Here is a 142,963-nt window from a genome sequence, read left to right as displayed (position 1 = left end):
CCTAGAAGCTACAGGCACCAATCCTTGCCTATCTTCATCATTCCTAGCCTTGGTTAATTATAATATCTCATGGCCCTCTTTGAGATTTGCAGGATTGGTAATGAGGCCCCCTCTTCACTCCTGATGTGGCTTATGACTGCCTACTCCATTTCTGTATCTCTCTTGCCGAGAGTAGCAAGTCTATTAGACTTTTCAAAAAAGCAACTTTTGACCTTCATGATCCTCCCTATTATGTCTTTGTTTTCTATTTTACCCATTTCTGAAGTTTTGTTAGGATCTTTTTTTTTTCTTTTCTGAGTTCAATTTGCATTTCTTTGTCTGGTTTCTTGAGCTAAAGACTGAGGTCACTGTTTGCCCTCCTGCCCCTGCCCTAGCATACGCAACTCTGCGTGCTCCTCTCAGACTGACGTCAGGAGCATCCCCACATTTGTTACAAAGTATGGTTGTAAGCGTTTATCCCAGAACTATATCCTAATAACCATTGGGTTTACTTCTCTAGTCCATGTGTTATTTAGAGATGTATTGCTGAATTTGCAAACATTTAGGGGAGTTTCTAGATAACTTTTTCTTCTTAGTTTCTACCTAAATTTTACTATGGCCAGAAAACATACTCTGTGATATCAATTCTTTGATGTTTGTTGAGATTTGCTTTATGGGTCAGAATATGGTCGATTTTGATGTGACCCTCCTAGCTCACAAACGACCCACTCTGCATTCTTGGGTGAATGTTCTACATAAATTAAAGAGCAAATTTGTTTCATGGATTCTTGAGTTGTTTTCTATATCTACTGATTTTCACTTTGTGGGTTCTATCAGCTACCAAGAGTAGCGCTATAATCTCTTCCACTAGGATTGTGGGTTGAGATCCAGGGTGTAATGCATTCTGACACCATCTGCCTCATGTTGAGCCAAACTTTCCAGCTTAAAGGTTCAGCCCTCTAGAGAATGCCCTCACTTCAGACGCCAGTCACAAGCTTCAGGGTCCCCAGGCCACTCTCATTTCTGATTTGCTGGTTACAAATTTGGGATTCTCCAGTAACCCCTCAGGACACCAACCATGATCTCAGGGGTCCCCAGGTCCCTCTCACTTCTGACCTGATGGCTACAAATTCAGGGGTTCCCACTATCCCCTCATGTTCAATAATCGCTAGAATGATTCACAGAACTCAGTAAAGTGCCATACTTTTAATTACAGTTTTATTGTAGCACAATGGTACAAATCAGAACCAGGCAAACAGATGCATAGGGCGAGGTCTGGGAGGGTCCCAAATGCAGAGTATCCATTGTCCTCTGGGACCAGTCACCCTCCTGGCACATCAACATGTGACAATATGAAAAATATTGTCAATCAGGGAAGCTCACTTGAGCCTAGGTGTTGAGAGATTTTATTAGTTTTATTATGCAGGCAAGTTTAATTGAATCATTGACCATGTGATTAAATTCAATCTCCAGCTCCCATCCCCTTCCTAAGGGTCCAGATGATATCAGTATCTCAAAGTGCCAAGCCTCTAATCACATGGTTTGTCTTTCTGGCATGGCCAGCCCCCATCCCAAGTCATCTCATCAACATAAAATATCAGATATGGTCCAAGGATCCACCACAAATAACAAAGGCACTTTAATCATACAGGAAATTCTAAGGCTTTAGAGGTTATCTCTCAGGAACCAGGGACAAAGTTCAGCCTCTTTTTTTTTTTTTTTTTTGTACAAGCCACCTCTGGCCTTTGGCTATGGCTCCCTTACAGAAAGATGACCATCTCTGCCTAAGCATCTGCATTTAGTATAGCATTTATATAATAGAGATAGCCATTGTATCAACCCAAATATGCCTAACATTTGGTGGAGCCAAGATCGGGTAGTAAAGTTTTTTTTTTTTTTTTTTTTAGGAAACTTTTTTTTTACAACTTTATCACTAACTTTGACTGTAAGAATCAGCATCAAGATGGTTCCAACTTCCCTATTACTTCTGATACCAGCCATCCCATGGCATTGTCTCTCTCTCTACTGGGTTCAAAAATTTATTGCAATGTCCACAAAACTCAGAGAAACAACATACCTCTGATATCAACTTTAGTATAACAGATAAGGATATAAACAAAGGATGAAGAGGGTGAGATCTGGGAGGGGGCCCAACATGAAGCTTCAATACCTCAAAAGGGGACTCATTTACCCTCTCAAGAGCAGATGTACACTCTCACCAATCAAAATTCTGAAACAAGAAATTCTACGATGCCTCTCAGTGGACTCCGATTATTTGGCCACTCCTCTCGGTGGGTTCCTGGCTTCTGCCAGGACAGTTCTAGTCTGACCCCAGTTCTAGGCCAGCATCACAATAGCTTTTGGAGCAGAACTGCTCTTGGGCAGCCCACTGCTTGGACACCAAAGCTGTGGGCAGCGCCTTGCTCAGGGTGCCCAAGTTCTGCTCTACTCCACTCTGCTGCCATCATCTGGGCCCACTGGTTGTCTCCACCGTTTCTGGCACCATCACTGCTGATCCACAGCTCTCAGAATGTTACAGCTCTTTTACGCCCAGGTCTGGGAGTGTTTGCTGATATAAAGCTTCTGTGTCCTAATGAATGCACCACCGTCTCAGGTCTCGCCAAGAAGCCCTCAAAAACCTGTGTTTTTTCTGGGCCTGATCTCTTCTCTGACACCTCTGCTGCCACTCCTCTGCCCAATCCAACAGAATTCTTAGCTGTGGCCTTTTTCCTGGTCATTGCTGACTACTGTGCTTTATATCTTGTACCCGGGTCATGCTTTCTGCATCAGGGATACAGCTCTTTTTCATATTTATAGCTTCTTAAAAAAAAAAAAAGAAAAAAATTTTTTTTTACTAGTCTGGAAACACTGGTGGCATAGTGGTTAAAAGCTACAGCTGCTAATCAGAAGTTCAGCAGTTCAAATCCACCAGGTGCTCCTTGGAAACCCTGTGGGGCAGCTGTACTGTCCTTTAGGGTCGCTATGAGTTAGAATCGAGTCAATGACAACAAGCTGGGTTTGGTTTTGGTTACCAGGTCTGGGAGGATACTCAGCACGGGGTCTCTGTGTCTAGAAAATGCCCCCATCTTTCACTCTCATTGAACAAGAGGCTCCAAAAAACGTGTTTCAGTCCTTTATATAGGGCTTTTTTGTGTCAGTTTCAAGGCAGGGCCTTTCTAGCTGGATCAGATAGCCCAACCTTCTACCTGGATCAGAATCCAACCAACCCTTGATTACCCAAGAAATGTCAATCAACTCAGGCCTTGTCAATTACTTTGCTGCAGACCAAACAAAAGTAACAAACCCTCAAGTTGTTTACAGCTTACCCAGAAAATGTCAATAAACTCAAGAAATCTCCCAAATTGTTTTTTTTCACCTCTACAAACCCAGGACAAAAAGGTCACGTGAGGGAACCCATGGCACCACAGGTAGGAACAGGAGACTTTTAATTCATTTTCCCAGTACAGTTGACCATAAATATCAGTATTACAATCTTACCAACAGTGCCAGTGTTATATCACATTGAAGTATGGTAGATGTAACCTGAAAATTAAGAATCAAAAGATGTTGGCACATTACTAGGATCCCAGTCAGGCATTAACACAGTCCAGTCCACTTAGTCTAGTCATATCTTATGACCTGAATGTCTCCCAGGGTGAGGCTACTCAGGTGTGCAGGCTTCCATTCTATCTTGTCAGATTCCAGGAACAGGGGTAGTTATCTGGTATCATCGAGCTAAGAGACAATATCATCTCTTACTCTGACCCTCTTTTGAGACAAGAATGTATGTGGGGTAAAGAACCTAGTTTTATCCTAAGTAAATTATGGATAACATTGAGAAGGACAATTCATTGTGCTCATGAGGAACCTGTACTGAGACCAAGAGGCAGCCATTCTAACAGAACAAGAGGATACTCTGTGGTTTAAAGTCAGGAAAGATATATGTCAAGGTTGTATCCTTCCACCATGCTTATTCAATCTGTATGCTGAACAAATAACCTAAGAAGCTGGACTGTATGAAGAAGAACGGGGCATCAGGATTGGAGGGAAGATTCATTAACAACCTGCAATAAGCAGATGACACAACCTTGCTTGCTGAAAGTGAAGAGAACTTGAAGCACTTACTGATGAAGATCAAAGACCACACATAGCCTTCAGTATGGATTACACCTCAACATAAAGAAAATAAAAATCCTCAGAACTGGACCAATAAGCAATGCCATGATAAATAGAGAAAAGATTGAAGTTGAAGGATTTCAGTTCACCCCCCACCCCCCGCCCTCAGTCTCTGCCCAAAGGCATCCAGTTTTCTCTCTCCATGGGCCAGGAAGTCTGCCATACCGCCTCCTGCTGCCAGGTCTCTCCTGCTGGTCTCGCCTTCCTTGATGATGGTGGGCCCCTCTTCTCTGCTCTGCAATTGGCTTTCTTTTAAGGCAAAGCTGACTAATCCCATTGGTAGGCCACAATTCCCCTATCACATGACAACCCATGGCTAGAAAAGCCACATAAAAGTACTCCATCAGTAATCAAACCACACCGCACTGTTGAAACCAGGGAATATGATGTAAAGAACTGTTTCATTTTTGTGGACCGGTATCATCAGCTTCCTGAGGAACCTTTACTATAACAGATTATGAGAATGACTATTTGGGGGGAAGTGTCTTTAGTTTTTAATGTAGCAGGATGGAATAGTATGTTTGGGTTGATAATGCAAGATTCACAACTCATTATGGAACAATCACAGAGGTCTATACATGATCCAGGCACATGGCAGGTTATCCCTGAGGGGACAACAAACCTGGTTGACTTGTGAAGTTTATTTACCCTGAAGAGGGAGACTGTCCTTCTCTCCCTATAAATGCCAGGTGTGACACTCCAGATGAAGCAGCTGATATACTACATATGCAAGCCATTCTTGGATTGGCTTCATGAGGATCAGGCTTTCATCCACTGAACTGTAACCTTGCTGCTGCAAAATTAAGCAACAGTCCGAGGAGCCTTATTGGACTTGTTCCAGCTTCCCCTTAGGGGTCTTACAAATGCAAGAAAGATAAGGGTGACTCACAAGAGGATGGAAAAAGACAAAGGGGAAGGAAAAGGACCAGCAGGAGGGAGATTTTAAGGTGGCTAAAAAAAAAAAATTAAAAAAAAAAAGTTTTTTTTTTTTTTTACTATGAAATGGGAAGAATAAAGAAGACATTGATGGAGTTGAAACTGAGGGCATAATGCAGTACTGCTGAGAGCTAGACCGACAGAAACTCCTACTGGTCACCCACCTTTAAAAAGGCCTAAATAATTCTGCTTTATTTACCCCAGTTTGGAGGAATTTTAAAAGCCAGAAGGCAGAGATAACCGTGAGAAGCCCCACCTGAAAACACTTAGGACAAGGGTCCAGCAGGTTAATCAAGTTAAGGATTGAGGAGGGAGCCAGGGTCTTCTGATTCAACCCAGGGTTTCAACCTGGGTTCATTCAGGTTCAAACCCCTGCAGAGAATTTACATTTCTAACAAGTTCCCAGGTGCTGCTAATGCTGCTGGTTAGGGACCAATTCTGAGAACCAGTAGTAGAGCAGTAGTTCTCCAAATTTATTATACCTAAAAATCACCTAGTGATTTTGTAAAAATGTAGATTCTGATGCAGTATATCTGTGGTGGGAATGCAAATTCTCAGCAGGCATTCAAACTAGAATGAACCTGTTTGAAGCCCTGAGTAGAAGAGAAGGTTACAATTAGATGTTTAAACAGGCTTTATGTAAAGTCATTGCATCTCTTTTACCTGAATGTATATGGGAACGGACATTGTGTCTGACTGGGGAATGTTTCTCGAGCCTTGTGTTGTGAAACAGAAGGTGTATAAATCTGCCCCAGGTAGGGGCCTCTGGGAAACAATGTGGAGCACGTGCCTCAGCAATGTCCCACCTGAGGAGCAAAGAAGTTGGGATATTGAATTCCCAGTTCTGGCTCTACCGTTTACAGAAGGCTGCTCCCAGGTACAGAAATTACCTGACCATAACAGTCAGGAACAAATATGTAAAAGGAGCCCCAGCATCCTTGAAGACCACTGTGATTGCTATTTTATGTGAGTCAGATTTGACAGTGGGAACTGCCCTAACTGAATTAAGGCACCTAACTACAGGGGGCTGATTGGATCTTCTGGTGGTAGGGACCAAGTGGTGACACTTAATGGCCAAAGACAAGGTAGGCGTGGTTACCTTAATGTACAGCAGAGTCAAACCAGTAATCAGAATAGTCTGATTCATATGGACTTGTATTGGCTACTAAATCCCAGTGTCCTCATTACTAAGTAAAATAGACGGGAAATCTACTACATATTTACTTGATCTGTACAAGCAGAAGAACTCTAGATCAAGTGAAGGGCAGTCTAACTGAAGTGACCAGAATAGAGTCATGATCCCTCACTCGGTTCCCAGACTTGAGCCAGTTTACAGACCCTCAACCCCTTGAATGAAGGGGATGCTGGGTTTCCTTGAGGAAGGATCCCACTACACTGCAGAAAAATTTATGCTGTTACTCTTTCTCCCAGCCTTCCCCAGAGGTATCTGCAGCCTTTTACAAGAGTGACTATTCATTGGGAAAAAGAAAATAATGAGATTTTTCAATACTATTCATAGTATTCATAGCAGCTTCATTCATAATGGCCCTAAGCTGGAAACAGTCCAAATGTCTATCAACAGGAGAGTGGTCAACCACGGCGTACCTCCTCACACCAGCCAGCACAGGGGACCCCAGGAAGAATGGTCCAAGGCCTAGACCGAGGACTGTGTCCATGGTGAGACAGTACCCAGAGCAGCAGGTGGCAACAACGACATATACCATATTTTTAAGCAAATAATGTGTGCCTTCTGCATTTGTTTGGTGGCCAAGCCTCCCCCCACGAAGCACCCTCACAAGTGCCACCATGCCGATCCTTTTCCACATGTTGCTATAAAAAAATTAGCATGGCACACTTATCAAAATACCTCACAGTGGGAGGGCACGGCCGGCAAACAAATGTCAAGTGCACATTGGTAAGTATGTTCAGGGACAATCAGCCTCCAGATGGCTGTGCCCACCTCAGACTCAAGGGTGCACCTCTGAACAATTGTTCCAACACCTACCACAGGTGGCCCTCTGGACACGGAGGAGGCATCTAGGGAAACTTGGACATATCAGAAGAGGGAGCCGACTTCCTGTTAGCGTAGCATTGGGAGGGTTCAACTGTTCCACTTCAAGACTCCAATAGGGACCCACCACTTGCCTTCCCTGCTATGGGAGAAGGGCACCAGTTTTATTTGCTCCCAGATCAATATAAATGCATTTGAGGAGCTTCTGACGGTTTGAGAAGATCAGCAGGATTTGGAGAAATAGGCAACCTCATACACTGTTGGCTGAAGGGTAAATCAGAGTGTAACAGACATCAATGCTGTAGTCATTGGTTGCCTCTAGAGTTGGTTCTTTATTCGTTAGGTGACATGGAATCGGTGAAGACTTCTGAGCGTGATGCAGTTGTGGCAGAATTGGCTGTGATGTCGGGGTGAGGCTGATGGGGGCCGAAGGAGCAGTGAGGATATTACCTGAGTACAGAGTGGGGCTAGGAGTGGCAGTGGGAGTGCAGTTTGGGAGAATAGGGTTTTATTTATTCATTCATTCATTCAGTTTATTTTTGAGCACTGGCTTGGTGCGAGGCACCGAGGGTGCAATCATGAACAAAACAAAGTCCTGCCTGTGGCATTTGCATCCCAGTGGTGTTTGACAGGTGTTATGAAGTACGACCCAATGTGAACCGGTGACCAGCTGGGTGCAAAGGGTGAGCAAGAGGAAAGAACTAAGGTTTAACACTTGGCGGTTATGTGTGTTTGTGGGTATGTGTGCATGCGTGCACACAAGTCTGCATGTGCAAATACAGCTAGTCACTAATTCAACTTCAAGAATCACACTAGGTGTTATGGGTTGAATCGTGTCCCCCAAAATATGTGGCACCTTGGCTAGGCCATGATTCCCGGTGCTGCGTGATTGTCCACCACTTTGTCATCTGATGTGATTTCCTGTATGTTGTAAATCCTACCCCTATGATGTTAATGAGGCAGGGTGAGAGAAAGTTACGTTAATTAGGAAGGACACAATCTTTAGGATTAGGTTGTATCTTCAGCCAATCTCTTTTGAGGTATAAAAGAGAGAAGTGAGCAGAGAGACAGTGGGGCCTCCTACCACCAAGAATGAAGAACCAGGAGGGGAGTACATCCTTTGGACCCAGGGTCCTTGTACTAAGAAGCTCCTAGACCAGGGGAAGATTGATGACAAGGACCTTCCTCCAGAGCTGACAGAGAAAGCCTTTCCCTGGAGCTGGCACCCTGAATTCAGACTTCCAGCTTCCTAAACTGTGAAAGAATAAACTTCTGTTTGTTAAAGCCATCCACTTGTGGTATTTCTGTTATAGCAGCACTAAATAACTAAGACACTAGGTACCCGGCATGATGATGATAATGATTATAATAATAATATTGGCTAACATTTGTTGAACACTTTTCTAAGCTCTTCACTTTAATTATCTCATTCAATTATCATAACATCTTTGTAAGATAGAAATTATTTTATGTCTATTTTACAGATGAGAGGACTGAGGCACATCAAATGTGAGTAATTCACCCAGCTGGTAAATGAAGGAGCCAGGATGTGAGCCTGAACAGTCTGACTTTGCTGCCCCAAGGTAGTTAGTGTCAGGTGGCAAAGGCAGACCCAAAAATCAATAAAGGAAGGACAACCTGGCATGCTTTGATGGGAGTACACAGGAGGCAGTAGGCATTTTGAAAACACAAAGGCATGGCATATCTACCAGCCTGGCAGGGGGGAAAGCCAAGTATTCAGAAGAAACTTCATAGAGGAAGACCCCCTAAGACCTCCCCCTTGAGTCCAGGAAGATGAACAGGCATTAGCAAAGTGAAGTGAGTGGGGCAAGCCCTGAGTCTGAGCTAAGCAAGGCCTGCAGGAGGCTTGGGCCAAAGGGAAATTCACACTTGGCCAGGAGGTGAGCTGGGCCCACATCCTTTAAATGCTGCTCCTGCTTTGATTGAAAGAAGAGTATGCTCTATGGAAAGATGAAGAAGGGAGTCCCTGGCTGACAGCTCAGCCTCTCCTCTCTAGTTCAACAATTCTACTCTAGCCCTAAACCCACAAAATAAATCCAGTCAAACCAAAGTCCCAAAGAAGTTGAAGCCCCCTTCAAGGGCTTGGGGACCTTCCTTTCTGGGAAGGGGCCTAATAAATATGACTTTCTCCTTCTCACTAACTTAGTGATATGCCAGTGCCCCCGGAAGATGGCAGCCTGGGGACCCTGCTCCCATCCACACTGAGCCCAGGAACAGAGTTTAAGGGTCAGGAAAGGTGTGGGCACCAAATGAGTCCAAATCCACCTGAGCTGAGGGAGCAAGGAAGGAGGGTTAGCAGGGCAGGGATATTCTTCTACTGCAACCAGAGAACTTACAAAGTCACTGGCTGTTGTAGTTCATGAGGCATTTGAGGAACTGTCAGCTTGACTTCCTCGCTTGTTCCTTTATCTGATATGACACAGTTGTGGCCAGACCGCACCTAGCAGAAGAGCCAGAGCCTGTGGCCAAAGGCACACTGGGCAAATCTACACCATCTTGAGGCTAAGAATTCTGTTCAAGTTTGAGCAGAAAGCCTTTCTGAAGGCTGGAATATATGACTCCTCATATTGTAAATCTCAGCATCTAAACTAGCTCTCGGTGGGATTTGGAAAGCCTGCTGCCGGGGAGAACGGTTTTTGCAAGAAAACTGTGCTGCAAAGTTACACCCACGGATGCTTGGGGCAGGGGCTGAGAGCAGGAATGGGAGGCTGGTTGGGACTTGGTGATGACTTTGGGCGTCTTCAAAGACAGACTGCGGTACCTCAGAGGGACAGTACTAGGGGTGTGAAGAAATGAGCTGGGCTTGGGTTTGAGGAGTTGCAGCTCACAGCGGGACCTTCAAAAAATTTGCAGCAGCCAGTTAGGGGTACAGGATCAGACGTCAAAACAAGGGCCTAAAATGAAGGTAAATATTTGGAGGCCACTTCTACAGAAGCATTGAATGCTGCCACCCAGTCCCACCTAGACTTACATTCCTTTTCTCAGTCCCACGCCCACCACAGATTTCTGATGGGGAATATGACAGTGTAAAAAAGGTCTTCTGAATTCAGAGTCTTGCTAGTGGCTATGATTTGGGATATCTACAATTCTTGAAGTTTTATGCAACATTCTACGTAAATGTCTTAGAATGTTAAAACGAAATCTTTGATTTAGACAAATTTCTAAGTGAAGTGCTGAAGAAGAGTATAAAAATTTTTATAATAGGTGTAGATGATGCCTAACTTATACCTGATGTGAGAAAATAATATGGTCAGGAGTTGGAGAGTCGAGGGGACTCTTCTGTCTGACCCTCACCTGGAACACGGAAGCTATGAGTGGTGGAAGAATCACTGCTTCCCTAGCCAAGCAGCCAAGAGGGGCTGGGTAGGACTGTTCTGAGCTGAGAGGGAGCTGGGGTGGGAGGGACACCAAGAGAGTCCACACGCCTTACCAAGAAGAAACCAGAGGACACCCAGGGCTGAAGAGGGGCAACCAACCAGGTGGAAAAGAGAAACATTCGTGCCACTGTGGTGGGCAAAATAAGGCCCCTAAAGATGTCCACAAAGAGCCTGGTGGCACAGCAATAAAGTGCTTGGCTACTAGCAGAAAGGTTGGTAGTTTGAACCCACCAGCTGCTCTAAAGAAGAAAGATGTGGCAGTCTGCTTCTATAAAGATTTATATCCTTGAAAACTCTATGGGGCAGTTCTACTCTGTCCTATAGGGTCGCTGTGAGTCAGAATGAACTCGACACCAACAGGAACAGAAAAAGACGTCCACGTTCCCCAAATCTGTAAATACATTATCTTACATGGCAAAAGGGACTCCACCAATTAAGGGTCTGGATTAATCTTGATCAAGTTAATATCCTGGATTATCTGGATAGGTCCAAGCAATCAGAGTCCTATAAGAGCGAGGTAGGAGGCCCAGAGTTTGAGAAAGAGCTGTGACGATGGAGGCAGAAACCAGAGACAGGGACTGAAAGGTTCTACACTGCTGGTTTTGAAGATGCAGGAAGGGCTCTCAAGCCAAGGAATGTAAGTGGCTTCTAGAAGCTGGAAAAGCCTGGGTGGATTCTTCCTTAAAGCCTCCAGAAAGAATGCAGCCTGTGGACACCTTGATTTTAGGATGTTTGATCTCTAGATCTGTAAGGTAATAAATTTGTGTTGTTTTAAGCCACTTAGTTTGTGGTGATTTGTTATGGCAGCCACAAGAAACAGATACAGCTGCCAAGAGAGCTGCAGGCAAGGGGTCCCTAGCAATGGAGGCTGGAAGAAAACCAGAAAACAGCCAGCTTTAAACTCCTGCCAGGTCCAGGGACACAGAAGCTAGAGCATAGTGTCAGCACCAGTCCAGTAGGGCCTTTTCAGCTCCCCTACCTCTTCTCTCTCTCCTTCAGTGCCAGAAAGGCCTCAAAATCTATAGTTGATGAAGTGAGGAGAAAGAGAATGTGGTTTATGGGGGGACAAACAGACCAAGCATACTTCCTTCCCAGATGCAAGCTTCCAGCCTCGAGGAGGCCGCTAAAAGAGAAGGAGAAGGCTCGCCTTTAAAACATGTTCAAGGTTTTGACCATTTCAAGAAACTGACATTCAATTACTGGATTGAGACTGTTTGTAGTACCTGAGAGTGGCTTCCTAGGCAAGGGAGTAAAAAGTGCAGCTGAGTATTTTCAAAGGGATGGTAAAAAACCAAAACCAAACCCAGTGCCGTTGAGTCGATTCCGACTCTTAGGGACACTATAGGACAGAGTAGAACTGCCCCATAGAGTTTCCAAGGAGCACCTGGCAGATTCGAACTGCCGACCCTTTGGTTGGCAGCCGTAGCACTTAACCACTATACCACCAGGGTTCCCAAAGGGATGGTGGGAGGGGAAAATGAAGCAGTGTTCTGACTACCCCCATGAGAGAAGCCTGTCTCCTGCCAGGGCCAGGACTCCGTTCTTTGGGGAGAGAGCTGAGGCTTTCAACAGCTCATCAAAGGAGGACTGTGGATCTCCAACAGAGCAAAAGAGACAATAGTTTGGGTCTAGCGACAGCTTGTATTCCAGGCAGCCAAGGGGGCGAGGAGGGATAAGTAGAAGAAAAATAAGAGACCCAGAGGGCAGGAAGTTGTGGCATTCCACACGCTGCTCACCTAATTTTGCCACTGCCAGGCAGGCAAGTGGGTGGCTGGAAGAGGCCCCATGGGATGCTGACGAGACAACCAGGGAGACATGCTGTGGGTCCATACTGTGGAGCACTGGCCACCTCTGTCTTCTCCCTGGGCATCTTTGCATCCGCCCTTTTGCATTGTAATCTGGGAGTAGAGCGAGCTGAGGGAGCTGGTAAGACCTGTGTGAGTTGATTGAGGTGAAAGCTGAAAAAGTGCCCCCCCGAGGTCAGGAATAGAACATTGTCAGATCTGAGTAGCAATAAGAGTACAGGGAGGCAATGTGAGATCAAATCCCCAGCAGGGATTCACAGAAAGGATTCCTTTTGAGCATCATCTCTCTCCCCAAACAGGTGCTGGGTACTTACATATATTATTTCTAATCTTACAATAAACCTGTCCCCTTGTGGTGCAACAATTAAGTGCTTGGCTGCTAACTGGAAGGTTGGCAGTTCAAATCCACCCAGCAGCTCTGTGGGAGAAAGACTTGGAGATCTGCTGCTATAAAGATTACAGCCTAGAAAACCCTGCGGGGCAGCTCTACTCTACCACATAAGGTCATTATGAGTCAAAATCAACTTGTCTGCGCCTGAAAACCTAAAAACAACCACATGTTAGGAAAGCCCTAACCCAGACAATAGCAAACAAGATTTCATAAATATTGTTAAAACCATTGCACGATAATCTCCACATGTACTGAGCACTTACTATATGTCAGATACTATCTCAACAAACAGTAGTGAGTGGCCATGAAGATCAGAGACCAAAAATACAGTGGCTTAGAATTGACATTTCCCAGTTTCAAAACATACAAAGCTACAGTAATCGAAACAGTATGGTACTGGTATAAGGATAGACATTTAGACCAATGGACTTGATAGTCTAGAAATAATTCCACACATCTATGGCCAACTGATTTTCAGTAAAGATTCCAAGTCCCTTCAAAGGGGAAAGAATTGTGTCTTCAACAAATGTCACTGTGAAAACTGGATCTCCTCATGCAGGAGAATGAAGCTGGACCCCTAACTCACATCATATACAAATTAACTCAACATGGATCAACAACCTAAATATAAGAGCAAAAACCATGAAAATAAGAAAGCATCAGGGTAAAGTTTCAGGACCCTGTATTTGGCAATGGATTCTTAGATATGACACCAAAGGCATGAGGAACAAAAGAAGAAATAGACAAATTTTGATTTCATTAAAATTAAAAACTTCTGTGTATCAAAGGCCATTATCAAGAAAGTGAAAAGACAATCTACAGAATGTGAGAAAATATTTGGAAATCAGATATCTTATAAGGATTTAATATCTGGAATTTATAAAGAACCCCTGTAACTTAACAACCACCAAAAAAAGAAAAATAACAATTTTTAAAAATGGGCAAAGAACTTGAATAGGCACTTCTCTGAAGAAGATATATAAATGGCTAACACTTCTCTGAAGAAGATATATAAATGGCTAATAAGCACATGAAAATATATTCAACATCATTAGTCATTAGAGATGTGCAAATCAAAACCACAATGAAATACCACTTCATACCCACTAGGATAACTATTTTCAGAAAAATGGAAAACAAGAGTTGGCAATGAAGTGGAGAAATTGAAACCCTCGTGCATTGCAGAAAGCTGCAGGCGCTGTGGAAAAAGTTTGGTGGTTCCTCAAAAAGCTAAACATAGCACAACTTGTACAAGGCAAGGTCATGGAAGTTCCGTAGACCGAATTACTGGACTGAGGGCTGTGGGGACCATGGTCTCGGGCAACATATAGCTCAATTGACATAACATAGTTTATAAAGAATATGTTCTACATTCTACTTTTATGAGTAGCGTCTGGGGTCTTAAAAGCCTGTAAGTGGCCAGTTGAGCCGGGACTAGAAGGAACTAGAAGGCAGGAGAGGACAGGAAAGCTTGTAATAGGAAACCCTAGGTCAAGAAGGGAGAGTGTTGACATGTTGTAGTATTGTTAACCAATGTCATAAAACAATATTGGTACTGTTTAATAAGAAGCTAGTTTGTTTGGTAAACCTTCACCTAAAGTACTATTAAAAAAAAAAAAAAAAAGCTAAACATAGAGTTACCATATGACCCAGCAATTCCACTCCCAGGTGTATACCCAAAAGAATTGAAAGCAGAAACTCAAACAAGTAACTTGCACACCAGTTTCCATCACAGCATTATTCATAGTAGCAAAAGGGTGGAAACAACCTAAGAGCCCACCAATCGATAAATGGGTAAATGAAAGGTGATATATACTCACGATGAAATATTATTTGGCCATAAAGAGAAATAAAGTCCTGATACGTGCTATAATATGGACAAACTTTGAAAACATTATGCTGACTGAAATAAGTCAGACACAAAAGGACAAATATTGTATGATCCGACTTTTTTGAAATGTCTAGAATGGACAAATGCATAGAAACCAGTGTCAATTAGTGGTTACCAGACACTGAGGGAGGAGGAAATGGGGGATTATTGCCTAAGGGGTACTGAGTTTCTGTTTGGAGTGATGAAAAGCTTTTGGAAATAGATAGTGGTAATGGTTGCAAAACATTCTGAATGTAATTACTGTCACTGAATTGTACACTTAAAAATGATTAAAATGGCAAATTTTTTGTATATATTTTACCACAATAAAAAATATATATATATGGTTACTTAAACATACAAGAGTTCCTTTTCTCCTGTACAGAAGCTGGGATGGCAATACAGGGCTGACATTGTGACTCTAAGAAATGGCGCAAGCACAAAGTGTCAGGCTTCTATTTTTCTGTTCTTCTATCCTTAGAGCTGGCTTCGGTCCTCCAGGCTACCTCATGTTCCAGAATGGCAACTGGAGCTCCAGCCATTGTGTCCTCATTCCTAACAGTAGATAGAGCAAAAGTGACTCCTTTCACTTGAACCAGCTCTTTACTGGGCGATTTCCTGTAAGTCTCAAACAACAATACCACTTATAGCTTGGTCTTGTAGTCACACCCAGCTGCAAGTGAGGCTGGGAAACACAGTCTTTATTGCAGCAGCCACAAGCCCAAATAAAAAATGGGTTCTATTACTGAGGAAGAAGAGAACAAGCAGTCCCTACCGCTGGTTCTTGCTTAATTGTCAGAGCAACCCAACAAGGACAGAACTGACATTCCACCTTTCGGGCAAGTGGCTGAGACGCCTCATTGCCCAGGTTCAGTTAGCTAATGGAGAAACACAAGCCTCACACCAGGCCCAAGTGACTCTCAACTTCCTACTTCTTCCACTTTGCCATTTTCTTCCCAGACAGATGGTGGGAGCCCTGGAATCACAGACAGGTGGCCTGGACAGAGCCCTCTGGCTACGTCACTGGCCACAACGATGCCAAGACCCTCCTTTTCCTCCACTGGGCTTCCAGAGTAACCATAAAGTCAATGCAGTTCATGCTGGGGCTGCCTCCCTTCCCTGAACCTTGCCCTTGCTTCTTAGAGTGTTCTCGGCTGGGAAGAAAGCAGAAGTTTCTCTCCTGAGACTAATCCAAAGGGGAATGTGGATTTGAGGGCACAAGCTTCAGACTGCCTTGCCCTTAACCCAAAGGAGAGGGCTTCTAATGTGGCAGCTGCAACAGGCAGCCTGAGGAATGACTCTACTCTTACTTGTTTTGAAATGGTACGAAGACTTTCCCCTGTGAAGGCATGGGCAGGAGAGCTGTGTGTCTGTGTGTAGGTGGGTGTCTGTATGTTTACATATGAGTGTGGGTATGTGTTGGGGGTTTGTCTGTATGTGGGAAGATGTGAGTTTATACGTAAGCCTGTGTGTAGGTTGGTGTGTGTCTGTGTGTTTCAGTGCGTGTGTGAGTGTGGGTGGGTGGGTGTCTATGTGAGTGGGTATGTATGTGGCTGTGGTGTGTCTGTGTGTGGCTATATGTTTTGGTGTTATATGATTGTTGGGTGTTGGGTGGGGTTTGTGAGGGGGGGCTGTGGGGTATTAGGAGACAGCACCTTGTTTCCTTGATGTCAGCCCTCTGGCTGGCCCCAAGAAGGCGTGTGGCAAAGCTTGGCTATCTTATGACACTTGGAATAGGCCTTCTGGCCTTTCCAGCTGCCTCTTACCTATGCTTACCTAAATCTTGCTCTGTGTTCCCATATCACAGGAAATCATCACTACATGCACCTTGACATTGCATTTTCCCAAATAGCACCATAAGAGACTACATATGAAGGCTATAACAATGACACACTGAACCAAGAGCTGAGCTCTGAGTGTCACCAGGCGGAGCTCTCTGCTCATCCTAATCCCACCATGATGGTTCCGTCTTCACCAGGTGCCAAGTGTGGAGGTCCTGTGGGGTCTTATTCCTATAAAGCAAGAGTTATTAGCCTGAAAGCTTGGCGTCTCACAACACAGATCCATGGCCTCCACATCAGCTTCTTTTCTGCCTTTTCTTCCTCTAGAACATCTGTAAATCAAGTTGAGTTCACTCAGAATTTGGCACACTCAAATGTCATTGGAATCAGCAGTAAGAATCTCATGCACCTTTCACCTGGTCCCCCTACTTTGTCCTTTGGGAAGCTCTTAGCTAAATTGGTCTTCATGAGCAAGGTAAGGGGAGAGAGGCCTTTCTCTGCAGATAGCCCCTCCTTATAGATCTCCTCCCTCCCCTGCTGCAGCCGGGCAGCAGCCAAGGTCACCGGTCCATGCTCCAGTTCCCTGAGATCAGACGTTCCCCTTGTCTCCCTTGCTTCCTGTCCCTCCAGAACTCCCACAGCCCAGCTGAGGTGAGCTCAGTGGACAGATGCCAAGACGATGCTGGGCTGGCAGGAGGGAGAGTGTTGTGGAGGAAGCCACCCCCCAAAATAAGAAATGTGTGTGTGTGTGTGTACGCTTGCACGAGAGACATGAACTTGTGCTTGCCAATCATCAGCCAGTCCCCCGCTCTCTCCCTTGGGCTGGCCGCTGCAGATAGAGAGGGCGGAGAAGCAAGGAGAGCTGCAGGTGCACCACACAGGGAGGGCCAGCCCCTGGGAGGGCAAGGAGGCCATGGCGAGAGCCTGGCAAGCCCTGCGGCTCCTGTTTGCCATGCTGGCAGCCCTGGTGGCCATCACCAACGAAGGAAGAAAAAAAACCTTTTTAAAAGTTGAAGAAATACCCATGACAGAACCCTACGTGGAGGACACAATACAGTTCCTGATCAGCAACTTCAACCAGGAGAATAAGGACGCGTACAACTTCCGGGTCATCCGAATCCTCAACATCAAGAGGCTGGTATGTACAAGCCAGCTGCATTGCTCCCAACAGGCCGGCGGGCATGGGGGCATCCCACTCAAGGGGCCTTCAACCTCACTTAAGTTAAGAGGGCATTTTAAGAGAAACAAGTTCACTAGAGTGGATGAGGTTACTTAAATGATACCCAAGACCAGCAGTCAGCAAATTAAGGCCCAGGGGCCAAATCTGCCTGCTGCCTACTTTGGTAAATAGTGTCATCGGAACCTTGCCACACACATTTGTGTACGTTGTCTCCAGTGGCTTTCACACTACAACAGCAGAGTTACAGTTGTGACTGCCCGTCCTGGCTGGTGTTGAGATGTTCAGCAGCATACCAGTGAAGTACACTAGTTGGGACAGAGACTATATGGCCCACAAACCCTAATATATTTACTATCTGACTTCTACCAACCCCTGCCTAAAAGAGTTGTCACTCGTGTTATCCAAGAGGTGGCTTTGCCAGTGGAGAAAGATCTATTTCTGGTGATTTCTGGTGAGTTCTCCTCAGAGGACAAAAGGAGGCAGAGACATCAGATAGAAGAGGAGAAAGAAGCCCACCAGCCATTTTGGGCTGGATCTATCGCCATTATGTGGCACATAAAGGATCCCCATTACCAAGAGCTACAGGGAAGGGAAAAGAAGGCATGTTTTATCTCTTTGTCCTTTCGACCCACAGATTAGTGACCACATGGAGTATCACATGAACATTGAGATGAGAAGGACCACGTGTCAAAAGTCAGAGACCAAGAACTGTAAATTTCAGGAAGGAAAGCTTTACAAGGTAGTGGGGAAAGTATACCAATTTAAAAACAACTCATTTTTTCAGTGGGTTTTCCTGTGGTTCTAGGATGAGGTGCAGTACCATTATTTGGGATTTTTTAAGTTCCACTTAAAACAAATGTGTGGATTAAAAAAAAAAAAAGACCCATTGCTGTCGAGTCGATTCCAACTCATAGCAACCCTACAGGAAAGAGTAGAACTGACCCCATAGAGTTTCCAAAGAGCACCTGGTGGATTCAAACTGCTGACCTTTTTGTTACCAGCTGTAGCTCTTAACCACTATGCCACCAGGGTTTCTCTGAAGAGGAAAAGTGAAGGTGAAAGTGAGACTGATTGAGGCCCTGCCTAGCCAGCGTTGCTGATTTATTGCTGGAAGGATTGTGAGGAGGAAAGTTCAGAAGGAAGAGCTGAGGTGACCGAGTTGCAAGGGGACAGCCAGTGGACCTTCTGGCATGCCCAACTGAATATCCGAATATCAGCCTGGATAGGACAGACAACCCTGGACTCCTGCCCTCTGCTCCTTCCATATGGAAGTGACTGCAGGAGGAGGAGGAGGTGAGAAAATAAGTCCAGAAATCATCCAACTCCTGGTGGGGATAGGTAGGCAAACCCACATGTGTGTGATCTGCTGTGGTGCCCTTCCCCAATGCAGCCTAGTCCCCTACCTGCTTTATTCCCATCTGAGTGTTGACACTTGGAGGGGGGTTTGCCAGAACCTGGCCCCCAGCAGTACTCCTGCAGTGTGCACAGTCAGGGAGGTTACCATATGTAGAGGCAGCTTTTGGAGGCCTAAGATCCTAGCAGCTGTACGAGTCAATTCACTTTACCCAAACAATTTCAAACTAGGATGACATATGTCCCGCCTTGCCTGGAATACCATTGACTTATGCCCAGCTTTTTCGTGTAATCATTGATAACATCTTCTTTTGCTTACAATGGTTTATATATGTGGTCACCCTAGTGCTAGTAGCCTGGGTCTTCCCAACACAGCACCATGACCATCTTTGGGCTCCCTCTTCACTGTCTGCATGGATGATTCCTTGAAATCTAGCAAGATAGGCCTTTTTGGTTCTTCCCTGGATAAGATCATGAAGTCTCTAAAAAAAAATAATTCAAGGTCACAGTAAATTAAAATTAAAGGAATTTATTGACTTTTTTTTATTGACTTAGGAGGTTGAATTGATGGCGTTAGTTTTGTTTATCTTAAGAGAAATGTAAATACTTAAGCCTCCCACTCCTACCCAGGCGTTTCAAATGAAGAACAGGACAACAAAATCAGAGAGGTAAACATCTCAGAGTCCTTTAGAGGTAACACTAAGAAGTGTTAATGGATAATATGCAAAATATATTTACAGTATTGATTTTTTTATTATGGGAGAAAAAGGCAATAAGGAAAATTTTGGGAGAGCATAGAGAAAGGAGACAGAGAATGTGATGGATGGATGGAGGAAGGAAGGAAAGGAAAGATGGATGGATGCACGGACAGATGGGTGGACGGATGTATGGATGAATGCATGGATGATACATGGACAGATGCATGAACAGATGGATGGACGGATGGACGCATGGACACATGGATGGATGCCTGGATGTATGGACGTGTGGATGGATGGATGCATGGACAGATATATGGACAGATGCATGGACAGGTGCATGGATGGGTGGATAGATGGACAGATGGATGGATGATGGCTGGATGGAGATGGATGGATGGAAGGATGGGTGAATGCATGGAAGGATTTTTGAAAGGCTAGATGGGTAGATGGAAGGATGGATAATGGGTGGATGGATGGATGGATGGATTTTTGAAAGAATGGATGGATGGGTCCAGTAGAGGCAGAGAAAGTAAAAGTGTGAAGTAAAGAACACATGAATAAAGATGAAATAGGAGAAAAGAACCAGTCGTTTCCATGGTGAATCCATGGAATGGGGGAAGGCACTTTATTTCTACTTTCCAAATCTGACCACAAACAAAGACATTTTCTGGAACGATCCCATAAGTTTGATAATTGCGTGACTTAAATCAAAATAAAGATCAAACCAAATCTGAACTGAAGGGTGGTGAGATGTCGGTGTCATTTCCTTGTCTTACACCCTCTTCTTTCACTTTTAAATGTAACTTGCTCTATTTTAAATATTGTTTCTATTGTCGTTTTTGTTTTGTTTCATTTGTTTTTTAGCAAATCAAGTGCTTCTTCTCAGTGTTTGTCATACCTTGGTTTGGAAAGTACAAAATTCTGAGCAGAAACTGCACCGATGCCTAGGTATCCTGGAGCACACACCTATGGCCACCATGCTTGAGAGGGCCCTGCAGTGAGCAGACCACATGGACTGTAGACAATAAACGTCTTTGACCTGTTCTCATAATGTTCTTCATGGTTTTGATTCCATCCTTTCTTTTTCTTTTTTCCAAATACTACAGTTCATCATAATTTAACCTGAAGGTTCTCTGAGCCAGGGCAGTTTTGGAATCCAAATGAGGTGACATGAATAATTCTTGGGCTTATAACCTACATCTGCATGTGAATAGAACTACAGCCCCATCCTCATATCAAGTAGGATTCTTTAGATTTTAAAATAAGAAGACAAAGAGAAGGGAGAGAAGGGAAGGGAAGAGGCTCAAACTTAGCTGAACAGCCAAGAGATATTTGCAAGTATGGCCCATAATGTATCCCTGAAGGGGCCCAGTAGAGTAACCCCTTCCTCGATTAATGCCTAAAATGAGAAGAAATAATACAAAAAAATTCAGAGATGAGGGCCTTTGTTACTGATGAAGACTAGGCTGAGGGGTGTGCCTTATATTTGCAGACTAGTGCTCTTTCTAATACCAAACCCAAGAATCAGACTTACACCCCCACGCACCAGCAATATTGGACCAGGGAAGGTTTCTGCACCAAGGGATTCCTCTCTGGGAGGAACAAAAGAAAACTTGTGCCCTCTGCAGGAAGGAGGAGGACCTGGGCTGCAATGCCCAGTTTATTCTTCCTAACTATACCAATCGGATTTAAGTGCTCCAGGAGGAGAATGGTTGAGGATGAGAGGCCAGGAATGCTATGTTAAAGGAACTCTTTTTCATGGATGGCAGCACCAGCAGTGGAGAATAAGCACCCCCACACCCCAGCATCTTGGTTCAGGATTTTAAACAATATCACCAGGTCATCTCTCACCCACTTCTTCCACATGGTCTCAAGGTGGCTGCCAGCAGCTAACTGGGCCACGTCTGTCCTCCTTCACATCCAGGAGGAGAAGAAGATCTCATCCCCAGGAGCTCAGGCAAAAGCCCTGGAGTTTAATGCCACTGGAGAACTCTAAGGACAATACACACACACACATACATACATGCACACATACACATACACAGCATACGCCTGAAGAGAAAGGGAGCTGGGGTGTTTAACAAACACTTCCACTCAGTTATTGGCTGAGAGTACCTCCTCTTAGAGGGCATTACACCCTGGAATTCCTGGGATGGGTGACTCCAGGGCATAGCAAGCAGCCAAAGAGTGCCCTCAGCAGAGGGTCCAGGTGCTGGCATTTGGAAGGAAGATGACATATACAGAAAGGGTAAGACCTGAGAGGATACAGGCAGAGCACTGACAGGATACTCCTTACACTATGAACAGTGAACTGAGATGGACAGGAACCACAAGTCTCCACCACTGAAGATGGCTAGGAGCTGTGAAAGAAATTTTTTGTGTGTGGCTTCTACTCTTCCTACCAAGGTTTTGGTGTGCTCAGGGCCCTATTTCAGGTGGGGCTCAGGTGGGATTCCCCTCCACCCACCACCTTTGTAAGTGCTAACCTACAGTTTCCTCTTTAATTGATAATAACAATACTGACTTCCTGGGGTAGTTGTAAGGATTAATGATGATAATGCATGTAATTTGCTTAGCACAACGCAGGTACTCAAATAAATGTTAACTCTTGGTAGGAATACAGGCAGTACAGGTAGTCCCTGACTTGATGGGGTTCCGTTCTGATGACTCCATCACAAGTTGGTTCTGATGTAAGTGGAATACCTAATTTTTTTTTTTTTTTTTTTTTTAGTTTTCACTATTATTGCCTCGTATTCTCAGTACCTTTATAAATCAAGTCTTTGTCTTTGAGGGTTGGAAACATAACATAAAAACTTACAGATATGTTTTAATGTATACATACATAAAAAAGACACATGTCCTTAAAAAAAGTGGATGACATTGGCATTTTGTCAGTTGCGGTAATAACTCCACTTGTGGAAGGTTCTGAGTCATCTGGATTATCCCTGGGAATGGGGATGGCATTTATAGTCAGAAAATTATTGAGAGTTGTCTGTGTGGTCCTTTTACACACTGCAACATTGTATGTACTATACATTATTAAAGATGCACACACACACACAAAAAAACAGACTGTCGTAAGTGAGGTTCGTCGTAACTTGAATACATCATGTCGGGGTCTAACTGTAGCAGATATGCAATATTAATCAGCATGCAACACTCTTCTGGTATTTTGACTTTTTTTTCTTTGAGGAAGTTATTATTATCCGAGGGAGAGAAAAAGGGAAGGCAGAATGTTTGTGCCTATTAATCTGTTGGATCCAATGTTTTGTTCTTTTAATTTTTTACGTTGAAATAATTATAGATTCACAGGAAGTTACAAAGTTTTTAAGAAACTGCCAAACTATTTTCCAGTATAGAGAGGCCTCCTATATCCTTAGTCCAGTTTCCACAATGGTTATATCTTACATAACTATAGAAAGGAATCACAACCAGGAAGTTGACATTGAAACGAAGTGTATGGGTAGATCTACATGATTTTATCACACAGGTAGGTTTGTGTAATAAATCACGGTACAGGACTATTCCATCACCATATAGATCTCCATTGTGCTGCCCCTTCCCACCCCACGACATCTCTAGCCCTGGTAATCACTAATTTGTTCTCCATCTCTATAATATTTCCAGCTTGAGAATGTCATATGGACTCATACACATTGTGATTGGCCCTAATGCCCTGGAGACCCATCCAGGTTTTTGCATGTATCAACAGTTTGTTCCTTTTTATTGCTGAGTGGAATCCCATAGTATAGATGCACCACCGTTTAACTCCTCACTTGTTTTGGTCATGTTGTTTTCAGTTTTGGGCTATTACAAATAAAGCTTATATGAAGAATTGTGTGCAGGTTTTGCATGGACATAACTTTTCATTTCTCTGTGATAAACATCCAGAAGTGAAATTTCTGGGTCATACGGTCAAGTGTATATTTAGTTTAGTTGTTTTCTTTTTTTTAAAAGAAGCTGCCAAACTATTTTCCAGAATGGCTCTGTCATTATGTAATATCCCTCTCTGTCCCTGGTCATTTTCTTCGCTCTGAAGTCTATTTTATCTGCTACTAATATAGCAGCCTACTTCCTCTCCCCAGGTCTGTTCTAATGCTCACCTTCTCTGCTCAGCTTTGAGTCATGTGAGGGCATGAGCCATAGGCCTCCTTCCGCCAGCAATGAGTAATAGGAGGCTAAATAGCTGACGGTACAGAGGAGAGTGACACAGTAGGCCAGAGGCCACTGTCCTGGGATAGGCCCATCTGCAAGGTTGGCCTTGGCTAGAGTCTGGGAATTCAAATCATAAACAGTTCCTACACTGATATAAAATGTTCTCTAAATTATAAGAGTGGTGCACTGTGCCTAAACTGTTTATACAAACAATGTGGTTTATGCTGAACACTTGCTTTTCTTTTGAGGGTCTGTAATCTTGGTATGGACCAGGCAGAGGGTGCCTACATGACCAGCCTTGAGTGCTGAATCTCTAATGAGCTTCACCAGTTGACTACACTTCACGTTGTGTGACTCTACCAGGAGTGGACTCTTGGAAGCTTGCTCCTGGCTTCCTCTGTACTTCGCTCCATGTGCCATTTCTCTTTGCTGATTTTGCTTTGTGTTCTTTTGCTGTAATAAATCTTAGCTATAAGAATGAAAGTTGTGAGTTTCCCTAGTGAATCACTGAACTTGGGTTTGGTCTTGAGGACCCCTAATACTCGCAGATTGTGTACTCTGCAGGTGACACAACCTTGTTTGCTGAAAGTGAAGAGGTCTGCCTATTAATAAGGGCCCTCACCTACCCACACCAGGGACCTGAGGGTTCGAGCCTCCATCCATGCCACCTAGCCACCCACAAAAGAGGTCTGAGGATAGTGGTGCCTACCAATCTTTACAAGTACAAGCATTGGGTGACTGAGGTACAGCTGCAAAGCCCACCCAACAGACCACTGTAGAGAACAGAAACACTCCTTCCTCACTGACACTTGGGGGAAGGCTGTCAGCACCCTGCCTTCCTCAGAGCATGACCCCCTGCTGCTACCAGGAACCAATGCATACAACCATTACCACTGCTCCTCTAAGATAGCAGGTGTGAGCCTAGACCACACATAGGTGACCGACTATCAGGACACCTGAGCTGAATCTATACAAGAACAGCGAATGGACTCCTAGGCTCATATACCTGGTAACAGCTCTAATCATCTGGTAGCAGGACATTAGTACTTCAAAGGCTCCAATAATCAAGTTAGCTCACTCTAGTAGCCTAAAACTCAAAACAAAACAAAGCAAGAAGCTAGGACACAGTGAGCAAACATAAAATAATTTATTACAATAACTTACAGATGGCTTGGAGACAGCAGTTGATATCAAATCACATAAAGAAGCAGATAATGATTGCTTCAACCAACTCCCAAAACAGAGAATCAAGGTCTCTCCTGGATGAAGAAGTATTCCTGAAATTGCCAGATGTAGAATACAAAAGACTAATATACAGAACCCTTCAAGACATCAGGAATGAGATCAGACAATACACAGAAAAAGCCAAGGGACACACAGATAAAGCAGTTGAAGAAATTAAAAAGATTATTCAAGAGCATAATGAAAAATTTAATAAGCTGCAAGAATCCATAGAGAGATAACATTCCGAAATTCAGAAGATTAACAATAAAATTACAGAACTAGACAACTCAGTAGAAAGAGGAGCAGAATCAAGGAGCTGGAATACAGAATTGGGGACATGGAGGATGAGGCACTTGGCACCAATATATTTGAAAAAAACTCAGATAAAAGAATTTTTAAAAATGAAGGAACCCTAACAATCACGTGGGACTCTATCAAGAAGAATAACTTGCAATTGATTGGAATACCACAACAGGGAGGGATAACAGAAAATACAGAGAGAATTCTTGAAGATTTGTTGGCAGAAAACTTCCCTGACATCGTGAAAAATGAAAGGGTATCTACCCAAAATGCTCGAAAAACCCCATACAAGGTAGATCCCCAAAGAAAGTCACCAAGACATATTATCATCAAACTTGCCAAAACCAAAGATAAAGAGAGAATTTTAAGAGGAGCAGGGATGAGCGAAAAGTCATTTACCAAGGAGAATCAATAAGAATAAGTTCGGACTGCACGGCAGAAACCATGCAGGCAAGAAGGCAATGGGATGACATACATACAGCATTGAAGGAAAAAAAATGCCAGCCAAGAATCATATATCCAGCAAAACTGTCTCTCAAATATGAAGACGAAATTATGACATTTACAGATAGACACAAGTTTAGGGAATTCGCAAAAACCAAACCAAAACTACAAGAGATACTAAAGGGAATTCTCTGCTTAGAAAATCAATAATATCAGATATCAACTATCAACACAGTAATAGAACGCAGAACAGAGAAACAAGATATCAACTCAGGGAAATCCAAAAAATGAAATAAGATTTTAAAAAATGCTCAAAACAGGGTATCAGTGATGTCAGTATGTAAAAGATGACAATAATCAACAAAGAGGGACTAAAGAAAGTAGGCATAGATCTTCCACATGGAGAGGAAATCAAGACAATATAGGGAGATACAAGTTAGGTTTAAACTTAGAAAAATAGGGATAAATATTAAGGTAACCACAAAGAAGACTAACAATCCCAAGCTTCAAAATGAAAGTGAAGAGGACTTGGAGCACTTACTGACAAAGATCAAAGACTATAGACTTCAGTATGGATTACACCTCTACATAAAGAAAACAAAAATCCTCACAACTGCAATTAACAACATCATGATAAACAGAGAAAAGACCGAAGTTCTCAAGGATTTCATTTTATTTGGATTCACAATCAACACCCTTGGAAGTAGCAGTAAAGAAATTAAAAGATGCATTGCACTGGGCAAATCTGCTGCAAAAACCAAAAAAACAAACCCAGTACCGTCGAGTTGGTTCCAACTCACAGCAACCCTATAGGACAGAGTAGAACTGCCCCATAGAGTTTCCAAGGAGCGCCTGGTAGATTTGAACTGCTGACCCTTTGGTTAGCAGCCGTAGCACTTAACCACTGTGTCACCAGGGTTTCTATCTGCTGCAAAGGACCTCTTTAAAGAGTTAAAAAGCAAAGGTGTCACCTTGAAGACTAAGATGAGCCTGATCCAAGGCATGCTGTTTTCAATTGCCTTATGTGCATGTGAAAGCTGGACAATGAATAAGGAAGACCAAAGAATAATTGACTCCTTTTAATTTTGATGTTGGTGAAGAATATTGAATAGACCGTGGACTGCCAGAAAAACGAACAAATCTGTCTTGGAAGAAGTACAGCCAGAATGTTCCTTACAAGCAAGGATGGCGAGACTACATCTCACATGTTTTAGGCATATTATCAGGAGGGACCAGTCCCTGGAGAACAATATCATGCTTGATAAAGTAGAGGGTCAGCGAAAAAGACCCTCAATGAGATGGACTGACACCATAGCTGCGACAATGGGCTCAAGCACAACAACGACTGTGAGTGTGGTGCAGGACCGGGCAGTGTCTCATTCTGTCGTACACAGGGTCACTATGAGTCAGAACTGACTCGACAGCTCCTAACAACAACAACGATACTCGCAGAGAATGTATGAATCACAGTGTTGTATGTGCATAGGAAAGAGACAGTCCCTAGTTCAGGCCAGAGGCCAGGGGTCCAGAAGAGCTATAGAAAAGTGGGCTAAAGTAGAAAATTATGGGGTCCTTCTGCTCCAATTGCATCAGCCCCCTAAAAACCATCGAATGTGTGTGAATGTGTGTGGACATGTGAGTGTGAGAGTGTGTGGTGCAAGTGTATATGCATGTGCATGTGTATATGCATGTGGCATGTGTACGTGTGTGTGTGGTGTGGTGTGTGTGCATGTGTGTGTATGTAGGTGTGTATGAGTTTTGAGGGGCAGTGTGTATCAAGACTCCAATGAGGGAGATAAAGTGTTCTTAGAATGTTTTAATAGAAAGCGCACAACAAGCTGGTCTAAGGTTGTAATTGAGGGTCTTTGCACTAGCTTGCTTCGCCTTCAAGACAGGAATTGTTCCAGAGTTGGTAATAGTTCATCCAGGGCACAGTGTATATCAAAAAATCACAAATGAAACTCTGTGGAAGGAGAAAGAGAATAGTCAACTTTGGGGGAAATATTTTTCAAAGAGAAACAAAACTGTTCTGTCCCTGAAGGCATGCCTGGGGTAAAGGGGAGCCACTGTTGGATCTCATGGGCATCTGGGGAGGAGGTGCACAGTCACATGGTGGGTGGGGAGCAGGAATGTCAGCACCTGAGGCCATGCAGCAGGTGTCTGGAGTCTGCACCTCACCAGACCCAGGGCCAAAGAGCCGGCTGAACTGTGAAGTCCTCCTGTGCCTACACCCCAGACACTGCCAGCCCTTGTGAGGGTATCATCAAGAGGGACCGGGAAGAGCAGGAAGGGGAGGCCAGAGTTGGAAGAGGTAGAGGAAACTGGACATTCCTCAGAGACCTGAACCAGGGCTCCAAAGAAGAGGGCCGGGGGTGTGGGCTGGAAGGGCAAGGAGGGTAGTGCTGGCACGTCAGAGAAGTCCGGGTTACTCAAAGTCCTGGTCTTCCCTCCACTGAGTGGAGGCCTGTGTCAGCACAGCATGGCTGGACAGCCCAACTAAAAAGCCCTGCCTTCCTTCCCCTCCCAGGGGCATGGCATTGTGCCAGGTGGCCCCTGGCTGTGCCTGGCCCTGCCCCCAATCCACACTGCTAAGAAGCCTACTATGCCCAAATAGCTTTTTTAATTTAATTTTTTTAATTATCCCCTATTTGATCACGAATTCCTTCTCAGATGATTCCCACCACATACCTTTTTTAGATTTTTCTTGCTTTGAAGGGGGCAGGAATGATTTCTCAGGCTTTTCCTCTTGCATTCAGTCCTGCTAATCTTCACAGTTACCATATACTCCACTCCGGTCGTCAGCTACCAGGAAGCAACACCACAATAAGTTTGACTCCAAACATCAGGTTGCTGAGCCTCCCCAGGAGTGCTAGGACTGAGACAGGAGCCACAGTTCCTTCGCAGAGCTCCCCTGTCAAAGCCACAGCTCCTTCCTTCCCTCCCGGCTGGAGCGGGCACAGAGACACACAAGCCCTGGTCCCCCAGCCCTGTGCTCTGACTGGGTTTGCAGCTACACTGCAAGAGGCTTCTCACTCCCTTCGCGTTCACCCTCAGGACAGGGGAGGCAACCTGCTAGGCTTGGCTGCCTGGCAACCACAGACCACTGCCAGGTCTGCACACAGGGCCCTCATAATGCACACGGCCAGGGCCTTACCCCTTGGCTCTCCTGGCACCCCTTCGCTCATTTCTTCTCTCTCCTTCCCAATCAACTTGACAGAAGCAGTTTAGCAATGCAGCTCAAAACATGAGTTTTCAAATCTGATTGGGGTCTGAGGTCCCTTTTACCACTGTGACCTTGAGCAAGTTCCTTAGCAGCCTCAGTTCTTCACTTAGGGAGTACAGACAATCATGGTGCCTGCTCATGCAGTTGTTACGTGGGTTAAATGAAAACCTGCATAAAAATAATTCAACAACACGCCTGGAACATTGTTAGCAGCCCATGAGGATTCGCTGTCTGTGGCAGTGTTAGTGCCCCAAAGCAACTACGCAGCTGGAACAGTGACAGGACAGGAGATAGAAGAGCCGGGCTTGAGTTGCACCTGTGTCCCCTACAACGCTGTCACCCTGGACAAGTCCTCCACCTGACCCTCAGTTTCCTCCTCTAGAAAACAGGGAGAAAGATGCCTGTTCATTCACAAGGTCTGTGTGGAATGAAGAAAGGGGATGTGGTGAATATGGGAAGCCTGAAGAGTACACACTAAAGGCTGTTTCCTTTGGTTGTGATTATCTTCTTTTGTTCGTGTCCAGGTATGAGGCTGTGGGGCCCTGAGGGGGCTAAGAACGTGAAACCCGTCTGTGGACACAGATGTCCCACACCCATAAACGAAGCTCTAACAGGTAGTTTCATAGTCAATGCTGCCTGTTGGAAACTTCACTGAATTCCCTGAGGAGCTCTGCAGATTGCAGAGTTCTGCACTGGTGAGTATAAAACGTTCCCGGAACTTCCCTGCGCTCTTGTCCAAATGTCATCAGTCAAAGCAAATGAGATGGACCGTACTGTCCAGGGTGGCAATAGAGGCAGAGGACGCTCACACGGTCCTCAGGGGAAGGCACCCTCAGAAAACTTTGGGAGGGGGCCTAGGGGAGTTAGGCCTGCAGACAGCACAGAGATCCCCATTGCAGTCAGAAGGACCTAGGGTACAGCACCCCATGTAAATGCACTTTCATCCAAAAGAGGAGCCATGGGGAGCTGGCATCTTGCAGGGCTTGAGCCATGTTCTTTCACACCGAGGATCTAATTTAACCTTTGGGACACCCTGTACCAAAGAACTAAAACGCTGGTCATAAACTTAACTAGCATTAACGTGTCCGAAGGGCTTTCTTATTCATTAGCAGACTTGATTGTTGAATAATAACAGGAATAATCATAACAACAGCAAATATTTCCACGAGTACAGCTATATGTCAGCTCTGTGCTAAGTGCTTCACTCTTAGTCCCCCTACTTTGCAGGTGAGGAAACTGAGGCCTGGAGAGTGTGGCGGCACTTGGCCAAGACCCCACAGTTAGGAGGAGCTGGCGTCAAATCCAGAAGGTGGTTGCAGCCTAAACCCCAGTCCACGCCATGCCTGCTCCTACACAACTCTGCAAGGTATTAGGACTGAACAATCATACTGCAAAGGGTATGGGGATGCCCAGAGGCCTTGCCCAAGGTCACCCACTACCAAGGGGAGACCTGTTCTGTCCACTCATCCACCTGAATGGCATCAAAATTTGCTCATAAACAATTCTTTTACAATTAACTGTTCTTGATCATGGATTGATTTCACAAGACAGTCCTCCTAGGATTCTCAGGTTTTTCCTTGGGAAGACTAATCAAAGAGAACAAGCCAGCTCCTACAAGCACTTTGGCCGGTAGCCGCCACCCTGAAGCCAAATCACTTGTGTTCTTGGCCCTGAAGATGAGCAAGACCGCCATCTTGCGGCAAAAGTGCATAACTGTTTGAGTCAGGGACAGGCTGAGAAGGTCTAATGCTGTGATACACCACCTGCTCCTCTTTGCCCCCACTCCCTGCTGGTTCCTACTGTTCCAGCTGCTTTTCTCTCTACCTAGAGCCCTTTCTCCCTATTCAATTATTATTTTCCCCAAATCCAGCTGATTAAACTCAATCTGAGTGCTGCAAACAGTTTGTGCTGGTCTACTAACCAAAAGGCTGGTGGTTCGAATCCACGCAGAGCACTGAAGAAGAACGGCCTGGTGACCTACTTCCATAAGGTTAAAAAAAAAATTTTTTTTTCATAAGGTTACAGCCAATGAAAACCCTACGGAGCACAATTTCACTCTGCACACTGGTGTAGCCATGAATCAGAACTGGCTCAACGTATAATTTATTACCCAACCTTGAGGGGAGGTTGGACCAAAAAAGTGCTTTTCAAACAATTTTTCTTTCCTCTATCACCCTTCAACTGATATAGTCCAGAGAAAATATACACATGATACGCTTTGTAAAAACAGGAGGGGAGGTAACCTGGTGAAAGCCTACCCCTCACCCTCCTCTTCTCTAGAAAAGAACCTCTGCATCATTCCAATTTTCTGTACAACAGTTAGAAAACCCAGTCTTAGATGTCACAAACCTGGACATTGAAAAAAAAAAGACTGTTGGCGGGAGCAAGCCTACAGGGAATTGTTTGTACTCTGCCAGATAAGAACAGGAGAGGAAACAAAGCCATTTGCTGTCACTGTGGCATCTTCAAAAGGAGGTAAGACGTAATTTCAGAACAAAAGGCAGCTCTTCCCAAGGAAGGACGGTTGAGATTCTCAGGGGACGTTTTCGCTTCAGACTAACAGCCAGCTAGGATTTCACTCCAGCCTTTGGACCAGCGTTGAGGAAGCCTGGCTAAAGCATGGGTCTGCACAACTCCAAATGATACCCACCCCGAGCTACGCTTCTCCCCACTTGGTACTCCCTGGGACCACACTGGGAGCCCTATGTGTCCCAGTGGGCACAAACAGGGAAACTAAGGCACACACCTGAACCTGAGTTCGAAGTAACTTGTCGATTGCAAATAAGTAGGTGTCATTGCTGACGTTGTTGTAGCTCTGAATTAAGAAATCGAGGGTTCCATTCATGTTTTGCTTGCTCATGGGCTTCTCCACGAAGCCCTCCCACCTTTGGAAATGGCCCAGCTTGGCTGCCAGGACCAGGGCAACCAGTAGCAGCAGGGGGTTCATCCAGCATCCAACCCTCATCTCCGTGGCCTCAGAAGCTTCCTAACCAGCTTCCCCTTCCAGGGTGGGGGGTGCCAGGCAGTGGCTCGCCCTTTCTCCACCGCAGCCCTCGTCCACACAGGCTTTCCCAGGACACGGCCTACCTACATTTAAACAGAAATTTAAGACTGAACCTGGTCTTCTAAGGCCCCACCCATGGTTTCATGGGAGGGCAAGCCATCCCAGTCTCCCTGACTGGCTTCCCAGCCCACTCTCAGTCTTGCCCACCCAGTTCTTTGGTGATCCAGGCCAGCAGAATTCATAAACATCTTCCAGAATGGACAAGGCCCGTTCCCTGCCTTCACACCTACCAGGGAAGAAAGCCACCGAGCAGGCCTTCACACTGCTAGGCCTTAGGATCTGGTGTGATGAAGGAGAGCCACTGTGGGCCTCAGTGGGGGCACAAGGGAAGGTAAGACCTGAACTGAGGTTGAGGGAGTCAGGAAATGAGCAGGTTTGGTACATTCAGCTTACCTGCCGTATGTGCCTGCTGTTTAACTAAGCCGTCGACTGTTCTTTGTGCTTCCTCTAGAGGTGGGTTCCCTACTCACCTGCTGCCTCCTCACCACAGAGTTCTGTCTGCTAGATCCCACTGTACCTGAATGCCCTGGCACCAGCTCTTGCTGCCTTGGTGTGACCCTAAAGGAGCTTTGTGAGGTAATCCCAGCTACCCTGTGAGGAAGGAATAAGGTGTGATGCTTACTCAGAAATTAATCCGGCAGGCCCCTGAAGTTTCAGGGCCACCTGCACCCAAAAACCCATAAAACTCTCTATTTTTAAAACACTTGCTAAGTCAGGATCCTGGATGGGATCCTGTTCCAGAAAAAGAACATTTGTGGGACAACTGATAATATGTGGATAAAGACTGTAGGTCAGTGAACAGTACTGTCTGAATGTTAACTTCCTAGTTTTGCCGTGTTTATGTAAGATGTTAACGTTAAGGAAAGCTAGGTAAAGGGTATATGAAAATACTCTAGACTATCCTTGCAACTTTTTTGTAAGTCTGAAATTATTTCAAAATGAAAGTTTTAAAATGTTCAAAATAAATAACTAAGACATTGGTCTGTGAGAAGCAGTACAATACAGCTAAGGAGGCAAAAGCTCTAGAATCCGACTGTCCTGTGTTCAAATCCCAGCTGTACTGCTCTCCATCATGAAAATCTCGCTGGGACCCACCGTGGCATCCTCCCCCTGACCCTCGAAGCCTGCCTATCTCTGGAGATGGCAGCCATGGAAAACACTGAGCCTCCATCCATGTTCAGCGGGTTCATGAAAATGAGCCTTAGCCTGGGCTGTAAGAGTTTCATTGTAAAGTATATACAGGTAATCCTGAACTTACAAAAAACTGAAGTTACGACTGTCTTTTTTGTACACTTTATTGTTAGTAATATGGACTACATACAGTGTTGCAGCATGTAATTTGCTCATGTTATCATCCTCAGAGATTCACTTGCAGATTGCGGTGCCATGAATTACTTACTACGGCCCTTCTAGCCGTGGTCTTTGTGACTCACACACAATGATTGAGTGGGACTATGCAAATAAGGTATAGGTATATGGAACCTGCGATGGTTATGTGCCAACTTGGCTGCAGCATGGTTCCTGGTATTGTTGTCCTCCATTTTACGTGTTGTGGATCCTGACCTGTACATGTTGATGAGGCAGGATTGGTGTAAGGTGTGTCTTGGGTTGCAGGCTTGCAGGAGGGTGTGACTCAAGCCTCACCCTTACCCAAGTCATACCCTTCCCTGGGGTGTGGCCTGCATCTAAGATATATATGTCTGTCCTGGTGAGGCTCTCTCTCTCTCTGCATCTGGATCCCGAGTTTGGTTCATGATCATTTGACCTCTCCAAAGTCCTGCTGTCTGACCTGCCAATTCTGGGATTTGCCTGCCTCCCCAGCCCCTTAGGCCAGCAGCCTATCATGTGACCTGGTTCACCAGCTTCCACAGCCTTGTGAGCCAGCAGCCTGTGGTCTGAGCTGCCTGTTTTGGTTCGTCAGCCCCTACAGCCACATGGGTAGAGGGAAGCCTGTGCCTAACTCACGAATTTGGGACTTGCCAACCTCCACAACCACATGAGCCATTTCCTTTATATGGTTTGGTTCCTGAGTTCTGTGAGACATTGAAGCAAATTAGGGAGCCCAAAGATGGAAGGGAAAGTACTGAGAGGAGAGGGAGTAGCTGGTGTTAGAGATGATAGAATGGTACAGCAGCTTGAAAAAGTTGAACATTTGGGACATCTTTAACCTCTGCCTCGTAGGAACCAGTTTTGTGCTGATCCTTATAAAAGAAATTATTCGTTTACAAATGTTCAGTGTTATGATTTATATTTCGAAACACTGCCATATAGCAGGCTATGGCCTGGTCTACAATGAAGCAGGCGTCAGTGTCAGAGTCAGAAGTCATAGGGAATAGAAAGTTGGGCAATGTTCAACTCTAACGATATGTAACAATTGAATTTCACAAGCACCCAACAGCTGTCACTTGATAATGCCCAGGATAGGCAATTTAAATCAAGATGTAACAGTGGTATCTTTACCTTCCGACACACAGCTATGGTTCAGCCTATGGACCAAGGTGCAATTGCCACTTCCAAAGCATACTACCTATGGACTACATTTGCTCAGGAAATAGCTGAAGCAGATGGGCGTACGGTAATATTATGAAATTTCTAGAAGAATTATGATATTCTTTGGGTGTATCTGAAACGTTGCATCTTCCTGGGAGGAAGTTACAGGAAAATGCATACTGGGGATATGGAAAAAATTCTGAGTTACATGAACACACTCTAAGCATTCAATCAGGATGGTATGATGGAAGAGATCAGTGGGAAAATTGTCCATGTGGCAGGAATGCTGAATTTAGAACTCGATGTCACCGACATGGAACAGCTCATAGATCACGAAGAAGGGAAATTGACAGATCAGGACTTTATGGATTTTGAAGAAAAAAGAAATGCTGAAAAAGATAGAAATAACAAGGAAGAGGAAAGAGAGAAGTTGTCAAAAAATTTTACACCGAAAGGATTAGCTGGATTTTTTTCTAAACTAAATTAGAGGCTTCAGTTGTTTGAAAACAAGGACCCAAATGCTGATCACCTTGCTAAAGTCAATAGGCAGATTTGGGAAGCAGTGAGATGGTACCATGAAAATACGAAGAAAAAAAGAAAAGGGCCATACAGACAACTCTCACTAATCTTCTGACTAGAAACACCACCTCCGTTCGTAGGGATAATCCAGATAATGCGGAACCTTCCTGTTACGGGTTGAATGACGTCCCCCAAATAAAATGTGTTGTAAATCCTAAACTTTATGCCTGTGGTTATAATCCCATTAGAGAATGGTTGTCTTTTTTATGTTAATGATGTAAGATCAGTGTAGGGTGAATCTTTTTTGAGGTGTAAAAAGAAAATTTTTTTTAAAAGAGATTAAACAAGCCAGCAGGGGAGACATGGGGAAAAATAGAAGCCAAGACACATGGAGATCTCCAAGAAACAGGAAAGGGTAAGATAAGGAGACAAGGGCCTTCCTCCAGAGCCGACAGAGAGAGAAAGCCTTCCCCTAGAGCCAGCATTCTGAATTTGCACTTCTAGGCTCCTACACTACGAGAAAATAAATTTCTGTTTGTAAAAACCATACAGTTGTGGTACTTCTGTTACAGCAGCACTAGATAAATAAGACACTTCAACAACTGACAAAATGCCAGTGTCATCTAACTCTTCTTCATAACTGGAGTACATTTTTATGATTTGTATATTTTTTATGTACATATATATGTAGTCCACCACGTGTCTGTTAGTTTGTCATACTATGGTGGCTTGGGTGTTGATACGGGAAGCTTTGCCACCTGTATTTCAAATACAAGCAGGATCGCCCTTGGTGGACAGGTTTCAGCTGAGCTTCCAGACTAAAAGCCAGACTAGGAAGAAGGACCCGATGGTCTACTTCTGAAAAGATTGGCTAGTGAAAGCCTTAAGAACAGCAGCAGAGCATTGTCTGACACAGCGCCCGAAGATGAGCCCCTCAGGTTGGGAAAAAAAAAAAAATTTTTTTTTTTTTTTGGAAGGCAGTCAAAATACCACTGGGGAAGAGCTGCCTCCTCAAAGGAGAATCAACCTTAATGATGTGGATGGAGTCAACCTTTCAGGGCCTTCATTTGCCAATGTGGTATACTCAAAAATAAGAAACAGCAGTAAACATCCATTAATAAAAGGAATATGGAACGTATGAAATATGAACCTAGGAAAATTGGAAGTTGTCAAAAACGAACATCGAATAAACATTGATATCCCAGGCATTATTGCCCTGAAATGGACTGGTATTAGCCATTTTGAATTGGACAATCATATGGTCTACTATGCCAGGAATGACAAATTGAAGAAGAATGGTGCTGCATTCATCCTCAAAAAGAACGTTTCAAGATCTGTCCTGAAGTACAATGTTGTCAGTGATAGGGTAATATCCATACATCTACAAGGAAGACCAGTTAATACGACTATTATTCAAATTTACACACCAACCACTAAAGCCAAAGATGAAGAAATTGAATATTTTTACCAACTTCTGCAGTCTGAAATTGATCAAACATGCAATCAAGATACATTGAGAATTACTGGTGATTGGAATGCAAAAGTTGGAAACAAAGAAGGATTGGTAGTTGGAAAATATGGCTTGGTGATAGAAACAATGCCAGGGATTGCATGAGAGAATTTTGCAAGACCAATGACTTCTTCATTGCAAGTACCGTTTTCAACAACATGAATGGCAACTCTACACCTGGACCTCGCCAAATGCCAGATGGAATACACAGGATTCAAATTGACTACATCCGTGGAAAGAGATGATGGTAAAGCTCAGTATCGTCAGTCAGAACGAGGCCAGGGTCCAACTGTAGAAGAGACCATCAATTGCTCACGTGCGAGTTTAAGTTGAAGTTGAAGAAAATTAGAACAAATCCACAAGAGCCAAAGTACGACCTTGAATATATTCCACCTGAATTTAGAGACTAACTCAAAAATAGATTTGACTCATTGAACACTAATGATGAAAGATCAGATGAGTTGTGGGATGACACCAGGGACGTCATTCACGAGAAAAGCAAGAGGTCATTAAAAAGTCAGGAAAGAAAGAAAACACCAAAATGATGTCAAAAGAGACTCTGAAACTTGCTTTTGAACATAGAGTAGCTAAAGCAAATGGAAGATATGATTAAGTAAAAGAGCTGAAGAGATTTCAAAGGATGGCTCGAGAAGACAAAGTATTATAATGAAATGTGCAAAGACCTGGAGATAGAAAACCAAAAGAGAAGAACACACTTTCCTCCAGAGCTGACAGAGAGAGAAAGCCTTCCCCTGGAGCTGACGCCCTGAAATTGGACTTGTAACCTGCTAGGCTGTGAGAGAATAGGTTTCTCTTTGTTAAAGCCATCCACTGCAGTATTTCTGTTATGGCAGCGGTAGATGACTAAGACAGTGGCCAAGCAACAGAGTTTGCTGGAGCTGCAAGCCGAGGAATGCCTCGGGCTACCAGAAACTCAAAAAAACCCAAAACCAAACCCAGTTCCATCGAGTCGATTCCTATAGGAGAGGGAAAAAAGAACCTTCCCCTAAAACCCTTCAAAGAGAACACGGCCCTGTTGACAAGTTGAATTCAGAGTCCTAGCCTCCAGGACTGTGAGACAGTAAGTTTGTATTGTTTAAAGTTTGTATTGTTTGTGGTACTTATGGTAACAGTGGCCCTAGAAAGCTAACACAGGGGTATTTACAACAGCGTGTGTGCAAAGGAGCTGCAGGGCACAGCGCAGCAGCCTGAAGCTAGTGGCAGCCAAGGCGCACTCCTAAGCCTAATGGATGAGGAAAGAGATCTAGAAGGTAGAGAAAGGGTCAGCTAGCCATTGTGGAGGGACAAGACAACACATGATATCTTTACAGGGAAATAGCCAAGAGAATAAACACTGTGATGGCACTCACCTTCTTCCCTCCACCTCTCGCCTGGGTACCTCATTGGCTAAGTGCAGCTGGAAGCCAGAGGGCACAGGAGCCCCACTGAGGTAGTCCATACTGGCCGGCGTGCTGGGCAGAGGGCAGGACAGAAAAAGGGTAGAGTGGGACTAGAGAGGCAAACAGAGATCTAGCCAGGGAGCTTTCCCTCTGTTTTAATTCCCTGAAAAAGCTATTAGTTTTCACTTTTTTGTCCATTTATTTTATGGATTGAGAAAGGGAGGTTCTATGATCTGGCTTCATTTTAGCTTCATTATCCATACACCCTCTCACTGTATTTTTAAAGTCAGTCACTACAATGCAGAGTGGGTCTGTGAAAACTCAGTTCTTTCCAGCTGAATCTGAACATATTCCAGCACCATACCTTAAATATATTTAAAAAAAATATATATATATTTTAGTAACGGTCAAATCTGACACAACTCAAATATGCCACAATGGGAAAGGGTAAAGTAAAATTCTGAATTATTTTTACTCTAAATGATTAGCCATTAAGTATGAAGATTTCTAGCAACGTGCTGTTGTTGTTAGGTGCCGCCAAGTCGGTTCCGACTCTTAGCGACCCTATGCACAACAGAACAAAACATGGCCCGCTCCTGCACCATCCTCACAATCGTTGCTATGCTTGAGCCCGTGGAGGCAGCCACTGTGTCAATCCATCTTGCTGAGGGTCTTCCTCTTTTTCCCTGACCTTCTATTTTACCAAGCATGATGTCCTTCTCCAGGGACTGATCCCTCCTGACAACATGTCCAAAATATGTGAGATGAAGTCTCGCCATCCTTGCTTCTAAGGAGCATTCTGGTTGTACTTCTTCCAAGACAGATTTGTTCATTCTTTTGGCCGTTCAAGGTATATTCAATACTCTTTGCCAACATCATAATTCAAAGGTGCCAATTCTTCTTTGATCTTCCTTATTCTTTGTCCAGCTTTCGATGCATATGAGGCAATTTAAAACACCATGGCTTGGGTCAGGGGCACCTTAGTCCTCAAGGTGACATCTTTGCTTTTCAACACTTCAGAGAGGTTTCTTGCAGCCTATTTGCCCAGTGCAATGGGTCTTTTGATTTGACCGCTGCTTTTTTCCACAGGTGTTGATTGTGGATCCAGGTAAAATGAAATCCTTTGACAACTTCAATCTTTTCTCCGTTTACCATGGTGTTGCTTATTGGTCCAGTTGTGAGGAGTTTTGTTTTCTTTATGTTGAGGTGTAATCCATGCTGAAGGCCGTGGTCTTTGATCTTCATCAGTAAGTGCTTCAAGTCCTCTTCACTTTCAGCAAGCAAGGTTGTGTCATCTGCGTAACGCAGGCTGTTAATGAGTCTCCCTTCATCCTGATGCCCTGTTCTTCTTCATATAGTCCAGCTACTCGGATTATTTGCTCAGCATACAGGTTGAATGGGTCTAGTAAAAGGATACAACCCTGCCACACATCTTTCCTGACTTTAAACCATGCAGTATCCTCTTGTTCCATTCAAACGACTGCCTCTTGATCCATGTATAGATTCCTCATGAACACAATTAAGTGTTCCAGAATTTCCATTCTTCAAAATGTTACTCATAATTTGTTATGAGCCACACAGCCAGATGCCTTAGCATAGTCAATAAAACACAGGTAAACATCTTTCTGGTATTCTCTGCTTTCAGCCGGGATCCATCTGACATCAGCAAAGATATCCCTGGTTCCATGTCCTCTTGTGAATCCGACTTGAATTTCTGGCAGTTCCCTGTCGATATACTGCTGTAACCACTTTAGAATGATCTTCCACAAAATTTTGCTTGCATGCGATATTATTGATATTGGTTGATGATTTCCCCATTCTGTTGAATCACTTTTCTTGGGAAGAGGCAGAAATATGGCTCTCTTCCAGTCAGTTGGTCAGGTAGTTGTCTTCCAAATTTCTTGGCCATAGATGAGTGAGCACTTCCAGCACTGCAACTGTTTGTTAAAACATCTCAATTGGTATTCCGTCAGTTCCTGGAGCCTTGTTTTTTGTTTTTTTAGCCAATGCCTTCAGTGCAGCTTGGACTTCTTCCTTCGGTACCATCAGTTCCTGATCATAATGCTACCTCCTGAAATGGTTGAATGTCGACCAATTCTTTTTGGTATAGTGACTCTGTGTATTCCTTCTATCTTCTTTTGACGCTTCCTGTGTCATTTAATATTTTCCCCGTAGACTCCTTCAGTATTGCATCTTAAGGCTTGAATTTTTTCCTCAGTTTTTTCAGCTTGAGAAATGCTAAGTATGTTCTTCCCTTTTGGTCTTCTATGTCCAGCTCTTTGCGGACATCATCATAATACTTTACTTTGTCTTCTACAGCTGCCCTTTGAAATATTCTGTTCAGGTCTTTTACTTCATCATATCTTCGTTTTGCTTTAGCTACTCGACGTTCAAGAGCAAGTTTCAGAGTCTCTTCTGATATCCATTTAGGTCTTTTCTTTCTCTTCTTTTTAATGACCTCTTGCTTTCTTCATGTATGTCTTTGATGTCATTCCAGAGCTTGTTTGTTCTTTGGTCATTAGTGTTCAACACGTCAAATCTATTCTTGAGATGGTCTCTAAATTCAGGTGGGATATACTCAAGGTCACACTTTGGCTCTCATGGACTTGTTCTAATTTTCTTCAGTTTCAAGTAGCAACATAGGAAATGCTTATGTTTCACAAACAAACAAAAAATACAAATAACTATACCCATTTTTGTCAAGTTGATTTGGCCTCATGGTGACCTCTAGGACAGAGTAGGAGTGCCCCATAGGGTTTCCAAGGTTGTAAATCTTTACAGAAGCAGACTGCCACATCCATCTCCCATGGAGTGGCTTGTGGGTTCCAACCACCAACCTTCTGGTTAGCAGCTAGCATTTAGCCACTGCATCACTAGGGCTTCTACAAATAACTATATACCCTATTAATATCTACAGATTCATAGGTTTGATAGATGAAGAGTTGATAGGAATACATGTACATAAAGAATGAAAGTGGTCTTGTTGGGTAGATAGAATAACTCATGAAAAGTTTCCTTTCCTAAAATTTCCTTTAATGCTTTTGTTGTTGTTGAGTGCCATTGAGTTGGTTCTGACTCATAGCAACCCCGTGTACAACAGAAAGAGACATTGCCCAGTCTTGCACCATTCTCATAATCCTTGCTATGTTTGAGCCCATTGTTGCAGCCATTGTGTCAATCCATCTCTTTGAGGTTCTTCCTCTTTTTTGATGACCCTCTACATTACCGAGCATGATGTCCTTCTCCAGGGATCAGTTCCATCTGACAACATGTCCAAAGTATGTGAGACGAAGTCTCACCTTCCTTGCTTCTAAGGAGCATTCTGGCTGTACTTCTTCTAAGACAGATTTGTTCGTTCTTCTAGCAGTCCATGGTATATTCAATATTCTTCACCAATACCATGATTCGAATGCATCAATTCTTCTGGAGGACGAATTGTGAAATAAGTCAATCACAAAAGGACAAACATTGTATGAGGATGCTATTATAAAATGACAACAAAAGGTTTACACACAGGGAAAAAAAGAAAAGAAAAAACATTCTTTGATGGTTACCTGGGATGGACGGGGGAGGGAAAGAAAATTACCAAATAGATAAAAGTCAGGTGTTAATAATGGTGAAGGGAAAGGCAATACGCAATGTGGGAGAAATCAGCACAACATAACTAAGGCAAGAGAGGACACTCAGAGGAACGAAAGAAGATATGGTTCAGGATCGACTCAATGGCAACAGGTTTATATATTTATTTATTTTTAATGGTAACTGCTATAGCATAGACAATCATACAAAAATAGTATCAACAAACAATGACTTAAAAATGGACACATAGGTAGGTAGATATGCCAAGATGTGTGGGAGAGTGTAAGGGAGCACACCCAAAGGCAGGTACAGGCTTGGTGGTAGATATTTCTACATACATGACTGTAGGTCCTCCTCGTATATTAATATAGACAATAGAGCACACAAGAAGCACAGTCAGGAAAACCTTTTACATGTAACCAAATACCTCGTGGGATGAAGTTCCCAGGCTTGAAAGCCAAGGACCATAGACTTGGGGGTCATCTGTGTCAACTGGCACAACGTAGTTCATAAAGCCAATGTTCTGCATCCTACTTTGGTGAGTAGTGCCTGGGGTCTTAAAACTTTGCGAACAATCATCTAAAATACACCTATTGGTCTCTTGCCTCCTGGAGCAAAGGAGTGAAGAAAACAAAAGACTCAAGGGAGCAATTAGTTCAATGGACTAATGGACCACATGAATCACAGCCTACATAACTCCAAGCCCAGAAGAACTAGACGGTGACTGGCTACCACTACCAACTGCTCTTACTGGGATCACAGCAGCAGGCCCTGGACAAAGCGGGAGAAAAAATGTAAAACGAAAAAATCAAATTCACAAAAAGGATCAGACTTACTGGTCTGACAGAGACTGGTGGAACCTCCAAGACTATGGCCCCAAGACACCCTTCTGACCGGGAACTGAAGCCATTCCCAGAGACCGCCTTCCAGCGAAACAGACAAGCCCGTAAAATAAACAATAACACCTGAGAAGAAAGCACTCCTTACAACGATCGATTATATGAGATCGAAAAGGCAATATTTGCCCAAAAGCAAAGATGAGAAGGCAGGAAGGGGTAGAAAATCAGGATGAATGCAAACTGGGAATCCAGGGCAAAAATGGGGAAGGAAAGCAAGGCCACAAAACACTTTATGTACAAACTAATCAAATGGGAATACAACTTGCTCTATAAACATTTACCTAATGCACAATGAAAAAAGAAAATATCATGGCTTTCATCAGGCACACCTTAGTCCTCAAGGTGACAGTTTTGCTTCTTAAAAGTTCAGAGGTAGGTCTTTTGCAGCAGGTATGCCCAATGCAAAACGTCCTTTGATTTCTTGACTGCTGTTTCCATGGGCACTGATCGTGGATTCAAGTAAAATAAAATCCTTGACAACTTCAGTATTTTCCCCATTTACCATGATGTTCCTTTTTGGTCCACTTGTGAGGGCTTTGGTTTATGTTATGGTGTAATCCATACTGAAGGCTGTAGTCTTTGATCTTCATCAGTAAGTGCTTCCAGTCGTCTTCACTTTCAGCAAGCAAGGTTGTATTATCTGCATATCGCAGGTTGTTAATGAGTCTTCCTCCAACCCTAATGCCTCATTCTTCTTCATATAGTCCAGCTTCTCAGATAATTCATTCAGCATATAGATTGAATAAGTATGGTGAAAGGATATACACATCTTTCCTGATTTTAAAGCAAGAAATACCCCCTTGTTCTATTAGAATATTACATTAAATAATAATGTGAAAGGAAATGAAAGGACAATCTGGGAAACAATCCGTATTCTTTCCCTTTAAGCAATTGTACGGGCAGCTTAGAACCATAACTTTAAGGATAACTGTAGTAAGTATAGGTAAGTTGGGTCTTAGATTATATCATATAAATTGTCTCTGTTTTTTATGCCCATTTGCTATATTTAAAAATATCAATTTCAAAATTTTTTGGTAAACATTCGTATCAACTACTGAATAATATTAACTAATGATATTAATGTATATTTTCTCATAAATATCCATTTTAGCTTTATTTATTACTTTCTTTGTTTCCTCTAAAAGATATTTGTGTATATTTAATTTTACCTCTCCTAATTTGTGGGTCTAAATTTTATGCAATACTTCAAGGAAATATTAAATAATATTAACGAAGTTGCATTTGCAAATATTTGTAGCAATTTTGACATGGTGTAAAATGTCCCTTCCCCACTTACATACGGAACAAACTAATTGTTGTCTTGAAAAGTTAGAAAAAAAGTCTTAACAAAAAACATGTACCAAAGTTCCTCTGAAATTTGCCATTCAAACACTCTTGGGTTTTGCAAATCTACGAGGAAAATGCAAAGAGCTGCTATAAATAGAATAGTTGAATTCTGTCTTTGAAGGTGCCCAACGCACGGAAGCCCGACCTCATCGAGATGAACGGAGGACATTTATTTTCATCAAGACAGAGGGTTAATGACTTTGGATGAAGATCCTTTTGAAATTACTTTCTTCTCTACCCTCTGAGACAGAGCACAGTGGACAGGATGTGGCCTTTTCTGAGTGCCTCTGTCCCCCTCTTACTGTTCCCCACAGAGAGCAAAGGCTGAGATCACTGCAGGAGGCCAGCGGAAGGGGGAGCAAGTGTGGGACAGCAGGACCAGGACCGGTGAGGTGAGGCGCTGGTCCTCAGCCTGGTGGTTCTTCACAGCTTTGTCAACGCAATCAGAGCACACTAGAGGAGAGGGACTGGCTCATTCTCACCTTACTGTGGTGGTTTGAAAATGTCTGCAAATCCTTTGAGGCCCTTCCATCCAGAGATGGAGTCTAATTCCAGGCCCCTTGAACATGTGTGTGTCTTAGTGATTCAAATCAACAAGAAGTAATGTCTTGCAACTTTCGAGGCTAGGTCATCAGATTAAACAGTTTCTGCCTGGCTCACTTTCTGTCACAGGACATGCATCTCTGGAGTTCTGAGCCACCATGTATGAGATGAGATTGAGAGAAACAGAGAGGCCAAGGATCCCGTCCTCTAGCTATTGGAGTCTTCCCAGCCCAGGTACCAGGCATGCGATTAAAGAAGGCTTTGACTTTACTCCAGTCCCATGTGCCATCTAAGTAAGAGAATCTGTGTGACAACCACCCTGCTGAACCCAGTCCTACCCTAGAATCATAAGTGGCAGTAATAATAAGTTATTGCTGTTACTTTAGACACATTCGAAACAGGGATGGAACACTAAATATAGAGTCATCCACACATGAGAATGCTGACTTATGAATTTACACTGAGCACCATGATTGTTTATGGGGACCAAAATATGACCGGAAACAGAACTTAACACAAGAATTCTAGTGAAAGCAGTTTATTGGGAGATGATACTAGTAACACCATCAGGGGTGTGGGAACAAGTAAGAGAAGTGTAATGGAAGGGACAAATAAGGGAATCCGATAAAGGGTGTGGAACAAGCAGTTTCCACCGTGAGCAACTGGAGCCCAATCCTACTGGCGCCCTCTGGGAGACAGTGGAGAGCCCGGCACAGTTAGTCCACCAGTGTCATTGCTGTTGTTAGGTGTCGTCAAGTCAGTTCTTACTCACGGCAACCAACCCTATGTATAAAAGAATGAAACACTACCTAGTTTCATTCTGTGCCATCCTCACAATCTTTGCTATGTTTGAGTCCATTGCTGCAGCCATTGTGTCGATCCATCTCATTGAGGGTCTTTGACTTTTTTGATGACCCTTTACCTTACCAAGCATGATGTCCCTCTCCAGGAACTGGTTTCTCCTGACAACCTGTCCAAAGTATGTGAGAAAGTCTCCCCATTCTCACTTCAAAGGAGCACTCTGGCTGTACTTCTTCCAAGACAGACTTATTCATTCATTCTTCTGGCAGTCCATGGTATACTCAATATTCTTTGCCAACACCATAATTCAAAGGCATCAATTCTCCTTCTGTCTTCCTTATTCATAGTCCAGCTTTCACATGCATATGAGATGACTGAAAATACCACAACTTAGGTCAGGTACACCTTAATCCTCAAAGTGACATCTTTGCTTTTCAACACTTTAAAGAGGTCTTTTGCAGATTTGCCCAATGCAATATGTCCTTTGATTTCTTGACCGCTGCTTCCATGGGTATTGATTATGGATCCACGTAAGATGAAATCCTTAACAACTTCAATCTTTTCTCCATTTATCGTGATGTTACTCATTGGTCCAGTTGTGACGATTTTTGTTTACTTCACACTGACGTGCAATCCATACTGAAGGCTGTGGTCTTTGATCTTCATCAGTAAGTGCTTCAAGTCCTCTTCACTGTCAGAAAGCAAGTTTGTGTCATCTGCATATTGCAGGTTGTTAATGCATCTTCCACCAATCCAGACACTGCATTCTTCTTCATACAGTCCAGCTTATTTGCTCAGCATATAGACTGAATAAGTATGGTGAAAGGATACAACCTTGACACATACCTTTAATGATTTTAAACCATGCATATAGGTTCTGCATGAGCACGATTAAGTGTTCTGGAATTCCCATTCTTCGAAATGCTATCCATAATTTGTTATGATCCAAACAGTGAAATGCCTTTGCATAGTCAATAAAACACAGGTAAACATCCTTCCGGTATTCCCTGCCTTCAGCTAAGATACATCTGACATTAGCAATGATATCCCTCATTCCATGCCCTCGTCTGAATCCAGCTAGAATTTCTGGCAGAAGAAATTTGGCTGTTTATCTCCTGTGATGGTTAATGTTATGTGTCAACTTGGCTAGGCTATGATTCTCAGTGGTTTGGCAGACACTATGTAATTCCCTTCCATTTTGTGATCTGATATGAGCAGCCAATCAGTTGAAAGGCATTTCCTTGGGGGTGTGGCCTGCCTCCAGTATATAAATGATCTGCCAAAGCTCACTTTTTCTTGACCCTGCACTTTTCTCCTCACCTGACCTCCAGTTCCTAGACTGTAAGCCTGCAGAAGTCTTTGGGCTGCCTCCTAACCTGCAGGTTTTGGATTTGCCAACCCCTGCAACCTCAGTGAGCCAGCAGGAGTCTTCAGCCTGTCACCTGACCCACGGATTTGGGACTCACCAGCCCCCACCATTTCATGAGTCATTCCCTGAAGGAAATTTCTCTCTCTCTCTCTCTATACATGTATCTGTCTTAGTTATCTAGTGCTGCTGTAACAGAAACACCACAGGTGGATGGCTTCAACAAAGGGAAATTTATTTTCTCACAGTCTAGTAGGCTAGAAGTCCAAATTCAGGGTGTCCGCTCCAGGGGAAGGCTTTCCATCTCTGTTGGCTCTGGACGAATGTCTTTGTCAATCTTCCCCCGGACCAGGAGCTTCTCCACGCAGGAACCCTAGGTACCAAGGACACGATCTGCTCCAGGCGCTGCCTTCTTGGTGGTATGAGGTTCCCCGCTCTCTGCTTGCTTCCTTTCCTTTCATCTCTTGCAAGATAAAAGGTGGTACAGGCCACATCACAAGGAAACTCCCTTTACATTGGATCAGGGATGTGACCTGAGCCAGTGTGTTTGTTACATCCCATCCTAATCTCAACACAATCCAATCTTGCCTTATTAACCACAGCCAGAGATTAGGATTTACAACACATAGGAAAGTTATATCAATCACAAAATGGAGAATAACCACACAATACTGGGAATCATGGTCTAACCAAGTTGACACACATTTTGGGGGGACATAATCCAATCCATGACAATATCTATATATGCTTCACTGGTTTTGATCCTCTAGAGAATCCAGACTAAGACATCTGCCAACTTCCCAACAGCCACTGATTGAGGGCTGCTCCTAGGGGGCAAGGAGGTACTGATTCCGCTGTTAATGAAGTTAACTAAACACCCCACTCCTACATACAAGAAGAGCAGGCTAGAAGGCCAAAGAAAACCCTCAGGGAGAACTGCACAGTGCTGTCAACTAGGACCAGTAAGCACGGAAATATTAAGTGCTAATCACACTGACTATGGAAGCAGAGAGAGGGGTACCAGATGGCACTAAACCAACAACCAACCCTGACTCAGCGACCCAACAGGACAGAGTAGAACTGCCCCATGGGGTTTCCAAGGAGCTGCTGGCGGATTCAAACTGCCAACCTGTTGTTTAGCAGCCAAGTTCTTAACCGCTGTGCCACCAGGGCTCCAGATGGCACTAAGTGAACTCACTAAGTGGTAGCTGCAGCTGCACTGAGCTCCATGGTGGACACCTCCCAGTGAACTGGGCACTTGCCAGACCAGTCAGGACACCAGCCCCAGCAATCCTGGAGATGCCCTGCATTCATGCCCCAGGCTCTCTCCCTCATCGCTAGACTCCACACAACACTGTCCCCACAATGTGCCTCATTCTATGGACACGTGCAGATGATCAGCAGTGGGGGGAATGTTCTATATCTGTGCACTCCAGTACAACACTTGAAAAGTTACCAGGCAACTGAGGAATGGAATTTTATGTTTCATTTAAATATTAATATTATTTAATTTAAATGAAAACAACCGAATGTGTAAGCAGCCACCATACTGTGCAGCACAGGTCTAGGCCAAGGACCTTGGATCTACTCCGGGATAGCTCCTACCCCGAGGCACTTCTGCCCCCTCTTTGGCCCACACCATGGGTGGCTCTCATTTTCTCTCCTTCTCTGAGGATTCCACATCTGTCCCTCTAGCTTGTCCTTATTCTGTGAGATTCATCTCTCCCCTCCACCCTTGCTTTCACCTAGCCTTATAGGAGGAGAAAAGACTTGCTGTACACAGCAAATAATTCTTTGGAGTTTCTCCTCCACCTGGGTGTGGACTAGAGGGAGGATGACAGTGTCCTTAGGTTTCCTGTGAGAAAGAAAAAAAAAAAACCCAAACCCATTGCCGTTGAGTAGATTCCAACTCATAGCAACCCTATAGAACAGAGTAGAACTGCCCCATATGGTTTCCAAGGAGCAGCTGGTAGATTCAAACTGCCCATCTTTTGGTTAGCAGCCAAGCTCTTAACCACTGTGCCACCAGCGTTTCCTGAGAAAGAAAAGAGTAAGGGAAATGCCCAGGAACAACCCAAAATTTCAAAACATACTGCTGCCACTCTTAATTTACAGTTTTTCTCTCTTCACTCCTACATTTACTGCCACCTCCAGTTTCCTGACTCCTTCCCCCATATGGCTCCAAAAGTATTCACTGTGAAATAAGCTTGTCCAAGTTAGAACAATGCATGTAAGGACAGTAAATAAGCTCTGTACAGATATGCAAGACTTCCTCCTCTTTGTAGTGTCCTGAAATGAATGAACTCTGTGATATATGCTTTAGATATCTTTCTTTGTAGGAGTTTGGCCTCTCTTGCCTTTCCCTCTAAAGACAGGCTTCATTTTCTTAAATTTTGCATGCTAATGTCCACAACCTTATTTATTAGTTTGAAATTTTCACAAATTCTCACTTGGCAGCGATACTCATACTTGCTCCACCATCTCGACTTTGGCATTGCCAAGTGTAATCCGTCTAGACATTGCATTAAAAAATAACTATCGCTGGAAGAGGCCTGCAAGTCTGGCACACGATTCTATCTACCTATGGATACTTCCAGGAGATTAAAGTCCTCCTGGCACGCAGGAATTTTGTCCCAGAAGACCTACCCTCACTCCCCTCAAGCCAGCATTATGTAAAGAATAAGAGAGCATGGAATTCGGTCAATACAGAGAGTGGATTGTGCATATTAAATGCCAGCTCATTTATAACCCAGGAAGGGGGACGACAGAGGGCTGCAGTTTGGGAACGTAAAAATAACTCCGCACTTGTTCTGGGGAAGATCATACGTTCCGAACCTCCAGCCCTGGAAGATAAAAGCGGCTCCTTCTGCCCGCCTTGGACTCTGGCGCGCGCGCGGTGGGATCACAGGGCGATGCAATCGCTTGCAGCGGCTGCTCCGGGGAACTTGCGTCTGTGTTGAGACTTCCAGTCTGTTATCCCCGTGCCTTCAACCATCTCGTTGCCACTCGTCAGGCGTAGTCAGCAGGAATTCCCGAGCCACCACGGTGCTGCGTTTCTCAGGCAGCCGTCTCCCATCTTCCACACACTCAAAGCCTAAACATCCCTTTGGCTTAGGATCCCTCCAGAGCGTCGCGGCCCCGAGCCGAAGCCGGGGCCACGCCCCCCGTCCTGCGGCCGCACGGGAAGTGTAGTGCACGCCCCGCGCCCCTGCGCGGCGGAGGCGGGCCCGCGGACTACAACTCCCGACAGGACGTGCGCGCGGCGCCTGCGCCCGGGGGCTGCCGGGGAGGGAGGTGTAGGCAGGAGCTGTGGACGCATCGCTGGCCGGCTGAGGTGGCAGAGGCCGTGGCGGCGACATGGACAACGCAGGGAAGGAGCGTGAAGCCGTGCAGCTGATGGCGGAGGCCGAGAAGCGAGTCAAAGCCTCCCACTCCTTCCTGCGAGGGCTGTTTGGGTGAGCTCCGGTCCGCGCTCGCCCTGAGGGCGTCTCCGTCCCGACGCCCTCGCCCTGCGGCTTTCCCGGGGCCCCCCCGATCCTCAGGCCCCCAGACCTCCCTGAGGCCCCCCCAGACCTCCCTGAGGACCGCCAGATCGCCCCCAGGCCCCGCAGACCTCCCTGAGGGCCCCCCGGCCCCGCAGACCTCCCTGAGGGCCCCCAGGCCCCCCAGACCTCCCTGAGGACACCCAGATCTCCCTGAGGACCGCCAGATCGCCCCCAGGCCCCGCAGACCTCCCTGAGGGCCCCCCGGCCCCGCAGACCTCCCTGAGGGCCCCCAGGCCCCCCAGACCTCCCTGAGGACACCCAGATCTCCCTGAGGACCGCCAGATCGCCCCCAGGCCCCGCAGACCTCCCTGAGGGCCCCCCGGCCCCGCAGACCTCCCTGAGGGCCCCCAGGCCCCCCAGACCTCCCTGAGGGCCCCCAGGCCCCCCAGACCTCCCTGAGGACACCCAGATCTCCCTGAGGACCGCCAGATCGCCCCCAGGCCCCGCAGACCTCCCTGAGGGCCCCCCGGCCCCGCAGACCTCCCTGAGGGCCCCCAGGCCCCCCAGACCTCCCTGAGGACCCCCGGATCTCCCTGAGGGCCCCCAGACCTCCCTGAGAATCCCCAGACCTCCCTGAGGACTCCCAGATCTCTCTGAGGGCCCCCAGATCCCCCCAGGCCCCCCAGAGCTCCCCGAGGACCCCCGGATCTCCTTGAGGGCCCCCAGACCTCCCTGAGGACCCCCGGATCTCCCTGAGGGCCCCCAGACCTCCCTAAGGTCCCCCAGGCCCCCCAGATCTCCCTGAGGACCCCCAGATCTCCTTGAGGGCCCCCAGATCCCCCTAGGCCCCACAGACCTCCTTGAGGACCCCCAGATCCCCCCAGGCCCCCCAGATCTCCTTGAGGGCCCCCAGATCCCCCTAGGCCCCCCAGACCTCCCTGAGGACCCCCAGATCCCCCCAGGCCCCCCAGATCTCCTTGAGGGCCCCCAGACCTCCCTGAGGGCCCCCGGGAACCTCCAGAGCTCCTCATGGGCCCTAAGATACCCCGCGCCTTCTAGAGCCCCCCTAGCGTCCCCCACGTCCCTCCGGGTCGGGCGTGAGCCCCACGTTGAGGTGCCTCGGTGAGCTGCGGGGAGCTGGAGCCGACTGCCCCCGGAGGCCCGCGCCCGGAGGTTGGGGCCGCTCGCCTCTAGCCCGGCCAGTCGCGGGGTAGACGCGGAACCTGTAGTTGTGCAACAGACCAAGACGTTTTCTCAGACAGGGCCTCCTGCTTGGTCAACGATAACGCAGCCCGTGTATAAGTTTGGGGATCGTGTTAATTTCCCCTAATTCTTCCATGGTGCCCTAGGGAAGGTTTAAATTCGGCACCTCTCAGCTAACAGTCGGCAATGACAGCTCTTGGTAGAAGTCCGGCTGTTAAATATGTAAATGATTCAGCTGTTTAGGGTGAGAGAGGCGGAAATTAAGTGTTTTGCTTTTTTCTTCTTGAAAGTGAAAATACTGACACGAAGAGCAGATTTTTATTCCTGAGAAGAACCAGTGGTACATATTTAATTACTGAATTACCGGGCACAATTTTATTTCTCTACAATTCAGGTTGTAATCTTAGTTCAGAAAATACACGTATTGGGCCCTTGTTTTGCCACTTTAATTCTTTTGACTATAAAGTCTAATACCTTACTGTATTACTGGAATACACCTCCAGGAAATGCTTAGTTTCATGAAGCACACGGTAGTGCAAATGCAAAGGTGCACAAAGATGAGGGTCCCTGTCCACAAGAGCCTCTCAGTTACAGGGCATTTATTCCAGCTGGTTTCTAAATGTCTCATGTGATGTGTAGTTCAAAAATATAATGGCAAATTATAAATTTTGTTTCTCCTTTAAATGTTAGGACAAAACATATTGAACGTTGCATAATACTTGATGCTAATACCAAACAGTAGCTTTCTCTGATTCACAAAACATTTAGAGTTTATTCAGATGAATTTTAACATCACAGCACCTCATACCAGGAGGTGATCTTAATGTTTACAATGTATCTCAATTCGGAGTGTGCTTCCCTGGGAAAGAATCTGTAATTGGTGGAGAAAGGACATACCTGATGGTTGTCTCAGGCCAGCACTCCTTTTTGTAAAGAGGTATGGTGTTGTGAAACAAGACTAGGTCCTGAGCCAGTAATACTGACTAAAAGGATTTTTGAAAAGCCTTTTCCTTTTAAAGAAACATCTCTTTTCTTCATTGACTGTTGGTCACCTGTTGACAGTGAGGCTTTACAAGAAGACTTTCATCTCCACTGTTCACAATAAGTTTGCACCAGAGTTCGCGCATCATAGGTTTAACCTACCTTTGTGTCCCAGAGCAAGTTACTGAGCCTCTCTTTCCCACAGTCTCTTTTATAAATTGGGAATAGTAATATTAACATCTCACAGTTTCTGAGGATTCTTTGAGGTAATGTGTGTAGAACATTTAGAGCCATAGCTGTTGGGGATGAGGATTATGAAAATATTATCATCAACATCACCAGTCACAATTATTTATCTAGGAAACAGTGCCAGATAGTTTTTTGCAGGATTTCACAGCCAAAGACCTTTTGGACTGGGTAATTGGTCTTTTAATGAAATAAAATATCTGAAAGCAGTTTGTAAGCATAAGTGTTAAAGTACAATAAATAATTATGTAAACAATGAGGACTGTGTTATTTCTAGTACTACTTGGGCCCAGGAACTCTTGGGGAAGGAAGAGTACTCGAGTTCTGTGAGTTTTACTAGTAAACTTATTTGAAGCCAAAAACCAGTCCTACCTTCACTGTCAGATACAATGGGACGTCTAAAATTTTATATCAGTGTTAGATGTTTAGAATCCTAAGTTATATCTAGCATCGCTTGCACCTGTCATCACCATTCTAGGCATTAGTATGTGTTACTCCACCTCCCCCCTTTCTTAACTATAAAAAAAAAACTATAGAACTTCCCATTTTTCTTATTAATGGTCAACATGTTATCCTTTTTCAAATCACCCTGTAGTCCATTTCCATGTCAGACTCCTGAATTGATTGGCTTTTAAAATACAGACATTGAATGCATTGCGTGTCATCCAAGCCCACATATTTAAGAGCTGATCAGCTAGTGCGTCAAAGGAGACAGTGATACTGTTTTAAGGATGTGGCGGCCATTAAAAGGTACTCAGCATATTGCAGATATTTCTCATCACAGACTCCTTCTAATACCCTAATTGCAAGCTAAAGCCTATTATGAGTTCATCTCCTGCTTCATTTATCCACCACCCACGCCGCTTTTGTTGTAATCCCGTCTCATCAGTACTGTTCCATAGTTCTGTTGTTGTTGATTTCAGTGAAATTAGATGAAAGTACGCGTTGTGTATTCATGACAAAGAGTCAGTCAAATATTTCTGCCGCATGTAAAGCATAAGTCCCATGCCCTGTCTGCTTGATATGCAGGGTGTCAGTATTCCTTCCCTGCAACCCACCTGCAGGAAAATTGCTAAAGAAGGATGCAAACATTGCGCTGTTAGTGGTATTCTATTTTTGTGTTTGCTGGTTAAATAGTGATGTGTTCTTGTAGCTGTGGAATTAAAGTAAAGCTTAACTCTTTCTGAAGGGTAAAAGTATACTACGTAAGGGTATACCTAAGGAGTAATGTCATTTAGGTTGTTGCCATGAATGAGCTATAGAATTTCAGTTAATTTCCAGTTCTGGTTTAGAATCTTCATGAGTTGCTGGTGTGATCTTAAAATGAGCTGGGTCAGACAGTATGAGAGCTTTGAATCTCCATGTTGTTGCCAGCAAACCACAGGTTGCAGATAACCTACGCAGTGCACTTCAAAGAATTGCTATCTGCCTTTGCTTTGGAATGTTTCCCAATATTAAAGCTACAAAAGAGCCATAAATCTGACAGTGTCAATGTAAATCTAATGAAAGGCACTATAGGGTTATCTTGAAATAACCTTGAATCGGTAATTTATTAGCCATTTGTGACAATTGGGAATACAGTCCTGTGCTGTATGATGTCTGTTTGGGCAAAGTCCAACTGCACGTTCATCAGTGGTCCCTTAAGGCTATAATAGAAGTCAGAAATCCTTATGGGAGAACGGGACTTAGTGGGTGTTACCAGACATAGTAGATGCAACATCCAGATACACTAGCTTAAATACAATACTGTGCACAGTATCTTGACTGTTTATTCAGTACACGTACACTACAGTATCCCATATAGCTTTGATGTGTGTCTAAAAGTAGTGCCCGCTTGTGATTATGAACCATTAAAAATTACACTGAATTTTTAATAGGCTTTACGAAGGTTGGTTCATAACTACAGATTGTACATAAGTCAGACATTTGTAACCTGGAGACTGCCGGTATATACGTAGTATGCACTCACACAACATCCACATAACATAATGCCCTATTTCACAGAACATATCGTGGACGTTAAATGACGTGTAACTGTATTCCGTATCACAGAACATATCGTGGACATTAAGTGACATGTAACTGTATTCCGTATCACAGAACATATCGTGGACATTAAGGGACATGTAACTGTATCCCATATGACAGAACATATCGTGGACGTTAAGTGACGTGTAACTGTATTCCGTATCACAGAACATATCGTGGACATTAAATGACGTGTAACTGTATTCCATAACCATGGTAGGCTTATCCATATTTTTCACTCAGCTTTGTTTTGACAAAGATTTAAGTTTTAAAATTTTGCCAAAATATGGTATGGCCATGTGATAGTGTAAAGCATTTCAGTCTTCCCTAGTTACAGTTGATTTTCAAATGCAGATTGGGTTAAAAAAAAAAATCATTAAGCTCAGATTTACTTACAGAGACAGGTGGTATAGTATAAGAAATATATGTATTTTCTATATAATTATATAAGAAAAAGTATATATTGTTTATTTAAAAAAAAAAATTGCCGTCGAGTTGATTTTGACTCATAGCGACAGTATAGGACAGAGTAAAACTGCCCCCTGGGGTTTCCAAGGAGCCCCTGGTAGATTTAACTGCCAGCCTTTTGGTCAGCAGACGAATGCTTAACCACTGTGCCACCGGGACTACATATTGTTTATATATATATATATATATATATATGTATATAACATGTGTTATGTAAGAAATATGTATTATTATATATGGCAAGGTGAAATATGGGCTTAGCTCTCTCATTTACTAGTGTGGTGAACCTGGCCGAGTAAATCCTACCTGGAGCTTCCTTTTTTTTTTAGCTTTCAAATGGACAGAGGGACAGAGTCCACTTTTTAGGATTGTTGTAAAGATTGCATGAGGTGTCAGAACACTTATTAGGCTACACAGAGCTATATTACTGTTAATTATAAACATTTTGTTTGGTAATTTTAGTGTCAAGTTACAGTTTGGATATCAAATGATAAACTATTACCAGACTGGCCATTTTCTGTTCAGAATTTTACAGTTTTCACAATGTATCCTCTCATTCTTGTGAGCCCTGTGAGGTGCAGACTTGCTTTGAAGAGGGAGAGAGAACCCAGTGGTGGCCTGGAGCTTTAGAATGTAAGCTCCTTGGGAGTCTATTGTTTTATTGCCCAGCACCTCACCCAGCACATGGCGCTTGGTGGAGAAGAAATGAATGTATACAAATGCTGATTTTTTGGGGGGGGGGGGGTCTAATTTTCAAGAACAAAAATGTACAAAGTGAAGGAGTATTCATGTTACTTTCTTCTGTGCCTTACTTATATATTTGTTTATTATAAAACACAGCTGCACATGGTAGAAAAATGCAAGGAGTGCAGAGGGGTTTCAAATGAAAAGTAAAATTCTCCCTGAGTCTTCCCTCTCCTAAATATCACTCCCCAGAAGTAAGCATTTTTTATTGTTTCTTTTGAGTTCTTCTGATGGTTACATTCATAATTCTGAATAACTTTAGAATACTTCCCCTTCCTGATTTGTTAATTTTAGACAGCGTCTTAGTCTCCTAAGGCTGCCATAACAAAATAACACAAAGTAGGTGGCTTTAAAGAACAGAAGTTTATTTTCTAACAGTTTTGGACACCAGAAGGCCCAGCCATGTCCCAGCCCTGTCGATTCCTCCTGTGAGCCTCTCTCCTAGTTTCTTTTGACTGCTGGCAATTCTTGGCATTCGTTTGCTGCTTACAGACATACTTGCCTCTGTCCTCACATGGCCTCTCCCCATGTACCCATCTCTGTGTCTATACTCCCCTACCCCAGGTACCCGTCTCTGTGTCTATACTCCCCTACCCCAGGTACCTGTCTCTGTGTCTACACTCCCCTATATAAGGTACCTCAGAAGGGATTAGGTTTAGGACCCACCCTTCTCTGGTATGGACTCACTAACATACCAAAAGAAAACTCTGTTTCCAATCAGGCTCTCATTCCCAGGTACAGGGGTTAGAACTTAATATGTTTTGGGGGAACATAATTCAGTCTACAACAGACGATATCAATTGATTGTGCTAAAAAATGATGAGGAATTTTGCGTAGCTTAAATGGCATTGTTTCCCCTCTGACCCTAAAGTTGTTTAAGTATTTTGTTCCAGGTTGAAGGGCCTTTTTTATATGTTATTATCATTTTCCAGTTTTATTTCATTTTGATCAGGAGCTTATTGAGGCTTTTTTTTGCCACCTAATGTATGGTGGGCATTCATAAGTGATCCATGAACACTTGGGGAGGCGGTGTGTTTTCTTTCTTTTTTTGTTATAATTTAGATGAAGGTTTACAGAACGAACTGCCTTCTCATGAAATGGTTAGTACACATATTGTTTTATGACATTAACAGCCCCGTGACATGTTAGCACTCTCCTGTCTCGACCTTGGGTTCCCTATTACCAGTTTACCTGTCCCTTCCTGCCTGCTGGTCCTTGCCCCTGGGCTGCTGTGCCCCTTTAGTCTCATTTTGTTTTATGGGCCTGTATAATCTTTGGCTGAAGGGTAAACTTCAGGAGTAACTTCATTACTGAGCCAAAAGGGTGTCCAGGGGCCACAGTCTTGGGGTTTCTCCAGTCTTTGTCAGGCCAGTAAGTCTGGTCTTTTTTTGTGAGTTAGAATTTTGTTCTACATTTTTCTCCAACTCTGTCTGGGACCCTCTATTGTGATCCCTGTCAGAGCAGTCAGTGGTGGTAGCCGGATACCATCTAGTTGTACTGGATCAGTCTGGTGGAGGCCGTAGTAGATGTGGTCTATTAGTCCTTTGGACTAATCTTTCCCTTGTGTCTTTAGTTTTCTTCATTCTTTCTTGCTCCCGAGGGGGGTGAGACCAGTGGGGTATCTTAGATGGCCGCTTACAGGCTCTTAAGACCCCAGATGCTACTCAGATGATGTATTTTCTGTTATCAGCTTATGTGATTTGATTGAGATCCCCAAGATCTTGTAGGAGCTCTGGTGGTAAAGTGGTTAAGCTCTCGGCTGCTAAGTAAAAGGTTGGCATTTCGAACCCACCAGTTCTCTGTGGGGAAAGATGTGGTGTCTGCTTCTGTAAAGATGGCAGCCTTACCTGTGGGGACCGTGGTCTCGGGGAAGATCTAGCTCAACTGGCGTAACAGAGTTTATGAAGAAAATGTTCTACACTCTGTTTGGTGAGTAGCATCTGGGGCCTTAAATGGGAAACTAGTTTGTTCTGTAATCCTTCATCCACAGTACAATTTAAAAAAAAAAAAAAAGATTACAGCTTTGGAAAGCATATGGGACAGTTCTACTCTGTCCTCTGGGATCCCTGTGAGTCAGAATTGACTCGATGGCACACAACAAGATCTGCTTTTGATTATGTTGTCTAGGTTTTTTATGTCTGTTTAACCTGCTTTGGACTGAAAGGGATGTGCCAATGTCTCCTGTTATTAGTGTTATTTCTGTTTTTCTTCTCTTGCATCTCTCATAGTTTCTGCTTTATAAATGCTGCTGTGTTTCGGTACATAGATATTCACAACGAATACAGTTATGAATTGCGTCTTTAGCGTTATGAAATGAGCTTCTTTATCTCATTTAATGCTTTTGAACCTAAATTGCACCTTGTCTGATATCAGAATAGTAATTCCTGCTTTCTTATTGCTTGCATTTGCATGCATTAGGACTGTATTATACAAGAGGAGTTGCCGTATGACTTCGGCTGCCCAGCTCTGGGAAGAGTGTGCTGCCCCTCCCCACCTGTTGGCCTTGTGACTAGCTCTGGCTGATGGAGTATGAGTGAACTTGATGCATGCTGTATCTGAGCAAATGCTGCAGGGGTCATTCCATGCTTCTGCCAGTTGTTTTCCTCTCTGCCATAAGAAGTATACTTGCAGATAGGGGCTGCGTTTCAAGAATAAAGAAGGAAGACACATGGAGAAGAACTAGCAGAGCCACAACCAACCTGTAATTAAGGTAAAATGAGCCAGAGAGAAACCTTTGGGAGATTTGGGGGCTATCTATTATTGCAACAGATCTAACAAAAGCTGGTTGATTATATTTGGTATACCTTTGACTCCCCCACGCGTCTCTTGGTTGTTGTACTCTAGGGGCTTGCGTGTTGCTGTGACGCTGGAAGCTATGCCGCCAGTATTCAAATACCAGCAGGGTCACCCATGGAGGACAGGTTTCAGCTGAGCTTCCAGACTAAGAGAGACTAGGAAGAAGGATTTGGCGGTCCACTTCTGAAAAGATTTAGCCAGTAAAAACCTCATGCGTGAGTAGCAGTGGAGCACTGTATGATACAGTGCTGGAAGATGAGCGCCTCAGGTTGGAAGGCTGTAGCAGTGGGCTCAAGCATAGCAGTAATTGTGAGGATGGCACAGGACCTGGCAGTGTTTCATTCTGTTGTACACAGGGTCACTGTGAGTCGGAACCACCTCAACGGCACCTGACAACAGCGTACCTTTGACCATCTCTAAGTCTTTCTGAATAGCTTTATTTCAGTTGTGCTTTTCGTATTGAGCATAGAGCTGGGTTTTGTTTTGTGAGCAAATCTGAAAATCTTTTGTAACCCTTTTACTGTTACTGATATTACTGGTTTTTAACTCTGTTGTGTTACTTTATATTTACTGTGTGTTGTTTTATTTGCCATGTTTTTTTCATATGAAGGTTTGTTTTTGTTCTTCGGGTTACTTTTATATATATCTTTTTTAATACTCTTACCTTCTTTTCCTTACTTAGAACCAAAACCAGACCAGTTGCTATTGAGTTGATTCTGACTTGTGGTAACCCCGTTTGGTTCAGGGTAGAACTGTGCACCACAGAGTTTTCAATGGCTGTGGTCTTTAAGAAATAGATCGCCAAACCCTTCTCCAAAGGCATCTCTGGGTGGAGTTGAACCACCAGCCTTTCAGTTAGTAGCTGAGCACTTAACCATTTGCATCACCCAGGGACTCCTTTCCTTTCCTCAACATCTATTATTTCGTTTGCTTTGAAAAACCCTTATTATATACCTAGTCTGTGGGCATATTTTACTCCCTCCCTCCCCTTTTCTCCATTGTTCTTTGAGTTTCTTTTAGTTATTTCTACTTTGTCAGAACATACGATATTTCTATATTGTTCTTCCACCTTTGTCCTCTCTTTTTTCATCTTAAATCTATAATAAAGCATATTCAGTACCACCACCAGTCTTTTTTTCCGATGTTCTCTAGTCATCTCTTAGTTGGAAGTTCGTATAGTATCCCTGAAGCTCTTCTTACTTGTTTAAAAGTGCTTGTCTTAGGTACCTAGTGCTGCTGTAACAGAAATACCACAGTTCAGGAGGCTGGAAGTCCAGTTCAGGGTGTGGCTCAGGGGGACATCTTTTCTTGTTGGTAGCCCTGTAAGTTCCTTGGCGTTCTGTAGTGTCTGTCGTCCCCCGTGTGTGTCTTTCTGTCTGTTCTGCTCTTGTGACTCAGAAGTGATTAGGTTTAGGATCCACCTACTCTGGTAACAGGAGCCCTGGTGGCACAGTGGTTAAAATACTTGGCTGTGAACTGAAAGGTCAGCAGTATGAACCCACCAGCTGCTCAGTGGGAGAAAAATGTGGCAGTCTGCTTCTGTAAGATTTACAGCATTGGAAACCCAGGTCTTTTAGATCTATTCTCAGCATTTCCTCACTCAGAGTGGAACTTTTTATTGCTATGGTGTTATTGTCTTTTACCTGCCATTGCTTGGACCGGGCTGCACTCTCATCTTTTGTCTGCTCTGTACCCCCTGATCCATTCCAGCATGAGCTCTGTTGCTGACTCAGCTAGTTTTGGATTTTTATTTTCCCAATTATATTTAAATTGAAGTTTGTTGTATCCTGTCTTCTACTTTTGCTATAGGCACAGATTATGAGTGGTGATATTTGTTCCTTGTTTATCTGTATGGTTTTGGGAGGATGTGTGGAGAATTAGTATTTTAGACAGCCTTCATTATCCTATAGGAACCAGAAGTCTCATCAGTGTTTTTTTGTTTTTTTTTTTTAATTTATTTGAATTTGTTGAGAATATACACAGCAGAACATATACCAATTCAACAATTTCTACAGGTACAATTCAGTGATATTGGTCACATTTTTCAAGTTCTGCAGCCATTCTCACCCTTTTCAAAATTGTTCACCATTAGCATAAATACACTGCCCCCTGAGTTCCCTCTCTAATCTTTCCCGTTGCTGTTGTCAGTTTGATCTCATATAGGCAGTTCTTAAAAGAGCACAGTTCTCAAGACGGACATTCTTTACTAGTTCAAGCTAAACTATTTTGCTTTAAGAAGACTTAGGGAGATAGTTCTCGTTTCAGCTTTAAATATTATTTCAGGGCAATAGTTCCAGGGGTTCATCCAGCCTCCATGGCTCCAGAAAGTCTGAGTTCCATGCGAATTTTAAATTCTGTTCTGCATTTTCCTCCTTTTGATCTGGATTCTTCTATAGACATTTTGACCAAAATGTTTGGTAATGGTAGCTGGGCACCATCCAGTTCTGTTCTCATGGCGCAAAGGATTCAGTTTTCACGGAGGCAATTAGCAACACATTCCATTTCCTCCACCCATTCCTGACTTTCCTTCTTCCTCCTTTGCTCCAGGCAAAGAGAGACCAATTGGATGGTCTCTTAACCTCGGATGGGGGCTTAACGAGCTTTTAAGACCCAAGGCACAACGCAGTGTAACTAGGTGGTAGGACAGAAGCACTAAACACGACATCAGGCCAATTAACTGGAATGTCGCATGAAACCATGACCCTAAACCTTCAAACTAAGGAGCCAAATCCCATGAGGTGTTTTGATGTACATGAGCAGCCTCAGCAGCTGGTCTTTGTTGTTGTCATTTTTGTAAATACGTCTGTCACATAACTCTGCCAGTTCAACTTTTTACAAGTATACAACTTACTGACATCAATTATATTAATTGGCTGTGTCGTAGATATTTTTTAAAGATTTCAGTTTAGCTTAAAAATGGAATTTTTGTCAAGATTGAAATTCAATTTAAAAACTATTCTTGGCAAGTCGTGTTGTGTATAAAGGTCATTTCTGAGATTATTCAATAATTACTATTCTTGGCTTTCTTATATATTTTAGTATCTTTGTGTTGTTTTATTAATGGGTCTAGCCCATACATATTTCCCCTGTATTAGAAAGGCTATTCTCCATATCAAGTTGAGGCATTGGGACATAACTACCAAAACAAAGATCACTCAGCTTTCCTTGATGTACTTCTCATAAACTTCATTTATGGAAATTAAGTTTAAGCACAGATACTTTGGTCAGACGATCCTTAAAAAATGTCTCATGTGGTTTTCTGTTTCTGAGGATATATATATATATATATTTTTTTTTTTTTTTAAATAAACAGAACTAAAGTGAGAAGTTATCAGAAAATTGAATCATTGCCGAATTGATTGACAAACTTCTCTTATCGAAGAGTCTAAGTCGGAGTGCTGGGACGGTATTTGCTCTGTATAATGCTGGCTAGTTTTGGTGTGATTTTATCTTCCAAGATGAGGAAATGAGGCTCAGCGAGAGAGTCCTGCTGTTCTAACCCAGTGCCGTCGAGTCGATTCCGACTCATAGCAACCCTAAAGGACAGAGTAGAACTGCCCGATAGAGTTTCCAAGGAGCACCTGGAGGATTCGAACTGCCGACCTCTTGGTTAGCAGCTGTAGCACTTAACTGCTACGCCACCAGGGTTTCCACTGGTAGGTAACACACAGCTAATTCGTAGGTAGTCTGACTCCAAAGCCCACATCCTTTTCACTGCACCTTGTACTTCTGTATTGCCGTTTTGTGAAAAAACACAGGAACTTATAAATGCTGCCTCAATCTAGTGCCTGTAGGCTTTTGGTGAAAGAATTCAAATTAGAATTCTGACCAGTATCTCTCACCTGCCTTTCTCTACAGTGTCTCCCGTTTGGTCTCTGTATCTCTTCTGCCTCGGATTTCCTTCCTGCATCGACATGAAAAAAATTGGACTATTTGTAAATATAATTACACCCAGAAATAAAGTATTCTTGGAAGAGTTAAGTTTATCTAGGGAAACCCCAAGTTTTTAGAAATCTGCAGAGATTACAGAAAAGAAATATCAGATGAAAATAAATTCCATATTGTTGTTAGGTGCCCTGAAGTCAGTTCTGACTCATAGCAACCCTTTCCACAACAGAACGAAACACTGCCTGGTCCTGTGCCATGCCCACAATTGCTACCATGCTTGAGCCCATTGTTGCAGCCACTGTGTCGATCCATCTCCTTGAGGTTCTTCCTCTTTTTCACTGACCTGCTTTACCAAGCATGATGTCCCTCTCCAGGGACTGATCCCTCCTAATAACATGTCCAAAGTATATGAGACACAGCCTTGCTAACCTTGCTTGTAAAGAGCGTTCTGGTCGTACTTTTAAGATTTGTTCATTCTTTTTGCAGTCCATTGCATATTCAATATTCTTCACCAACACCACAGTCGAAAAATGCCAAATCTTCTTTGTCTTCCTTATTCATAGTCCAGCTTTCACATGCATATGAGGTGATTAAAAACACAAGGCTTGTGTCAGGCACACTTTAGTCCTCAAGGTGACATCTTTGCCTTTCAGCACTTCAGAGAGGCCTTTTGTAGCAGATTGGCCCAATGCAATGCATCTTTCGAGATTTCTTGACTGCTGCTTCCGTGGGTGTTGATTGAGGATCCAAGTAAAATGAAATCCTTGACACCCTCAATCTTTTGTCTGTTTATTACGATGTTGCTTATTGGTCCAGTTGTGAGGATTTTTGTTTCCTTTATGTTGAGGTGCAGTCCATACTGAAGGCTGTGGTCTTTGATCTTCATTAGTAAGTGCTTCAAGTCCTCTTCACTTTCAGCAAGCAAGGTTGTGTCATCTGCATAACACAGGTTGTTAATGAGTTTTCCTCTAATCCTGATGCCCCGTTCTTCTTCGTATTAGTCCAGCTTCTCAGATTATTTGCTCAGCATACAGATGGAATAGGTCTGGTGGAAAGATACAACCCTGACATACACCTTTTCTGACTTTAAACCATGCAGTATCCCCTTGTTATGTTCCAATGATTGCCTCTTGATCCATGTACAGATTCCTCTTGAGCACAATTAAGTGTTCCAGAATTCCCGTTCTTCGAAATGCTATCCATAATTTGTTATGATCCACACAGTTGAATGCCTTAGCATAGTCAATAAAACACACGTAAACATCTTTCTGGTATTTTCTGCTGTCACCCAGGATCCGTCAGACATCAGCAATGATATCCTGGTTCTGCGTCCTCTTTTAAATCTGGCTTGAATTTGTGGCGGTACCCTGTCGATATACTATTCCAGCTGCTTTTGAATGATCTTCAGCAAAGTTTTGCTTGTGTATCTTATTAATGATACTGTTTGATAATTTCCACATTCGGTGGGATCGTGTTTCTTGGGAATAGGTATAAATATGGATCTCTTCCAGTCGGTTGCCCAGGTAGCTGTTTTCCACATTTCTTGGCATGGACGAATGAGCACTTCCAGCGCTGTATTGGTATGTTGAAACATCGCAAGTGGTATTCTGTCAATTCCCAGAACCTTGTTTTTCACTAATGCCTTCAGTGCAGCTTGGACTTCTTTTTCAGTACCATCAGTTCCTGATCATATGTTACCTCTTGAAATGGTTGAATGTCGACCAATTCTTTTTAGTATAGTGACTCTGTATATTCATTCCATCTTCTTTTGATGCTTTCTGCATCGTTTTAATATTTTCCCCGTAGAATCCTTCAGTATTGCAACTCGAGGCTTGAATTTTTTGTTCAGTTCTTTCAGCTTGAGAAATGCTGAGCATGTTCTTCCCTTTTGGTTTTCCATCTTCAGGTCTTTGCACATGCCATTATAATACTTTGGCTTCTCCAGCCGCTCTCTGAAATTCGTTCAGCTCTTTCCACTTCGTCATTTTTTCCTTTTGCTTTAGCTTCTTGACATTCAAGAGCAAGCTTCAGAGTCTCTTCTGACATCCATTTAGGTCTTTTCTTTCTCTCCTGTCTTTTTAATGCCCTCTTGCTTTCTTCATGTATGATGTCCTTCATGTCATTCCACAACTTGTCTGGTCTTTGGTATTCAGCATGTCAAATCAATTCTTGCTTGAGATGGTCTCTAAATTCAGGTGTGATATACTCAAGGTATGGCTCTTGTGGACTTGTTCTGATTTTCTTCAGTTTCAACTTGAACTTGCATATGTGTAATTGGTGGTTTGATCACAGTCGTCGAACCCTGAACTTGTTCTGACTGATGATATTGAGCTTTTCCATCGTCTTTTTCCACAGATGTAGCCACTTTGATTTCTGTGTGTTCCATCTGGTGGGGTCCATGTGTATAGTCACCATTTATGTTGGTGAAAAAAAGGTATTTGCAATGAAGAAGTCATTGGTCTTACAAAATTCAATCATACGATCTCCGGCATTGTTTCTGTCAACAAGTCCATATTTACCAACTACCGATCCTTCTCCTTTGTTTCCTACTTTTACATTCCAATCCCCAGCAATTATCAGTGCATCCCGTTTGCACATTCGATCAATTTCAGACTGCAGAAGTTGGTAAAAATCTTCAGTTTCTTCATCTTTGGCCTTAGTGGTTGGTGAGTAAATTTGAATAACAGTTTTATTAACTGGTCTTCCTTGTAGGTGTGTGGATATTACTATATCACTGACAGTGTTGTACTTAAGGATAGATCTTCAAATGTTCTTTTTGACAATGAATGCAACGCCAATCCTCTTCAAGTTTTCTTTCCCGGCATAGTAGACCATAATGATTGCCTGATTCAAAATGACCAATACCAGTCCATTTCAGCTCACTAATGCCTAGGATATCGATGTTTATGCGTTCCATTTCACTTTCGATGATCTCCAATTTTCCTAGATTCATATTTCGTACATTCTAGGTTGCGATTATTAATGGGTGTTTGCAGCAATTTCTTCTCATTTTAAGTTGTGCCACGTCAGCAGATGAAGGTCCTGCAAGCTTGACTCCATCCACGTTATTAAATTTGACTCTACTTTGAGGAGGCAGCTCTTCCCCAGTGGTTCATCTTCTGGCACTATATGAGTGTTCTGCTGCTATTCATAAGGTTTTCACTGGCTAATTCTTTTCAGAAGCAGACCGTCAGGTCCTTTTTCCTAGTCTCTTAGTCTGGAAACTCAGCCGAAACCAGTCCGCCATGAGCGACCCTGCTGGTATTTGAATACCGGTAGCATAGCTTTCAGCGTCATAACAACAGATAAACCCCCAAAGTGCGACAAACTGGCAGAAGTGTGGGGAAATTGCATATAGAGGGTAAGTAACGTTATCACAAAAGAATTCTATGTGTGGCAGAGGTGTTCTTAAAAGGATTCTGAATTTTCCTCTCCTTTTCTGTCATAAATCCAAATGTGTATGTCCACTTAAAGATACTAAAGTTCTAAATTACAATAATGTCCTGGGCAAGTAACACAAGGCTGTGGGCTAGCACATGGCACTCAGTTTGAGACTCACAGACCTGGGTGTGTGGGAGAGATATGGGGTGGGACAACAGTTTTAGAAAATGATAAATCATAAACATATGATTCTTATCCAGAGATTCCTTGATCAGAGGACGTTGTCGATGTAGTTGTTCCTCTCTTTCCCTCTTTGGGCAATCTGGATGAATTGGTACCCATCTGGAAACAACTTTCTAGCATGTATTGTGTGCCACCCAGGAGACAGACTTGATTCCTGTAAGGAGCTTAAAATCTAAATGAGACAAAACACACATAGGAAATGCAGTAGAACGCAGTCAGTGTTGTTTCTTCCATTTGTTCAAGGAAGGACTTTGTTGTAGTATGTGGCTCTTACCTGTGGTGTTTTATGGTGGGCCCACAATCAAACTTTAAGGCTTTAGAGAGAACCTAATTCTGCAACTTTGACCTTGGCCTTTCTCAGCTAAATAAAACAATAACATCCAATTCATAAGAAGCACTTACTATCTTTGCTTACTGTTTTGAGGGACACCTAGGAAAACCTTTCTTTAAAGTGCAGTGTGGATCATTTCTTTCATTCGGGCATTAAGCAGTCATTGTTTTTGAGGTCTGTGTACCTGGCCCTGTGCTGGTCCCCCTTCCCTAAAGCTTCTCTCTAGTTGGTAAGGTGCTGTTGTTAGGTAAGTGGAAATGTAATGAAGAGGGAGCTATTTGAGTTGGTGGGTTTTTTCGCCCCAGGTTTCACATGAAGCTAAGTATTCCAGGTACTACTGAAAACTGTCTCTGTTTTCAGTCCTTAAACATGACTTGACATCTCTTCTGGGTATCCTGATAATAGAGCTGAATTTTGTTTCTGTAGTTGTCCTTCTGCATTATCATAGAACTATTATTTTCACTTTTTATGATATTTCTGTTTTGATATCTTGTAATTTTAGAGGCAGCTTTATTTGTACCTCAGCAGTTGTCACCATTTCTTTGGGTACATCTCACAGTATGTGTGCCATTAGTCCCCACAGATTCTACTTTAATGTTTCCCTTCTCCCCACCCACAGTTTTAGAATAGTGTGTACCAGGACTTTGAACCAGTTCATTCCGCTTTGAGCCCCTGCTGAGAATTTGCATTTCCACCCCCAGGTATACCAAATCAGAATCAACGTTTTAATAAGATCCCCTCACCTGAGGATCCAGAAAAGAAGAGGAAAATTCAGAATGTTTTTAAATAAAAACACCTCTGTGACACATAGAGCTCCCACCTGGAGATCTTATTAAAATGTTGATTCTGATTTAGTATATCTGGGGTGGAAATACAAATTATCAATAGAACAGAATGAACAGTTTGAAGCCCTGGTATGTACTCTAGCTGCCAGTATAATTACTGTTCAGGATGGGGGTGGTTAAGACTTTAGAGTACTTACGGGTAAATCAATTTTTAAAAGATTAGTGACTTGTCTGTAGATATCATCTGAGCTATTTGAAATAATGGGGCTATAGTTTTCCCACGTTGATCCCCCCCCATATCTAAATGAAAATAGACATGATGGGATAGTAAAGATAGACAAGGACATGGAACCCAGGCTCAAGCCATGGTTCTGCTGTTCTCTGGCTCCTGGTGGGACATGTTGTGGCTTGCAGCCAGGCTTCCTAAATGAAACATGGCGGGGGGTGGGAGGGGGACAGGCAGGGGAAGCTTGGATAGCTTAGATAAACCTGTTGTTGTCCAGTTGATTCCGACTCATAGTGACCCTATAGGACAGAGTAGAACTGCCCCGTGGGTTTCCAAGGCTGTAATCTTTACAGAAACAGAGTGCTACATCTTTTTCCCACAGAGTGGCTGGTGAGTTCAGACTGCCAACCTTTCCGTTAGCAACCAAGCACTTAACCGCTGCGCCACCAGTGTTCCTTGGCTAGCTTAGGACTCTTTCTCAGACCTCCTCTAGCCCTGAAGTTTAATATTCTTTTCTCAGCATTCTGACCTCCTTGTGGGAAAGAACTTTCTTTCCTTCATGTTTTCTCTAACACGTAGAAACCCACTGCCGTCGAGTCGATTCCGACTCATAAAGACAGATCCTAATAAATATTTCCTGAATTAGCGTGGTCGAGAATAAGAGTGTAATAAAGATCACTGAACTTAAAGTGAGATATTAGCTCCATCACTGACCTTGGCTAGGTGATCTTGAGCAAACTATTTACCTCCAGATATGGATTTCTCTTCTCTAAAATGGAGATACTATCTTTCATGGTTGTTGCAATAATAAAAATGACATAATGTGGAAAATACCTAGCATAAAACCTGGCATAATATATAAGCTCCATTATTCTTAGCTGAATTTTTCTCTGAAAATAACAGGATAAAGTGCATTTAATTAAGCTAGTTTTATTTGGAAACCTTTAATAAGAATGATTGCACTATAATTAAAGTTCAAGACTCCTGGTACATTTTGGAAAAACAAGATAGAAGAAAGTAGCAAGTCTTTATTAGCTCCCAGGAACTATGGTTAAGATTAAAAACTTTTTCATGTTTGGAATTTTCCATTGGTGAAACCTGTTACCTAGTGATAGATTTGAAATGGAAAAAAAAAGTAAGATAAAGGTGCGAGTGAGAGATTTTTCTTGTTCCGACGCTTCATTTTTTGGTATGTAGCACAGTCTCCATTAAGGTTTGCTTTTTTTTTTTTTTCTTTTTTTTGGGGCTAACAACTTTATTGAGGTATAATTCACATACCATACAGTTCATGCATTTAAAGTGCACAATGTAGGGATTTTTAGCATATTCACTGAGCTGTGCAACCATCACAACGAATTTTAGATGGTTTTCGTCTTCACCAAAAGAAACCCCCTGTAGCATTCACTACACTACCCCCCCCCATTTTCCCCCATACCTCAAGGTTAGGCAACCATGAATCTACTTTTTGTCTGTATATATTTGCCTATTCTAGACCTTTTATATAAATGAAATCATCTAATATGTGGTCTTTTGTGACAAGATTCTTTCACTTTACATACTGTTTTCAGGGGTCACCCATGTTAGCGCATGCATGTGTCACTACTTCATTCCTTTTTATCGTGGAATAATATTCCATTGTACAGAATACCACACTTTATTTCTCCATCAGCTGCTGGCCGTTTGAGTTGTTTCCACCTTTTGGCAATTACGGATAATACTGCTGTGAGCATTTGCGTGCAAGTGTTTGAATGCACATATGTTTTTAGTTCTTTGGGTGTGTTCCTGGGAGTGAAATTGCTGGGTCATGTGGTTACTTTGTTTAACCTGTTGAGAAACTGCCGGAGTCTTTTCCAGAGAGGCGTCACCAATTTGCATTCCTACCAGCCGTGTACCAAGGTTCCATTGCCTTCACATTTTCGATAACAGCAACTTTTTGATTCTAGACATCCTAGAGGGGTGTGAAGTGGTATCTCCTTGTGGTTTTGATTTGCATTTTCCTGATGGCTAATGATGTTGAGCATCTTTTCATGTGCTTTGTGGTGAAATTCGTTCCTTTATGTGGCCTTTTGCCTTGGTTCTTTGGAAATATGACTTGATAGATTTCTCTAAGCGCTGAGGAGTTAACCTTCGACCTAGTTTTCTACCCCAGAGGGTTTGTTACTTTTGTTTCCTGATCCTGATCCCCAGTTGTACCTGGTTACTTCCTTTATAAACCACTTAACTCTAAGTATTGTCTGTGAGTTCTGTGTGGCCATTGCAATGAATTATTGAACCCAGCAGAGAAATAGAAGTAAAGACTGCTTCTTGGATAAGCTGTAAACAACTTGATAGTTCGATACTTTTTGGCTGGTCCTGGGCTGCAGCCTGCCCTGTGATTGGTCTATTTTACGCACCCTGCAGGGATTGGTCAATATACTTATGCAAATGAAGTGACAGTAGCCTACTATGCAGGAGTGACTGGTCAGTTTGTGGCCCTAATAGGAGGGTCATGCCTTGAAATTGACCAAGAGTTTGCTTAAATTTGCAGCCAACTGGTTGGCAAACAGAAAGAGAAAGAAGAAAGAGGCAAAAAGGAGAACAGGCAAGAGAGTCACGAAGAGAGAAAAAGCAGAGAGAGGAGGTGAAGAACCTCCTAAAAGAGCTGTAACACAGGTCAAGGGCTTTAACACTGAAAGCAGTGAGAGACCTGGAAGGGGCCCTGTGGCAGTCGGTGGTGACAGCAGAAACCTGCTGCTAGGAATGCAGCCAAGAGAGCTGAACAAAACAGCTGCCTGCCTATGAGCTGGGTCAGTGAGCAGTGAAGAGGCTGCCTGCCTGTGAGCTGGGTCAGTTAGCAGTGAAGAGGCTGCCTGCCTGTGAGCTGGGTCACTTAGCAGTGAAGAGCCTGCCTGCCTGTGAGCTGGGTCACAGCAGTGAAGAGGCTGCCTGCCTGTGAGCTGGGTCACTTAGCAGTGAAGAGGCTGCCTGCCTGTGAGCTGGGTCACTTAGCAGTGAAGAGCCTGCCTGCCTGTGAGCTGGGTCACAGCAGTGAAGAGGCTGCCTGCCTGTGAGCTGGGTCACTTAGCAGTGAAGAGGCTGCCTGCCTGTGAGCTGGGTCACAGCAGTGAAGAGGCTGCCTGCCTGTGAGCTGGGTCAGTTAGCAGTGAAGAGGCTGCCTGCCTGTGAGCTGGGTCACAGCAGTGAAGAGCCTGTCTGCCTAAGAGCTGGGTCACTTAGCAGTGAAGAGCCTGCCTGCCTGTGAGCTGGGTCACAGCAGTGAAGAGGCTGCCTGCCTGTGAGCTGGGTCACTTAGCAGTGAAGAGGCTGCCTGCCTGTGAGCTGGGTCACTTAGCAGTGAAGAGGCTGCCTGCCTGTGAGCTGGGTCACTTAGCAGTGAAGAGCCTGCCTGCCTGTGAGCTGGGTCAGTTAGCAGTGAAGAGCCTGCCTGCCTGTGAGCTGGGTCACTTAGCAGTGAAGAGCCTGCCTGCCTGTGAGCTGGGTCACAGCAGTGAAGAGGCTGCCTGCCTGTGAGCTGGGTCACTTAGCAGTGAAGAGGCTGCCTGCCTGTGAGCTGGGTCACTTAGCAGTGAAGAGGCTGCCTGCCTGTGAGCTGGGTCAGTTAGCAGTGAAGAGGCTGCCTGCCTGTGAGCTGGGTCAGTTAGCAGTGAAGAGGCTGCCTGCCTGTGAGCTGGGTCATAGCAGTGAAGAGCCTGCCTGCCTGTGAGCTGGGTCAGTTAGCAGTGAAGAGGCTGCCTGCCTGTGAGCTGGGTCACTTAGCAGTGAAGAGGCTGCCTGCCTGTGAGCTGGGTCAGTTAGCAGTGAAGAGGCTGCCTGCCTGTGAGCTGGGTCACTTAGCAGTGAAGAGGCTGCCTGCCTGTGAGCTGGGTCACTTAGCAGTGAAGAGGCTGCCTGCCTGTGAGCTGAGTCAGTTAGCAGTGAAGAGCCTGCCTGCCTGTGAGCTGGGTCACTTAGCAGTGAAGAGCCTGCCTGCCTGTGAGCTGGGTCACTTAGCAGTGAAGAGCCTGCCTGCCTGTGAGCTGGGTCACTTAGCAGTGAAGAGCCTGCCTGCCTGTGAGCTGGGTCACAGCAGTGAAGAGCCTGTCTGCCTAAGAGCTGGGTCACTTAGCAGTGAAGAGCCTGCCGCCTGGGAGGACTGTCTTCAGGACTTGACAGGAGGCCCACATGCAGAGAAGGGTCTGCTGTTTTTACACAGCTGGGAGGAGCTGAGAGAGCTGTCCTTCACTGAAGAAGGGAGGGATGTGCTTTCCACCTTGAGAGAACCTTCCAGACTTTGCCTACATGTTTCCTGATCCTGATCCCAAACTGCAGCCTGTTGATCCTGATCCCAAGTTGTACCATTACTTCCTTAATAAACCACTTCACTGTAAGCTTGGCCTGTGAGTTCTCTGTGGTCATTGCAACGAATTATCGAACCCATTAGAGAAGTAGAGAGTGGCGTGGGCAAGACAGCTGGTGTCAGAATTGGTAAAAAGGTTGGAGAGTGGCTGTGTGTCTGACCTCCACCTCATAGCAGTCAGCTTGGGGCTGATCTTGATTTGTATTATCCCCCGAAGTTAGAAATGTTCTGACACTGCTACTAAAATTTTACAGCTTATTAGCCATTTGCGTATCTTTGGAGAAATAGCTTTTCAGGTCCTTTGCCCATTTTTTAACTGAGTTATAATTTGTTTTGTTATGGAATTGTAGGAGTTTTTTATGTATTCTAGATAAAGGTCCCTTATAAGATATATGATATATATTCCCAAAGGTTTTTCTGCTTTCAGTACATGGATCTAATTATAATAACCATTCTGATTGAGTACGCTGGGTCAGTCCCTGCAGTGGCAGCTATATGGATTATTTCTTTTGGTCCTCATGATAACCCAGAGGGATAGATAATATTTACCCTCAGTTTATAAACCCAGGCCCAAAGAAGTGAAGAACTAGCCCAGGGTCAAACAGTTTAGTAGCTGCTGCCTAAAGCCTGAGTCAAACCTGGGCCTGATCCACGCAGCCAGGCCTCCACTCTGCACTGCCTAAGGCCTGAGTCAAACCTGGGCCTGATCCACGCAGCCAGGCCTCCACTCTGCACTGCCTAAGGCCTGAGTCAAACCTGGGCCTAATCCACGCAGCCAGGCCTCCACTTTGCACTGCCTAAGGTCTGAGTCAAACATGGGCCTGATCCACACAGCCAGGCCTCCACTCTGCACTGCCTAAGGTCTGAGTCAAACCTGGGCCTGATCCACACAGGCAGGCCTCCACTCTGCACTGCCTAAGGTCTGAGTCAAACCTGGGCCTGATCCACGCAGCCAGGCCTCCACTCTGCACTAGTACTTGGACTGACAGAGCTGCATGTCCCTGTACCAGAGTTTGGAGCTTATGTAGTTTTCTGGGTTGTGTGCGTGTGTGTGCTCATGTTCATACTATGCCATCTCCAGCGTCAGCCTTGACCTCTCTGCTACGAGTTCATCATTACGTGTACTGCAGAACCTACTGTGTCTTGTTTCTCCTTTGATTGTTGTGTTTATAATGTAGATAGACAAGGTGGACGAACATCTTTCATAGAGGGGCCTTAGCTTAGTGTAAAACAAGGTTGAAAGTGAGAAAACTCTGATAGAACTTACAGAGAATTGTTTTGAGTTTTATAGAAGAAGAAATTTCTAAGTAGCTCAAGCTATCCCTCAGTAAGAATGTAACCAGCTGTCTGGCAAGAGCTTCCCAGAACTGAATATGTTCCAGCAGAAGTGGAGTGTCCTCCTTTCAGGAAGTCATAAAGTGTATTTCCACATGGGGTGAGGGGATTCTGAAGCCCCTTCTGCATAGGAAAAGGGCTTGTCCCCTATCAGGGTCGACAGATAACACAGCCGTAGTAGGGTGCTTTCTCGCTCTCTCTACAAGATTGAGTTCTGGTTTCAAGCTTTGTTTTATTTTTAAGTCTGAATAAACAAGTAACGAGGTAAAAATGTCTTTATCCTTCAAATTTTAATCTCCTTTGAAAAACATACTGCCAGTTTCTCAGATGATATACAAGTTCCAGTTTGCATGCCCAGAGAAGAGCACAGGACCCTGGTTAAGAGGTCAGCTGGATCTGTGTTTGTGACTCAGTTCTGTGGCTTCCTTGCTCTGTGACCTTGGGCTAGTTGGTGTACCTGTGTATGTCTCAGTCCTGTCATCTGAAAAATGGGAATAATAAAAATTTCTCCTGTGAACAGGTGTTAAGATTCCCTAATGCTTGGCTGGCACATAGTAAATATTCATTAAATGTTTATATCAGGGAGGGTGGATTAGGGAAGTGAATTTTTGTTGTAATAAAACTTGATCTCTTTTTAAAATCTTTCTCAGAGGAAACACAAGAATAGAAGAGGCTTGTGAAATGTATACCAGAGCTGCAAATATGTTCAAGATGGCTAAAAATTGGAGTGGTATGTATAGAGTTTTTATTTTTTTGCTTTTCAGATAAATAACTTTAAAGTCATTTCAAAGGAGGAAATGACTGTTCTTTCCCTTAGGAGAGTAAGACTGTGTTGGCCTCGTAGACAGCTATCAGTGCTTCTGACCTTCAGGGACCTACCTGTTTTGATCTCCCCATCCCCTTCCTGTCTGTGACCTCATCTCCCTCATGCTCCCCTCATTCATTCTGCCCTCACCTCGGAGACTTTGCTTGTGCTGTTCCCTCTGTCTGCACACTCTTCTCCCAAATAGAAGTGTGGCTGGTGCCCTTTTTTTCTTCAGGTCCTTCCTAAACTGTCTTCCTCTTCATGAGGTCTTTCCTGACCACTCTGTATAAACATAGTAACCGTCTTTTTCCTGGAACCACTCTTCTTCAGTGCCCTTCTCACTGTCCAGTGAAAATAAATAAAGTACATAGTTTACATATATATAATTTATTTGTATTCATTTATGTGCTTTTATTATTTGGCATTCCTCATTAAAATGTAAACCTTTGAAGGCCAGGGTATGTGTGTGGTCTGTCTCTGCCGTATCTCCAGGGCCTGGACTGGTGCCTGCCACATAGTAGGTGCTCAATGTGTTTGTTGAATGAATGAATGGATGAATCTTAGACTTTTTGATGAAATTATGGCTTTGTAGTAATGGTGGTGATTATAACACTGCTGCTTTGCTTTATAGTTTTCAAAGTTTTTTTTTTAATAAAGATAAATTCATTTGATTCTCATCTGGACAAGTATTACACCAGTTTTATAGATGAGGAAATGTAGCCTGAGAAGTTACGTGACTTCCCAGAGTTTAGGGTATGCTCCGTTAAAGACACTTGCAAGTTTGGGGAGACCAAACTGCCATTTGTTAGCAGTGATTGGAATGAGCGCTCAGAGTGAAAAAGTACGCCAGTAGCTAGTTTTGGAAGGCAGGAGCATAAAAATGTAAAACTAAAGCCACTTAATATTTGTAGGGAAGTAGAGGTAGCCTGAAAGAGTCTGGATGTGATGATATTACAGAAAGGATGGACTGTTCCATATTGGTCCTGAGATAGTCAACATAGATAAACTATCCAAAATGATAATGTTGGTGAGAGAGGGAGGATGTAGTTTGTAAAAGTGTAGAGTATGATGGCATTTACGTGAATTTTTAAACGTGCCAAACCACAGGTATGATTCCAGGATAGATGAGCAAATAATAACAATAATAACGGCCAACATGTGTGTAACGTGAGCCAGGCCCTGTTCTAAGCACTTGTGAGGTCCAAGTTATTACTGTACTCTCCAGAAACAGATCTCATCAAAGCTGCTATTCACCTGGTACATTTCCTGAACTGCCGCTTGGTAGTTAGCAGCTGCCTCAAATACCCTGGGTTGCTGTCCAGGGTACTTGAGGCAGTGTCTCTAGCCCATCATTTGGGAACCCCAACCTCTCCGTAATTCACCAACGAAAGGGTTCTGGCCTGACCAGCAGGGGTTTTCCTGTCCCAGCACTGTGACCAGTGTCCATTCTGATTGGTCAGTACCCATACCAAACTGATTGTTAAATATTTTTAAAACTGCCTAGGTATTCTTGTTATTGGAAACCAAGGCACAGAATGGTTATGTAACTTACTTAAGGTTGCACAACAAGTAAGTGGTGGAGCCAAGAATCGAACCCAAGCAGGCTGGTTTCAGAGTTTGCAGTGCTTCCTTCTCTCAGATGAAACTTCAGAAAACCAGGTAGGAGTTATGTGATTACCTCTGGAGAGGAGGTTGGGACAAGAGACGGCAGCTGAAACTTTAGCTGAATTGAATGGTTTATTTCTTTAAAAGAAATTTAGAGCAAATGTTTAATACTAGGAGTAGACACCTATGAAGCTAGTGTCTCCAGACGCCAGTCTGACCTGTGCTGGACTCATTTTTCTGAGGCTGTCTGCCCTGTTGCTTTCCCTGAACTTGGAACCTCATGATGAAGTGGGTACCTTACACGTCCCAGAGGAGACCTGAGCACCCCAAAACCAGACCAGTCAGTGATTCTGCAGGGAAATACGTGAATATTCACACTAAGTGTGATAAAAACAGATTAAACCTCATGTAAATTTCAGTCAGGTTTTGCTATAAACTTAAGAGAAAAACTGGATTTTCAAACTTTCTTTGGATTTTAAAATTATGGACCTAAATTTCATTCTTTGAGAAACTTACTTTCTCCATGTAGCCTTCATTCACAATTTGTTCAACTATTTCTGAATGTTGCTATGTAGAGCATTACTTCTTTTGTACTTACAATTATTTTCTTCCCTTCAACAATGACAACCAAGTCCAGTGGACTGCTTAAGATAGAAAGAAAAGCAAGTTAACATCCTTGACCTCTGTCTCACCTTTCTTTAGTCATTTGGTGCCATCGAGTGGGTTCTGACTCATAGCGACCCTGTGTACAACAGAATGAAACCCTGCCTGGTCCTTCACCATCCTCACAATGAAGCCCTTAGTCTGCCTTTGTTATGTGTACGTGGAATAGGGTCGAACAGTTCAGGGCTTTGCTACTGGTGTTGAGTGACCAGGCCAGAAAATGGAGGCTTATTGCCCAGCGGCACTTGGAAGCTCTGCTGGACTGAGATGGAGACGCTTTTATCACTGTTTTACTTGATTCTGATTATTTTTATATTATAGCCAAGATGTACTTGCTCGTATTTTCATGCGTTTCTAATTGAGATGCTACTTCTTCAGTGAAATGTAACTTTGTAGGAGTAGGTCCAGCACTTAACATGGGCTGTTCTGTGGGATACTTATTCCTCCAGGTTTAATTGTTGTATCTTCTTCTTCAGCTGCGGGAAATGCATTTTGTCAAGCAGCCAAGCTCCATATGCAGCTTCAGAGCAAACATGATTCTGCCACTAGCTTTGTGGATGCCGGGAATGCTTATAAAAAGGCAGACCCACAAGGTAAGACGGCTGTGCGTGTTGCGCGTCATCGCTGTGCCCCGCCTGTCCGTGTTTCCGCTTTTCAGGTGTTTTTTAAAGTAGACGCTGCTGACCTTTTTGAGTCCTGGTAAAAAGGAATTTCTGTACTTTGGAATAATAGGGAGATTTTAGTAACTTCAGGGAAATTTTTCTTCTTTAATCATTTGAGGGCTTAGTTAAAAGAAGAAAATATGTTAAATTTACCCTGGCTGTTTAGTTGTCAACACTATTTTCTTAGTCCATTTTGTGTTGCATTTTACTAATGACTTGTTATATCTTAATTTTATGAAATTATGCATTTTGGTCATAAACACTAATGTTCTCCTATTCTAAATATCTAGTCAATTTTAAGATCCAGTTAATGGAAGATTGTAATATCAGAATGGTTACAAACATCTCTGGTTCACACAGTATTCATCTGTCTTTTAAAAAGTCTTTTTCAAACTATTTGTTTAGAGAAAAGAATGAAATTGGGTATTTTAAGTGGTAAAATTTTACAAGTGTTATTTCTTTTTTAGTTAGAAAAGTGTTACACTTAGCAAGTAAAAGTATTTCTTCCCTCAACACACATGTCCATTTTATTGAGCACAGAAATCCCCACTTTTCCGAACGTATCTTAAAGAAATAAGAGTATTTTCAAGGACTTTTGTGTAAAGATTATAGTTTATTTCCAAAATGAAAAGCTGGCATCCACCCAATGAGCGGTAGAAGCAGAAGGCATCGGTACTTCAGCATGGGCTGCAGACACTGGAATCCCTGGTTTCCAGGAGTCCTCAGTAGGATGGTAAATGGTCACACGGTGACTATTGAGAGAACCACGTGAGACTGAATGTACCATCTCAATTTCAGAAAAAGGTGTGCACACAAAGAAATGTGTCCAAAAAGCCCCGGAAGGAGGGTACATCAAAATACTAACAGTGGATTTGAGTTGGAGCCGTGGTGGTGTAGTGGTTAAGAGCTCAGGCTGCTAACCAAAAGGTTGGCAGTTCAAATCCAACAGCTGCTGCTTGGAAACCCTGTGGGGAAGCTCTACCCTGTCCTATAGGGTCACTGTGAGTTGGAAGTGACTAGATGGCAGCAGGTTCCATTTGCTTGTGCTTTTTTTTTTTTTAATAGATAGCTTTGGAGCCCTGGTGGCACAATGGTTAAGAGCTCAAGCTACTGACCAAAAGGTTGGCAATTCAAATCCACCAGGCACTCTTTGGAAACCCTGTGGGGCAGTTCTGCTCTGTCCTGTAGGGTCATTATGAGTTGGAATTGACTAGATGGCAACTGGTCTGGTTTTGGTTATAGATAGCTCATTTTTCTCTTTATATTTTTCTGTGTATTTAAAGGTATAATAATGAATCCACATTTCTTATATACTTTAGAGGAAAATTGCTTTTAAAATCCATTCTAATGTTAATTTTATTTACCTAATTCTTCAGTCACATTGTACCTTTTTTAAACCAAAAGCAATAAACTTGGTGCTGTTAACAATATGCTAGAATAAGACACCACCGTTTTGTGGCAGGGAAAGCCTATCGGTTCATTTTATTAAAAAATTAATATAATTTATTAGCATTATCATTTATTGGATTTTTTTTTCCCTTTTGTGGATATGTTTACACCAAAGTTAACGTCTTTGTACGTTATACAAAATGTTGACTTCTCTTAAGAGTTGTCAGAACAGGGATTTCAAAGTGCTTTTGATTTTGGCTTCATGAAGAATAGAATCCATTTGAATCTTTCTTGTGAAGTCATACTGCCTTCCAGAAATAAGTTAGATGATATTAGTGAAGAATACACTTACATTTAAGCTTTAGCAGACATAATTTATCAGTGTTGATGACGACGCCCCTGGTTTTGTCTTCTTTGTAATATAGTCTTTCATCTGGATGGCATCCTCAGTTTAAGGGTTAGAGTAACTGAGCCAGCGTTGGCTCCATCTGTGATTTCCTAAATTATACAGGAGCCACTGTGAACAAAGGCATGCTGATGAGCCTGGCCTTCTGCATGATTTGTTTTTGCTTTTCACTAACTAACCTACCCACCCTCCACCACAAAATTGTACCTCATTAAAGTTCTGACAGCCGAGAAGACAGTTTCACCTGAGCCCTCTTTGACTAAATGGATTTTTCATTGTTTTTCTTAAATGCCTACGCTTCAGAGGCTATCAACTGCTTAAATGCAGCCATCGACATTTACACTGACATGGTAAGACATTGCATTGCTTGAACGGCTATGGGGTGGAGTTCTTGAGATGGCTAGAGTTGTGTTCTTTTTTCGTTCATTCCCAAACTGATTGGCACTCAAATAGGTAAAAAAAAAAAAAAAAAAGATTTGTGATTCTTTTTTATTTTCCCCCAGGGAAGGTTTTCAATTGCGGCCAAGCACCACATTACTATTGCAGAGATCTATGAGACTGAACTTGTAGACATTGAGAAGGTAAGCAGTCAGCAGGATTCCTCATAAACTTAATGCAAACTGGGAGACAGATTTACTCAAGAACTCTCTCCTCTTCAAGTGGAGCTGAGTGGTACAGACTGGTCATAGATGACTTCCCACGGAGGCCTGTGGGGCCTGTCGGTGCTGACCAACAGATACGCTGTTTTCCTGGAGTTAATGTGTAAGACATGACAGTTGGTTGAAATTTTACCAAACCCCACCAGTTGTTTCTGTGTCTGTCTGCTTCATGTCAGAATGTTGATATTGCCAAAATAGTCTTCAGCTCTGTCACTAAGGATTCTGAGATCTGTGAAGGAAGCTTAAGTACTGCGGGCAGTTTTATGCCTTTTAACCAAAGACTCTGACCGTGGGGAAGAAGGTAGGTGAGTGCTAACTTGGCCATTTGTGTGTTTGACATGGTTCTGGGTTTTGGAGCTGTGGTTTATAGTGGTAGAAGAAGAGTGGAAGGAGGTAAAAGTTAATGAGCACCAGTTGTTTCCCAGACTTTGTACTTGTTGGCATTCCATGAATTTTAGTGCATTTCAGCTCACCAGAGCTGGCCCCAATGCTTAAGCTTTCTCCTGTGTTACGCTGTCTTCTCAAACAAGGGATCTCCAACAGGGATGGAGTATATCTCAGAGGAAAACACATTTGTCAGATCCCAGAGTCTGTTTCAACTCAGATTTGAGACAAATGTTTCTATGAGACTGCCGTCCTGAGTACTATGGATGACAGCAGGTGAGAATCAGAAAGAGGGAGATGATAGGAGACCATCAGTGATTGTTAGCAGAATAACAAAGGCTAGGCATGCTCACTAGAGGTTAGAATTCCATCCTACCCAAATGGGTCATATCATCAGACAGTTGCTCTCTCCCTTCTCTTTGTTACGCCTGCCTGGTTTTCCTGCCACCTTGGTGACCGCTCGCCCAGACTCCTTTGCTGATTCCTCCTCTTCTCCCCACCTCCTATCATGGGATGCCCTGGGCTTAGGTCCGTGGTCCTCATCTCTCATTTGACACTCACTCTCTTGGTGACCTCTCTGGACTCACTCAGCATCACAGCTTTAAATATCATCGGTACGCCAGTTGGTTGCAAATGTAGCTGCAGCCCAGACCTCTCTCCAAACTCCAGATTTCTCTGTCCACCTGCTGCCAACCTCTCCATCTGTGTCCAAACCAAACCCAGTGCCGTCGAGTCGATTCCAACTCATCGTCTAAAACCCAGCATATCTGCACTGAATTCTGATCTCACCTCCCACCCAGTGTTCCCCTCCAAACCACAGGCATCCCTGCCTTCTCTCTTTCTCCACATCCAAAGCTCCCGAATCTCACATTTCTCACTACGTCATTGTCTCCCCAGCTCCTACTTGATCACTGCAGTAACCTCTAATTGGTCTCCCTGTTTCTACTCATCCCCGTCCCCACGTACAGATGCAACAGAGCAGCAACAGTGATCCTGGTAAGCAGTAAATCATATTCTGTTTCTCTGCTGCTTACAACCTTGCGTTGGCTCCCCACGTCACTCAGAGGAAGAGCCGGAGCCTTGCAGGTGGGCCTGAAGGCCCCAGTGGCTAAACCACCGGCAGCCCAGACCTCTGCTCTTATTCTCTTCCCCGTCACGCCCTGCTTCAGCCGCCCTGGCCTCTGCTGCTCCTCACACGTGCCAGGTGACCTCCTGCCGCAGGACCTTTGCACCAGCTCTTGTTTGCCTGCAGAGCTCTTCCGCAGATGTCCATGGGGCTAACTTCCCATGTTCTTCAAGTCTGCATGGCTAACTTCTCCATATCCTTCAAGTTTTTGCTCAGTTATCTCAGTGACTTTTCTATGAGGCATACTGTGACTGCCTAGTTAAAATTATAATCCCATCCCTCTCAGTGATACCCAGGAACCCTCCTTTACCTTGCTCAGCTTTTTCTTTTTTTGCCTTAAAGCACATGTCCCCTTACATCATACTCTGTGATGTGCTTGCTCATTTTATCCCTGTTATTCATTGTTCCTTCTTTTCACCAGAACGGGTGCCCATGACAGCAGGGAGCTTTCTGGTTTGCAGATGTATCCCAGGAGCCCAGAACGCTGGGACAAAGGGCTCTTAATAAGTATTTGTTGGATAAACAAATGATGCCTGTATCTTTCAGTCTTGGTTCAGGGAAGGGTCCCTTAGTCAGTACTCAAGTCAGGCTGGCATTGTTGATGGTCGCCCTTCTGACTTCATGCTGACCACCACATGTGGATTATACAACTCAAAATTCACTCACACTTGTCACATAGAATTCATTATTTGGCTTTTTCGTCATAATTGTCCTGCTTTTCTGAGGATACCCTCTGGTCTTCTTGATTTCATTTGTGCTACCCTGTGCATTGGCAGCATGCACGTAGACCTTCTTTCTGGAGAGGTTATCACTGAAGATCCTGGTGGAAGATGGTGGAGCCCCAGAATCGAGCCCTTCTGTGTTCCCTGGTGTGGAATTGATGATGTAACAGAAAGGAGAGGGTCTGGCATGGCTGGAGTATTTATTTGGTCAGGGTATCTGGGATGGACATGATATCTTTATTTAGATTGGATGAGTTTTGGGAGGTGGAAAGCACCTGTGAGCAGACCGTCTTTGCCAGCTGATGCCCCTCGAGTCAGGTTCCATTTCCACTCTGCTCAGCAAAGCACTCCCGGTACCCAAGACCCTGGAGTGCCATGCCGTGCCATGCCATCTCTGCTCCAGGGATGACATGAGCATGCCGTGTCACCACCTGGGCCCCTTTAAAATTGGAGGGTGGGGAAAATGATCTGTGGCATACTCTTTTTTTCCTTCCTTAAAAAAAAAAAAAAAACTGATTTGATATTATGGTAGCTTCTGAAACCCCTTTTCTTTACCTCATGGTGTCCCTAACATTCTGTGACTTGGCCAGTAGGTGGCATCTTCTTTCACTGATGTGAATTGCTCCTTTAAAAGCAATGTTTTAAGACTACTACTGAGCATGTTTCGATGGCACTGGGGCACTGGGACTGAGCACGTGCGCACACAGGGTTAATGTGTTATGTTCCCTGATGTTTGGGCCCCGGTGCTGTTTAGAAGCATCGTCTTCTCTTCCATGGTTGGACTTGCTGGTTTGGAGTTAGTTGTGTGAAGTTTAAATTTGATGAATTTGTTACACCAAGGCAGCTTATATCTGGTTTGTTACAAATAAATTTCTTCACTTTTAATACTATTCAGTATCTGTTCTCTGATTCATTCACAGATTTTTGGCTAGTGGGCAGTGAACTATGAAATTTCACCAACTCAGAGTTGGCTAAACCATTGAACCAGATAACAAATGTGTTCTCTTTAGATGGTCTTTTAAATGGTGTAGAGGAACTATGACTCATTTCTATTTTCTGCCATTGAAGAACATGCTTTAATACTGTTTGTTACGAAATGGGACAGGTATATGTCGCAGGTTCATGTTGGGTCCAGCCTAGGGGCATTTAATCTAAAAGAATTGACGCTGTTGGAAGGCTGTTTCACCTGTAAACTAGACCCTCCAGCTTGAACCGTGAAAATTGCACCTGCTCTAAGGTAGCGATGTTGGATGCAGTACTAGGTGCTCACGTCTTTGTAGTCTTCCATGTGTTCTCTAGCATTGCGGCACTTATCAGGTTTCCCGAGAAGTAATATTGTGATCTCTTGTCACTTTATTTAAATAACAGGATAATCATCTGGTTTTAATGTCTGCATTTATTATCTATGCTGTTATTATTGGTGACTACTTTTGATATTATAGTACTTGAAATGTTAAGATAGAGATTTCTAGTGTATAAGGGTCTGCTTGTTTCTAGCAAACTTCATTATTTGTTAAAATTCCAAACTAAGTGTGAACATCCAAAGGTAACCCGTGGTCAGCCTCTTTTCTCTGAACTTCTCTGTTAAACCAGTGGATATGCTTTCCTTTCAATTCCAGCCTCTGTTAAAATCTGGAAAAGCCATGAAATCTCATCACTGATTTAATTAGCATTATTAAAAATGGGTGGCATACTGGTTAAGCACTCAACTACTAACTGACAGGTCAGTGGTTCAAACCCACCAGCTGCTCCATTGGAGAAAGATGTGATGGTCTGCCTCTGTAAGGGTTTACAGCCTTGGAAACCCTATAAGGCAGTTCTTCTCTGTCCTATAGGATTGTTGTGAGTTGAAATTGACTCAACAGCAGTGGGTATTAAAAACTGAACTTGAAATTTTTCTTTTGCTATGATAAATCTGGCTGTAATTTACAGTTATAAAATTTTGATGCCAGTACCATTATTTAATAAGTATCAGGTTCCAAGCCCATTGCCATTGAGTCGATTCTGACTCATAGCGACCCTATAGGACAGAGTAGAACTGCCCCATAGGGTTTCCAAGGCTGTAATTTTTACAGAAGCAGACTGCCACATCTTTCTCTCACAGAGCAGTTGTTGGGTTTGAACCGCCGACCTTCAGTTACTAGCAAAGTACTTAACCACTTCAGGTTCAAAGCTCCTTAAGTGTTAAGTTAAACCAAGTGAAATTCTTGACAGATGGTTCATATGGGTCACCCGAGCCCTATTCATTACATTCTGGTGCTGTAAGAAATATGAAGACAAATAGCTGCCCCCTGCCTTGGGAAGTGGTTATTTACTCATCTGATCCTTTTTACAGAAAAATTTAGTTATGTTTCTCATTCCTTACCCTATTTCTTAAGATGGAAAAGGGTGCTAAAATACTTTAGAGAATGAAGACACTTCTAAGAAGAGTTTTCTGATTAATCATAAATTCTTCGAAAAACTTTTTCCTGTGCATTCCAAATTAATCCATATATTAAAAAAAACTAATGCCTTTGAGTCAATTTCGACGAACAGTGGCCCTGTAGGACAGCGTAGAACTGCCCCACAGGGTTTCCAAGGATTGGCAGGTAGATTTGAACTATTGACCTTTTGGTTAGCAACTGAGCTCTTAACCACTGTGCCACCAGGGCTTCAATCCATATATTGTTAGTTTTTTAGGAAACCTTTATTTGAAGTGCAATTTGCATTCATTCATTTAACATCTATTTATTGGGCACTGACTATATGATAAGCATTATGCTAGGTTCTGGTTAAGTGTTTGGCTGCTAACGGAAAGATTGGTGGTGTGAGTTCAGTCAGAGGCACCTTGGAAGAAAGGCCTGGCAATCTGCTTGCAAATATCAGCCATTGAAAACTCTGTACAGAGCACAGTTCTACTCTGACACACATGAGGCCCCCATGAGTCGAAATCAACTCAATGGCAGTTGGTTACTGGTTATGCTAGGGTCAGGGATATAAGGGTGAGCAAAATACACCCGGGACCTGTCCTCATAGAGCCTACATTTTATGGGAGAAGATATGCATTCATCAAAGAATCCCACAAGTATATGTAATATGACAGCTCTGAGAAGTGTTCAAAGAATGTATTCTTCCAGACTTTTCTGTATGTCTATATATTTGCAAGAAGAATACCATTGTGTACTTATCCTTTTATAGCTATACTTTTTAAATGCAATATTTAGGGAAGAACTTTTAACATTCTTTAAAATTTTTATTGTGCTTTAAGTGAAAGTTTGCAAATCAAGGCAGTCTCTCATACAAAAATGTATATACACCTTGCTCAAAACCAAAAAGACCAAACCCAGTGCTGTCGAGTCGATTCCGACCCATAGCAACCCTATAGGACAGCAGAACTGCCCCATAGAGTTTCCAAGGAGCGCCTGGCGGATTCGAACTGTCCACCCTTTGGTTAGCAGCCAAAGCACTTAACCACTACACACCAGGGTTTCCCATACACCTTGCTATGTATACCTAACTGCTCTCCCCCTAATGAGACAGCACATTCCTTCCCTCCACTCTTTTCGTGTCCATTCCACCAGTCTCTGACCCCCTCTGCCCTCTCATCTCCCCTCCAGATAGGAGATGCCAAGATAGTCTCATGTGTCTACTTGATCCAAGAAGCTCACTCTTCACCAGCATCATTTTGTATCCCGTTGTCTGAAGAGTTGGCTTTGGGAATGTTACCTGTCTTGGGCTAACAGAAGGTCTGGGGGCCATGACCTCAGGGGTCTTTCTAGTCTCAGTCAGACCATTAAGTCTGATCTTTTTATGAGAATTTGGCATCTGCATCCCACTGCTCTCCTGCTCTCTCGGGTTCTCTGTTGTGTTCCGTCAGGGCAGTCATCAGTTGTAGCCAGGCACCATCTAGTTCTTCTGGTCTCAGGCTGATCTAGTCTCTGGTTTGCATGGCCCTTTCTGTCTCTTAGGCTCATAATTACCTTGTGTCCTCAGTGTTCTTCATTCTCCTTTGCTCCAGGTGGGTTGAGACCAATTGACACATTTTAGATGGCCACTTGCTAGCATTTAAGACCCCAGATGCCACTCTACAAAGTGGGATGTAGAGTGTTTTCTTAATAGATTTTATTATGCCAGTTGACTTAGATGTCCCCTGAGACCATGGTCCCCAAACCCCCGCCCCTGCTATGCTGGCCTTCGAAGCATTCAGTTTATTCAGGAAACTTCTTTGCTTTTAGTTTAGTCCAGTTGTGCTGACTACTCCTGTGTTGAGTGTTGTCTTTCCCTTCACCTAAAGTAGTTCTTATCTACTATCTAATTAGTGAATACCCAACTCCTTCCCTTACTACCCCCGCCCCTCGTAACCATCAAAAAATATTCTCTGTTTAAACTATTTCTCGAGTTCTTGTAATAGTGGTCATATACAGTATTTGACCTTTTGCAGCTGACTAATTTCACTTAGTATAATGCCTTCCAGATTCTTCCGTGTTATGAAATGTTTCACAGATTCATCACTGTTCTATATCGATGTGTAGTATTCCATCGTGTAAATATACCGTAATTTATTTATCCATTCATCCATTGATGGGCACCTTGGTTGCTTCCATCTTTTTGCTATTGTAAACGGTGCTGCAGTAAACATGGGTGTGCATATATCTGCTTGTGTAAAGGCTCTTACTTCTCTAGGATATATTCCAAGGAGTGGGATTGCAGGATCATATGGTAGTTCTATTTCTAGCTTTTTAAGGAAGTGCCAAATTGATTTCCAAAGTGATTGTACCATATTATATTCCCACCAGCAGTGTCTAAGTGTTCCAGTCTCTCCACAACCTCTCCAGCATTTATTATTCTGTGTTTTTTGGATTAATGCCAGCCTTGTAATATTAACATTTTTAATCCATTACTCTCAATGGTCAGAGCCCTGGTGGCATAGTGGTTAAGAGCTCGGCTGCTAACTAAAAGGTCAGCAGTTCAAATCCAGCAGCCACCCCCTCCCATGGGGCAGTTCTGCTCTGTCCTATAGGGTCGCTGTGAGTTGGAATCAACTCAGTGGGCATCCGCTTTTTTGTCTTGGTTCTTAAGGGTAGCACAGTAACTCATATGTAGCTACTTAAGTGATTCCAGTTTTTCTCCAATTATAAATAATGCTAAGAAAATATATTTGCTTTGGGGGGGGGTATATTAGTTAGGGTCAGCTGAAACAAATAGGCCCAAAACATAATCATTCAAATATGGTGGTGGAATTGTTAGGTGCTGTCGAGTTGATTCCAACTCATAGCGACCCTGCACACAACAGAATGAAACACTGCCTGGTCCTGTGCCATCCTCACAATCGTCGTAATGCTTGAGCCCCTTGTTGCAGCTACTGTGTCAGTCCATCTCGTCGAGGGTCTTCCTCATTCTCCCTGATCCCCTACTTTACTAAGCATAATGTCCTTCTCCAGGGACTGGTCCTTCCTGATAACATGTCCAAAGTATGTGAGATGAAGTCTTGCCATCCTTCTAAGGAGCATTCTGGCTGTACTTCTTCCCAAAACAGATTTGTTCGTTCTTCTGGCAGTCCATGATATTCAGTATTCTCTGCTAGCAGAGTTTAAAGACATCAGTTCTTCTTGAGCCTTTCTTATTCATTGTCCAGCTTTTGCATGCATATGAGGCAATTTATTTTATAAAACTGTCCAAAGTGACTGTTTTAGGTGTGCTCTGCGGCCCAGAGACCATGATAATGTTGGCTCTGCCACCTTCAACCTGTGGCTTCAGAGGTGACTCTGCTGTCTTGGTCGTTGCCTTTTACCACCTGTAGGAAGGGATCAGCCTGGGGGCCTGTGTGAGTCAGACCTGTTTATTTCTAGTCAGCTCCGTGTGACAGTAACAACAACCGGTGTAATTTTCTAACATGATACCTTAGCTTGTTTTATTTTATTTCTTGGCTTGTGCCTCTCCCTTAATTCATTGGTAGCTACCTTGAAGGCATGGAAATGATGGGCTTGGTGGGAATACAGTACCTTTAATCTGATTTTCTTATACTGGTAGGTCCCTTTTTTGGTCTTAATGGGAAACATGAGTCTAAGTTGACTCAGTGGCAATGGGCTTGGTTGTTGCTGTTGTTTTTGGTTTTACTATTTAAGGCAGGGACCTGCAAAGTCACCACCTGTTGCTGTATGCCTGCAAGCTAAAAATTATTTTTATAATTTTTAATCATGGGGGCACAAAAGAATATTTCTTGATCCACACACATTATATGAAATTGAAATTTCATTGTCCACAAATAAAGCTTTATTGGAACTCAGCCACATTCATTCACTTATGTATTGTCTATACCTGCTTTCATGCTATAGCTGTAGGGCTACGCAGTTGTGGGCTGTGAATCCTAAAATATTTATTATCTGGCTCATTACAGAAAATTTCCTGGCCCTTGGTTTAAAGTGTTCTTCAAATTTACCTCTTGCCATTTGGGGTATAGAAGCCATTGGCTTTTCCAATCCTTTGAGGCCCTTGTCTCTGGACTTATTTCACACCTGCCTGCAAACTGGCTAATTCACTTTCCATAGAGCTTTGGGCTCAGGTAAGCATATGTTCTGCTTTCCAAGTTGTCACATGCCTGATTTCACTAAATCCCCTATCACAGTATGACAAGGATTTAGCTTTCCAGCCTGCTACCTCTGTTCCCTCTCCACCATTAATTCAGTACCACACGTTTTAGGTTATTATAGATGACACGGTATCAATGAAGGTAACCTGTGTTGCTGTAGCAAGTTGTAGACCTAAAATGTAATAGGGGTTCATATCTCTCTCACATAACAGGCCAGTGTAGCTGTAATGGATTTGGCAGTGGCAGGGACACAGGGGTTGGGTACATTCTGTCCTTTGTAGTTAATTAGGAACCAGACTGACAAAAGTTCTGCCATCTTCAACTAGTGACTTCCAGTGTCACTCCAGAATTGGCTATTACCATTATAGCTCACGGGAAGGGGAAAAGACGTGGAGAAGGATGCAAGGCCAGATGGAACACACAGAAATCAAATTGACTACATCTGTGGAAAGAGATGATGGAAAAGCTCAATATCATCAGTCAAGAACAAGGCCAGAGGCCGACTATGGAACAGACCATCAATTGCTTATATGTAAGTTCAAGCTGAAAATGAAGAAAATCACAGCAAGTCCACGAAAGCCAAAATATGACCTTGAGTATATCCCACCTAAATTTAGAGACCATCTGAAGAATAGATTTGACTCATGGAACACTAGTGACCGAAGACCAGAAGAGTTGTGGAATGACATCAAGGACATCATCCATGAAGAAAGCAAGAGGTCATTGAAAAGACAGGAAAGAAAGAAAAAACCAAGATGGATGTCAGAGGAGACTCTGAAACTTGCTTTTGAGCATCAAGCAGCTAAAGCAAAAGGAAGAATTGATGAAGTGAAAGAAATGAACAGAAGGTTTCAAAGGGCGTCTCAGGAAGACAGAGTAAAGTACTATGATGACATATGCAAACAGCTGGAGGTGGAAAACCAAAAGGGAAGAACACACTTGGCATTTCTCAAGCTGAAAGAACTGAAGAAAAAATTCAAGCCCCAAGTTGCAATAGTGAAGGATTCCATGGGGAAAATATTAAACGACGCAGGAAGCATGAAAACAAGATGGAAGGAATACACAGAGTCATTAATACCAAAAAGAATTAGTCGATGTTCAACCGTTCCAAGAGGTGGCATATGATCAGGACCCGATGGTACTGAGGGAAGAAGTCCAAGCTGCTCTGAAGGCATTGGCGAAAAACAAGGCTCTGGGAATTGATGGAATATCACTTGAGATGTTTCAACAAACAGATGCAGAGCTGGTGGTGCTCACTCGTCTATGCCAAGAAATATGGAAGACAGCTTCCTGGCCAACTGACTGGAAGAGATCCATATTTATGCCTATTCCCAAGAAAGGTGATCCAACTGAATGTGGAAATTATAGAACAATATCATTAATATTACACGCAAGCAAATTTTTGCTGAAGATCATTCAAAAATGGGTGCAGCAGTATATCGACAGGGAACTGCCAGAAATTCAGGCTGGTTTCAGAAGAGGATGTGGATCCAGGGATATCATTGCTGATGTCAGATGGATCCTGGCTGAAAGCAGAGAATACCAGAAGGCTGTTTACCTGTGTTTTATTGACTATGCAAAGGCATTTGACTGCATGGATCATAGCAAACTATGGATAACATTGGGAAGAATGGGAATTCCAGAACACTTAATTGTGCTCATGAGGAACCTTTACATAGATCAAGAGGCGGTTGTTTGGACAGAGTAAGGGGATACTGATTGGTTTAAAGTCAGGAAAGGTGTGCGTCAGGGTTGTATTCTTTCACTGCAGCTATTCAATCTGTACGCTGAGCAAAAATACGAGAATCTGGACTGTATGAAGAAGAACCGGCCATCAGGATTGGAGGAAGACTCATTAACAGCTTGTGTTATGCAGATGACACAACCTTGCTTGCTGAAAGAGAAGAGGACTTGAAGAACTTACTGATGAAGATCAAAGACCACAGCCTTCAGTATGGATTGCACCTCAACATAAAGAAAACAAAAATCCCCACAAGTGGACCAGTGAGCAACAACATGATAAACGGAGAAAAGATAGAAGTTGTCAAGGATTTCATTTCACTTGGATCCACAATCAACAGCCGTGGAAGCAGCAGTCAAGAAATCAAAAGATGCATTGCATTGGGTAAATCTGCTGCAAAGGACCTCCTCAAAGTGTTGAGGAGCAAAGATGTCATCTTGAAGACTAAGGTGCGCCTGACCCAAGCCGTGGTATTTTCAGTCGCATCATATGCATGTGAAAGCTGGACAATGAATAAAGAAGACTGAAGAAGAGTTGACGCCTTTGAATTGTGGTGTTGGCAAAGAATATTGAATATACCATGGACTGCCAAAAGAACGAACAAATCTGTCTTAGAAGAAGTACAGCCAGAATGCTCCTTGAGGCAAGGATGGCGAAACTGCATCTTACATACTTTGGACATATTGTCAGGAGGGATTAGTCCCTTGAGAAGGACATCATGCTGAGCAGAGTACAGGGTCAGCGGAAAAGAGGAAGACCCTCAACGATGTGGATTGACACAGTGGCTGCAACAATGAGCTCAAACATAATGATTGTAAGGATGGCTCAGGACTGCTCAGTGTTTCGTTCTGTCACGTATAGGGTTGCTATGAGTCGGAAGCAACTTGATGGCACCTAACAACAGCAACAACATAATATTATTTTGTAGATCGCTTTGTGTAGTGTTGACGTTTTCACAATGTTGAGTCTTCCTATCCATGAGCATGGTATATTTTTCCACTTATATAGGTCTCTTTTCGGAAACCCTGGTGGCGTAGTGGTTAAGTGCTATGGCTGCTAACCAAAGGGTCGGCGGTTCAAATCCACCAGTCGCTCCTTGGAGACTCTATGGGGCAGTTCTGCTCTGTCCTATAGGGTCTCTATGAGTCGGAATTGACTCAACCGCACTGGGTTTGGTTTTGGTTTATAGGTCTCTTTAGGTTTCCTCAGTTTTTTGTAGTTTTCTTTTTATTGGTCTTTTATGTACTTGGTTAGATTTATTCCTAGTATTTTATACTTTGGGAGGTTGTTATAAATAGTACTGTTTTCCTGATTTCCTTTTCAAAGTTCTCTTTGTTGGTGTAGAGGAGTCCAACTGATTTTTGTATGTTATCTTGAATCCTGATACTTGGCTGAATCCTTCCATTAGTTCCAGTAGCTTTTTCTGTGGAATCTTTTGGGTTTTGTATGTGTAGGATCATAGCATCTGCAAAGAGGGCTAGTTTTACTTCTTCCTTAGCAATTTCTATGCCCTTTGTTTCTTTCTCTTGCCTTATTGTTTATCTAGGACCTCCGGCACAATGTTGAATAAGTGGTGATTAAAGTCTTCATTGTCTGGCCCCTGTTCTCAAGGGGATTGCTTTCAGTCCCTCTCCACTGAGAATAATATTGGCTGTTGGTTTTGTATAAGTGACCTTTATTATGTTGAGGAATTACCCTTGTATTCTTATTTTGCTGAGAGTTTTTATCAGCAGTAGGTGTTGAAGTTTATCAAATATCGTTTCCTCATCAGGTGAAATGGTCATGTGAATCTTTTGTTTTATTTATGTGGTGATAGATTTTCTAATGTTGAACCATCCTTGCGTACCTGGTATGAATCCCACTTCGTCGTGCTGTATTATTCTTTTGATATGCCATTGAATTCTATTGGCTAGAATTTTTTTTTTTTAATTTTTATTGTGCTTTAACTGAAAGTTTACAAATCAAGTCAAACTCTCATACAAAAATTTATACACACCTTGCTATATACTCCTAATTGCTCTCCCCCTAATGAGACAGCACACTCCTTCCCTCCACTGTCTCTTCTCGTGTCCATTTGGCCAGCTTCTGATGCCCTCTATACCCTCTCATCTCCCCTTCAAACAGATGATGCCAACATAATCTCATGTGTCTACTTGATCCAAAAAGTTCATTCTTTACCAGTATCATTGTCTATCCCATAGTCCAGTACAGTCCCTGTCTGAAGAGTTGGCCTTGGGAATGGTTCCTGTCTTGGGCTAACAGAAGGTCTGCGGACCATTATCTCCGGGGTCATTCTAGTCTCAGTCAGACCATTAAGTCTGCTCTTTTTTTTTTTAATCTTTATTCTGCTCTAAGTGAAAGGTTACAAATCAAGTCAGACCCTCATACAAAAATTTATAAACACCTTGCTGTACACTCCTAATTGCTGTCCCCCTAATGAGACAGCACACTCCTTCCCTCCACTCTCTCTCTTCATGTGCATTCAGCCAGCTTCTGGCCCCCTCTACCCTCTCATCTCCACTTCAGACAGGAGATGCCAACATAGTCTTCATGTGTCTGCTTGATCGAAGAAGCTCATTCTTCCCCAGTATCATTTTCTATCCCATACTCTAGTCCAATCCGTGTCGGAACAGATGACTTTGGGAATGGTTCCTGTCTTAGACTAACAGAAGGTCTGGGGGACCATGACCACCAGGGTCCTTCTAGTCTCAGTCAGACCATTAAGTCTGATCTTTCTATGAGAATTTGGCATCTGCATCCCGCTGCTCTCCTACTCCCTCAGGGGTTGTCTGTTGTGTTCCGTCAGGGCAGTCATCAGTTGTAGCCAGGCACCATCTAGTTCTTCTGGTCTCAGGCTGATGTAGTCTCTGCTTTACGTGGCCCTTTTTGCCTCTTAGGCTTAGAATTACCTTGTGTCTTTGGTGTTCTTATTCTCCTTTGCTTCAGGTAGGTTGAGACCAATTGATGCATCTTAGATGGCTGCTTGCTACCACTTAAGACCCCAGACGCCACTCTCCAAAGTTGGATGCAGAATGTTTTCTCAATAGATTTTATTATGCCAGTTGACTTAGGTGTCCCCAAAAACCACCATGGTCCCCAAATCCCCGCTGCTGCTATGCCGGCTTTCAAAGCATTCAGTTTATTCAGGAAACTTCTTTGCTTTTAGTTTAGTCCAGTTGTGCTGACCTCTCCTGTGTTGTGTGTTGTCTTTCCCTTCACCTAAAATAGTTGTTATCTACTATCTAATTTAGTGAATACCCTCTCCCTCCCTCCCTTGCTTCCCCATCTCATAACCATCAAAGAATATTCTCTTTTCTGTTTAAACTATTTCTTGAGTTCTTACAATAGCGGTCTTATACAATATTTGTCCTTTTGCATGTGACTAATTTCACTCAGCCTAAGGCCTTCCAGATCCTCCATGTTATGAAATGTTTCACAAATTCATCATCGTTCTTTATCAATGTGTAATATTCCATTCTGTGAATGTACCATAATTTATTTATCCATTCATCTGTTGATGGGCACCTTGGTTGCTTCCATCTTTTTCCTATTGTAAACAGTGCTGCAGTAAACATGGGTATGTGTATATCTGTTCGTGTAAAGGCTCTTATTTCTCTAGGATATATTCCAAGGAGTGGGATTGCAGGATTATATGGTAGTTGTATTTCTAGTTTTTTAAGGCAGCGCCAAATCGATTTCCAAAGTGGTTGTACCATTTTACATTCCCACCTGCAGTGTATAAGTGTTCCAGTCTCTCCACAGCCACTCCAACATTTATTATTTTGTGTTTTTTGCATTAGTGCCAGCCTTGTTGGAGTGAGATGGTATCTCACTGTAGTTTTGATTTGCATTTCCCTAATGCCTAATGATTGTGAGCATTTCCTCATGTATCTGTTAGCTACCTGAATATCTTCTTTAGTGAAGCGTCTGTTCATATCCTTTGCCCATGTTTTAATTAGGTTATTTGTCTTTTTGTACTTGAGTTTTTGCAGTATCGTGTAGATTTTAGAGATCAGGCGCTAATCAGAAATGTCATAGCTTTAAAAACTTTTTTCCAGTCTGTAGGTAATCTTTTTACTCTTTTGGTGAAGTCTTTGGATGAGCATAGGTGCTTGATTTTTAGGAGCTCCCAGTTATCTGGTTTCTCTTCTGCATTGGTAATAATGTTTTATATACTGTTTATGCCATGTGTTAGGGCTCCTGGCATTGTCCCTATTTTTTCTTCCATGATCTTTATTGTTTTAGATTTTATATTTAGGCCTTTGATCCATTTTGAGTTAGTTTTTGTGCATGGTGTGAGGTATGGACCTTGTTTCATTTTTTTGCAGATGGATATCCAGTTATGCCAGCAACATTTGTTAAAAAGACTGTCTTTTTTCCCATTTAACTGACTTTGGGCCTTTGCCAAATATCAGCTGCTTGTATGTGGATAGATTCATGTCTGGATTCTCAATTCTGTTCCATTGGTCCATGTATCTGTTGTTGTACCAGTACCAGGCTGTTTGACTACTGTGGCAGTGTAATAGTTTTTAAAATCAGGTAGAGTGAGGCCTCCCATTTTGTTCTTCTTTTTCAGTAATGCTTTCCTTATCCAGGCCTCTTTCCCTTCCATATAAAGTTGGTGATTTCTTTCTCCATCTCATTAAAAAATGTCATTGGAATTTGGATCAGAATTGCATCGTATTTATGGATTTTTTTTTTTGGTAGGATAGACATTTTTACACTGTTAAGTCTTCCTATCCATGAGCAAGGTATGTTTTTCCACTTACGTAGGTCTCTTTTGGTTTCTTGCAGTGGTGTTTTGTAGTTTTCTTTGTATAGGTCTTTTACATCCCTGGTAGGATTTATTCCTAAGTATTTTATCTTCTTGGGGGTACCGTAAATGGTATTGATTTGGTGATTTCTTCTTCAATGTTCTGTTTGTTGGTGTAGAGGAATCCAGCTGATTTTTATACGTTTATCTTGTATCCTGATACTTTGCTGAAATCCTCTATTAGTTTCAGTAGTTTTCTTGAGGATTCTTTAGAGTTTTCTGTGTATAAGATCACGTCATCTGCAAATAGAGATACTTTTACTTCCTTCTTGCCAATCTGGATGCTCTTTATTTCTTTACCTAGCCTAATTGCTCTGGTTAGGACCTCCAGCACAATGTTGAATAAGAGTGATGATAAAGGGTGTCCTTGTCTGGTTTCCAGTCTCAAGGGGAATGCTTTCAGGCTCTCTCCATTTAGGTTGATGTTGGCTTTTGGCTTTGTATAAATGCCCTTTATTATGTTGAGGAATTTTCCTTTTATTCCTATTTTGCTGAGAGTTTTTATAATGAGTGTGTGTTGAATGTTGTCAAATGCCTCTTCTGCATCAATTGATAAATTCACGTGATTCATGTCTTTTGCTTTATTTATATGATGGATTACATTAATTTTTTTCTAATGTTGAACCATCCCTGCATACCTCCTTTGAATCCCACTTGGTCATGATGAATTATTTTTTTGATATGTTGTTGAATTCTATTGGCTAAAATATTGTTGGGGATTTTTGCAAATAAGTTCATAAGGAATATAGGTCTGTAATTTTCTTTTTTTGCAGTGTCTTTACCTGGTTTTGGTATCAGGGATATGCTGGCTTTATAGAATGAGTTTGGGGGCTTTTCCATCCTTTTCTGTGTTCTGAAATACCTTTAGTAGTAATGGTGTTAATTCTTCTCTGAAAGTTTGGTAGAAGTCTGCAGTGAAGCCATCCGGACCAGGAGTTTTTTTGGTTGGGAGTTTCTTGATTAGGTTTTCAATCTTCCCTTTTGTTATGGGTCTATTTAGTTGTTCTACCTTTGTTTGTGTTAGTTTAGGTAGGTCCTGTGTTTCTAGGAATTCATCCATTTCTTCTAGGTTTTCAAATTTGTTACAGTACAGTTTTTCATAGTAATCTGATATGATTCTTTTGAGTTGGGTCTGTTGTAACATTGCCCATCTCATTTCTTAATTCAGATTGTTTGCTTCCTCTCCTGTTTTTCTTTTGTCAGTTTGGCCAGTGGTTTAGCGATTTTGTTAATTTTTTCAGAGAGCCAGCTTTTGGTCTCGTTAACTCTTTCAGTTATTTTTCTGTTCTCTATTTCATTTAGTTCTGCCCTAATTTTTATTATTTCCTTTCTTCTAGTGCCTGAAGGTTTCTTTTGTTGCTCTCTTTCTATTTGTTCAAGTTGTAGGGATAATTCTTTGACTTTGAACCGTTCCTCTTTTTGTATGTGTGCATCTGTTGATATAAATTGACCTCTGAACCCTGCTTTCTCTCTGTCCCAAAGGTGCTGATAGGAAGTGTTTTCATTCTTATCAGATTCTATGAATTTCTTTATTCCATTCTTAACGTCTTCTATAACCCAGTCTTTTTTGACCAGGGTATTGTTGTTCGGTTTCCAAGTATTTGATTTCTTTTCCCTGCCTTTTCTGTTATTGATTTCTTCTCTTATGGCCTTCTGTTCAGAGAAGATGCTTTGTAATATTTCAGTGTTTTGGATTCTGCTAAGGCTTGCTTCATGACCTAATATGTGGTCTATTTTAGAGAATGTTCCATGTGCACTAGAAAAGAAAGTATACTTGGCTGGTGTTGGGTGGAGTGTTCTGTATGTGTCTAATAAGGTCGAGTTGGTTAAAATTGTGGCATTTAGATCTTCCGTGTCTTTATTGAGCTTCTTTCTGGATGCCCTGTCCACCGAAAGTGGTGTGTTGAAGTCTCCTACCATAATTGTGGAGCTGTCTATCTCACTTTTCAGTGCTGTTAGAGTTTGTTTCATGTATCTTGCAGCCCTGTCATTGGGTGCGTAAATAATTTAATATGGTTATATCTTCCTGGTATATTGTCCCTTTAATCATTGTGTAGTGTCCTTCCTTATCCTTTGTTGTAGATTTAATTTTCAAATCTATTTCATCAGAAATTAATATTGCCACTCCTGCTCTTTTTTAATAGTTGTTTCCTTGATATATTTTTTTCCATCCTTTTCAGTTTTAGTTTGTTTGTGTCTCTAAGTCCAAGGTGTGTCTCTTGTAGGCAGAATATAGATAGATTGTGTTTTTTTAATCCATTCTGCCACTCTTTGTCTCTTTATTGGTGCATTTAGTCCATTAACATTCAGTGTAATTATGGATAGGTATGAGTTTAGTGTTGTCCTTTTGATGTCTTTTTTTGTGTGTTGTCGACAGTTTGTTTTTCCCACTTGATTTTTTTGTGCTGAGTAGTTTATATATTGTCTTTTCCTCTTACTTGTTGATGTTGATTTTGTGTCTGCTGAGTCTCTATTTTTTTCTTTTATTTTATTTTGATGAGTAGGATCATTAGCCTCCTTTGCGATTACCTTAGTATTTACCCCTGGTTTTCTAAGTTTAAACCTAACTTTTATTTCTTTACATCGCCTTATCTTCCTCTCCATATGAAACACCTATGACTACATTTCTTAGTCCCACTTTATTATTTTAACGTTGTCTTCTTTAACATAATGACATCACTGTTTCCCTGTTTTAAGTGCTTTTTTAATCTTCGTTTATTTTTGTGATTCCCCTAACTGGGTTGACATCTGATTGCTCTGTCAGGTGTTCTAGTCTTGGGTTGATACCTGATATTATCAATTTTCTAACCAAAGAACTCCCTTTAGTATATCTTGTATTTTTGGTTTGGTTTTTACGAATTCCCTAAACTTCTATTTATCTGGAAATATCCTAATTTCACCTTCATATTTGAGAGGCAGTTTTGCTGCATATATGATTCTTGGGTGGCAGTTTTTTCCTTCGGTGCTTCATATAAGTCATCCCATTGCCTTCTTGCCTGCATGGTTTCTGCCAAGTAGCCTGAGCTTATTCTTACTGACTCTCCTTTGTAGGTGACTTTTCGTTTATCCCTAGCCACTCTTAAAGTTCTTTATCTTTGGTTTTGGCAAGTTTGATTATAATATGTCTTGGTGACTTTCTTTTAACATCTACCTTATGTGGAGTTCGATGAGCATCTTGGATAGATATCTTCTCATCTTTCACGCTATCAGGGAAGTATTCTGCCAACAAATCTTCAACAATTCTCTCCCTATTTTCTGTTATCGTCCGTGTTCTGGCATTCCAGTCACTCGTAGTTTATTTCTCTTGATATAGTCCCACATGATTCTTAAGTTCTCTTCATTTTTTTAAATTCTTTTCTCTGATTTTTCTTAACATATATTGGCACCACATGGTTTATCTTCAAGGTCACCAATTCTGCCTTCCACTTGTTCAAATCTGCTCCTCTCACTTCCTGTTGAATTGTCTAATTCTATAATTTTATTGTTAATCTTCTGAATTTCTGATAGCCGTCTCAATGGATTCTTGTAGCTTATTAAATTTTTCATTTTGTTCTTGAAGAACCTTTTTAATTTCTTCAGCAGTTTTATCTGTGTGTTCCTTGGCTTGTTCTGCATATTGCCTGATCTCCTTCCTGATGTCTTGAAGAGTTCTGTTATATTAATCTTTTGAAATCTGCATCTGGTAATTCCAGGAAGGCACCTTCAACCAGATGATATTTTGATTCTCTGTTTTGAGAGCTTCTTGAAGCAATCATGGTTTGTTTCTTTATGTGGTTTGATACTGGCTGTTGTCTCTGAGCCATCTATAAGTTATTGTATTAGTTTATTATCTGTTTGCTTACTGTATCCAAGTTTTTTGCTTTGTTTTGTTTTGATATGCCCAAATGGGTTGCTCGAGTGAGCTAGCTTGATTGTCTTTGCCTTCGGAGCTCTGACGTCCTGCCTCCAGATGGCTAAAGGTGTTAGCAGGTATATCAGTCTAGGAGTCCTTTCACTTTTCTTGTGTGGTTTCAGCTCAGGTGTCCAGGTAACTGGCCATCAAGTGTGTGGTACAGGCTCTGTCCTACAGTCTTATAGGGCCAGGAGTGTTTGGTGTAGGTACCGGTATCTGGTTGCAGCAGAGGGTCACGCTCCGAACACAGCGGGGGCTGAGAACTGTCTGAGTGTGTCTGAGGAAAGCGTGTCCTTGTTCCCTAGAGCATACTGGTGGGTGGGTTCTGCAAATGGACCATGGGTACCCAGTGCTTTTTGTTGTAAGGACTGGGAGGTACCAGTTATCCTTGGACCCCTGTCGCAGGTGGCTGGGTGATCTGAGTGGAGCCACCAGTCCTTAGGCCCCTGATGCAGGTAGGTGAGGACCCTGTTTTATAGGCAAGGCCATGTCAGACATTAGGCACCCACCTCTCCACCACACAGCTTAAACAGTTGGAGTCTACCAGGAAGGGGCTGTTCTCCTGAAATAGGCCCGCACAGGTCCATGCAGGAGGGAAAGGTATTCAAAATCCATGGACCATTTATGCCTAACAAGAGCTGCTTCTCTCCTGTGCTTCCCAGGTTAGCGGGGCTGGCAGATTATCTTTTCCCCCTGTTGTGAATTTATTCCTTCTCCAAGTCCAGGAGCATGGCCAGGTTGCTCAAGTGGGCCTATCTCAGGCCCGGGGAAATCAACAGCCACTGAAGCTGGCTTGGGCACGTGGGGTGCGGTAAAATATACACAATTACTTAGCTTTTGCCGAGAGCACCATTTTTCTCTGGTTCCAGAGGTGTAAGTAGGCTGTGTGGTTGGCTGCTTCTCCCTGAGGGAACTGCATCCAAACACTATTACCAGCCTGCTGCAGCGGCTCCTGGGAATGGTGCCTGAGGGATCCCAGTGATTCAGGTTCAGTAACTCCTCTCCACTTTTGAACTGATTCACCCTCCCCTTGCTGCTCAGTCCATTTTCTAAGTTTGCCTTTGATGTTCAGGGCTCCGAGCTTGTCATAAATATAATCGTTTTCACTTGATTTTTCAGGTCTTTCTTGTAAGAGGGATCACCGGAATCATCTGGCTATTCTGCCATCTTGGCCCGTCCTCCCTACTGGCTAGAATTTTGTTGAGAATATTTGCATCTGTATTCATGAAGGATATTGACCTGTAATTTTCTTTTTTTTGTGGTGTGTTTGCCTGGCTTTGATATCAGGGTTTATGTTGGCTTTGTAGAATGAATTCAGGAGTATTCCTTCCAGTTGTATACTTTGAAATAATTTGAGTAGTATTGGTGGGAACTCTTCTCTGAATGGTTAGTAGAATTCTCCAGTGAAGCTGTCTGGACCAGGGACTTTTGTTGTTGTTGGGAGTTTTTTTTTTTTTTTTTTTTTTTTTTAACCTCTTCAGTCTCTTCTTTTGTAATGGGTCTTTTCAGCTTTTCTACCTCAGTTTGTGTTTGTTTAGGTAGGTAGTATGTTTCTCGAAATTTGTCCATTTCCTCTAGGTTTTCAAATTTGTTGAAGTACAGTTTTTCGTTGTATTCTGTTATGATCTTTTTTATTTCAGCTGGTTGTTGTAATGTCACCCATCTTATTTCTTATTCAAGTTATTTGCTTCCTCTCCTGCATTTCTTTTGTCAGTTTGGCCAGTGGTTTATCATTTTTGTTGATCCTTGCAAAGAACCAACTTTTGATCTTTTTGATTCTTTCTATTTTTCTATTCTCTGCTTCATTTATTTCTGCCCTTACCTTTATTATTTTCTTTCTTCTGGTGACTGTGGGCTTCTTTTGCTGTTCTTTGTTTGTTCAGGTTGTAGGGTTAATGTTTTGATTTGGGTCCTTCTTTTCTGATGTGTGTTTATTGCTATAAATTGACCTCTGGGCACTGCTTTTGCTATATGTCCCAAAGGTTTTGGGGTGTATTTTCATCTCACTTGATTCTAGAAATTTTTTTTTTCCATCTTTGATTTCTTCTATTACCCATTGGTTTTTTAAGGAAGATGTTATTCTGTTTCCATGTATTTGATTTTTTTTTTTTTTCATTTCTATTCCCGTTATTGATTTCCACTCTTATGGCATTGTGATCAGAGAAAATACTTTGTATTATTTCAATATTTTGGATTTCATGGAGGCTTGCTTTGTGGCCTGAAACGTGGTCTTTTCTGAAGAATGTTCCATGTGTGTTGGAAAAGAATGTATGCTTTGCTGCTGACGGGTCAAGCTGGTTGATTATAACATTTAGGTATTCTTTATCTTTGTTGACTTCCTTTCTAGATGTTCTGTCCTTCACTGACAATGGTTGCATTTAAGTCTCCTGCTATTACTGTGGGACTGTCTGTTTCTCTTTTCAGTGCTGTTAGAGCTTTTATGTATTTTGGAGCCCTGTCACTTGAGTGTGTATATTTTTATTATGGTTATGTCCTTCTAGGGGATTAACCCTTTAATCCTTACGTAGTATCCTTTCTTATCTTTTACGGTGGGTTTTGCCTCAAAGTCTGTTTTATCAGAGATTAGTTTTGCCGCTCCTCTTTTTTGGTTATTGTTTGCTTGATTATTTTTTTTTTCTATCCTTTAGGTTTGTTTATGTCTTTGTGTTTAAGACGTGTGTCTTGTAGACAGCATACTGATGGGTTGTGTTTTTCATCCATTCTCTCTTTACTGGTGCATTTAAGCTGTGTACATTCAGTGTAATTATTGATAGGTTTTATGAGTTTACTGCTGTAATTTTGTTGTACTTTTTTTGGTGGTGTTGACAGTTTCTTTGTTCCACTTAACTTTCTGTGCTGAGTTCTTTTTGTTCGTGGATTTTCTTTTCATTTCTTTCATTGTTGTCGATTTTGTGTTTCCTGAGTCTTTATGTTTTTCTTCTTTTTTATTTTGATGTGTAGGTTTGTTAACTCTGTGATTGCCCTGAAATTTACTTTCGTTTTTCTGAGTTTAAACCAGTCTTTTATTTCTTCACATTGCCTTGATTTCTTCTCTATATGAAAGTTCTATAGCTACACCATTTATTCCCTCCTTTTTGTTTTCATGTTGTTGTCATTTACAGGTTAATCTCTCTAGTTCCCTGTTTCCAGTGTTTTAGGTTTGTTTTATTTTTGAGAATTCTTTATCTGGGTTGGTATCTGGCTGATGGTGTCCTGTGTCCTAATCTCAGGTGGTTGCCTGATGTTGATTCTCTGTCTAAAGGACTCTCTTTAATATTTCTTGTAAGTTTGGTTTGTTTTTTACAAATTCCCTTAATTTCTGTTTATCTGGCAATGCCCTAATATCACCGTTGTATTTGAAAGCAATTTTACTGGATAAACAATTCTTGGTTGGTAGTTTTTTTTCTTTCAAAGTTTTCTTTAAGTCATCCCATTGCCTTCTTGTCTGTATGGTTTCTGCCAAGTAATCAGACCTTACTTATTCTTACTGGTTCTCCTTCATAGGTGACTTTTGTTTTTCCCAACCTCCTCCTGGTATTCTTTTTTTGTCTTTGGTTTTGGCAAGTTTGATTATTGTTATGTCTTGGTGACTTTCTTTTGGGGTCTATCTTGAGTGGAGTTCGTTGAACTTCTTGGATGAATATCTTCTCATCTTTTGTGATACTAGGTAAGTTTTCTGCCGGAAAATCTTCGATAGTTCTCTCTGTTTTTTCCATTGCCTCTCTCTGTTTTGAAACTCTGATCTTGCACAGATTTTTTTCCCTTGAAATTGTCACACATAGTTCTTAGGCTTTCTTCATTTTTCTTTTGATCTTTCCCCAAACAAATTGGTATCCAGGTGTTTGTCTTCAGTTTTGAAGATTCTTTCTTCCGTTGTTTGAATTCTGCTCCTGTATCCTTCTTTTGTCTATTTCTGAAATTTTATTGTTAATCTTTTGGATTTCTAGTTGCTGTTTTTGTACAGTTTCTAATTATCCGTTTTGTGGTTTTGTTCTTGTATTGTTTTCCTGAATTTTTCTCTTGCTTTGTCCATGTTTTCCTTGGTTTTGACTGTGTTTTCCATCTCTCGATCTCTTGGAGAGCCCTGTATAATATTTTGAATTCCTTATCAGGTAGTTTCATTGCCATCTCTTCTTCTTTTCTGGTTCTTTATTTTGGTCACTTGCTAAAGCCATCTTTTCCTGCTTCTTTAGTTGATTTGATATTGTCTGTTGTCTCTGAGGCATCAAGAAGTTACTTTATTTTATTAATTTATTCTTTGTTTGCTTGCTACATCCTGAATTTTTGTTTTGTTTTGATATATCTAAGTAGACTGGGCTTGTGTGCTACTCTGGTCACTAATCTGGCCGCATTGAAGCTCTCACCTCTTGTCTCCAGGTGGGTGGTGTAGTGACTGGGTGTGGAAGTGTGGGTCTCTGTTTGCTGGTCTTGTGGGGCTGCTGAGGATGTCAATGGCATTGCTGATGAGGTGATGTATGTGTCTGGCCAGTCATCTTGCCATGAATCAGAAGGCACTGTCTTTGGTCTCTGGGTTGGGTGTTGTGTGTACCCTCTGCTGAGTGCTGGGTGGTCTGGGCAGGGGTGTCTGGGTTGTTAGTCAACGGGTAAGTGGTACAGAAACTCTCAGCAGCGGTTCCCAGCAGGCAGAGCTACACAGGGGTGTTCAGAGCAAGTACAAGCCTCTGGTTACGTGGGGGAGAGGGTGATGGGGGGGGCAAGTCAGAGGGAATGTCACATGTCCGTGAGTACCCAGGTGGAGGGCATGCTGCTGTTGGCTAGAGTGCATCATGGAGGGTTATTCAGTTGGTCCTCAGGCCCCTGATGCAAGTGGCTGGAAGGAGTAGGAGGAACCTGCAGTGCTGTGGGAGGTACCACAGGACCATGGGCCCCAGTGCAAGTGGCTGGAGGGAGTGAGAGGCTCTGCCAGCCCTGTAGGAGGCACTGCAGGACCCTGGGACCAAGCGAGTGGCTGGAGGGGGTGGGAGTCTCTGCCGGCACCACAGGAGGCACTGCAGGACCGTGGGCCCTTGGCATTTGTGACTAGAGGGAGTGAGAGGCTCCACCAGCCCTATAGGAAACACTGCAGGACCATGGGTGCCCAGCATGAGTGCCTGGAGGGAGTGAGAGTCTGCTGGCGCTGTAGGAGGTACTGCAAGACCATGGGTGCCCACCGTGAGTGGCTGGAGGGGGTGGGAGTCTCTGCCTGCGCTCTAGGAGGCACTGCAGGACCATGGGTGCCCAGCTTGAGTGGCTGGAGGGGATGGGAGTCTCTGCTGGCGCTGTAGGAGGCACTGCAGGACTATGGGCCCCTGGTGCAAGTGGCTGAGTGAAGGGGCAGTTACTTTCAGTCTGTAGGCTCCCTCCTATGGGATGGGGCAGTGGTAGCTACCACCAGACCCTGATCATGTGCAGGGAGGGGAATGGGTGAGGAGGGTGGAGAGGTCCCCAGGCCTGAAGGCCTCTGGCACAGGGGGCTAGGGTAGTCGTGGTGGGTGGGGTGCATACACTTAACTTCCGCAGGGCGGAAGACACTCCTGCCTGGTTCTGGACATGTCTGCAAAGTTGTTCCCGCTTGGCTGTACCAGGTGATGGGGGTTTTGGCTGGGAACACTGCTTGTTTTATCTCAATATGGTCACACTGCTCAGGTTTGGCTGGCAGGGTGCAGGTGATCCTTAATTCTCTGTCTGCGGCTTTTATACTGTCTGTCCTTCCACTTGGCACTTGGTCCAGTTCTTCAGCCGTATCTTTGATGTTCAGGGTTCAAAAGTTGTCTTCTGTGTCTGATTTCACTTGTTTTCTTGGGTCTTTGTTTTAAGAGGGACGTTATGAGGCGTGTGACTGCTCCGCCATTTTGGACAGCCTGTGTGGGGAAGATTTTTGACAGTGAGCATTCTCCCACCAGGAGGCCTCTGGAGGTGCTGCTTTCTTGTATTCCCTAAGTGAAATAGTTTAAGTTGTGAAAATGTTGCCTTTGGAATAGGCTGTTTATAAGAAAATGTGGTTTTTAAATGCAGCTCTTCACAGTTTGTGAATAAAACGTGTGTGTGTTTTCAGGCTATTGCACATTATGAACAGTCTGCTGATTATTACAAAGGAGAAGAATCCAACAGGCAAGTACCTTCCTTACTATAATTAACTGGGTTGTATCATGTGTGATAAAACACTGATCCTTATTACGCGTTACATAATGCATGTAGTGTTTGTACCACGTGAAGGGTATTGGGGCTCACGCTCACATTTTTTCTTTTTCCACTGAATTGTCGTTTGCTCTGCCTCTGCTTTTGATTTCAGTTCTGCTAACAAGTGTCTGCTGAAGGTAGCAGCTTACGCTGCCCAGCTCGAGCAGTACCAGAAAGCCATTGAGATCTATGAGCAGGTGAGGACGCTGCTGTCTGTTCAATTTCAGATAAAGCCCATTCTGTGTAAGTTTTTTTTAATTGGACTTTTTATTTATTTTTTTCTTTTTATTGAAACATAATCACATGTCATACAATTACATAGTATGTGTCAGTGGTTTTTAGTATACAGTCATCTCTCGACATCCTCAGGAGATTGGTTCCGAACACCTGTGGATACCAAAACCCACGGACACTCAAGTCTCTTATATAAAATGACGTAGCATTTGCATATACCCTATACACATCCTGCGTGTACTTTCAATCATTTCCAGATTATTTATGATACCTAATAAAATGTAAATGCTATGTAAGTCATTGCTACACTGTATTGTATAGGGAATAATGACAAGGAAAAAAGTCTGTTTTTTTCCCCCCTAATGTTTTTGATCCGTGGCTGGTTGAACCTACAAATGCAGAACCTGCAGATACAGAGGGCCAACCGTGTTCACTGAATTGTGTAACCGTCACCGCCATCTAATTCCAGAACATTTACGTCACTTCATTAAAACCCCATACCAATATGTTGTTAGTCCCCGTTCTTCGTTCCCTTTAATCCCAGACAACCTTGTATCTGCTCTCTGACAGATTTGCTTATTCTGGACCTTTCATGTAAATGGAATCAAGCAATATATGGTTTTTTGTTTCTGGTTTATTTCACGTAGCATGATGTTTTCATGGCTTTTTGTTACTGGTTTATTTCACTTAGCATAATATTTTCAAGATTCATCTATATCGTAGCTTGTATCAGTGCCTCATTCCTTTTTATGGCTTAATATTCCACATTTTGTTTAATCCATTCATCAACTGATAGACATTTGGGTCATCTCCACTTTTTGGTTATTATGAATAATGCTGCTGTGAGCATTTGTGTACAAGTTTTTGTGTTGGGTGTATGTTTTCACTTCTCCTGGTTATATGCTCAGGGGTAGAATTGCTGGATCACATGGTAAGCCCGTGTATAACTTTTTGAGGAACCCCTGGACTGTTTTCCAAACTGGCTGCACCATTTTACATTCTCACCAGCAGTGTATGAGGGTTCCTTCCCAACATTTGTTATTCTTTGTTGTTTTTTATTATACCCATCCTAGTGGGTGTGAAGTAGTATCTCATTGTGGTTTTGATTGGCATTTTCCTGTGATGTTGAGCATCTTCTTCTGTGCTTATTGCCCTTTGTATATCTTCATTAAATAAATGCTGTTCAAATTATTTGCCCGTTTTTTAAATTGGGTTATTGGTCTTTTTATTATTGAATTGTAAGAGTTCTTTATATATTCTGTATTCTAGTCCCTTATACACTGGGGTTTTTGGGGGTTTTGGTCCCTTATGAGATACCTGATTTGCATGTATTTCCTCTCATTTTCATTTGTCTTTCACTTTCTTGGTAGTGTCCTTTGAAACACAAGTTTTTAATTTTGATGAAGTCCAGTTTATCTTTTTTCTTCTGTTATGCTTTTGGTGTCATATCTAAAGGTTTATGCCTATGTTTTCTACAAGAGTTGTATTGTTTTAACTCTTACATTTAGGTCTTTGATTCATTTTTAGTTAATTTTCATATATGAATATGTGTATGCTCCAACATCTATTGCATCTGGATATCTAGTGGTCCCAGTACTATTTGTTGAAAAGATTATTCTTTCCCCATTGAACTGTCTTGTCACCTCTGTTGAAAATCAGTTTACCATAGATACATGGGTTTATTTCTGGACTATAAGTTCTATTCCATTGATTGATGTGTCTAACCATATACCAGTTACAAACTACTTTGATTATTGTAGCTTTGTAGTAAGTTTTGAAATAAAGAAGTATGAATCCCCCAGCTTTGTCTTTGTTTTTCAAGATCGTTTTGTCTGTTCTAGGCCTTTTGCATTTTTATATGAATTTTAGGATCAGATGTCAGTTTCTACAAAGAACCCAACTGGGACTTTGGTGGGGACAGTGTTGAATCTGTAGACCAGTTTGGAGACTACTGACATGCAAGTCTTCTAGTATATGGACAAGAGATGCCACTTTGCATTTAACAAATCTTGTGTTTCTTTAGTTAAGTAATTAATTTACTCCTGAGTATTTTAGTCTTTCTGATGTAATTGTAAACGTAATTGTTTTCTTAATTTCCTTTTCAAGTTGTTCATTGGTAGTGTATAGAAACACAACTGATTTTTGTGTATTGATTTTGTATCCTGCAACCTCACTGGACTCACTTATTACCTTTAATAGTTTTGTTGAGCCACAGTAGTCAAAACAGCCTGGTACTGGTGCAACAATAGATACGTGACCAAAGGAACAGAACTGAGAATCCACAGCTGGTACGTGACAAAGGCCCAAAGTCCCTTAAATGGGGAAAAGACAGTCTCTTTAACAAACGGTGCTGGCATAACTGGATCTCCATCTGCAAAAAATAATAGTTTTGTTTTGAATTTCTTAGGATTTTCTTTATATAATAAGATGATGTCATCTGCAAATATCAATAGATGTACTGCTTTTTTTCCAATCTGGTTGCCTTTTATTTCATTTTCTTATCAATTACCCCTGGTTAGAACCTTCAGTACAATGTTGAATAGAAGTGGCAAGGGTGGGCATCCTGTCTTTCTTGTTCCCAATCCTATAGGGAAAGCTTTTAGTCTTTTACCATTAAGTATGATGTTAGCTGTTAGTTTTTCATGTTGTTTGTTGTTGTTAGGTGCCGTCAAGTCGGTTCCGACTCATAGAGACCCTATGCACAACAGAACGAAACGTTGCCCGGTCCTGAGCCATCCTTAAAATCGTCATTATGCTCGAGCTCTTTGTTGCAGCCACTGTGTCAGTCGACCTCATTGAGGGTCTTCCTCTTTTCCGCTGACCCTGTACTCCGCCAAGCATGATGTCCTTCTCCAGGGACTGATCCCTCCTGACAATATGTCCAAAGTATGTAAGATGCACTTTCACCATCCTTGCCTCTAAGAAGTATTCTGGCTGTACTTCTTCCAAGACAGATTTGTTCGTTCTTTTGGCAGTCCACGGTATATTCAGTATTCTTCGCCAGTACCACAATTCAAAGGCGTCAGTTCTTCTTCGGTCTTCCTTATTCGTTGTCCAGCTTTCACGTGCATACGATGCAAATAAAAATACCATAGCTTGGGTCAGGTGCGCCTTATTCTTCAGGGTGATATCATTGCTCTTCAACACTCTGAGGAGGTCCTTTGCAGCAGATTTGCCCAATGCAATGCATCTTTTGATTTCTTGACTGCTGCTTCCATGGCTGTTGATTGTGGATCCAAGTAAAATGAAATCCTTGACAACTTCAATCTTTTCTCCGTTTATCATGATGTTGCTCATTGGTCCACTTGTGAGGACTTTTATGTTGAGGTGCAATCGATACTGAAGGCTGTGGTCTTCAATCTTCATCAGTAAGTGCTTTAAGTCCTCTTCACTTTCAGCAAGCAAGGTTGTGTCATCTGCATAACGCAGGTCGTTAATGAGTCTTCCTCCAATTCTTCTTCATATAGTCCAGCTTCTCGTATTATTTGCTCAGCATACAGATTGAATAGGTATGGTGAAAGAATACAGCCCTGACACACACCTTTCCTGACTTTAAACCAATCAGTATCCCCTTGTTCTGTCTGAACAGCTGCCTCTTGATCTAGGTTCCTCATGAGCACAATTAAGTGTTCTGGAATTCCCGTTCTTCCCAATGTTATCCATAATTTGTTATGATCCACACAGTCGAATGCCTTTGCATAGTCAATAAAACACAGGTAAACAGCCTTCTGATAGTCTCTGCTTTCAGCCAGGATCCATCTGACATCAGCAATGATATCCCTGGATCTACATCCTCTTCTGAAACCAGCCTGAATATCTGGCAGTCCCCTATCGATATACTGCTGCACCCATTTTTGAATGATCTTCAGCAAAATTTTGCTTGTGTGTGATATTACTGATATTGTTCTATAATTTCCACATTCAGTTGGGTCACCTTTCTTGGGAATAGGCATAAATATGGGTCTCTTCTAGTCAGTTGGCCAGGAAGCTGTCTTCCATATTTCTTGGCATAGACGAGTGAGCACCTCCAGCTCTGCATCTGTTTGTTGGAACATCTCAATTGATATTCCATCAATTCCCGGAGCCTTGTTTTTCGCCAATGCCTTCAGAGCAGCTTGGACTTCTTCCTTCAGTACCATTGGTTCCTGATCATATGCCGCCTCTTGAAATGGTTGCACATCGACTAATTCATTTTGGTATAATGACTCTGTGTATTCCTTCCATCTTTTTTTGATGCTTCTTGCATCATTTAATATTTTCCCCATGGAATCCTTCGTTATTGCAACTTGAGGCTTGAATTTTTGTTTCCTTTCTTTCAGCTTGAGAAACGCTGAGCATGTTCTTCCCTTTTGGTTTTCCATCTCCAGCTCTTTGCATATGTCATTATAATACTTTACTTTGTCTTCTCGAGCGGCCCTTTGAAATCTTCAGTTCTTTTATTTCATCAATTCTTCCTTTTGCTTTAGCTGCTTGATGCTCAAAAGCAAGTTTCAGAGTTTCTCTGACATCCGTCTTGGTCTTTTCTTTCTTTCCTGTCTTTTCAATGGCCTGTTGCTTTCTTCATGTATGATGTCCTTGATGTCATTCCACAACTCCTCTGGTCCTCGGTCACTAGTGTTCAATGCATCAAATCTATTCTTGAGATGGTCTCAATTCAGGTGGGATATACTCAAGGTCATATTTTGGCTTTCGTGGACTTGCTGTGATTTTCTTCATTTTCAGCTTGAACTTGCATATGAGCAATTGATGGTCTTTTCCACAGTCGGCCCCTGGCCTTGTTCTGACTGATGATATTGAGCTTTTCCATCGTCTCTTTCCACAGATGTAGTCAATTTGATTTCTGTGTGTTCCATCTGGTGAGGTACATGTGTATAGTCACCGTTGATGTTGGTGAAAGAAGGTATTTGCAATGAAGAAGTTGTCAGTCTTGTAAAATTCTATCATTCGATCTCCGGCATTGTTTCTGTCACCAAGGCCATATTTTCCAACTACTGATCCTTCTTTTTTGTTTCCAACTTTCACATTCCAATCGCCAGCAATTATCAATGCATCTTGATTGCATGTTCGATCAATTTCAGACTGCAGCAGTTGATAAAAATCTTCTATTTCTTCATCTTTGGCCCTAGTGGTTGGTGCGTATATTTGAATAATAGTCGTATTAACTGGTCTTCCTTGTAGGCCTATGGATATTATCTTATCACTGACAGCATTGTACCTCAGAATACATCTTGAAACGTTCTTTTTGACGATGAATGCAACACCATTCCTCTTCAAGTTGTCATTCCCAGCATAGTAGACTATATGATTGTCTGATTCAAAATGGCCAATACCAGTCCATTTCAGCTCACTAATGCCTAGGATATCAATGTTTATGCATTCCATTTCATTTTTGACAATTTCCAATTCTCCTAGATTCATACTCAGTACATTCCAGGTTCCAATTATTAATGGATGTTTGCAGCTGTTTCTTCTCATTTTGAGTTGCACCACATCAGCAAATGAAGATCCCGAAAGCTTGACTCCATCCACGTCATTAAGGTCTACTCCACTTTGAGGAGGCAGCTCTTCCCCAGTTATCTTTTGATTGCTTTCCAACCTGGGGGACTCATCTTCCAGCACTATATCAGATAATGTTCTGCTGCTATTTATAAGGTTTTCACTGGCTAATGCTTTTCAGAAGTAGGCTGCCGGGTCCTTCTTCCTAGTCTGTCTTAGTCTGGAAGCTTAGCTGAAACCTGTCCTCAATGGGTGACCCTGCTGGTATCTGAAAAACAAGCCCCCACAGTATGACAAACTGACAGACACGTGGGGGTATTTTTTCATAGATGCCCTTTGTTAGTTTGAGGAAGTTCCCTTTTCTGCCTAGTTTGTTGAATGTCTTTATCATCAGAGGTTGTTGACATTTATTGAGATGGTCATGTGGGTTTTGTCTGTTTTTCTGTTAAAATGATGTGCTGATTCACATATGTCAAACCAACCTTAAATTCTTAGGATAAATCCCACTTGGTCGTTGGAAAGTTAGGATGTCCCTAATACCACCCTTACTTGTGACACCAACTGTAAGTTCAGGCATCACCAAGACCACCCTCAGGTTTTGCTAGGACTCAGAACTCTCTGAAAGCTGGTATACTCATGGTTACAGTTTATTACAGTAAAACAATACAGATTAAAATCAGTCAAGGAAAGAAGCACATAGGGCAGGGTCCAGGAGAGCTCCAAGCAGGACATGTCCAATTGGCTTTTCCCAATGGAGTTGTGCTGACTACACTTCTCCCAGCAACCATTTGTGGCAATATACAGAGTATTGCCAACCAGGGAAGCTCAGCCAAACCTTGATACCCAGAGTTTTTATTGGAACTCAGTCATATAGGTATTGTTGACTACCTGCATGCCTGAGCTTATCTCTAGCACCTCCAGACAGGGGTGGATTACTCAGTAAGGAAGGTACACATGGGCATAGTTGTGCTTACTCATCTGTACTGCACAGTTTCACCTGTTTTTCACCACATCTTTGATGTGATGCCACTCATGGGAAATTGTTCATTACAAATTAGAAATTAAACACAGTTGAGCCTGTGTACCTTACTGGGAAATCAGCCTCTGCCTCCAGAGATCAAGCTAATACCATGTGGCTCAAGGCCCCCAGGTAAACAAAGGCATTCTTAGCAAGCAGGATATTCCAACCTCCCAGGGTTACCTTTAGGAGCTGAGCGCAAGATCAGACCTGTCTTTAAGCAAAGTTAATCCTTTACTGACAGTCATGGTATGTAACCCTTTTTCTGTGTTCCTAGAATTGGTTTCTTGTGTTGAGGATTTTGCCTCTATATTTGTATGGAATGTTGATCTTTCGTTTTATGATGTCTTTGTCTGGTTTTGGTATCAAGGTAGTACTGAATTTATAGAATGAGTTGGTAATTGTTCACTTCCATTTTTTTGAACTTTGTGAAGTATTGGTGTTAATTCTTATATAAACATTTGGTAGAATTCATTGCTTTTCTGTGTTTTCTTTCTCAGTTTCATTGATTTCTGCTGTTATCTTTATTATTTCCTTGTTTCTGCTTCCTTGGACGTATTTTGTTCTTTTTATTCTAGGTAATTAAGGTGGCAACTTTGACTTTTGACTTAGACTTTTCCTTTTTTGTTAATGTATGCATTTTAGTACTGTAAATTTTCCTGTCACACTGCTTTGGCTATGTCTCACAAATATTAAGTTGTTATATTTTCATTTTAATTCAGATCAGTGTATTTTTTTTTTTTAATTCCATTGAAACTTTCTTTTTGGCCCGTGGATTATTTAGAAGTGTTTTGTTTTATTCCCAAGAATTTGGATATTTTTCTGTTTCTTTCTGTTAGTGATTTCTAGTTTGATTCCATTGTAGTATGAGAACACACTCTGTATGATTCCAATTCTTTTAAATTTGTTGAGGTTTGTTTTATGACCCGGCATGTGGTCTGTCTTGGCATATGTTCCATGGGCACTTCAATGAAAAGAATGTGCATTCTGGTATCATTGAGCGACATGTTCTGTAAATATCAATTAGATCCTATCAGTTAATAGCATTGGTGAGTTTTTCTATATCTTTATTGATTTTTTTGTCTGTTTGTTCTGTCAGTTGCTGAGAGGGTGTTGCAATCTCCAGGTATAATTATGGATTTATGTATTTCTCCTTTCATTTCTATCGGACTTTGCTTTACCTATTTTGTAGCTCTGTTTAGTACACACACATTTAGTGTGTCTTCTTGGCAGGCTGAACCTTTTATCATTATATAATATTTCCCTCTGTCTCTGGTGATTGTTTTAATTGGTGTATTTAGACCATTTACATGTAATGTAATTGTTGATGTGTTAAGGCTTAAGGCTGCAGGCTGCAATTTTATTTTCTTTTTGTGCTGTTTTTTGTTTCTTTTTTTTCTGCCTTCCTGTGGGTTACTTGAACATTTTTCAGAATTCTACTTTGTCTTATCTATAGTGTTTTCTTTTTTAATTTTATTTATATTGTTGTGGTGGTTGAGAATATACACAGCAAAATATATACCAGTTCAACACTTTCTACATGTAATGTACCATTTAGTGACATTGAGTTGTGCAACCATTCTCATCTTTCTTTTCTGAGTTGTTCCTCCCCCATTAATACAAATTCATTGCCCCCCTAAGGTTCCTGTCTAATCTTTTTGAGTTGCTGTTGTCAATTTGATCCCATGTAGATAGTTCTTAAAAGAGCATAATACTCAGGGCAGACATTTTTACTAGTTAAACTAAGCTCCTGTTTAATTTTAAGAAGACTTCAGGGGATATTTTTGATTTAAAGTTTAAAGATTATCTCAGGGCAGTAGTTTCAGGAGTTCATCCAATCTTCATGGCTCCAGGAAGTCTGGAGTTCATGACAATTTGAAATTCTCTTCTTCATTTTCCTCCTTTTGATCAGGATTCTGCTGTAGAATCTTGGATCAAAATGTTCAGGAGTGGTATCCAGGCACCATCCAGTTCTGGTCTCATGACAAAGGAGGCAGTTTTTCATGAAGGCAATTAACAACACATTCAGTATACATTCCTTCTGTTCCTGACATGTCTTCTTCCTTTGTTGCTCTAGCCAATAGAGATCAATTGATGTACCTTGGATGGGTGATTGCAGGCTTTTAAGACCCTAGGTGCTACACAATGAACTAGGAGGTAGAACGGAAACACTGGACATATTATTAGGCCAATTAACTGAGATGGCCCATTAAGCCATGACCGTAAACTTCCAAACCAAGAAACCAAATCCCATGAAGTTTTTGGTTATATATAAGCAATCTCAGCAGCTATTCTTTTGTTGTTATTGTTGTTGTTGTTGTAAATATATGTATCACACAGCTTTTGTCAATTCAACTTTTTACAGATGTACAACTTACTGTGCAGCCCTACCCTTAATCAATGAAGCTTTCTATTGAAATTAACCGCCCTCCCCTTTGCCCCTCTCTCTTGCCCCGGTAACCACTAATGAATTTTGTTCTCTATGCATGTGCATTTTCTTATCTCTTTATATATGTGAGGTCATACAATATTTGTCCTTTTGTGACCAACTCAGCATAATGTCTTCTAGCTTCATGAGTATTCTAGCGTGTGTCCAGACTTCATCTCTCCTACTCGCTGAGTAGTATTCCATTGTGTGAATGTACCACATTTTGTTTAAACATTCATCTGTTGATGGGCATTTAGGTTGTTTCCACCTTTTAACTATTGTGAGTAGTGCTACAATGGACATTGATGTAAAAGTCTCCTTGAGTCTCTGCTTTCAAGTCTTTTAGGTATGTCCCTAGGATGGAATTGCTGGGTCATATGGTAGTTTTATTTTTAGTTTTATGAGGAACCACCACACTGTTTTTCACAGCGGCTGCACCATTTTGCATTCCTGTCAGCAGTAAGCAAAGAGTGCCAGTTTCCTTACATCCTCGCCAATATTTGTTATGTTCAGGTTTTTTTGTTTTTTAATCTTAGCCATTGTCTTAGTTATCTAGTGCTGCTATAATAGGATACCACAAGTGGATGGGTTTAACAAACAAATTTATTTTTTCACAGTTAAGGAGGCTAGAAGCACCAACTCTAGGGAAAGTGTTTCTCTCTTGGTGGGCTCTGAAGGAAGGTCCACGTCTCTTCTGAGCTTCTGCTTCTGGGCAGTCTCCATGTGGCTCAGCATCTCTATTCTGCCATTGCTGCTCACTCAATTTCTTATTTAATGTTTTATATCTCAGAAGAAATTGACTCAAAATATACCGTACACAATTCTGTTTCATTAACGTAACAAAGACAACCCATTCCCAAATGGTATTATAACCACAAGCATAGAGGTTAAGATTTACAACACATATGTTTGGGGGACACAATTCAATCCATAACCAGCCATCCTAGTGGTAATGAAATGGTATCTCATTGTGGTTTTGACTTACATCTCTCTAATGGCAAATGAGGAAACCCTGGTGGCGTAGTGGTTAAGTGCTACAGCTGCTAACCAAAGGGTCGGAAGTTAGAATCTGCCAGGTGCTCCTTGGAAACCCTATGGGGCAGCTCTACTCTGTCCCACAGGGTCACTATGAGTCAGAATCGACTCGACAGCACTGGGTTTGGTTTTTTGGTTTTGATGGCAAATTACTCTGAGCATCTTTTCATGTGTTTGGTGGCCATATGAATGTCTTCTTTGGCCAAATGTCTATTCAAGTCCTTTGCCTATTTTATGATTGGGTTGTCTTTTTGTTGTTAAGTTGTCAAAAGTTTATGTATATGTTGGTTATTAGGTTCTTGTCAGCTCTGTGGTTTCTGAAGATATTCTCCCAGTCGGTAGCTTGTCTTTTCACTTTTTGGTGAAGTCTTTTGATGAACAAAAGTATTTAATTTTTATGAGATCCTACTTATTTATTTATTTAATCTTTTGCTGTTTGTGCTTTTGTTATTAAAGGGCTAACTGCATTGCCCCTGCTTTTTCTTCTAAGTATTTTATGGTTTTAGTTCCTTAATCCATTTTTTTTGGGTATGGGTGAATCATGAACCCTGTTTCACTTTTTCTGCATGTGGAAATCCAACTTTCCCAGCACTGTTTGTTGAAGATACTCTTCTTTCACCATTGAGTGGGCTTAGCACCCTTGTCAAAAAATCAGTTGGCTATAGATGTGTGGGTTTATTTCTGGACTCCCAATTCTGTTCCTTTGGTCTGTGTGTCTGTTGGTATACCAGTACCAGGCAGTTTTGATTACTATAACTGTAGAGTATGTTTTAAAATGAGGAAATGTGAGTCCTCCTACTTTGTTCTTCTCTTTCAGCATTCCATATAAAGTTGAGAATTGGTTTTTCTATTCCTGTAAAGAAAGCTGATGGAATTTTGGTCAGGATCGCATTGAATGTATAGGTTTCTTTGGGTAGTATTGACATCTTAACAATATTAAGTCTTCCGATCCATGAACATGGAACATCTTTCCGTTTATTTAAGTCTTCTTTAATCTCTTTGAGCAGCGTTTTACAGTTTTCATTGTGTAAGTGCGTCACATCCCTGGTTAGATTTATTCCTAGGTATTTTATTCTCTTAGATGCTACTTTAAATGGAATTTTTCATCTAATTTCCCTTTCAGATTTGTCTGTAATGTTTTTAAAGTAGCTCTGGTGGTGCAGTAGTTAATCACTCAGCTGCTCTAACTGAAAGATCACAGTTTGAACCCACCAGTCGCTCTTCAGGAGAAAGATATGACAGTCTGCTTCAGTAAAGATTTACAGCCTTGGAAACCCTATTGGGCAGTTCTGCTGTGTCCTGTAGGGTCTGTATGAGTTGGAATTGCCTTCACAGCAATGGGTGTGGGTTTTTTTAATAGCATTTTTGATCTCTTTGAGTATCTTTTTTTGTGGTTGCTCAAATATTTTTTTTTTTTGTGTGGTTGCGCCACATACTACAATTACATATACATAACTTATCATAGTCTAGTGGTGTCATTGTTTTATCAGTTCAGGTAGGATATAGAAATCTTACCTCATTTTATATCCCTTTACCTTCCCATTCATAATATATTTGTCTTAAAGAGTTCCTCTACAAGGCTGGCAAGACTGGAGCTCTTATGCACTGCTGGTGGGAATGCAAAATGGTACAACCACTTTGGAAAATGATATGACACTTCCTTAAAAAGCTAGAAATACCACATGATCCAGCGATCCCACTCCTAGGAATATATCCTAGAGAAATAAGAGCCATCACATGAATAGATATATGCACACCCATGTTCATTGCAGCATTGTTCACAATAGCAAAAAGATGGAAACAACCTAGATGCCCATCAACACATGAACGGATAAACACTAAGTACATACACACAGAGGAGTACTATGCAACGATAAAGAACAAAGATGAATCTGCGAAGCATCTCACAACATGGATGAATCTAGAGGGCATTATGCTGAGTGAAATAAAAAGGACAAATATTAAATGAGACCACTACTGTAAAAACTCATGAAAAGGTTTACACACAAAAAGAAACAATCTTTGATGGTTACAAGGAGGGGAGGGGTAGGGATGGAAAAACACTAAGTAGACAATAGATAAATGTTAACTTTGGTGAAGGATAAGACAGCACATAATACTGGGGAAGCCAGCACAGCTTGTACAAGGCAAGGTCATGAAAGCTCCGTAGACATCCAAACTCCCTGAGGGACTGAATTGCTGGGCTGAGGGCTGTGGGGACCATAGTCTCAGGGAACATCTAGCTCAATTGGCATAACATAGTTTATAAAGAAAATGTACATTCTACTTTGATGAGTAGCGCCTGGGGTCTTAAAAGCCTGTGAGCGGCCGTCTAAGATACTCCATTGGTCTCACCCCTTGGGGAACAAGGGAGAATGAAGAAAACTAAAGATACAAGGGAAAGATTAGTCCAAAGGACTAATGGAGTACAACTACCACAGCCTCTACCAGTCTGGCTACCACCACTGACTGCTCTGACAGGGATCACAATAGAGGGTCCCAGAGAGAGCTGGAGAAAAATGTAGAACAATATTCTAACTCACACACACACACAAAAACAGACTTACTGACCTGACAGAGACTGGAGAAACCCTGATAGTATGGCACCTGGACACCCTTTTAGCTCAGTAATGAAGTCACTCCTGAGGTTCATCCTTCAGCCCAAGATTAGGCCCATAAAAGAAAACAAGACTAAAGGGGCACAGCAGCCCTGTGGCAAGGAGGAGAAAGGAGGGGACAAGAAAGCTGATAATAGGGAACCCAGTGTCGAGAAGGGAGAGCGCTGATATGTCATGGGACTGTTAACCGATGTCACAAAACAACATGTGTACTGTTTAATGAGAAACTCTGTTCTGTAAACTTTCATCTAAAGTACAATAAAAAAAATTTTTTCCTCTGCATAAATTTAGGATCACATCAGTCAGCATTGCAATTTTTCTTCATCCATCATAGTTTCAAAAACTCGAGAAAGAACTCTAATTGTATGTACCTGTGTTTTTGCTTACCCAGTTCTTCCTACTGTTCCAAGATTGCTTCTTTTATTGTTTCCTTTCTGTGTAGAGAATTTCCTTTATCCATTCTTTAGGGTAGGTTTGCTGATGACATATTCTCGTAGTTTTTCTTCATCTGGGGATGTCTTGGTTTCCCCTTCATTCCTGAAGCATGTTTTTCCTGAACGTACGATTCTAAGTTGATAGTCTTTTTCTTTTAGTACTTGAAAAATGTAGTGCCACTTACAGCTTCTGTGCGTTCTCAGGAGAAATATGCTGTCATTTGAAAATTCTTTTCCCAGTATAGGGAAGGTGTTGTTTTCCTCTGGCTATTTAAAAATTTTTTTTTCTTTGTATCAAGTTTTCAGAAGTTCAATTATAATGTTGCTTGGTATGGATTTCTTTAGTTTTATTCTATTTGGGTTTCACTACAGTTCTTGAGTCCATAGGTGTATGTTCTTATGATATTTGGCAAGTTTTCAACCATTATTTCTTGGAGTACTTTTTCAGCCCCACCTTCTTTCTCCTCTCCTTCAAAGACTTAGATGACACGAATGTTAGACCTTATTTTATAATCTCAGAGATAACAGGTATGCTATTCTTTTTTTAATTATTTCTGTTTTTCTTTTTCAGTCTGTCTTCTCTGTATCATTCAGATTGGGTAATTTCTATTGTTCCATCATCCATTTCACTGATTCTTTCTTCTCTCCTCTTCTTTCTGATGTTGAGCCCATCCACTTTATATGGCAGTTATTGAATTTTTCAGTTCTAAAATTTCCATTTGGTTATGCCTTCTGTTTCTTTTCTGTGATTTTTTTTGTTGATGCTTTCTGTTTTTTCATTAGTTTCAAGTGTTTTACTAATTGTTGAAGCAATTTTATGATTGCTTCTTTAAAATATTTGTTACATAATCTAACATTTCTGTCATCTCTGTGTAGTCATCTGTTACCTTCATTCAGTTTGAAATCTTCCTTGTTTTTGGTATAGTGAGAAATTTTCTGTGAAAACTGGACATTTTCACATTATGTTATAAAATTCAGGTCTGAATTTTCTCTTTCAGCTGATATTCTTGACATTGCTCCATCGGGGGAAGTAGAGGGGTATCGTGTCATTACTTACAGGTGGAGGTAGAAGTCCAGGTTGTCTACTACAGCCACCATTGTCCTCTGAGGAGGGAGGCCTTCATTACTACTGGGCAGGGGTGGACATTCCAGCTCCCCACCTTGTCTCCACCAACACCATAATGGAATTGTCCTCATTATCACTAGGCAGTTGTAACAGTGAACTTCTTCTGACAGGACCTCAGCTGGGAGATGGAGGGGTGCCTCATTACTGTGGTGTGGAGGGTAAATCCAAGTGCCTCATGTGGCTTCCATTGGCTCAGTAGTGGGGGTAGAGGGTGAGGCTTATTACTAATTGGCAGGGATGAGAGTCTTGGCTTCTGATTTTATAGGGCTGTCTCTGACACCACCCTGGCAAGGCTATTGGGCACCTTACAGCCTTGCCTTGGAAGGATTGACATCTAGGCTCCTTATTCAGCCGATGCTGATATAGGTAGGAGTGGACCACCATTTTCCTGTGGTGTTTGGCCGAAGTAGAGCAGTTACTGTCTTAAAGTTTTCTGTCTTGCTAGACTGCCTCTTTCTTGATCCTTTGGCTAGAGATGGTAAGCTTTTGTCAGCTGTCCTTTTTTGTGTGTGCCCACTGGCATTTCTGGGTTGCTAGCTTCTTCATTTCCAAGTCTAGGATAAAAAAAAAGTCTAGGATACATGAGGCAAAAAGAAAATCCAGGAAACTCACCACTGTATCATCCCACAGGTCACAGGGCCCCTGCTGGACTACCTTATTTCCTCCACCTTGCCGAGTCCTCTTATGTTTGTTTTAAATAAACTTACCAGAAGTTGAACTTAGCAGGAGGAATAGAGAAAATCATGTCTATTCCATCCTCCTGAAAGCGGGAATTATCTGAGTCATTTTTAACACATCATTACTTCATGGAAATGTATATACTAGTGTTTCTAATCTAGTAAAATTTTTGAGTATATGATACTGTGTTAAAAGAATATATTTCATAGCTGAATTAATGTAAAATATATAAGTATTTCCTAAAGGGCAAAAGGAAAACAGATTTGCTGAATGTAAGAAGGCAAACTCTTTTAACTCTGCTTTCTGTGCCTAGGTTGGGACAAACACTATGGACAACCCTTTGTTGAAGTACAGTGCAAAGGATTACTTCTTTAAAGCAGCCCTCTGCCACTTCATAGTGGATGAGTTAAATGCAAAGGTAAGGAGTCCTTTGGGGCTAGTTTTCTGATGTGGCAAAACTAAACTAGGTACGTTAAAAATAATAATAATAATTCTGTGATATGTTTCTCAGCTGTAATCCTGTAACGGCTGCTGAAATTGTGCTTGTAATGTTCCCTGGTAACCAAGTTTCCTTTGGCAGTTTTGCTTTAAAGAAATTGGGGGCTAAGGAAGAAATAATAAAGAGTAGACTGACATTCTTTGTTTTTGCTTTTGATTTTTTTTTTTTAATCAAAAAAACAAATTATTTGTTATTTCCTTCCAAAATAGACTACACTCATTGGAAGAAAATGCTCACTTGAGTGTATAGCTTTGCTCCAAAATCTTCAGGTGTTTAATACAGAAGAAATGGCCATGGCGCCCTTATTGGTTTGGAAATATTCTCTCACATGGGGTCGCCATGAGTTGGAATTGACTCAACAGCAACTTGTTATACAGACTACACCTCTGTTTTAAAAATTTGTACCAGCCCTAACTGACTTAAAAGTCCTGGTAGCATGCTTAGGTAGGCACTGGCTCTGGTCTGGGGCCTGTCTTGGATTCTTACCTCACCCCCATATCGGTTCTCCACTCAGCAGCCAGAGTGGGGCCTTTAAATCACGTCACAGCGCTTCCCTTCTCCTCAGCCTCCAGGGGCTCCCCAGTGCACTTGGATGGATTCGTAACGCCTTGACCCGGCCTGCAGGCCCACGGCTTCCTGTTGGTTCTCCACTCAGCAGCCAGAGTGGGGCCTTTAAATCACGTCACACAGCTTCCCTTCTCTTCAGCCTTCAGGGCTCCCCAGTGCACTGGGATGAGTTCGTAACTCCTTGACCCGGCCTGCAGGCCCATGGCTTCCTGTTGGTTGTCGTGCTCTAGTCACCTGAGCCTTTTTGCTGTTGCTCAGACGTGCCAAGTCCGTTCCCGCCTCAGTCCTTCCACCTGTCACCTTCTAGTTTTCTTTGTCTGGAAGATTCTTCCTCAGATCTTCCAGTCGTCTGTTCCCGCACTTTCATTTGGTTTCTCAGCACAGGCGCCATCTTCTCCCAGAGGCTTTTCCTTCCCTACCTTGCCCCAGCACACACCCTTGTTCTTGGGAGAAGTTTCCCACCTCATTAGCTGTCACTCACACACTCTCCCCTGTAGGATCCTACCTTGTTTTCTCACAGCCATGTCAATCCAACATTGAAAAATGGGTCTGTGTGTCTGTGTGTTTGCCCCACCTACACCCCATTATAGTGTGAGGTCTGTGAGAGCAGAGCTTTTCGGGTGGTTACTGTGGTATCTTCCACACCTAGAAGGTACCTGGTATGTAGTAGGTCCCAGAACATACTTGCTTAATGAATGTTCTATAAGACCCCGACCTTAAAAAAAAATTATCACAGTGCTTAAGGCCATGTTTTTCTAGACCTGCCCTTGTATGTGTATGTCAGGAGGGTAGGGTATTATCAGATCATTTTTATACATTTTCCTACTTAGACCTACCCCTGTGCTCTCCTGGAGCTGGGGAGCAATTTTTTTTTTTTTTCTTTTTTGCATGTTGCTGTGGTTTTGGTTCGTTTTGTTTTAATTGCTTAAGACTGGACTGTATTTAGTTTACAGACCTTGGATCTAAATATTCTTATGACCAGATATAGACCATTTCAGAACCACACTTGGCAAGAGAATGAATGTCTTTTGACACAGGCTTTAAACATGTGACCAAGGCGTTACATATTGCATGTAGTCTTGACTTAAAAATGAAAGACTTAATAAAATTTTAAATTACAGCAGAAAACGGAAAGAACAAAGGTGTTTCCCACTTGACTGTGTTCACTCTGATTAGTGAGTCAGGTTATTTCCCCAGCTGCTGTCACGCTGGGGGATTTGGGATTGGAATGAGGATGTGGGGAGAAGTTGAAAAGCAAAGCGAAAGCTAGGAGACAAGAGACAAGACTTGGACAACCTTGGTGTTGTCAGTATCTGTTTGGAGTTGGAAGAGCAGAATTAAAGTCACTGAGAGAAGCAGCGCTCTTCCCTCTAACCTCTAGCAATGATCTGAATTTTGTTTATTTGTCATTTATTTGGAATTGGGACAGTGTTATGGAAGAGCTTCCCTATTTAACGGATGAAAACAGAGACACCTGGTCTATGAGTTTTTCAGAATTAGATTAGGTTCACATTGACTTCTCTACAGCAACTTAGAAAAATTGGTTTTAGGAATTTATTCCTAATTGAAATTTAAAAATCCAAAATAAATAGGTTTCATGCGTTGATGTTCAGTTTAGCATCATGCCTCTTAAACGTTTAAATACAGATCAATCTGACTGACGTTAATGTAGTATTGAAGGCTTTGTTTCCTACTTCTGTAAGTCTGTTGTTAATGAGTTATTTTTCTCTCCCAGCTTGCTCTTGAGAAGTATGAGGAAATGTTTCCAGCATTCACTGATTCGAGGGAATGTAAATTATTAAAAGTAAGTAAGTTTTGGGCATTAAAGAAAAAACACCTTTGCTGCCAGGTGATAACACCGAGGCAGGTTGGGAATTAAGTGAAATTTTAATTGTATGAAGTCTGCTAATTGACGGGATGTGGTATTTTTTGTTTTTGCCTTTTGAGTCTTCAAATGCCACTAGACTCAGGGACATAAGATTGTGTTCTGAAACAGGCATTTTGGAAATAGTAATACAAAAGCTGCTGACTTGGGGGTAATTCTTTGTTTTGTTTCGTTTTGTTTTTATTGTGCTTTAAGTGAAAGTTTACAAATCAAGTCAGTTTCTCGTACACAAATTTATATACACCTCGCTATATACTCCTAATTGCTCTTCCTGTATTGAGACAGCACACTGCTTCCCTCTACTCTCTCTTTTCGTGCCCATTCAGCCAGCTTCTGACCTCCTCTGCCCTCTCATCTCCCCTCCAGACAGGAGATGCCAACATAGTCTCATGTGTCTATTTGATCCAAGAAGCTCATTCTTCACCAGTATCATTTTGTATCCCATTGTCCAGTCCAATCCCTGTCTCAAGAGTTGGCTTTAGGAATGGTTCCTGTCTTGGGCTAACAGAAGGGCTGGGGGTCATGACCTCTGGGGTCCTTCTAGTCTCAGTCAGACCATTAAGTCTGGTCTTCTTACGAGAATTTGGGATCTGCATCCCACTGCTCTCCTGCTCCTTCAGGGGTTCTCTGTTGTGTTCCCCCTCAGGGCAGTCATCGGTTGTAGCCAGGCACCATCTAGTTCTTCTGGTCTCAGGCTGATGGAGTCTCTGGTTTATGTGGCCCTTTCTGTCTTTTGGGCTCATAATTACCTTGTGTCCTTGGTGTTCTTCATTTTCCTTTGGTCCAGTTGGGTTGAGACCAATTGATGCATCTTAGATGGCCGCTTGCTAGCATTTAAGACCCCAGACGCCACTCTCCAAAGTGGGATGCAGAGTGTTTTCTTAATAGATTTTATTATGCCAATTGACTGATGTCTTAGGGGTAATTCTTAACTTGTGTTTGAATTTTTCCCCAGTTTTGTGAGGTGTTTGGCAACATCAGTTAACTTGACACTGAAGCTGTTTCTATGTTCAGAGATGGGACTTTCCAGCCTACTGAACTGATTTTTTTCCCTATTTTAATTTTTCAGAAACTTCTAGAAGCTCATGAAGAACAGAACAGTGAAGCTTACACTGAAGCAGTAAGTTATGCTTTGGGGATATAGTATATTCTTTGATAGTTTAAGTTAAGGAAATTTCTTTTCCTTTTTTAAATTCTGAATGTTTACCTGAATATTTTTCTGGCATACCTAAGTTGTATTTTCCAAACATCATTTTTTTATAGATCCTACAAACCTTTAAAACTGGGCAGTTCCATTGTCTATTAGACTATGTTAGAACCCCGGTTGTATTAGGCATTATTTCTTGACTTAAGCTCAAAACCGTAATTTAGCTGTGAGGCTAGTTCAAGAGCAAATATCTCATATAGTTGTAATTGACTGTTTTAATGTTTTCTTTTGAAAATTATCTGATCCATAAATAAGTGTAAAGTAAAAGTAGTTAAAATACTATTCAAAATATAAAAACTAAGCAGTGAGAGTTTGCTGTATTCTTGAAATAAAATAAACGGGAAGTTTTTTCTTTATACTCGTCATTTTTCTGTTTTCCCAGTTTTTGCATCCTGTGTTTAGAACTAAGCCAGTTTTCGTGGTTTCCTCCGTTAGTGTATTAATCGTGGCTTTAAAGTGACAGTATAAACAAAGGCATGTTTTCCTATTTAACTTTCGCCACCAGATTATTTTCATCCTACTGAAATTTTATTCCTTGGTAATGCATTGAAATATATTAGAAGAATTCTGTTTCCACATATCCTAATTTGGCAAGTAAGTTTTTTTATGTGAGATGAATATTAGAGCAATATTAATTTTCCATGTTCCCTTCTAATTCTTATTACAGAGTCTAATTTTATGTCATTTTAAACGCACTCTTCTTCCGATAATAATGGCAGTTAGGAATTTTCTCCTTGCACAAAGCACTGGAACTTGTCCTTGACACCATCACAATAATCACAGGATAATAAAAATAGTTTTAGTGAAGAAGTTATAAACTGGAATGAACAATTTCTAAAGAAAATGTTAAAAGAACTCGCGAGTACTGTTGTTTTGTGTTCGGATTGTATTTCCATGGACTAATTCCTATTCATCTTCCCTTTAAACTAGGTAAAGGAATTTGACTCAATATCTCGCTTGGATCAGTGGCTTACTACCATGTTGCTTCGTATCAAAAAATCCATCCAAGGGGATGGAGAAGGAGATGGAGACCTGAAGTGAAGTGTCGGTGTCTTTGTGGCATGCAGCTACTCCTCTTTATTGTTGTCTTAGGGCAAAGTGTTCTTTATGGGATGCCCATTTCATGGCTTAATTTTGTTGCATACGAGCCAAACGATCTTGTGTATTATTTAAATTCACCGTGTCTGTGTGATGGTGATTATAGGTGTGATGCGCGATTCATGCTTGTCAGAGCCCCCGAGTTTTATGAAAAGTACTTCGTAAATCTTATTCCTATTATTTTGATATTTGCAGAGCCTGTCTTTAATTTTGCCACGTTTTTATGTTCTTTTTCTTGGACCTGAGTACCCAACCTAAATGTTTTCATATATGTTTTGTATTCTCTATACATTTGCATCTGGGTGTATTCTCCAAATGTATATGTTTAGTTAGGACAGTTGGCTAAGAATGAGTTTATAACTTTCTTCTTTAGAAATTGTTCGTGTTTTTTGTATCCTGTGACTATTTTGGTGGTGCTGGTGACAAGTTCCAATGCTTTTTATATTGTTTTGTATGTTCACATGTGCATGGCAGAAATCCAGAACAGCCTAGGTCTGTTGGCATCACTCTCACTGTGAGGACAGGGCCTCCTGGCAGTGCTTGCTTGTGTGCGTGGACGTTGTCGAGGTGGAGCTAACTGACTTGTACTTACAGAGAGAGAGAGAAAAAGAAAATCTATGAAAGACTAATTCTCCTGTTCCTTTATATACTTTCTTCCGTTTAGTTGGGTAGAAATCCCTTTCTTTATATTCACATAAAGATGTTTTAATTGACACATACTTTTTCCTGGTGTTCATCTTCATACACTTTCCCACATTGATGTATAGTGTCTTCTGTGCCACAGTCATTTAAATTTGGTCAAGGCTAGTAGATTACCTGTGCTGAAGTTTGAGAATGTGTGTAAATAACTATATCCATTTGTTTAACCTGATGGTTGTTAGGTGGCTGAATTTGGTTACTTCATTTGCTATATGCCCAGTTGGGCATGGTTTTTCTCCTAGATGATGGAATTATTTTATCTCGTGTATTTTAACTCTGACCTGTTTGTTTTGATTTAAATAATATATGCTCTCTTGAATGATGAATTTGATCCTACCCATTCATGTTGTGTGCTGGCTGATACTATAGTTTAGATGTAGTCTTGTTTCCTGAATCTCCTGTGCATATTTTTATGTTCAAATGATGTGCTTGATCATGCATTTGTTACCATACATAACCCATGATTCTTTCTGAATTGTGGTGCTGTCATTCGTGACAGGTAATGAAATTTCCCACGTTATGTCCCATAACAACCAGTATTTGGTGTTTTCGTTTGGGGATGCCCCTTGACTGGCGCGGGTAGGATCATGTTGTGCAGAGGTGACGTGAGTGTGCCCAGACCAAGAGCAGAGCCAGGAAAGGTTTGGGGGGTGGTGACTTGGTCAGTCTAGGGTGAAAGAGAAGGGAGTGGAAAAGAGCCAGCTGAGGCGAGATTGCGTGCTTCTGCATCAGGTGATGCCATGGTGAGCCTCGGGTATTTTCATGGTGGTGCCCAGTCTGGTGGAGCAGAAAGCTCAGTGATGTCATAATGTCAGGTGGATGGAGGGCGTGGACACTGGTCTTGAGCCTGAGGTAATCACTGGCATTCCTTCTTAAATAAAGTGAAAGCTGGTCACCACTTAAGGTAAAATTTGGAACAGAGCCCAATTGCTACTTCATTTCCTATTGGACTGCCTTAAGAAAAAAATCAGGAAAAAGTGAGTTCTTGTTGCTATGCTTGATGTACTTACAACCAGCCAACTTTGGGGATTGGAAATTTGGGAGTGGTTTGTAGGTTATTTCCTCTCGTTTTAAGTCTGTTCCATTTGGAGAACATTTAAACACTAGCCAGCCACTGTGCTTGTTTCGTTGAGCTTGCAGAGTTTGTTTCCACTTGTTAAAAGAATCTTCTGGTCTGAAGACTAAAGTGAAAACCAAATGATCTTTTTTAAGGCCATTCAGTTTACCTATCATCGTGATCCCCTAGCAGACCCCCGTCTAAAGAAGAGGTATGGCTTTTAAAAATAGCATTTGTAAAATTTTGTTAGTCAGTCACCGTTTGTATTGAAATAAGCGCTGGGATCAGTGCCTCGGTTAAGAATTATTTTTAATATTTTACATGAAAACATAAAAATAATTGCAACGGCTAGAACAGACCTTCTGGAAGAAGATAGAAAAAAAGCCAGGTAACCGTGTATAAACTTACTTCTTTCAGCTGTTCTGTTGACATAGAATAGTACCATGTTTTTTCCAGAATGCCTACAAGTTAGGTTTTCAAGATATATAGAGTGTTATTTATGAACAAAGCAATGATTAGTTATGTTACAGTTCTTGTATTTTAGTAAACTTGGGGTTAGTTCATAGTTAAAATTTCTTACAGGAGAGCTTTGCTTTTGTGGCTCGTATCCTTTGTGTTCCTTATTTAATGATATGAAAACAGTATTTTTGCACAGTTGTGACCATGTGTGGTGGAGTCACTGTAACCAAAGTATATGTGCTAGCCCTTGTACAGTTACTGTTTCCTCTGGTATTGTGCATTTAAACTGTCCAAATATAAACTTTCCTGACTTTTGTTGAGGACTTGGCAGCACAGCATGTCACCTGTAACCTACCTGCCAGTGGTGTGAACTGTGACTAGTAGCAGGTTTCCTGCCTTGCGAAACACTGAATCAGTCACTGCTGGTGGCCCCTCCCTCGTGCCCTCGGACAGAGGATTGTATTATGAAGACTAACCATGTAATAATAAGTCTACCTTAGCGAAAAGAATATGTTGTGTTTTATGTGAATAAAGTAAATAAAGTGGAAATTATGAGTAACATTTTGACTAGTCTTTCCTAGCCAAATTTACACAAATCAAGAATGGCTCTCTTTCCTTGAGCTTGTTCCAATTCAGTTTAAGGCAGCGGGCATTAATATTTCCAAGGTTCTGTGAATAGCCATTTGAATATTAGTTTGACTATATTAAAGCCTCAATTGCTTGATAGAAATTCAGGGTGCAGTAACTGTTCTGCAGGTATTGAGGGTTTATGAGAAAACAGATTAGTCTGTTGATGTTTTCTACTAAGTTTACGTAATCGCCGTACAAACCTCACATTCTCATCCGACTCTACTGCTCCCAGTAAGGAATCTTCCTTGAATCCTTTAGGCTCTGAAACCACTTGCAAAGTTGAAGAGGGAGTGGATCCTGGTTCTGTGAGGTGGTGGTTAGGGGAAGAACTCTCAAGCCTAACACCATCTTCCCCTAACAACGTGCCACTTCACTATTCTGGCAGTATTTTTCCATCTGTGAGCACAGGATTCCAGATGCCCTAGAGAAAGGTCAAGCCCACTAGCCACTGGAGCCTGAAATTCTAGGGGAGGAAGAAGACGCTGTGGAGGGATGGTGCAGGCTGGCTTGTCCTTTTACAGAGCAATATTCAGGCTGTTGATTTAGGGTCCTGTGGAAACCTTAGTGGCATAGTGGTTAAGTGCTACGACTGCTAACCAAAAGGCCGGCAGTTCGAATCCACCAGGCGCTCCTTGGAAACTCTATGGGGCAGTTCTGCTGTCCTGTAGGGTTGCTATGAGTTGGAATCGACTCGACGGCAGTGGGTTTGGTTTTGGTTTTTTTTGGTGGGGTGATGACAACTGAAGGATTATCAAAGCAAATTTTAGAAGATAAATGGTAGAAGAGGCCATCCTAACCAAGGAATCCTCTGAGACTTTACTGATCATTCAAAATTAGCTTATCATTTAAATTTCTCAGAATCAGTTTTTCATAACAGATAGAAGCCACCATGCTTACTTAAAACATGGCCTTGTTAAGTCCTTTTATAGGCTGGCAAAGGTAAGTGGGTGGCTTCTGAGGCTCGGCTGGGATAACACGGCTAGATGGCCCCAATTCATGCTTGTAGCCTCCTCTGCCTCATAGGAGCCCACACGGCAGTTCTAAGTTCACATCTGCCCTTTTCCAGTGACACCTGAACAAACAGCCTTTTGCACGAGTGCTTCTGGCCAACTGAAATATTTCCAAGTGACATGAATAACATCAACTTAGTTAAGCCATTTGGTTTCCAAAAAAAGTTGGACTCCCTATTTGTGACAAGGTATAAAATGTGGTAAGTTAAAATTAAATAACATACTCAAACTTGTTTGGATAATTACCTACAGCACAATCACATTTCTGTTAAAATCACCTTTTAACAAAGGTCTTCCCCCACCACATGGTCTTTTTTTCCAAACTCTGCACAATAAATATTTTGGTTAAACTAAAATTTGCTGAACCCTTTGGAGTCTGGGCTAAGAAGATTTCACATAGTGCTTGGAAGCCGCCTAGTCGGCTCCTCAGTCGCCTTTCTTGATCCCCAGGGAAGAGTGGTGTATTAGCACACAGGACACCTTCCTCGTCAGGCATCTGGGACCGACAGTCTTCACTCTCCCTCAGTGTGGCTGTCCTTGGAAAAAGAGAACCAGGGGCAGATGCCCCCACAGATTCCTCTCTCTAAGTCTTCTACATCGTTTGTGGGTATCCCTATTCTCAGGGACAGCCTTACCCTCCTGGGAAAGGGACAGAGAAATGCATATAATTAGAAATGTTTGATACATGCTTTAATATTACATTGAAGACACTGTAGCAGAAGAGTATCAGACCACTTACATACCAGGCAGTGTCAAGCTGTACAGGTTATTTCTACATAAGTCGATGTCAACTTTACTCATATCTAGGTCTTTCACTTCTAAAGAATAAATGTGGTATCCAGGTAGTTAAGAGGGACACATTTTAAGAGAGTAAGGAGTATACTAAAGACTTAAAGACCCTGATTTTTAAATTTCATTATTTATATAAACAGATTATACTTGTCTCAGTTAAGAATTTCTAAACAGTAAATTCTAATGCATATAAAATCAGAACTGCAAAACTATTTGTATAAAGCAAATATTTATTAAGACAGTTTTTTGTATAACTAAAGAAACGAATTCAAGACAAAACTTCTTCCAGTAGCTAACAAAATAATCTATTATTTAAATTCCTTGTCATCAAGATGACTTTATCCCATCAAACAGTACATCATCTGGGCAGGCTCTCCTCTTACTAAGAATAAAATGATTGTGTTACAGTTAATATGTTTTGTTAATACACTTTGTTCTGTACAATAACAAAACTGAATTTGAAGTGTTATCTTCAAGAGCAAGTGTAAAAAATGTTGTCAGTGGCTGAAACAGCTTACACTGACTTTAATATTTACTTCGTGACAAGTTAAAACAAAATACACACTCAGGAAAAAAGTCTTCCCTCATTAGCTTCTGGCATAGCGCAGATACGTCTCCATCCTGAAACTTAAGGATAAAGTACCTTTCTTTTAGAAAATGAAACTCTTTTCACAGCAAGTTTAATAAATTAAAATGTAGGGGAAAAGTCGTTAGTGAGCAGAAGAACTCTGCTCCTTTAAGGTTCTTTTTAATGTCCAGGATTGTATGTGAATAAAGCATGTACAGGCACACAAGCACGTGGCGAGATCCCAGAGTCACCAGAACCAGTAATCAGCTTTAGCAAATACAGTAGGGTTATCTTCTCATTGTGAATTCATTTTGAGCAATATATTCAGCAGGAGACAGCCAAACGAACATTTAAGCAAGAGCTATTGGTTCTTCACAGTCACTCTTAAGGTATGATGGAAGATCGATGTGCCAAGGCTTTTGGTCCCTTCTGCTGAATTCTCGCATGCTCCCTCAGAAACAAGTATGTAGAAATTACTTCCGTAGAAGTAATTTGTGGAAATGAGAAAGCCTGGGCCTCTGGAAGTTATAGAAATTAAGTCAGAAAAACCTGTCAAAAATACGAATACTTGGTGTCCTAAGATTTTCCACAGTCACCTCATTTTGCTATTTGTAAATGAAATAACTACACAGTATTCAAGTGTTCCTAATTAGCCTCTTGATTAATTTTCACAACCCTGCAAAAACTATAGTGTTTTGCTGCCAGAATCTTTGGTAGGATAGCTTTTATGTTATTAGATTTTTAGGAATGAATCCAGCCACATCTCATTCATTCCAGAGGATGACTTTACGACACATTTCCTAGTGCCATATGTCATAAGTGAGTAGAAGTTAGGCTGAGCTGTTTTGCACGTGTTCAACGTGTCATTCCTTTTCCAGTGCCTACAAATAGGAGGAAAATGAATGCAGTAATCCATTTTTCCGGTCCCAAACAAGGGCTCCCAGAGCAGATCTGATTTGCCTCAATTCAACAGGGAAGAAACACCTGAAGATACATGGCCCCAGTGTGATTTCAGCTTGGACTCAGACTTGGTAGAAAAAGACCTTAAAAGTACCAGAGAAAGGAGCTTACACAGAAGGATAAGGCAGGGTGAGAGACCTGGGAGACTGCTAACAGCAATTTCCTGAGCTGATGGGAATACTGTGTACAATTCAGTCAAGCAATTGTCCAAACTACATTAAGATAATCAAGCATCAGAATGATTACTTTATACAACCTACCCCAGAATCAGGACAGAGTAGAACTGCCCCACAGAGTTTCCAAGGAGCACCTGGTGGATTTGAACTGCTGACCCTTTGGTTAGCAGCCGTAGCACTTAACCACTACACCACCAGGGTTTCCAGAATCAGGTGAGGTTATGTTAATTGCCTTGTTGTTGATAAAGTATAGCTGAGATCATGCAGATCAGGATTTTTAAGGGAAAGCTTTAAAAATGCTTTGACAAAGACAAGCAAGTTAACGGAGAGTCTGTGGAAGTCATTCTCGCACACATCATCTCTGCCCATGGACAGTTCTTTTTCTTAGCCCCTGGCACCATCTCAAGTATAGCTGTCACAAAGGTCCGCAGCCTGAGACCTGCCTGGCATGTAACTTCATGCTCTTACTCCATACTGGTCAGAGAGTGAAGCTGTGGGGGCATCGCGCCCGTCTGTGGAGTCAGTTCACTAAGATCACTTATGGCAGTGGCAAGCAGAGAGTCCTGGGATACCACGGAACCATCCGGCTTGCAGGCTATGTCTGCTGACCCGTTCTCGTGCACAGCAGGTATGCTGCTTTGGACCTGGGCCAGGTTGTGAAAATGGCCGTTTTCTGCAAAAGACAGCAGTTTATCTGAAAGTTTAGATGATGTATATTCTTCGTCAGGCTGTTCAGTCTTGTGCCCTTCATCATTCTTGGGTGAGCCATCTACAATAACAAGGAAAGACTTCCATGGGGTATTCTTATCGTGTATCTACAAATCAAACACAGACATAAGTCACAGAGTGTGTCAAGTACATCTCCCAATTCACAGATACTTACTAGCAAGTACTTTTTTTAACAAATGCATTTAAACGGAACGATAGTCTGTTCAACTTAAATGTGGTCCCCACTGCAGCAGAATCCCCTTCTTTCACTAGCTGTTGAATGTCTTTCTACGCCATCATGGTGAGGAAGCACTTGGCTGTGCTTTCCCTGGGCCTTGAGGCTTGGTTCTTCACCTCATTTGCCCTGTGAACGCGCTGAGGAGAAATAACTTCCCGACTTCCCTAACCACATTCCAGAGTGATGACAGGCACTTGACTATCTATGGTTCTGTGTATCTAAGGACTAACAGTTTTTCATTTTTAAATAAGCCATACTATAGGAAACCCTGGTGGCGTAGTGGTTAAGAGCTACGGCTGCTAACCAAAAGGTCGGCAGTTCAAATCCACCAGGTGCTCCTTGGAAACCCCATGGGGCAGTTCTACTCTGTCCTATAGGCTTGCTATGAGTCAGAATCAATCGACGGCAACGGGTTTGGTTTTTTGGTTTTATTGCTTACTGAGGTATGCCGCCGAAGAGTGGACTTGTCAGTAAATGTCCGTCCACATGCGTTACACATGAATGGCTTCTCCCCTGTGTGAATTCGATGGTGGCGCTGGAGGGCGTTGAGCTGGGTAAACTGCTTACCACACTGATCACAACAGTACGGACGTTCCCCTAAGACAGGAAGAGAAGATAACGAGTTGGTCTCTTTAGCCTACTGTATTCAATTCTGAATGCACTCTGGAATAATGCTCTTCGAAAACCACTGGCAAAGCTTCAGAGTTCCATTCTAAGGCAGGCTATGTTGAGAACAACGTAAGGGTCGGGTCAAACAACAGAGGTTCAAATCTGTGATACCTATACCAAGACATTACAGCGTATACCAAACAAGGGCCAAAATGCATATACTTCCAACTGGTATTGTATCTACAGAAATTATCACCTATTATCTAGAGTAATGGAGTAACTTTTTTTAAATTCAGGTCCCCTGATAACTGAATTTGCACTTGTGTGTGTACAAGTACATGTGGATGTAACAGTACACACGGATCAATATCCCTAATTCTAACCTGAGAACTGTCCATGTGTTTACATATCCACATTCACACCACCTGCGCTGTCTGCCCTCAGTGGAAACTCCAGGTAGCCACGGGACTTGGCTGTCTCCCATCTGCACTCATAAGTGGTTCTACTTCCCCATTCTTCAGAGCCAGAAACGAACCTCCAAAGTAAAAAAATGCTGCCATAACACACCGATTGGCCAAAGTGCTCTCCTAAAGCTTAATTCCAAATAACTTTCTAGTAACCAAAACCTTTGGGATGTTTTTAATGCCAAACTGAGCTTCCTTCTCTGGTGACATTCCAGCCGTACCTGTATGGACTTTAATATGCTGGTAAAGTGAATTCCGCTGGGCAAAAGTCCTGAAACAAACTTCACATTTAAAGGGTTTGGATCCAGTGTGGATTCTATTGTGATGTTTCAAATACTCCTTAGAAGCAAAACTCTTGCCACATGTTTCGCACATAAAAGGTCGTTCACCTACATGAAAAAACAAAATGAAAACTTAGAAACAATACAGGCACTGAAAATCCAAGGGAAAAGCAGTAGGTCCAACTCTTAACCTCTACGCATTCCTCAAAGGGCCCTGGCTGACACCTTGCTCGCTGCATGTTCTAGTTACAACTATCATAAAACGCCTGTTCACTAAAGGGCTTGCTACTTGCTGGAAGTCGGTGTGAAGTATTCCTGAAAAACCCAAGAAAGATTTCACTAGACCAGAATTCAGTCAGCTCACTATTTTGGAAATTTAGTCACTCTAAACCAGAAAATAGTTTTATATCTTCTTTTTGGAGAAATTGTTGGGTTTGTTATCAAAACAAAGAAGCACTTCTGCGGCTCTTTTTTGAATAAAAACCCCTCTTGGGCTTGGATATATATGCGTAACTATTCTAGAGTAATGATTCTACTTGATTGGATTATAGCACAAGAAAAAATCTTAATACCATCTCACTTTTTGTAGTTTGAATCCTTCAATCCTGCAAATCAGACTCATCTAATTATTAGATGTGTCCCTGATCTCACAAACATAAAAATACTGGTTTCAATAAAATCTAAATCTATTAATATTCTCATCAAATGACCAATTCTGACCTACTCCTTCCATGTGACCTGGCCTTGTCCCCACCCACGAACTTCCATTAGACAACAACTCTGCTCATTTTGCAGTCTAGGAATTCATGTCGATAAATGCCTCATCTCTGTCCCACCCGCATTTGAACTTGAGGCTCATATGACAGTGATTAGGAATAAAAGAACGCAAGCAAAGCAGAAAAAACTGCACTGGTACGATGGCCACGGTGTACAGCAGTTAGCTTGGTGGACTTCTGCATAGTGTACAAGGTTCTGAACCTCAGAGTTACTGTGCTGAATCAGAATAAGGCCAACTTAATTTTTCTCCCTCACATAAAATCGTATCACAAAAATTTTGGAAAACAGAAATGAGAGAATCCCACCACCTTAATACATCACCTAACAATTTGTTTTCTTCTAGTCTTTTCTGTGCAGATTTTGAAGTTAGCTGGGACTGACTCTCTAACTGCATTTTTTAACTCAGCCCGCTGGCACAGGTAGGTGCTTCTTCCTACTGTTAGAACCTCACTCCAAACAGCTGGGTCATAAGCTGGGGGGTGGCTTTACCAGAGTTTACTGAACCACTTCCTCACGGTTGGACAATTAGAGTCTTTCCAATTCTCTGTTATTAAAAATAGCAAGAAGATGGTTAGAATACAGCTTTTCCCATATTTTGGGCAACTTCTTTAGGACAGATTCCTGGAATGTAATTTCTAGCTAGAACTGCAGGAACTGTTTCATACCTCATGATATGTAAGACCCACAAAGTAACTTCCCAAAAGGGCCAAGTGCCGATTCATACTGCCCTGTGGCGGAAAGGCCGTGACCACAAGCACACCAGCACTGGCCGCAATGGGCATATTTTTATTTATGCTCGTTTAATACACGGAAAGGCTACGTCATGGCTTGAGCCTGTACTGCTTTAATGGGTGCCAACTTCTAAATAAATCCTAGCTTCCTTCTACAGCTAAGAAAGACATTCAATCACAAGGGCATGAGTATTTACCTGTGTGACACCTTTTATGATAAATCAGCATGTGGTTCTGAGTGAATCTTGCACCACACTCATCACAGACAAAGGGTTTTTCCCCTGTATGAATTCTGAAAGCACAACATTCAGATGGTAACTCAGGATGCGTTTCAGGCCCCGCTTCGCAACACAATTTCCACTCCAGCCTGAAAACAGTTCACTCCCAGAGACCTAGTGAGAATGGCGGACCCGAGGAAAAGCAGCCCCTGATCTCCAGCCCAAAATAAAACCCATTTCTGCACAAGGCCAACACATGGGCACATTTCCCCGGAGGATGCTGAACGTCCACCCACATCTGCCCGACTGCCCCACCGTTTGTGCTGTAAGGTATTTTCAGGTGGAGACCATGCCTTTGCATATTTTTTAAAACACGGAATAGCACTGTCTGATATTTCCTCTTTCAGAATAATCAACCACAAACACCTCAGGAACTACTGCTGACAAGGTACCACATGGTCAAAACTTTTACTGTCATTTCCTAACACTATAACCAATCTAGAGAAAATTGCTCTTAGAACACTGAAGAAACCTGGTCAGACTATCTGAGGACTGTGTATGCTGATTTTAATTTCACAACTACTGTGAAGTAGTATTCAGCCAGGATTTACTGAGCACTTCCTAAGGCAAGTATTTTACACATAGTATACAGAGAAGACAGCGACAAACACCAAAGACTGGCCCAGGTTTGAGGGCAGGTTTAGAATAGAATGGAAAACAGCTGGAAACTTCGTTAAAAACTGAACTTCACCCACCTACAGTTCAGAAACAAATTAACAGAAAGAAAACACAGTCTGCCCTAATTCTGGAGTTTATCCAATGACACACCTTCCAAGACCTGAGAACTAAGACCAGAGAAGTTTCCTAAGAACTGCATATGCCCTAAATGTCACCTCACTGTGGTCCTGAATGGGCCTGTTGGATCCAGGTGGTCATGGAACCTGAGTTCTAAATGAAGAGCCAGGAAAAAAGACATAAAGGTAACTGGCCCTTCCGCTAGCCCGGAAGGTAAGCACCACAGGCTCCTCGGGAGAATGTGGGGCCCTGCCCTGCCCTGCCCTGCCCTGCACTGGTGGCCAGGACATCCCTCTGGGGTCTGGCATTCTCAGCAAGCCCTATGTAGGAGCAGGAGATCTCAGTCCTGTGTCCAGGATTCTGTGCTATTAACACAGAAACAAGATCGAAGGAGGCCTGTAGTATTTAGTACAAGACTTCCAAAAAATTGAAGAGCGATCGCTCATAGCTTCTCTACCCAGAAAGAGAATTCAAAGGTGTCTCAAAATAGTCTCCAACTTTCAAAGGGAACAAGTTAAGATGTGAGAAATCTAGAGGTATAGCCACAGTGTCCAAATCCTAGTACAACCTCAATTTCCCAACATAAGGCATTTCAAGAGAGGAAATTCCAGTGAACAAACAAGCCACATTCTGAAAAACACTGTTGGAGGGTCTCCGATATTTCCCATGACACTCCAATACACGAGCGAGACCTGCCCGTACCTCATGTGGGTCTTAAGTGCAGAAGGCTGAGAAAACTTAGCCTCGCACTCAGTGCAGCCATAGGGTTTGTCACCGGTGTGCGTGCGCTCATGAAGCCGCAGGGCTGTCTTGGAGCTCAAGCCCTTGCCACACTGCTGGCACTGATGCCGCTCCCCGCCACCCTCGTGGACTTGGAGGACATGCCTCTTGACGTCTTTCTTCCTTTTGAACTTCTTCCCACATAGCTCACACGGGAAGTGGCGCTCGCTGCTGTGCACGTGGCGCTGATGGCTCTTGAGGTTGCAGCGGTTGGCAAAGGTCTGGCTACAGGTGTCACAGCGGTAAACGACCTCAGCAGCAACTCCATGGTGGTGCCTAATGTGCTTCAGGAAGCTCTTCTCATACAAAAACGCTTTTTCGCAGGTGGTACACTTAAAGTTACTCTTCTTCTTATCCCCTTCTTCGTCCTCCTCTTCCTCATCCTCCTCCTCCCCTGCCTTCTGCATCATTTCCTCCAAGTCAACACCAATGTTACAATCCTCAGTTTTTGGATTCACATCTTTTGTAACTGGCCCCATCTCCGTTTCCCTATCGTCTGGGCTTTGATCCTGAGGACACTTGTAGTCCCCCATGTCATCCTCAGCACTTTTCTGCTGCTCTCGGAGTTTTCTTGTGTATTTCTTTTTAGGGATTTCCACAAATACTTTTCTTCCAGCTAGTCTTCCACTAGCTCTTCTAATTTTGGGGTAGGGAGGCTTAACTACATCTTTTTTCTTGTCTAGTTTCTCCTTGGATTTCTTCGGTGGAATATCTGGCAACATGCCATTGCTGATTTTCTCTACTGGGTAATCTGAAGCATCCAAAAGGCCATTGGACCGAGGACTGTCCATGGCCACATTTACCCTAGAGTCAGAAGCAACACTGACTTGGGTGCCACTGCTCACTTCCGCCTCCTGAGACTCTGAGAAATTCTGCAATTCCAAAAGTACCGATTCTAGCATCTGTTTCTTTAATTGAAAACAAGTTTCTGATAAGTCCAAACATTTTAGCTTTTCGGCCATTTCCAACATCCGCTGCACCCGATCTTCTTCCACCTGTACCTTTGCAGTGTAGACAAACTCAAGAAATGAAGCAAAGTCAACAACTTGTACTTCATTTAAGTAGACATTAGTCCTTGTGCCATCCACTGTTTTCTCATTAAGAAACATTTCCTTAAAAAACTTGCTGGTGGCTGCCAGCACTGCTTTGTGAGCCATGAATTCTTCCCGGACACCCTGGTACTCCACACTGACGGTCACATCACAAAGGTGGCCCAGGAGACGTAACTGGTGCATTTCATTCAAAAGGTTAAATGGGGAGGACTTGGATTCCAGCAGGACTGCACCACTTTCCATCTTTCTTCTTCCTAAAATCAGCTTTGAAAACAAAACAAAAATCATTTCATGCATAAGCAACCACTTAAGTAAAAGAACTGAAAATTAGGATTATTTCAGTTCTTCACAGGATATAGACTGCTTACCAACTTGACTTTTTCTCATGTAAAAATCTGTATCACATTTCACTTCTTAGTACAGTTTTCTGAAGAGAAATCCTGGACACACTTTCATAATATTTTCATGAAAAAGTAAATTACCAAGATTTCTCCCAATGATAAAACATAAATGATTAAAATGATGTTCAAGGAAATACATTAAAGCAGTAAATTTGCTTATCAAACCATCTTCTAATTTGCTTACAGACATAAACCCCAAAACTCTAAAAGAATTACGGCATCAGTAATGTCTAGTTCTTTTGTCAGAAAACCAGGTAATTGGAACACGTGGCTGCTACTGCCTGGGAGCAAACCTTAGAGAATCAGTTCTGTCTTTGAAAACAATCAACTAAATTAACGGTTTCCATGAGGAAAACTTCTTGGAAAAGTAGTCCATAATCAATGGCCATTTCTAGCCCCTCTAGCCTCATAATTTGAATTACCATTACTTTATTGCAATAATGAAAGTGCCACAACTTTTACAAGTGTGTTACCTCGAGCCAGTAACTTCTCTGTACCTCAGTTTCCTCCTCTGTAGGCTGCTGTAAGGCTTCAGTGAGTGCAAACATGTAAAGCTAGTTGTTAACTGCTTCTCATGCACCAGGCATAGGTGCTGTTATTATCCCCATTCCACAGATCAGGCACTAACAAGGTAACAGTAAATGGTTGTGCTGGGACTTGAACCTGGGCCTGGTGGGCTCTCCGACTCACAGACCGAAGCTGCTCAATATACCCTTCCCTCAGCCTTACCGAATGCCAAGAGCTACCTTTATTCCCTTGATCTTTACCCAGCAGTAGGCAATGCAGATCCCACTTCCTCCTACTCTTGCCCCTTAAAAATCTTCTCTCCTTGGCTTCTGTGGTACCCCACCACCTTGGGTCATTTTTTCTGCTTTGATGGTTCCACTCTCCCCTCAGATTCCTAGAATATGTGCTTTCTGCTCAAGATTCAATCCCCACATTCTGCTCTTAAATCTGTTTTCCAAGTTCGCTTTCGGTTCCTAACCTTACACCCATCGAAAGTACCCACCTTCCCTCTAAACACCTGCAGCCAGACTTTCTCAGATGCCACCTCAAACGCCACATGACTAGGGCGTATCATCTTTCCTGAAAAACAATCCCCACCCATACTCCCTTCTCCAGAGGTACCTGGGGTTCCAGCTGGCTCCCCAGAACCATCAGTCCCCCAAAACATGAAAAACAAGGGAAATAAGGCCTCCTCTGAAAATTAAAATAAGAGCTTTGAACATCACCACCTGACAACATCACTTGAAGCTCGCAACACAGTAAATTGTGAAATTGTGACAAAACCTAAGGAAAGAACACGGGGCCTGGGGAGGGGGCTGGCCAATGGACTATCGCTGACTGCGGCCCCACCCGTGGGAGAAAGCGCTGCAGAGCTCCGACGCTGAGGCCGGCACCCACCGCCCGGCCCCGGCGCCCCCCACCCACCGGGCCCCGGCGCCCCCCACCCACCGGGCCCCGGCGCCCCCCACCCACCGGGCCCCGGCGCCCCCCACCCACCGGGCCCCGGCGCCCCCCACCCACCCGGCCCCGGCTCCCCCCCAACCTGGCCCCGGCTCCCCCCCAACCTGGCCCCGGCGCCCCCCACCCCCCGGCCCCGGGGAAACGTGCACCGATCACGGCGACCGGGGATCTCCGGCCCGGGCACAGGCCGCTCTCGCCGTGACTAACGGGCGTCCCGGCCGCCGCCTGGGGAGCCGAGCGTCGGCATGAGCGTCGGTCGGGCCCCGGGCCTGGCCTGCCTTCCCCGCCGACGGCTCAGCACGGGCCTGCCCTCCTCGGCCTCCTCCTCGCTGCTTCCCCCGTCAGACCCCCGCGGTGGAGACCGGCTTCCCAGGCGGACGAACCCGCCGCCCGCACACGGCTGTCCGGCCGGGCGCTCCCCGCAGCCCGCAGGCACCACCGCGCGGCTCGCAGCTGCCTACCGTCCGCGGACCTCCGTCCCGCCCCGGCCCGCCGCCCGCACACGCGGAGCCCCGCAGCCGGCGGCCGGGCCGCCGCTCCCCGAGGCCGGGAGGCCGGGCTGCAGCTCCCCGACGCCCGCGGGCTGGGCCGGGCCGCTCACTCACCCGCTGCCGGCGCCGCCTGGACCAGGCCCGAGCGACGGCGGGCGGGGCGGGGCGTCCGGGGGCGGGGCCCCGCAGGGCGCAGCCCATTGGCCGCCGCGACCGCCGCCCGCCCCCTAGCGGCCTCGCCCCCTCCGTGGGTGGGGCAGGGATACGCGCGCATGTCTGGCTGCGGCGGCCGCTGCGGACCGTTACGTGGCCCGTCAGACGTCAGGGCCGCGCGACGGGCCGCCGCGGGGATTGCGTCACGTGCCGGACCCAGGCCTGCGTCTGCGCCTGCGCCAGCCAAGGCGCCGTTGGTGCTCTCTGCGGCGCGGGGCGGGGCGGACCCGGGGTCACGTTCGCAGCCACGTTCACGTCCAGCCTCCCGACCGCGCGCCGCGGAGTCGCAGGCCGCCAGCGGTTAGGGCCCCGACGCCCGTCGGCTGGTCGCTGTGCCCCCAGGGATGAGTGCGGGGAAGGAGCGCGCTGCGCGGACCCGGTGCAAACCGCACGCCTGCAGCGAGCGCCGGCGTGGCCGGGACAACGGGCCTCGGCGCCGCAGTGCGCTCGGCCGGGCGGTCCTCCCCGGGGTCTCGTCCACACCACGCCGCCCCGGCGAATTCTGTGTGCTCCCCGCACTGCGGCCTCCCGGCCTGTGCTGTCGGACCGGCGCCTGGGAAACCAAGACCGAACCCACTGCCGTCGAGTCATGCCGACTCGTAGCGACCCTATAGGACTCCATAGGACTCATAGCGACCCTACAGGACAGGGCAGAGCTGCCCCATAGAGTGTCCAAGGAGCGCCCGGCGGATTCGAACTGCTGACCTCTTGGCTAGCAGCCGTAGCCTTAACCACGACACCACCGCGCTGGCTTTGTTCTTCAGAAGCCTCCTGCCCAGGCAAATGTTTGATGGTGCACTATGAGAACTTCCCGGAAGACCTACAAGCTCTTCAGTGGAAAACGGTGTACGTCCAAGATCCTTTGAACCCCTCGGCTGAAAACCTACCCGTTACTGTTCCCACTAGTCTTTACCGACAGTAATCAGTTCCTGCTTAGAAAGACTAGCCTGAAGTCAGACATCCAGTTTTCCGAAAATGCTGACTTTGCACTCCCCCTCTGAGCCACTGCGAGGCCGTTGTTAGTGCTCCAGAAGACGGTTTCCCACACAGTAGGTGCTCAGTATTTGACGAATGATAAGCGTTCTTGCTTAGGCAGTCTCTTTATATTGTATCATTACATGATTCCAGGAAATTGGAATGAATGCAAGTTTTCCTTGTGGCTTCTAAAGGCCCAGTATCATCATTTTATGACTGTTTTGCGTTACAGAGGGTTGATCTGCTTCCACACTTACTACAGTAGGACCAATGCTTACTTAAAATGATCAAATAAGTCACAAAGGAGAAATAGAAAACTAACATCAGCATCACGATTAGTATGATGATAACAGATTCTGACGTTTAATCACTCTTGGTATCATAAAATCAGTAGTATCACATAGCTCTTTTCACGTTTTGGGTTCATATTTAAGATTCCTAAAAACATTCCATAAATAAATTTGCACAGACAAATAAGCAGTGATTGCAATGTAGTTATTCTTCTAAAATTAACGTATTTGTAAACATAAATGAAGCTGTTCAAAAAATTGTACATAAACTTTGTACCTCAAGTTAACCAGTGGGTATAAACATCTAAGATTTATTCCAGCATTTCTGTTTTGGTTTTGGACTGAAGGTTTCTCTTACCAGGTGTTTTTTAAGAGTAATAGCTTGCTTCAGACACAGCAATCCCATAAAGTGCTCACCCTGTCATGGCCCAGCTTTACTGCTGGACTCCCCACTTAGAGATTGGTTTTGTGGTAATCTAGACGTCAAGAAGCCCTGGTGGCACAGAGATTAAGCTACTAACTGAAAGTTCAGTGACTTGAACTCACCAGTCTCTCCATGGGAGAGAAGTGCGGCAGTCTGCTTCCATAAAGATTATAGCCTTGGAAACCCTATGGGGCAGTTCTGCTCTGTTTTATAGGATCGCTATGAGTCAGATTTGACTCGATAGTGAGGGGAGATGTGTATATGTGTGCAACAGGAGTGCAGACGACAGCTAGAGCTTCAACACCTCCACGGGTTTTGGGGGAGGTAGGTTATTTGCAATGGGACAAACAGTGCAGGCAAGGACCAGTGATAGGCAAGAGTGGCCCAAATCGGGGAAAGGCTGAGGAAAGGATTTTAAGGAAGGAGAGACCACAGGAGCAGGGGTGCCTGGTAGGTCAAGGGGGTAGATTTGCATGCCAGAGCTTCAAAAACTGTTGTTTCACATTTGCGTCCAGTGTTAAACACTGTGGTGTACCAATGGGAGCAACGTGCTATGCGTTGTAGGCCATGGGAAATCCCCTACTCGGCATCACCTATCAGAGTGAGGCTCACTGCAGAAGCAAGCTAGGAGGCCTCAGCTACCCCAGTCTCTCCCACCCAGTCAAGGAGACTGGGAGCCTCAGGAGCTAAGTTCCTCCTGACTAAGCAATGCGAAGTAGAAAGGTTAGAGGGAGACCAATTAACGTGTGAGGTCTGTACATAGAACGAACATATTTCACAACGTGACACCATGCCAAAAAACCCAAATCGCTACACTGCAGAGTACGTGAACAATAAAA

The 142,963-nt window shown here is 42.8% G+C and overlaps 4 protein-coding genes and 1 long non-coding RNA gene across 13 annotated transcripts; 2 read left to right on the top strand and 3 right to left on the bottom strand.

Annotated features, from left to right (window-relative positions):
- Positions 1–17,260: 17,260 nt before the first annotated feature.
- On the top strand, positions 17,261–20,534 carry CST11 (cystatin 11). Its single transcript, XM_049869156.1, has 3 exons — positions 17,261–17,485; positions 18,162–18,266; positions 20,446–20,534. The coding sequence occupies exons 1-3, from the start codon at positions 17,261–17,263 to the stop codon at positions 20,527–20,529; spliced, it is 414 nt and encodes a 137-aa protein (XP_049725113.1). The 3' UTR covers positions 20,530–20,534.
- A 7,040-nt stretch (positions 20,535–27,574) lies between these two features.
- CSTL1 (cystatin like 1) lies at positions 27,575–31,892 on the bottom strand. Its single transcript, XM_049869155.1, has 3 exons — positions 31,674–31,892; positions 28,393–28,506; positions 27,575–27,667 (listed from the first exon to the last, which is right to left on the bottom strand). Exons 1-3 carry the CDS (start codon positions 31,890–31,892, stop codon positions 27,575–27,577), a joined length of 426 nt encoding a protein of 141 aa, XP_049725112.1.
- Positions 31,893–49,728: 17,836 nt separating this feature from the next.
- Positions 49,729–126,111, top strand: NAPB (NSF attachment protein beta). 8 transcript variants are annotated; one of them, XM_049869574.1, is made up of 12 exons: positions 49,818–49,900; positions 58,019–58,310; positions 73,572–73,651; positions 75,231–75,385; positions 76,471–76,587; positions 78,955–79,032; positions 104,412–104,467; positions 104,649–104,733; positions 119,917–120,021; positions 122,405–122,473; positions 123,624–123,674; positions 124,692–126,111. In XM_049869574.1, the coding sequence occupies exons 3-12, from the start codon at positions 73,603–73,605 to the stop codon at positions 124,800–124,802; spliced, it is 876 nt and encodes a 291-aa protein (XP_049725531.1). In that variant the 5' UTR covers positions 49,818–49,900; positions 58,019–58,310; positions 73,572–73,602; the 3' UTR covers positions 124,803–126,111. The 8 variants fall into 8 exon arrangements, with proteins under 8 accessions (XP_049725537.1, XP_049725536.1, XP_049725530.1 ...); XM_049869580.1 differs by lacking the exons at positions 58,019–58,310; positions 75,231–75,385 and adding an exon at positions 78,755–78,801 and having other exon boundaries at positions 49,729–49,900; positions 73,572–73,648; positions 76,444–76,587; XM_049869579.1 differs by lacking the exons at positions 58,019–58,310; positions 75,231–75,385 and adding an exon at positions 78,755–78,801 and having other exon boundaries at positions 49,729–49,900.
- Positions 49,938–50,676, bottom strand: LOC126067556 (uncharacterized). The gene is made up of 3 exons (XR_007515431.1): positions 50,659–50,676; positions 50,235–50,352; positions 49,938–50,018 (listed from the first exon to the last, which is right to left on the bottom strand). It is a non-coding gene; the product is annotated as an uncharacterized LOC126067556 (long non-coding RNA).
- A 3,628-nt stretch (positions 126,112–129,739) lies between the features above and the next one.
- Positions 129,740–140,383, bottom strand: GZF1 (GDNF inducible zinc finger protein 1). 2 transcript variants are annotated; one of them, XM_049869703.1, is made up of 6 exons: positions 140,337–140,383; positions 136,734–138,127; positions 135,216–135,310; positions 133,451–133,618; positions 132,596–132,753; positions 129,740–132,025 (listed from the first exon to the last, which is right to left on the bottom strand). In XM_049869703.1, the coding sequence occupies exons 2-6, from the start codon at positions 138,104–138,106 to the stop codon at positions 131,675–131,677; spliced, it is 2,145 nt and encodes a 714-aa protein (XP_049725660.1). In that variant the 5' UTR covers positions 138,107–138,127; positions 140,337–140,383; the 3' UTR covers positions 129,740–131,674. The 2 variants fall into 2 exon arrangements, with proteins under 2 accessions (XP_049725660.1, XP_049725658.1); XM_049869701.1 differs by lacking the exon at positions 140,337–140,383 and adding an exon at positions 140,193–140,326.
- Positions 140,384–142,963: the final 2,580 nt, after the last annotated feature.

This window comes from Elephas maximus, chromosome 25 (genome assembly GCF_024166365.1).
Source record: "Elephas maximus indicus isolate mEleMax1 chromosome 25, mEleMax1 primary haplotype, whole genome shotgun sequence".
NCBI lineage: Eukaryota > Metazoa > Chordata > Mammalia > Proboscidea > Elephantidae > Elephas > Elephas maximus.
This window is presented reverse-complemented; position numbering and strand designations above follow the sequence as displayed.

Bases quoted from the DNA above. Each gene is read 5' to 3' on its own strand.
- CST11 (XM_049869156.1), top strand. From the start codon at position 17,261: ATGGCGAGAGCCTGGCAAGCCCTGCGGCTCCTGTTTGCCATGCTGGCA. The intron at 17,486-18,161 runs GTATGTACAAGC...TTCGACCCACAG, and splicing joins TCCTCAACATCAAGAGGCTG to ATTAGTGACCACATGGAGTA. The intron at 18,267-20,445 runs GTAGTGGGGAAA...TTTGTTTTTTAG, and splicing joins AGGAAGGAAAGCTTTACAAG to CAAATCAAGTGCTTCTTCTC.
- GZF1 (XM_049869703.1), bottom strand. From the start codon at position 138,106: ATGGAAAGTGGTGCAGTCCTGCTGGAATCCAAGTCCTCCCCATTTAAC. The intron at 135,311-136,733 runs GTACGGGCAGGT...TTGTGCTTTCAG, and splicing joins GCACTTAAGACCCACATGAG to AATTCATACAGGGGAAAAAC. The intron at 132,026-132,595 runs GTAAGCAATAAA...TTTGATTTGTAG, and splicing joins CTCTTCGGCGGCATACCTCA to ATACACGATAAGAATACCCC.
- NAPB (XM_049869573.1), top strand. From the start codon at position 49,803: ATGGACAACGCAGGGAAGGAGCGTGAAGCCGTGCAGCTGATGGCGGAG. The intron at 49,901-73,571 runs GTGAGCTCCGGT...AATCTTTCTCAG, and splicing joins TTCCTGCGAGGGCTGTTTGG to AGGAAACACAAGAATAGAAG. The intron at 123,675-124,691 runs GTAAGTTATGCT...CCTTTAAACTAG, and splicing joins GTGAAGCTTACACTGAAGCA to GTAAAGGAATTTGACTCAAT.
- CSTL1 (XM_049869155.1), bottom strand. From the start codon at position 31,892: ATGAGGGTTGGATGCTGGATGAACCCCCTGCTGCTACTGGTTGCCCTG. The intron at 28,507-31,673 runs GTGTGTGCCTTA...GCTTCCTGGTAG, and splicing joins TACTTCGAACTCAGGTTCAG to CTGACGACCGGAGTGGAGTA. The intron at 27,668-28,392 runs GTATGTGGTGGG...CTCCTTCCACAG, and splicing joins GCAAGAAAAATCTAAAAAAG to AGTTTCATTTGTGATTTTTT.